The sequence below is a fragment of the Bradysia coprophila genome, unplaced genomic scaffold (assembly GCF_014529535.1).
Source record: "Bradysia coprophila strain Holo2 unplaced genomic scaffold, BU_Bcop_v1 contig_36, whole genome shotgun sequence".
NCBI lineage: Eukaryota > Metazoa > Arthropoda > Insecta > Diptera > Sciaridae > Bradysia > Bradysia coprophila.
Genome location: NW_023503618.1, coordinates 38,277 through 182,455, shown reverse-complemented (window position 1 = coordinate 182,455; position 144,179 = coordinate 38,277). Strand labels below are relative to the sequence as shown.

Below are 144,179 nucleotides of genomic sequence, written 5' to 3'. Positions count from 1 at the left end.
ATTTCGTGCGGCTTGTGACTCGTGACCTACTGTTCCTTCTCAATGATCGTATTTCTGTCCTCGTAGATACTGAAATCGTTCGGCTCGTTTACAAAGACCAGATCCAAAACATTCGACGACCTGTTGCTCACGTTCGAAATTTGTGATAGTGCCATGCTCATCATTTTGTCCAGAAAATCCAATGCACTCATTTGATACGATTCTAATGGTGACACCTCACACGATAATAAAATCGCAAAATTACCGATTTGTATCTGCGCAGGATCTTCAATCTACGGCCAAAACGATTGGTTTTGCGAGTAACTTCGATTTGTATGGTTGACAGCGACAATACAACCTCTGTATCGACATTTGAAATTCATCTTGCAATGATCAAAGCTACCGCTTGGAAATGCAATTTCATGTCGTCAAGCGTGTGTGGTGTACGCCCAGCTCTTCGTAGATGGAGTCTTGTGAGCTGAAGTGGTTATGGTCAGAGAGCTTATTGAATTCTGCGTTTAATAAGCCAAACTTGTCGAAAAAGAAAAACCCATCTTCAGTGTCAAATTCCCATTTTTGCTTCAACCTTCTTTCATTGATTTCACACTGAAGATGGGATTTTGAACCGCTACAAGTTTCGCTTATTGAATGCAGAATACGATCAGCTGTCTCCCCTATCAATTTCAGATTGCAACGCTCGATCTATGAGTAGCAGCAACAATTTAAAGGAAAATTGTGAAGCTTCAAATTTTAACTTATTTCATTGATTTGACACAGAAGATAGGTTTTTGCACTTCTACAAGTTTCGCTCATTAAATTCTAAATTCAATTAGCTTTGTAACCATACCAACTTCAGATCTCAGTTCAACTCTCGAAGCCATTGCGAATGTGAAGATGTCTGATTTTTCTTGGGACCAGGCTTCTCTTCCTTTAAGCTTTGGAGGTATAGGTGTTAGGAAAGTTGAGGATACTGCGATGCCAGCTTATCTGTCGTCTGTTTATTCTACTTTAGAACTGTCGAGTGAGATATTGTGAAAGTTTAGTTTTCAGGTGATCGAAACTAGTGTTTTGGAATTAATTGAGGAAATACCTCGAGATTTTGTTCCAGAAGGTGACGAGAAGAAGAAGAAGCAAAAGAATTGGGATCTGCCGATGATTAAGAGTAAATTCGATGAGATGTTTGACTCCAGCGAACCTGTTGCTCGTGCAAGACTACTTGCATCATCAACCGAAGAATCTTCAAAGTGGTTGCAAGTAGTTCCATCGAGCCAATTGGGTTTGCTATTGGATAACAACTCTGCTAGAATTGCTGTTGGTCTTCGTTTAGGTTCTGGTTTATGCGAGGAACATAAGTGTGTTTGTGGTTCAAAAGGATGGCTTACACGACTTATCATGCAAAATGAAAATTAAAAAATTGCTGCGCATGATGAAGTCAACAAAGTTTTTTCTCATGCATTTTCTTCAGCAGGATTTCCAACCATGTTACAACCGCCAGGTATGTCTAGAGATGATGGTAAAAGACCTGATGGAATGACCCTGATTCCATGGAGTCATGGGAAATCTCTTGTTTGGGATGTAACCATAAGAGATACATTGGCGCCTTCATACATTAATGAATCTAGCAAGAAACAGCGGTCGATTGCGGACAACGCAGAAAGATTTAAACACAATCATTATAAGCGTTTAAGAGAAAATTATTTGTTTACTCCTCTAGCTTTCGAGACTTTAGGCTGTATGGGACCTGAAACAAAGAAATTCATTGAGAAATTAGGAAAAATTATAAAGGCCACTTCAGGGGAACCGCGATCAATGGATTATTTATTGCAGAAAATTTCAATTGCGATACAAAGAGGCAACGCTGCGTGTATTTTGGGGACTTTGGGACCGGATAGAGTAGATGATTTTTATGTTTTGTAACCTTTGATTTTTGAAAAGATCGTTTTTTTACGGGCTGCATCATTGTGAGCAGCCTTTTTTCCCATATTTAAATAAAGAGAACAAAAAGAAACTTCAGATCACAAGACTTCATTTTCGAAGAGCGACAGCAGTTTAACGGAAAATTGTGAAGTACTTTCATTATTAGCAAAAATTGAGAAGGTCAAACTTATTTCATTGATTTGACACAGAAGATAGGTTTTTGCACTTCTACAAGTTTCGCGTATTAAATTCTAAATTCAATTAGCTTTCTGACTATATCAACTTTAGATGTAGGAGGACTTATATCACATATCATACACATCGCCTTATAATGGTTGAGCAAGCAATTAAAACAACAAATTTGTTTTGCATTTATTTTTGTTTATTTTTTTTTTAATTCACAAATAATTTCAAAATTACATTAACAAACTTTTCGTTTAAACAAATTTTCAAATTTATTCAGTAATAATATTTAATGTCTTTTGTGACGACTTTAAATCATGAAATTAATTTAGAAAAATAATAATAATAAATTTCAAACTCCCTAAAGTTGTCCTGGGTAAAAGATAAAGCCATTCAATCTCATCCATTTAATTTGAATTTAATCCCGTAAAAATTTACCTTTAAATTGATTTTTTTAAAGTCTGCATTTATTTACATTTTTGTACAGCTTTTTGCGCTTCAATTCTTTATTTTCTTTCATAGCATGATATTATATAATTAACTTAACAAACGAAATATATAAAAAAAATCATATTGCATTTTGGGTTAATTGTAGTAAAAAAAATATTTCCCCTTTTTAATCGAACCGAGATCCTTCGATCCAAGGGGATTTTAGCTTGCTATCAATCATAAGTCACATTGTTGCCCTAGCTAACCCAAAAATGTTTCTTCTAACGCTTATATTGGTTAGCGCTGGGATAGCTTTTTAACAAGGGTAAGCCTAGTGATGCCACTGGCAGTCTTAACTAAGAGCAGTGTGTGTATGTAATTCGTTTAGGGGGCAATGTCGAAAAATTTACTAAATTTCAGGATTCATCAAGACGATATACTGATAAACTGGTCAACCACCCAACGCCTCGCACAATCTCACTCTCGATGTGTTGTCAACCGCTGGATCTTCATTTATATACTAAGACATACACTAGACCTACTCTCCCAACGATAAACAACAGCAGTAACTAGTGTAACGACAGGGGTCGGGACTGGCAATCAAAAACTTTTGGGCCGTTGAATGACGGAAATTCGTAAAAGGCTCTTCGCTCATACAACAAATCAAAAAGTCCTTCGGGCATCGCCCAAATGCTCATAGCACCATTTCGGGCGTCAATGTATCATTGCATGACCTTATGAGGAATTAATGTGCCCGCCTCTTAGAAGTCAAACAGTCGAAATTTGCTCACTAATGGAAATTCGGGAAATTATGGGAAGCAAGAGGACCAGACCTTAATCATCAAAGATCTAATTTGTCAACGCCGAAAGTGGGTAAATTTAGACTTAGAAAAAAGTAATGGTGCTTAGACTTCTTTGCAATTCTCAATGGTTGGCGGACATGGAAATTATCAAGGCTGTATACTTTGGGGAGGTCACGCAGATCGCCATTTTATTAGATACGCGGGAACACACCTTTTCCATACAAACAAATTCACCAAAATTGAATTTTTATGGCGTGGTGAATTTTTTGTATGAAACGTGGTGTGTAACCCGCGTATCTGCATCTGCGTGACCTCCCCAAAGTATACAGCCTTGGAAATTATGCGATATTCTGACAACGAAGTTACTGGAAAGTTGAACAAATTAGCGGGAAGTCAGTTTTATGGTAGAAGGAAGAAATTATTTATTTGTTTACTTATACGAGAAAATAGGAAATTCGAACAAGTGTAATTCGTTCAATTCTCCATCAGTTAATCAACTGGACATTGTAATTTTAAGAATTTATTTTAGTCAGGCCCAGAGAGTATTTACGTAATCAACAACAACAAAAAAAGTTTTTTCCGGCAGTTTTGTTTAGTTTAGTTAACAGCAGTCTGGGCCCTCCGTCCCTGTGAAATATTTGTAACTAAAAATTGTTTAAATTTTGTATCGACGACGTCTGTGCAGTGCATATTTTCAAACAGTTGTATGGTTACTTAAGTACGTACGCGGCGTACGCGGTAACATTTTTAACGTATATAGCAAAGACAAAATAATTTCTACTCTCAAACAGTGATACCAATAACGAACAAATAGACACTAAATATTGAAAATCTAAATTCATTAACGCGATGTGTGCTAAAACGTTTTTAATTTTTGTATTGAGAAAATTCTATTTGAAAACGTGAACAGCGTACCGAAAAGTCGGTTGTAGATTGTTACGAATCGATAAATGCTTTGACAGTGATGCATCCATTTCCTAACCGTCATTTTTAACTTGACTTAAGTTTCTGTAAACAGTCATCCGTCATCCGGAGTGTACCGTTTAGCCTCCGTGCACATGACCCTTAACATTTTAAGCAATAGGTTCATATCATGTTTGACATGTCAACTGTCAAGTACACTGGAGGCAGAATGACTTAAATAATATATTTTAACCAAGGTAAATATATGGGCGGAGCACAATGGTTCGATGCTAATGACACTTTTTTTTTAAATGATTGACTATGATTTACTTGAGTTTCACAAAAATGCTGTGCCTATCACAAAACAGATGGCACAGGTTTCAATGCAATTTTGTGTTTTTAAAGAAATGGAGAAATTGCGCTTATATCGAACTTTCGTGCCACTGCACTTCTGATTCGGTTATACGCCATTAAAATGCCTTTGAGTCATTTTTGCTCGGCGCTTAAATTCATGAATGGAAAATTGATTTTTGTTTTTGTTTTTCAGCTGAATATAGGTCATTCACCTCTAATTCATCTCATATTTACCTCAAAGACGAAAAAAAAAAACAATTTCCATGCATGAAAGTAGCCGCCGAGCAGTCCGCCCATATACCTTGATTTTAGCGCCCTCACATATCTACACAAAATTTATTACACAGATGTCATGTCATAAGCATACATCAGCTAAGGGTTGCTGCTTTAGTTGGCTACGGCTAAATATGATTTACCTTAAATTTTCCAAGAAATGGTTTTTGGGAAAATAATTTGCTTTCCCAAAAATAGTCCCTGCGGTAATAGAAGGCTCTAATTTGTATGAATTTTTTTGTTAATGCCTTGTTTGGGTGCCCCTAGCAATTATTATAGGTCATGGCGAGCATCATTTGTTACATTTGTCACACCAGAAGGAAAATTTTCCACTTAAAGGCGACGTAAAGTCGCGGCGAGGTCAAAGCTCCCGAAGTAGTAAATAAAAACGCCTGCGAAACTACTCCCGAATATGGACATGAATCTGAAAATTTCACGTTCCACGCTCCATCTTCACTTTGGGGTATGTTGGCCAGAGTGGTTCATATCAACTAGTGGACTCACGATACTTATTCATTGGACTGTTGTGCATCATTTGACACCATTTGGGAATGTATCAAAAATAAATTTGGAGCCGATTTCTGGAGTCCCAACAAGCGGCTTATCACCGATTTTTCCTATGCCGATCTTAGCTTCTCGTCATGACTTTTCATAGCTGCTCGAACAAGCCGCACAACTCGGTTTTTGGATCACCCTCATATGGTAACTACGGTAACAACAAAGAACAACTCGGTTTACTTAAATATTGTACTCGATCTGTCTCAACTAAATTGGACAGATTGATATTCAAAAACATTTTTCGGGAAAAAAATTGAGGAAAAGCGGGAAAATTCAGAAAAACAATTCTGAAAAAATTGGAAAACAAGAACCCTGAAAATTTTCTACGTTTCTGGCATTGTTTTTTAATTCGTAACCTGTGGACACTATACAACAAATTACAGTTTCTTGTAGACGAACTAACAAAAACACTTCCTATTTCGGCACGATGTTCTTAATGTGATTCTCACGTTAACCAATTTTTTTTCTTGCGTGTCACCACAATCTCGTCACTAGAGCGGTTTAGTAAAATGTCGGTATATTTTGAACCAAAAATAAAAGTTATAAGTTGAATGCACACAACCAAAGAGCAATCATCTCAAATTACAATAAAGATCAACTAATAACAAACGACGAATGAAACAAAAATAAAAAAAAACGTTTTGCTAAATGTACGATATGTTGCATTTTTCTGTTGTAACAATAACCTGTCTGATTATAATTTTCATCACCTTGCTCTCTCTCTCATTCTCTTTATCCCGTTTCTAATAAAATGCATTCCATTCGCCTGTCACTTCCACCACACACGATCCATCCGTCCATTCCACTTTTTACTCAATGATTTTATGTATAAAAAACAAAAATTCTTTAAAAATAAATAAAATGTAACTCGAGGCTAGCTATTCGGATTGTGATTGTAATGTTCCGTATTCACAATCACCTGCACAATATAGCCGGATTGAATGTGCGCATCTTCGACTAAAATCTTATCACCAAGCAGTTTGCCACCGTAGAACCATCGTTGGCAGCACGCATCGACATTTTCTTGAGACTGAAATTTGAAAATTTGGATTTTTGTGAGTTCACGTTAGTCGGTTTATCGGTGGATGGATATTCGGGAGAACTGTTTCTTGAATTTTCGTGCATTTTCTTTAATTATCCATTCTAAGACGATTGAGTGGTCACTAAGAAAATTTTATGACTCCTACAGTAGGAAGTAATACAGAAGTAAACGCCGAAAGTGGGCTTCTGAAGTTGAATTTTGGGTGAGCCAGTGGATGAACAAATGAATTAAAAAATAAATTTCGATGCACTCTGATATGCGAACATCGTAAATCACTCAAATTCGACGCTGATAGCTGTGAAAGTGGTTCACAAAAATCAATGGCGACTCACATGGCCAAAAATCACTGTTGAGCCGTATGGCCGAACATCACCGGTGGAATTTCTGTTCGAAGAACAAGGCTTTAGAACTTTATGGTGTTTTTTTGTTGGTGATATTATTTTATCTACAGTGAACGACATCTCAAATGTCTCACTGTCATTTTTTTCAGAGAATGTCATTGTGAATTTGCAATGACACAATAAAATTCTCAGAAAAATTTGACAGTGAGACATTTGAGATGTCGTTCACTGTAAGAGAAATATTTGCGAAATGCGACATCGGTTATACCCTTCACTGAGATGTCACCACTCCGAGGTGATTTCTTTTTAGACCCGTACGAAGTACTGGGATCTTATAGGTTTACGCATACGTTTGTAACACGTCGAATTGGACTCCCTGAGTAAGGGGAAACCTATTGTGGTTGTCTAGAGATGCCAAATCCGCGAAAAAAAAATGTCCGTCTGTCCGTCTGTATGTCTGCACGATAACTTGAGTAAAACGCATCCGATTTTGAAAATTCTTTTTTTTCCCGTTTGGTAATGTCAAAAGACAGGCTAAGTTCGAAGATGAGTGATTTTGGATCGACCTTTCCCGAGCTGTGGCCCAATAAGTGCTTTACGGTTTTTCGAAGATATCTCCGGACATTTAAACGTTAAACTTGTAAGTGATACGTCAAATAAAAGGTATTTACAATACCGATCGACAAAAAAAAAGTTTATGGAAATCGGATGACCGACTCGTGAGTTAGACCCCTTGGTGTGGAACAGGCACAGGGCGGCAAGCAGTTTTTGCTTGTAGGTCGGCCACATTTGAACATATTTCGTCTGTTTTAGCTTTATTAGATAGGTATTGACCGTACCAATCAGGGAAAAAAATTTTTATGAAATTATGTTCTCCGGAGCGTGAGCTAGGTCTCTTGGAGTGAGCTCTTATCTGGCTACTCGGAAGTACAGTGAACGTGGTGTATTTTGACAATATCTCGAGTAAATTTTGACCGAATTTCATGAATTTTTTTTTGTTTGAAAGGTATTAACGAATGTAAAGCGTCGGTACTATTTTCGGTTTCCTAACAAAATGGCTGCCGGCGGCCATATTGGATTTTATTAAAAGTGATATAAAGTGGGGAAAATGATGCTTAGAGAGTTTCTGTTAACATGGAAATAATGTGTTAAGTGTGAGGGGTTTCAGGGATTCCATATATGGACATCTATATATACCTATATACAGCTATATTGAGCTATATACAGGCATATAGAGCTATATAATAGCATATTCCTCTGTGAAATGTTTATTTATAGTGAAATATAGTTAAATATAGCGGTATATAGCTGTTTAAATAGGAATTTATGAAATTTGACTTCGTACGGGGCTGTCTATATTGCCTCCGGCAATTTAATTGTATATGATAACAAGGCGAAGAGTGAATAATGTAACTGATTTTAAAGGGAGAATAGTTTTTCAGCAGAGTAGGAAATGAAGTAAAAGAAATGAAGAGTTTCACATTAATGGCTCTTGATACGAATAGGTGTTTCGTACGGGTCGGCGTTAGCTATGTTTTTCAATGTAGATTTCGCAGAGTAAAACTTAAAGATTTGAGGTCAAGGTTAGGTCAACTTTTAGGGAACAAGAAATTGCAACTGTTATCCTAGTTTCCGACATTTCGAGGGAGAAGCCACCTGAAAGAGGTGCAATGAGTCGCATGCTGTAAACTGTTGCACATTCATTCGGCGATAGAAGTATATGGACCAATTGGATTGTACAAAAAATGCTGTAAGTCGAACCTGTCCCATCCAAAACGCTTAATACTGACCTGCAGCTTCTTTTTACACTGTCCAATCGTATCTTTCGAATAGACCGATAGCTTTGTATCGGAAAACGACGACGATAATCGCAATTTCAATACCACCTCGCTGCCACCATCAACTGGCTCCGAATATTCAGCCGGTGAATCTCTACCATTGTCTTCTTTAACAATATTTATTGGATACGAAAGGCAGTAAATTGGTACTTTGTATTGGGAGCCCAGTTCATCATAACATTCGGTTAGGTATCTGCAAGACGGAATATGTGTGTTCACCAAATTCGGGTCATTCGCAACAGAAAAACGTTTTCAATTTACCCATTCGGAACCGATACACTAGCTCCATCCAGAATGGCTTGGGCTAATTGAAAATCTAATGATTCGGCGGCTATGGTGGCCGCCCGTAATGCGTCCCAAATCTCTTTTCGGCCGTCGAATGCCGGTGCGGTGTCCCAGAATTCGTCTCGCTTACTCCGTAATTGGCCTTCTGTTAGAGGAACGTCGGATTTCCATCGGATTGTCTCATGGCACAAGGAATGATTCTTTCTTGGCGCACCGACACTTGGACCTGTCAATGAAAATCATTTTACGATTACTAATACTAATATTGCACGATCCAAAAAACAAACAAACAAATAACGACCACTAAGGTGAATGTAGGTAGCCAACATTCTGCATTACACAAAAAATGGTTCCCGATCGTTGCTAATGGACGCTCTAAATCTTTAATTCCGTGGTAGGCTAAGTGAAAGTGGCCGATTTACTTCGTGTTAATGCTAGGTGCTAGGTCCAGCGCTATGGCATCTCAAATAACTTTTATCGTGTGACTTTTCTTCGATTGTATTGCCGGTTTTTTTCGAGTTGTAGATGACGCTTTATTGTTTCGAAATTGTATGGAACATGCATTTACTGTCAAAAGTTCTTACACACTAAATAACATTGGATGCAGTAACGTATCAGGCAACAATTTAATTAGACTCGACAAAAACTAAATTCGTTCATACATTTTGACAGTAATAATATAATGCCATCCTTTGAGAGCTGATGTTATGAAAATTCGTAAATTACAAGAAGTGTAAACAAACGGACAATTCGTACTTCTGATTTCTCTCGACGGGCTATTAAGACTCATAATTCGAAGAGAACGATATTGTTATCATGACCGATTTTCAAAAGAAGAAGACAACCCTGCCAACCTGAAGTAGCGACCAATATGTTCAACTTATAGTAAACATAGTAAACATATAGATGGTTTATGATCACGGGTGTACCACTTTACCATAACAATTGTCGTAAAATACCATCGATGTTAGGCAATTGCCGAAGACAATTAAAAGTTACTATAACAGAAAATCGTTGTTGCCGAAAACTATAACATTAACGAACTATATGAAAAAGGCAGCAGATTTTGGTTTCGATTTTGTCAAGTTGAATTTCAGTGTAGAACCTGGCTGTAAATTACCATTTGATCGATTACCAGCTGGTCCACGGAATAATTACTCGTTTAGGGCATCTATTTCTTTAATTAAATTAATAAAAATTTGATATTATTTAAAAAAAAAACCTTGGAACGAGCCGAACAATTCGTATGATCTGGAATTTCCAATTGTATCACAGAAATCGGTTAAATTTGCATTTAAAATGTTTGACGATTTATTTGACTGGATCTGCGTTGGGTAATCAAAATTCCAGATCATAAGAATTGTTCGGCTCGTTCCAAGTTTTTTTTTTACAATAAGAATCAGATTTTAATTAAATTAATTGGAGAACTAGACGCAAATGCGACTTTAATTCGCCACCCACCGGTTCAAAAAATATTTGTACATGTTGTGGTATTGTCGGTAATGAGCTGACATTCAGAAAATTAAAAAACGATTCGATGTTTTTGAACGACATTCAACAGGGCTGGTACAAAAATCAAAAATGTTCTAAGCAGCGACAATAAAAATTGTTCTAAGTTACACCCCTGTGGAGAGTATATCGAGGGTATGATCTGAATAAGATAGACTGAACATTAAATAAAAGTTCTCAATAAATGAGAAGGATTCTCCTCATTCTCAGGTTCTCGTATGTCAAAAGTGAGCGTACAAATTTTATCCAAAATGCAAACGTTTCAAATTTTAAATACCGCAAAGAATCAGGAAAAAAAATTCTAATCAAATTGCACGAATTTCCATTTGACCAAGAATTTTTGAGTGTAAATTAAAACAATAACATCACCAGTGGGGCACAGCGATTTAATCTATATGGAATCTATTTACATCAAATACACTGTGTTTTTAGTTTGCAAAAAAAAAAATACCTGAAGCTGGCCGTGAAATATTTGTGGATGATCCATTGACCGTTTCAGTGTCTGTTGTACGATTTATCCCAATACACCCACCCATCTTATCTATGAGTTTGTTTTCAAACACTAACCAATTTTCACTTTAGATTTAGTTGAAAATGTAGAACAATTCAAAAGAACAGCATAAGAAATGAACCAACAGAAATACACACTTTAAAACACCGCCTCCGACCCGATATTAATCACTCAAGAATAAAAATGTTATACGACAAGAATGCTCCATTCAACATTAGTATTATTTGGTTTTTGCTATAACAAAAAAAAACCATTCCCAACTCTCCGGATTAATTCACGTTTTTTTTAGTTGGTGCTGAAAGTCATTTCGATCAACTGGTTACGTTTTTGATCACCATCGGCTTACATTCGAAATTGACACGATCAAAATATTCAGAAATTATTTTCTAAAAATTTTTATTATAAAAAATATGTAAAATTATAACCCACAACACTTGTCAAACATTCCGTCGTTCAACCCGGTTCTATCGTTCTTTCGTTAAGTCCCAGTACAAATAAGACGTCTGAAAAATTTCCCGTCGCAATGTTATTATCGCTCTCATCACAACAGTCTTGTCTGCTCGAAAATGCAATTTTTTCGGTGTTCATTTTCACATGTAGTGGGGGCATTAACACCCATTTTCAGCCATTTCAACCTGTATCATTTTAGCATGAATGACCCGATGCGAAGGAGAATCACGGACGAAACGGACGAAAGGGAATGTAGTTAAAGGTTACTAAGAGTAATTTTACCGAACCAAATTACGTAAAATCAGAGAAATTATAACAGATGGCGCTGCGCCGGCCCAGCCGGATAGAATGTGAGTATGACGACGCATTTCATACAACAGGTGAAATGTCAAATTTACGTTTATTTGGACATGGGTGGCTCTCAAATACCAAGAAGCAAAATAATTAATTTTCGACTCGACGGATTGAAGTCAAACAAAGTGTAATTCCTTTTTTCCCCGTGTGAAACCGAACACTAGATAACTGTTTTCCTGGTTGGATGATTATTATAAAAGATATCAATGTTTGAAAATCGTTGCAAAATTTTTCAAATCTCATACGATTATATTTCGGTCAATTAGTGAAATTAGTGAATCAGTGAAAAACTTTCGTTACAGTCAGTTTGACATGGAGAAAAAAAGAATTTCACTTCGTTTGGCTTGAATCCGTCGAGTCGAAATTGAATTATTTTTTATTATTTCATACATGATGACATAACCACATTTTTTGACAGCCGGTGCCATGGGTTTCAATTTTTTTCAAAAATGTCGTCATACGCGTTCTATCCGGCGAGGCGACAGCACCACTCTCTGTTATCATTTCTCTGCGTAAAATATGTGGTCCCAACATGAAATACGAAATGTTTGGTAGTGTGTGTTTGTCATCTTCATTAAATGAACAAGTTGAACATTTTACGTAAAATCGTAAAATTCTTTAGATTCATAGGGTTTTCCAAGAATAAGGAATATGGCACACCTGTCACTAATACTCTTATAGCTACTGAAAAGCAAGAGTATGAAAGAACAGTGTAGCACACTAACGAAGGCGGGAGAAACACAAACTTTGACAATTTAGACATGTTTTGTTAAACACACTCATTATAGATTGTGTGAAAAGAAAACTTGAAAAAAATATTATTTTTATCAAGTTGACATTTCGTACAGACATGATTGGTCATAATTTTTCCAGTGAAATGTTAAGTTGGTACACATGCGGCGTGATAGAAGGAACATGTAAATGACAGCTGGTATATATGGTAGAGAATGCAAGAAAATAAACCGCGATCCTTTTTTAATAAAATTGAAAAAAAAAAATAGATATGGACAATGGCTCGCGGTTTATTTCATACGAATTCTCATCTCTCGCCGCACGTGTATCTGAATTTTTCATATTTTCGGTGGCTTTGACAAATATCTTAAGTCAACCGCTAACTGCATTGTTTAAAAAAACCCAAGAAGCACATTTCTGCACAAAATCTGATGAGCAACGAAGCAACCAACAAAGATGCTCGAACCTGTCCATTTCTTATTATGGTAACTATGGTTTCTACTAAACAAAAAGTGCTCCGTGAGAGAGCCAGCTAAACAGAGCAAAAATTGAAAAAAAATCATTTTTGTCTCTCACACGGAGTAATTTTTTGATAAGTGGAAATCAAGCCTTAGAATGATGTGTATCCAATTTTTACACTGGGATTTCTATTTTCGGGCAAATACTGACATTTGCTCAGCTTACACATCTGAGCGCAAGGCCGTGACACTTCATACGCTACAATCAGGAGTTTGACACACCTTTGACTAATGGTGTTTTTCAAAGCTCTTGAAAAATTATTACTTTCGCCTCGAATGGATTTTTCCGGAAAAGTTGACATATTTAAATTAAAGTTTTTCTGCTAAAACCTACTTTTTACATTTCCGCCGACATTTTCTTATTACCGGGCATCTCGTTTGCACACCAAACTACTACATTGTTGTTTGTTTACATGATTAGTCATAAACTTTTCATGATTTCGGTGGCTTTGACCAAAGTATATGAATACTGAAGGTAATGCAGACTCTCAACGGATCAGAGAAACTTTCAAACTTTCAGCTGAATTCATTCAAAGTATATAAACACTGAAGGTAATGCAAATCCGCAGTTACACACAAAGTATATAAACATACTGAAGGTAATGCAAATGCTCAGCGGATCACAAATTTTACGGAACCCAAGTTTCGGGTGAATATAAGACTTGTTATGTTGCTTGCGTGACGTTTGGCGTTTTAATGTTGGTAGAAATGTGTTGTTCTGCATACAATTTTTTGTGTTGAGTATAAAGATGCAACCTAACAAAGTGAATTTAACTAGTGACCAACATTGTAAAAATTATATTCACCCGAAAGTAGGGTTCCGTGAGTTTTTGTGGATTTGCATTACCTTCAGTATGTTTATATACTTTGGTTACACACGGATCCAAACTTTCAGGTGGATTTTAGCTCTGTCATGTTACACACGTATTGAATTCGTTTGCGTCAAGTTGCATCTAGGGGTGAATCTGGAACAATTTAGCGGCGTTATGTTGCACACATATAAAATTTGTTTGCGTCAAGTTGTATTTAGTGGTGAATTGGAAGTTTTTAGGGCCGTCATGTTGCACTCGCGTAAAATGTGTAGAATGTGTAGAATATGCGCCTGTCGACGCTTTCGACTGTGTGTTTCTACATCCTTTAAACTTACTAAGCTTACCATTTTCTGCAGAATTGTGCTACTTTGATGATAAAACTATGTATGGGACCATTTGCCTTAGGTTACATTGATTTTATTATTGCATTCATCATCACTTTTATTACAAATGTTGGTTTTACAGTTTTGCATATTTGTCAATGTCGCACGATGGTGCGTAAACCTAAGAGACTCTTAGCATATATGAATGAGCCGTTACGAATCGCATCGTGTTATGCTGAAAACAAACGAGGCATTCAAAACTTGTTTTGGTCCTTGTTTTCATGACGAAATTGTCGCAACTGTCAAATTAAGTTAGAAATTTCTCTATCGAAAATTGCGATTGCTGCATTTGTCAATGAAAACTAGGACCAAAACACGTTTTTAATGTCTCGTTTGTTTTCAGCATTAGGCTAAAAACAAACGAGGCACTGAAAACATGTTTTGTAAATATCCTCAATACAAACAACACACTCTGCGGACAAATAGCGGCAGAGTCGAAATTTTGCTTGATTTTTGCAAGTGGTTCCAGGTGGTTCCCGTGGTCCAATCGAAAAGTGATGTATGGAAGGTGCCCCTTATTTTTGATAAATGAACAAGTCGTCCACACATCATTTTGTCCAAAAACTTCAAATTTAGCTGATATAATTTTGGGGCATTTTGACTCTGCCGCTATTATCCGTAGTGTGTGTGTGTTGTTCGTATTGAGGCTATTTAATGTTTTGATCCTTGTTTTCATCAAAGTATATAATCACTGAGTGGTACCTTCAGTGTTTAAATACTTTGGTTTTCATGACGAAATTGTCGTAACTGTCAAATGAAGTTAGCTCTATCTAAAATAGCGATTGCTGTATCTGTCAATGAATACTAGGACAAAACACGTTTTCAATGATTCGCTTGTTTTCAGTCTTACAAAAAAAGTCAACTTGTGCGACGAGGTTAATATATAATTATTCTTTACAACTTTAAAAAAATGTGAAAAAATGAGTTGAAATAATTTTATTTAGGTACAAGTGCTGAAAAGTATGTGAAATAATTGGTGTTGCCATACATTTTGACACCGGCAAGAATCCAACTTATCGACATTGTCGTGTCGCAGTGTTGTTAATTGTTAAAAAAAAGTTAACACAATAACTCTCCGGTGTATGTCTGTATGATCAATGCGGGTCTGGTTATTAAAAAGGTTATGTGAGAAAAATGATTGATCTGTAGCTGAAATTGACATTCACGAATATTTTGTTGTTTTTCTGTCCATGAACGATATTCAGAGACCTTCATCCATAATTTTTACCCATAGAGAAAGATTTTCATCGAAAGTTTTTCAAAATATTTAACATGCTGTACGCACCATGGATTATCTGTTCGCAACGGTAAATTTCAATTAGAAGTGATATCAAATACACCAGTGACGATGATATCAGCGCCATCTGCTTAGCACTTTTCTGAATCAAATTCGCCTCACCTTAGTATAAGTATCTAAGTTCAATGGGTAGATCCAGATGAGAAGTTTTTGCGATTTTTTCAGCACTTCGCCCATGATAACAACACACTTTCTGCATGATGCGTTCTGCTCAATCCAATCAGACTCGAATAAGCCATAAGACAATCTGTCACTAGCATCAGTAATTTCATTTCCCAAGTACATGACCATAAAGATATCAAACGTTACGTAGAGCAATATAAGAACATACATTTGTGTCTGAATAAGGTTCTCCTGCGAGACCTAAATCGAATCAATGCGACAACATTAATGTTATGTCCATGAGTGCCAAGTGCCCACTTGCATATCAGTCAATCCTCTGTGAGCACTGTGAGATCGCATAGATCTTTTAAGTTCGACAAAAGACTTGATGGTCTGGATAGTGTTCGTTTTTACAATGGGGGATTGAAGTTTTGACCCATTCGACGCAGAACGTTATTCTAAGCAAAAAATTGTTCTACAGCCTCTAAAATGCACAGATTTTTTTAGAAAATTAATTTTGTTTACAAAGTACGACCCTAAATCGACCCAATTTTGTCAGCTTCCTAAAATGTGCCGGATGCCGTTTCTAGTCTCGATGAAAACAAGTATGTGTAAGGTGCAGCAAGAACTACATGGGTATCGACAATTCTGATCAAAAGTATTTCTGAAAACAGTGTAAAATCAAAAACATAGCATTTTAGAGACATACCGTTGAACAATTTTTTGTTTAAAATAATGTTTTACGTCGATTAAAAATAGCTTATAAAAACTTCAATCTCCCGTTTTACATGGAACAGTTGTAATTCATCTCTCAAGGTCAGCCAGCCTTTTTTCGAACTTAAAAGGTCTAAAGGTTGAAATTTTTGAAGAGCAGTAGAGCTAGGAGCTGGGCTTCGACGGAACTGACGACGACTGACTGATGAAAACGTGGGCAGAGAAATGATAACAGCCGGTACGGCCGAAGCAACGTTATCTGTTATCATTTCTCTGACGACATAGGCTTTTTGTCTGTAATTGTTACGGCCAAATCACTTACGAACGCTAAATTGTACACTGAAATGCAAATGCCGATGCCACTGGTGGTAATTTGGCCAAAAAATAATTTCGAGAAACAAAATCGAAATCGCTCTGCCGTTCTGTTTGGTTAATAGAAATTCTGAGTTTAATGGCGGCAATGAATTTGCAAATGGGAGATGTCGCATACTCGGCCAAGTTTTGATGAGCCTTTACCAGAACTATTAGACTTTCAGCGAACGGCTGAAGTTGTGACATGACTTCAATGCTTGAACTTAACTGGTCGCCATTTCTATTGACTTTTTGAATTGCTGTTCCCAAGTTTCTCAATTTATTTCGTAACAAATGGTACTCTATCGCATAATTCAACAATATGTACCACAGTGGCGTCGTAATTAAATTTGCTGTGGAGTACAACAGTGTCGACAACGAAACAAACAAATAGGTCGACCAATAAACAATATCCGAATCGATCCACGAGAAACTGATAAATAAGGGCAACGCCTTATCATCGGAAAATGGTGGCAATTTTATAACAATGACCGCCAGAGAAGTAACGGATACTGCCAGAAAATATGCGCGACAGAACATCATAAATTTTTGTATCTTCTTGTTTGTTCGCTCGTATTCTCCGCGACTTTCAATTGCATGGACAACGGTGTGGTCGAATAGGAAAGCGAGAATTTCTTTCTTTTTGAAAATGATGTACAAACATTTTACGTACAGAATCGTTCCTAGAACTAGAGCCTGCACCAAAAACATTGGTTCATTCTGATCGTCACAAACAAAAGCATGAAATACAAGAAAGGCAAGAAAAATTGGGAACAAAGCACCGAAAATCGTGTAGAAAACCTTTTTCCCCATCCGGCTGGCATTCGATTCATCGTCACTTTGCCACAGTCCAATTCGATAAAATAACTTAATAAACTGCTGAAACAGTTGGTCCACTTGAACGATATACATTTCCACAAAATTTTACTGTGTTGATCAAGATTCTCTGCAGAATACGTACTGCCCATACGAGTCAATCCATTCAACTAATATAGCAACATCCGCTATTGAATTTGAAAATTAGTATTATACCGTCCACCAATACGCGAATGGGGAGGGGTTATCGCTAAGCTACACGCGAAAGAGCCCTAATTCAATTTATTCATGTTATTTCACTCAACGTATTGGCCTTGCATTCGAAAAAAATATCGTCACCAAGAAGTATACAAATTGCACATAGAAGGGGTGACAAAAACTCTAACTAGCGGGGAAACGGAGACTGAGACCTAATTCAAATTTTGCTTTTGTTATAATGTCAACGGAGAGGCGGAGAGGCATTTTTAGTGTGAGGCAACCCTTACTGTTGTTATCAGCCCAAACTCTCTACTACTGACGACATGTTAATAAATCCAATTAACCAAATTCTTCCTTTCCGAAAATTCGGAATTCCTTCGGAAAAAGAACAATAGATGTCGCTTTTGTTCTTTTTCCGAAGGAATTCCGAATTTTCGGAAAGGAAGAATTTGGTTAATTGGAATAAATGTTAACTGCAACGTATAATTGAAGTACAGCACATTTTCCTAAAATTATTGAATATTGACGAAATTCAACGAAACACTTTGTTGGTAAATTTAGGTAAGAACTGCTGACTTATTTGTGCAAACAACGCACTTCCAGCATGAGTCACGTCGTTCGGGCTACAACTCGCGAAATTGCCTAAAATCAATCGTCCAAAACAGATACACAAATAACTTTTGATCAATCGTATAGTCATGGACAAATTCATGCACAGTCAATCTTAAAGAAATGAATTTTTCCCGCACAATATCGTTCGGGAAAACCTGACACGTCATAATAAAAAAAATCATAGCAAAGTTATGTCGTATTTCAGATGTCCGGTGCACAAAAATTATTTTTTCTTCCTGAAGTACCAAAACCGTCACATTCACTCACCAAATTTAGTACCGAAAGAGCAACCTTCTCCGACACTTTTTTCTCTCAATTTTCATTCCCGCTTATGTCATTTTCGATCCTATCTTTATTTTTTCCCAGATGTGTCATGTACTATAACAAATGAAAATGCTACACATGTGATATTAAATGCGATCTCGCATCAGATTTTGTGATATCGCATGCGATCTATCATTATATTTTGTTATATCGAATGCCATCTCGCATGTGATATTGTGATATCGCATGAGATTTTGTGATATCGCATACGATCTCGCATGTGGTATAGAGATCGCAGCTGAATATGGCGTGCAAATCTGTTGTTATGTTTTGTTCGGAATGTGACTTTGGTACTCCAGGAAGAAAAATAGTATACATACCACGGATCGAAAAGGTGTGTTTTAGACCACGGTGGTCTAAAACACACCTTTTCGATCCTTGGTATGTAACATACTATTTTCATTTGGTGTACGGTGCAACGAAAGCACTGCAAGAAATGAAATCATATTATTTATTGATGAAGTGCTTAAAGAAGTAAATTACATAGAACACATTAAAAAAATCCTTGATTGATTTTGTTTTTTTTTTTTAAATTTATACTTGCCAACCCAACGTCGTTTTTTTTGTTACATTTTTGTATGAATTTTTGATAGCAAATTAAATAAAAGCAGAAAACATAACTCGGAAAGTCTTATATTGATTTTAGAATAAATTTAAATCATGATACAAATACCCATCTCTTATTCAAACAATTATTGTATGAAATACGTAACCGGACAATTAGAGAGGGAAATGGATAGTTTGGAGGTATCGGGGTATCACAGCCGGAGCGGTAGCGGAGGCGTGACGCAGTAAACCTCCCCTAAAAAAAGACCCCAAAGCAAAATCCGGGAGGAACTAGTCATCACCTATATATAGGCGAACTTTTCAAATTTTCCATGTCGATCAGAATCAAATCACAATTACTTACATATCAATCTACTCGTCCATACGAGTTCAACGAGCTATCACACGCTACATTTGAAGTTAAATAGCCGGAGAAAACTCAATTTCAATTTCACGAGTTTGTATGAAAGTTGATGGTTCGGCCATTCGGCCATGCAAAAGTTAATCAAAATTATTCACGCCGGTATGTAAACGTATGTGGTTTTTCTGTTCTCGACTCTTAGGTGCGCAGTCATGATGATAGATACACCAAAAAAAAGCTTAGTTCATAATCTTTCCTTTTTTGTTAGTCACTATGCAGTCTAAATTTGACGAAATGAGAATTTAATGTAATAAAATTGCATATTTTTTCCCATATAAGAACAAAAAAAAAAACAAATCATGTCATCATGTCATCATTCACATGTCAGCCATTTGTTATTTTCATGTTGGTGTTTCTGAAACATTGGTGTTATTCAAACGTGATGTACATCAAGCGCGAAATTTTAAAATTGAAAATTTTGGTTCGGTTTTGGTTTTTTTTTTAAATTTGTGTGTTTAGACATTTGGTGTGTTGGTTTCAGTGGGGAAAGGTTTGGTATGTGTGTTTAGTGTTAGGATGTCCAACAAAATGGAGGATTTTCGCTTTTTTTTATATAATTCAGTTTGTATGACATTCAGACACTTCGGGCAAAGTGTCACTTATAGAGATTGGTTGTTGGTTGATGGATTAATATTTTTGGGGGTTTCTAGAAAAATGGTGGCCATCTTGGATTTTTGTATTTTCCGTTAATATGACATGTAGAGACTTCGGGTATAGTGTCAGTCATGGAGAACTGTTGACGGATTAACATTTTAAGGGATTATAGATAAATGGCGGCCATCTTAGATTTCCGCATAATAAATATATTTCCGTTAAAATGACATGAAGACACTTCAGGTAAAATGTCAGTTATAGAGATTGGTTGATGGATTAATATTTTCGGGGTTTCTAGAAAAATTGCGGCCATATTGGATTTTTGTATTTTCAATATATTTCCGTTAATATGACATGTAGAGATTTCGGGTAAAGTCTCGCTTATAGAGATCGGTTGGTGGATTAACATTTTCGGTGTTTCTAGTAAATATGACGTATAAAGAGTTAGGGTAAAGTGTCACTTATTTTGAGGGATTCTAGAAAAATGGCCGCCATCTTGGATTTTCGCATTTTCAATATGTTTTCGTTAAAACGATATCAAGTGTTTTGGAAGTTCACCTCCGGAACTGTGTCACCTATTCCTGTAAAGGTTTTTGACGGCTTACGCAACTCACATATTTTGTCAAATTTGCCTCCTTTTTTCTAGTTTAAATCGAGTGCTATGAAATAGGATGAATATGGTGCCATTACTTGTATTACAGATATGGTTTCGAGATGAAACAAAACCACACGGAGTCAACCGAAAAGACGGGAAGCAACAAATATACCATGGAAACGTGGCAAATATTTGTTATGGGACGCTACACTAGCCTCTTCAAATCTCTAAATGTCAGTTAATATAACAGGTGAGAGCCGATCGAGAGAATTCTTACCACAAAAAATAAGTGTTGCGGTCCAACATCGCTATGCAACGTCTGTTGTGAGAACATTCCCTGATGGAAAAGCGTTGAATGAAATATTTAATTTGTAAAATATTAGCGAAATTGTCCTACATAATAGATTTACGAAGTTGTCTTGTCTAACAAAGGTAATGAGGAATCTCGCGCCGGCGTAATTTACAATGACTCACAAAGTGACATGTTCCTTATACAAAATGTGTCCCACCGGCGCGAGGTTCCTAGCAGCCATCAATCGAGGGCATTTTTGTACGCTATTCCCTTGACTGTAAGTCATGGGTTTTACAAAAGAAAATACACCGTACATAACACGTTCACTATGATTAAAAATGTATGGAAATGTGATCGCAATTTGTTAACACGATAACTGGTTCAACCGATTTAAGAAAAAAAAATGTTTGGTGGAGAATGGAATTAATTCCTGAGGTTAGGTTTTAAGATAGATTATGTTGGTCTAACGAACAAGCTGATGTTGCTAACAGAATTTTTGTATATATTTCAATAGTATTTTTCTTGTTATGTGACTTTGCCTTGTAAGCAAAATCGAATAAATAGAACAACAAGAATAGACCGGCTGAAGCCTGATGAGGTCTTTTTTCATTTTTTTTTCAATTTTTGTTTACTACTAGCTTGGTACTCATTCAAGTACCACTTTGGTATTCAACTACCAAATTTTGGAATTATAAATAGGCAAGCGAGCCGATTAATTTCATCAGTCGGTGTGCAGCTCTCAAACAGTAAACATAGAAAGTTATGTTGTAGTGATTTGAGTAAACATATCTACAACATCCGTATTAGTCAACTACCATGTTGGTAGTCAACTACCACTTTGGTAGTCAACTACTACTTTGGTAGTCAACTACCACTTTGGTAGTCAACTACCACTTTGGTAGTCAACTACCACTTTGGTAGTCAACTACTACTTTGGTAGTCAACTACCACTTTGGTAGTCAGTCAACTACCACTTTGGTAGTCAGTCAACTACCACTTTGGTAGTCAGTCAACTACCACTTTGGTAGTCAATTACCACTTTGGTAGTCAACTACCACTTTGGTAGTCAACTACCACTTTGGTAGTCAACTACCACTTTGGTAGTCCACTACCACTTTGGTAGTCCACTACCACTTTGGTAGTCAACTACCACTTTGGTAGTCAACTACCAAATACTCGATTTATAAATAGACCAGCAGGCCGAATAATTTCGTCAGTCGGTGTGCGTCTCTCGAGTAAGAAACATCTTTGCTGCTATATAGTTTGGGGGTCTAACTACCAACAACTACCAAATTGCAATGTCTGCTATGAGCGATCGGTGACCAGATAACAAATAATAATTGATTTGCCTGGTGTTGGTTTGCTCATAGTAGCATTGCAATTTACCACCGTGGTAGTCAACTACCAAATATTTGAGTTATAAATAGGCAAGCAGGCAGAGTAATTTCGTCAGTCGGTGTGCGTCTCTCGAGTAAGAAACATCTTTGCTGCTAAATATTTTGGGGGTCCAACTACCAACAACTACCAAACTTTCAAATTGCAATGTCTGCTATGAGCGATCGGTTACCAGATAACAAATAACAATTGATTTGCCTGGTGTTGGTTTGCTCATAGTAGCATTGCAATTCTAACTTTTATCAATCACATTTGATTTGTGACACAGACGGACGGACGGACGGACAGATGAAGTGCCCACAAGACCTAAAAATTAACGAGTGTGAAGTTTGGGGCCAGAGCGAAGCGAGGGTCGCAAATCACACGAGTTTAAGTTTCATTGAAAACATGTGTCATTTTGAAAAATAGATACATTGAACACATTCATTACAGTTTGTTTGAAATGTCAACTTGAATAAGAAAAAAAATCATCAGGAGAGGAATTACGGCGTTAGTTCTCTTTTCTCTATTCAATCAAAACTCTACTGATAGAGAACGATATTTCACATCGTTTTTTATGACTCTTATCGCCAAGCCGATTTAAAAAATAATTTCTGTTCCGGAGTCCTAAGATCATGTGCTATACGATGGCATTTTATTAGACTGAAATCCGTCGAGTAAAAAATTAATTATTTTTCTGTTGACAATGGTTTTGTTGCAGCGACATCTTTTAGTGAAGTAGTGAATCGTTCTCTATCAGTAGAGTTTTGATTGAATAAAGAAAAGAGAACTGACGCCGTAATCCCTCTCCTGGTTGACATTTCCAACAATCTGTAATGAGTCTGTTCAATAAAAAGCATCTGCGTGTCACCGCCTTAGTGATCAACTCAGAAAAGTCTTAACCTGTTCTTTCAGAACCTTGCGAAAATGGGTGGTATCGGTTCAACCATCTGGTAGTAGTTCTCAAAAGAAGCCTTTTCTACTCTTAGTTAAAACGATCTGGAGTCTTGTAACAAAACCGAATAAACAGAACCAAAATTACTCTCAATATTCCGAAGGTACAAAACTTTATTTTACCTGGAAAACACACTAATTCCATTCAATATTCCGAATATCCCTGGAATTAGTGTGTTTTCCAGGTAAAATAAAGTTTTGTACCTTCGGAATATCGGAAAGTGCGAAGTTTGCGGCCAGAGCGAAGCGAAACATACATCATTTTTTACAGCATTTTATATACAAAGTTTCGAAGATTTTCAGTGAAACTAAACAGAATTAAATCAGCAATGAGAGATTTATTAGATCGTTCTAGTAGTTCTTCTTCTGAATGCGTTTTTGTGGCCATCATTACATTTCATTGAAATAAATCAATAAATCATTGCCAATAAAGATAATATTGAGAAGCTCAGACAAACAGTCAAGGGATCTGACCCACCCAACAGGTGGGACCTAGTTTCTAATCGACGTAAATCATTGTTCTATGCAAAAAATTGTTCTATGTCTCTAAAATGCACCAATTTTTTTATAAAACCATAAAATATCGAAATGATCGATCCAATTTTTGATAAACTGTCTTATTCTGCTGATTGAAAATGTGGCCAAGCATATTGTTTTAGCTGCCAGGTAGGTCAGAGAATTTTTTCATAACGCACCGCGTCTGCGAACGGCCTCAGTCACATACTTGGGGGCTGTCGAATGGTATGTGAACAACACCGATTTAAAAAAAACGCTGCATTTTGAAGACATACGGTAGAACAAGTTTTTTCTTAACGTGTTGGGTCGATAAAAAGTAACTTACAAGAAGTTGACCCGAATAATTGCACGTGCAACAAAAGACCCAGAATCCTATTTCCTCGTCTGATAGAATAAAAATAAATAACAAAACAGCAGAAGTGTTAATTAATATGTTTATTTTTTCCCATCTTTGGACCCTATACAATGTTTAATATAATATTAGCTAGTCATAATTAATAAGTACGTTCTTTGTCAGGTATTACAATCATATTTATTAATTTTGGAATGCTTTACCTGTTACTTCTTTTTTCGGTTTGTATGGTAATATAATATAAAGTTGTTTTTTTTATGAATTCAAACTGCATCAAAGTTGTTCAATTAATTTTGTTGAATGAGGGGGCGGCTTGAGGGAGAAGTGAGGGAAACAATTACGTTCCACTAATGATATATATTTTTTTTATTATTTTGTGTTTTTCAATTGCTAAGGTTTCATTACTCCTTCTTCTTCTTCAATCCAATTTTTATTTTCATTCGTTTTTTATTTAAATTTAAATTTAATTTCCTAGTAAAATAGTAATTTAATTAATTTTTTTTTATCTTTTTTTACTCTTTAAATTGAAAATGATGTTAAGGCCATTCTGTTCTGAATTGTTTCGTTTCGTTTTATTTATATATTTTTTACTTTAAATACAATTTAAAATTCAATGAACATATCTGTTAATTAGTGTGTGGGCTTGATAATTCTGTGATTCTAATAACAGGAAATTTTCGAATTCTTTCCCGCATCGGATATGTTACGATGCGAAATTTAGTGACGGCAAAAAAACCATTGGAACGTGATCTTGACCTTGTCTATCTGAGTTCGTTCTGTTTCTGCGTGGTTATTGAACGTTTACATAGTGGCGAATCTGGTGAATCCTCTTGGTTCATCATGCTTACCCAACATGGAATCATATTGCAATGACAGAATTGGAGCTTTAAGAATTATTTTTATGGTCACAATCTACATGTTTCCATTCGATTGCCTATGCTACCCCACAAAATGCGCAGTTTTTCGATCTCTTCGCGGTGTCAACTATTGGCACATGCCCGATCTCACTCGATGACGAATTCATGTGTGGTTTCATCAATTTGATTTTTCATGCAATTTTTAAGGAAAGATAAAACAATAGATGGTGGTTCCACTTCTTGACAGACTTCACCGTGGCAAAGTGATGGATGTCAACGAAAGATTAGATTGAGTTTTTCAATGTACACCAGGCAGTAGTATATTGAAAATTTTCTGTTGTCTCTATTGACCAACGAACTAAAAGGGATTTGACTCAACCAACGATAATTCACAGTTATGTTATTCTAATTTTTTCCAAAATTTGAAATTACCTAGTACACTATATTGAATCGAACTTCTACCTTTTACGAAAATTACTTTACAAAAAAGCAAAAAAGTGTTCGAGTAATATGGAACCTACATTAAGTAAAAATAGATTTTTCCGCTTACAGCTCCATAAAAAAAATTTATTCAAAAGAATGAACTCTGAAAACGACAATTTTAGAAACGCGATACTTTGTTACTTTACATAGTACACTGTCGTCACTTTCTCCACATTTTGACTTATTCGCTACTTAAAGCTCAAAGTTCTTGTTGTAGCGGCAGCGCTAGTTTTATATTTAAATTTGTTCGACTCTGGTATTGTTTTATGAACTGCCGTCGATATGATTCGGTTCGAAACTTATTAATGACCATTGAAAAAGATCTTCATTGTGTCAGTGAAATGTCCTTTCGACATGTGACCCCTGACTAACCCAAATTAATTTATGGTTTTCGTTAATGAGAAAATGATCACTTACGTATTATCAAACACACATGCAATATTGAATAAATCACAAAATTCATTTTAAATATGGTGCGATATTTTACAATTCAGAACAGTTTTATTAGAGAGGTGCACTTACAAACAACAAATGTTTTTTTTTGTCTTTTTATTTTGTTAAATTATTCATTATGTTAACAGTAAATTTGATTTAAAAAAATGTAGGAAAAAGCAAAAATAAAGGCAAATTAAGTAGGGGAAAAAATTAATATCTTTTTTTGATTAGAAAAATTAATTAATTAATTTAATGGATTATTCTTTGTTATATAAAAACTGTAAAGATTCTTCAAAAAACATTTTTTTTAAATTTTCTCAGACATAAATTCAGTATTTTCAATTAACAAAATATGATTATTTGTTTAGAATATTACTTTACTTACACATACTTCTTTTACAATTTCGAACCAAATCGAAATTGAATATACAGAAACTTTTACATTTAAAAATAAAATTAAAATTGTGCACCGTTTGTGTTCTATTCTTCAAAAAATGTGGAGGAAAAAAATAATTTATCAAAGTAGCTGATTCGTTCGATTTTTATGTCTTTCCACTCGCTTCGCTCAAAGTTGAACATTCAAAATAAATGGCGAGAAGTGACAACCTAAATGTGTGATATTCGGAGCGTTAAATTACATTCATAGATATGATTGACATCATCTGTCAGCTGGTGGCACTCAAAGTACAAATTTTTCGCGCACGTCAGACGTCATTTTTAAAAAAATAATTAGTGAATTGTGTTAAAACGTAAGAAATTACAAGGAAAGTGTGGACATCCTCGGAAAGAAGCATAGCCCCACAGCACGAACATTAAATATGAAAATGCGTGTACATGCATTGTGTCTTATCCACACCAAGAAATGACGATTCTGTCTTTACGAAAGAAAGGCAATGCCTATTTTGATTGCACCAGCCTCCGAATATTTGTTTTGTTCATGGTAGGAGCAGAGCTGTGTATGCCACAGAATCGAATGTCACTCTTTAGTCTTTATGGCCGTACAAAAATACATTTTCGTTGTCATTGTCGCTCGTTGGTTAAGTCGAACTATATACACGTTCAGCCAGTCTTGCAGTGATTTTCGAAGAGAAATAATAAATATTATGCATGTATGACAAAGCGGTCGAGGCTTGCCGAGACGGCTTGTCATACGTGCATATTCTTTTTTATCTGTCTAGAACGATAATCTCGAGCTTATCCCTCTAGGGAGTTTTTGTTTATCTCGATATATCTGTTCTCGACAGATAAAATATGATATGCACCTATTGCCAGACTGTTATTTTGACGTGTAAGCATTATGACCCACGCCTTCGGCTAGGGCAATAATGTCCTACACGTCAAAATACCAATCTTGGCAACAGGTGCATAATATATATTATCGCATAAGCGAAAACGAGACAACAAGATATGCGAATGACACTTTGACAATTTACAGAAGTATAATGTTTGTTTATATATCCTAGGTGAATAATTTTTTCGGGGAATCACACCGTGTATGCGATAAAAGAAATTATTCCACCGTTCATATGAACATAATTCGTTTTGTGGTCTAAGAATGGTTCGTTCTTACTAATAGACATTATTGCGGGTCACCAACATTAAATAGCCTCAATACGAACAACACACACACACACTACGGATAATAGCGGCAGAGTCAAAATGACCCAAAATTATATCGGCTAAATTTGAAGTTTTTGGACAAAATGATGTATGGACGACTGTACATTATAAAAAATAAGGGGCACCTTCCATACATCACTTTTCGATTGGACCACGGGAACCACCCGGAACCACCTGGAACCACTTGCAAAAATCAAGCAAAATTTCAACTTTGCCGCTATTATCCGTAGAGTGTGTGTTGTTCGTATTGAGGCTATTTAACCAACAGGTTCTGTCTGGTATAACGGCTTAACATAACTTCCAATCTACTCCTCGAATTATACAAATACTCCTGCACAAATTTATCGCGTTTAATTTACGTCGGCTATGTAAGATGGAGTCTGGACATCGGTAAAGCTACACAGATAAGTTCTAGGTCCGTGTGGGATTACTTTCGACGGGTTAGGAACGGTTATGGGGTCAAAGAACGCATTCCCAAGAGGATTTTTTTTCTGTGACAATGGTTCGAAATAACCTCAGACGTAATGAAGATCGCAATAGCCCAGTGTGAAGGTTCTCCGGCTGGTGTATGCTATAGGACTCGGATTCAAATCTCGCCACAGCATTTAAATATTTCTCATTTTCGATACGTAAAAAATGTCTCTATACACGTAGAAGATGTCAACACATCTAAAAAAAATGCAATTCTATCCGTTCGAATTGTAATGATACTTCGATCTGTTACCACAAAGCAATTACCCAAAGTATCGGACTTGAGTGTAATTTATTAGACTGTCTTCTGAATCAGGAGCATTGTAGGCATTTTTAAACGCTAAACGAGCAGAAGCGGAGTCTATTCGACATAAGAATACGCACTAGTAAATAAGAAAATAAGAAATCTTATGATTTTGGTGTGATAAATGTAAAAATAAAATAGAAACAAAACAAAAAAGTTTTGATGAAAGATGAAATAATTTAAGGCTTTGGTAAAAATTATAAAGTTAAAAAAAGTGTTTTTTGTTTGAATTATTTTGACTAGGATAACACATTTAAACATGTTTACACAGCATCTTCTTAATTTTTTATTATTATTTTTACTTTGTAAATTGTTTTCTCTTTTATTTTCAAAGTACCATATTTTGTGTGATTGAACAAAACAAGTGTCTCTTTCTTTCATAATTCTTTTTTGGTTGTTTGTTATATTCATTTTTAATTATTTTCTTCTTTAATATTAAATTTATTTATTTATTTTTATTACTGATATACTATCATATTCAAAGACATTTTTTTTGTAATCGTTGATCTATTTCCAGTTGTTTATCGTGTGATTTTTATTTTAAATTTTATTTTTTTGTTCAGATTTTTTTTGTCATACATTCATTTTCAATTTACCGTTCAATTAGTGACAGTGTCATTATTTTTAACTTCCTATTTTTTCGTCGGGGTAACGTTAAATCTTCAAAATAATATACGTAGCGTCGAAACTGATGTTTTCCACTTTTTATTTCTCAGTTTTCTCCTTTTCATATAAATAATTAAATCTTTTCATTTTTTGTCTTTTTTTAAATATTTTCTCTTTTCTTAAATATATTATTAGGATTGTACTACGTGAAACGTGTTTAAAGGGTTTGTAAATTGTATATAATATTCTTCATGCTTACAACTCATTCAAATCTATTGCAGGAAGAGACTCAGTTTGAGGATGATTAGGGATTCTCCTAACAACTTACTTTATAAAATAATTACCTTGGGTTGCACGACAAAGAAAGGGGCATTGTAGTCTCGCACACCACACAAATTCATGACTTTTCGTTACATGTCGTAAAAGGGCGCTTACGGCGCATACTATGATTGGCGTGTGCGAGATTTCCCAGACTTCCCATCTACTCTCTACAATTATCAGCGTTCCGGGTCACAATATTTTCCACACCGTTCCAATGGTTCGTCGGTTCATCTCACATCCGAATTCATAATTTTACTTCTGAGTGCAAGATCTGCTTGGCGAAATGCAGACCACTTTACAGTCAGGTCCATATTAGTATAGATCTTATTTATGGCCTATTTTCGATAATTTGAATTCTCTGAATTTTATCAAAAATTCCTGAAATTTGCTGTGACTTTAAGAGGCTGAAATTGCTGAAAAGCATACATTAGGGCGATTTTTAAATACTGGATTTTAGTTTACTTTCGATGATATCTTTCCGTCAGAATCCTTTTTGAAAAATCTACGACCGCAATTCCGACCACGAATGTGGTAGCTTTCAACAGAAAATACATTTGGTTGTAGCAGTTTGACCGGCTCTGAGAAACGTGAGCAGTTTGTGAAAATTTCGTTAAACTGCTCATTTTTCTCAGAGCTTGGTCAAACGACTACAACCAAAACTAATTTTTATTTAAAGCTAACACATTCGTGGACGGAATTACGGTCGTACATTTTTGAAAAAGGATTTTTATGGAAAGTAAAATGGAATATAAGGCACACAAATGTAGGCTACAATTTTAGCTTAATACCGGTGCCTCTTAAGTAGTTTTTTGATAAAATTTAGAAAATTTTAATTATTCAAAATAGCCCGTGCACTCAGGGTTATTTCACTCAGGGCATATATTCGTTAAATTGATTCTTAAAATTCTTGAATATGCGAGAAATTTAGATAAATTTGCAAGATTCTTACAAATGCTCAAAATTCCTGAAATTCTTGAAAATTCTCTAAACAAAAATCCTGAAAGAAGGCTGTCCTTTCACCACCAAAGAAAACTAAAAAAATATTCAAAAGGTCAGATTTTCTTTCTTTTTTAAGAAAAAGGACAACTGCGACACACACTGAGTAACTTCCCTGCAAATCGAGTGTATGACCCTAAATTTTTCATGCAAATATTACAAAACACACCGTTTCGATGTTTGAATATTTTTATGTTCCATCTTCGTTTATAATTTAATTGAATATGTTTGTCTAAAAACCACACACTAAATAATTTTTTTTTATTTTATTTTTTTTTATATTTCTTCATTTTTGTAATTCTTTTTAATGTAAGTAAGCTTTAAAACTTGATTAGAGATTCTATTTGTTTGTTTGTTTCTTTTTTATCATGAATAAATTGTTCATTATCATAATCATCATTTTTAGTTGTTAAATTTAATTTTCATTTTATTTTTCATAATATTGCTTGGTTTTATTAATGCCTCTATATTTTAGTTTGGTTTTGTATTTAATTTATTTTTCTGGTAAACTGATTCTTAGAACGAAGCTTTAAAGTTTTAAACAATTCAAACAAAAAAAAGGTTTTCTTTTCTCTTTTTGATAATAATTTCATCTGGATTTCAGCTTGAACATTTTTGGTTCATGTTATACTAAATGAAACATTTAACACAATTTAATTCAAAACTTAACGTACAGTACGCTTCTTCCATTAGATTTCCTTGTTCAATCGTTTACAATATTAAATCTTATTGCCTAAAAAAGATTTTTCTTTTGTGTTGAAAAATGTTATTACATTTTTTTGTATAATTTTTTTTTGTAGTTTTTTATTTCCTTCTTCCTTTTTTCTAAGATTATTTAATGTTTTCTTTTTACTTTCTTATTTGTTGTTGTATATATTTTACTGAATTTTTTTCTCCCATTCTCCATTTTATCATTCAATTTTTTTTTCTTTTTTTTTCATTTAATCTATTAATATAATTATTTTATAAATATAATTGATCGGGCACGAATTGATATGTTTCAATTGTATTAAACACGCACTCTGTTTGTGATTAAGAATAAGACGTTATCATTGTAATTGTTTTTTTTTTAATTTTAATTTATAAATATTTTTTATATGTAACATCAAGCATTTTATTCCGTTTTTTTAAATTTATATTCATTACATATAATATATCTACTTAGACAGAATTTAAATGTAAAAATACAATTCTTTCGGAATTAGCAAAGGAAACTGTGCAATGGATAATTTTCATAAGGAATGTAATAATGTAAATCAAAAAAATAAATAATTTCTTTCATTTGAACGAACTTCGTGTTACCTTTTTCTGCGAGAAATAAGATTTATGACCGCGCCATTTCCCAATGTTTGTTTTGACATTTTGACATCTGTCAAATCGCATTGAAAATTCAATTTGGTGTGTACATCACTAATATTGTGTGGCACTCGCATATTCATTCAATTCAAATTCTTTCTTCAAATTGATATGACGACCTCAAATTTCAAGAACAAATTGGATTTCGAATCATCAACAACCGAACGAAGCATTCAGCTTCCATGAACCGAAATGAATGTGAAAACATTTGGCTTGTTATCCGGTAGCCCTCAACATTATTTCAACCACTTTTACAGTAATCCTGACTCAGCAATCCTGATGACACGGTACAAAGATTTCCGGTGACGAAACGAAAGTTTCCAATTAAAATAAAAGGTGTGAACGGAGCGAGCTAATTGGCCCTAGCGATTTATTTCAATCAATTCTTTGTTTGTTTGTTTAAGGACCTCACTAACAGCCTTTTACGGCCAGTAGCAAGTGCAGTTTGGGCCATGGGCCTAACGTGGCTTCACCGAAGTACGCAAATACTCGTGGAGGAAAGTTAGGCGCATGTCTGATATCTCGCCTAAATGTAGGCTAGACACCAATTATCCACGCACCGCACACTGATTCATCGTATTTGGGTTACACCAAACAATGTTGCACCTGTCCAAATTGTCAAGCTTTAGTGGAGTTTGGGACGTTACCAATGCGATTCATCTGCATCAAAAGTTCCATGTGGAATTGTCTGACACGAAAATTGAACTCGGATCATTTTGTTTTAAAGATAGTGTACGTAACCGCTGATCGCCATAATTTGCGCACGCTTCGAGAAATGTTTCGAAAAAAAATAATGAAAATCATAAGGAGACAGGTTACAGACGGGACTGTGTATGTTCTGGAAATAACTTACCTTCCACTTTTGATAAGTAAATTAAAAAAGAAAGTAAACTTAAAGAAAGAGAAAAAATTTACTTATAAATAGAGATGTAATCATCAAAGTAACGAAATAAATGTATCACAATTTCAAAAATTACACTTCCATGCTAAAAAAAGAAACGATTAATTTAGCTGTACAGTTTTTTACCAAATGAATTACTGATCACATCACTAACATATTGACGGTTAATTTATCTTTTTATCCATTGTTTTCATTAATTATTTTTTCTAGTTTTTGTTCAATATATTGATGATAATATTCTCATGTTAAATAGTTTGCATGAGAGATTTTGTTGAATTTCCTTAAATTTAAAGTTAACTCAAATACACATTTATCATCTCTCTGTTTCTTTTTTGTCATTTAAAATTCTTTTCTACCTCACTGTTTGTTATGTATAAATATTTAGCTTTAGTTTTTTCATTTCTTTTTTAATCTTTTTTTACGTTATTAAAACCAAAAAAGCTGATATGTTTTGTTAAGTTCCCACAAGTAATTTTTTTTTTCCTTTTTCAATTAAATTATTTTTATTTTCTCATTTTTTCTTGGGTCAGTGTGCCATATACAGAACATGTCTTCGAACCAATATATGGACGCACTGATTGGACGGAATGATTAATTTCTAAATTTAATTTTATTTACTAAGTGTTTCATGTGTCTGTGTCATACATTTTTCATTTAATTTAATGACAATGTCAATGACATGACGATTTATATGGTATGACAACCGAGCGCGCTAGTTGCTCCTTTATGCTTGCTTTATTTAAAAAAAAACACACAAAATCCGTTTCCGAGTGTCATTATGCTGGCGTTTGTAAGAGGAAATTGATGGTACTCGCACACAAATGGTTGGACAAACAAAAACAAAAATTGCGGAATCGGTCATTGTTGTGATCGGGGAGATGATTGGATGCATCTTTCAATGCAAGGCATTTTCCAAAAATACCACAACTCATCCAGTCATGGAGACAGTGACAAAAAAATAGGCAATTTTTTAAAAGTTTACTCAACTCGTTAATCTTTGCGTATACGCATTTGTTAAGTCATAAACGAAATGAAGCTCATATTGTTTTTACCACCAACCATGCTGATACATGCGATTGTGTGGTGAGGCTCCCAAAAAAGTATGTTTAAAGTACGCCAAAGTACGAGTATTTTTGTAGGAACAAATGAAGTACTAGATCTTCCTTTGATAACACCAGTACATGATGTGTTTGGTTCTAACCGATAATACTCAAATTTCGTAAAAATTTTTGCAAAATCAATGAGAGAACGATCAGGTTTGGACTGGACGGTGAATTCGGGCGATTTCCGAAGGGCCCAAGTCGCTTTTTGAGGAAGTGCGGTCCTGGGAACAATCTTCCACTAATGGAAATACTGAAAAATATTTTCAACAAACGTTTGACTCCGTAGATCTTATATAATTGTCGTCGCTGAGAAGTTTTTTGTATGCTTGAAAACGTACGGATTTTCATTTGAATGTAACCTATCGTCGTAAGCAGAAAATTCACTTTCTTTAAACGCAAAGCGAGCGAACCCGAGTCTTTAAGTTGTTTTTCACCAATAAAATAAAATAGCTGTCGATGATCAAAAGACTCAACTGGATAGTTTTTGTTGTGTTTTTTGTTTTGCTTCACTCGCTCTAAATTTCATTAAATATCATATAGCTTTCGTGGTAGTTAATTAATCATTTTCTGATTATACGTTAATACATCTAAATCAACATCCACTTTACATAATATTTTTGGTTTATCCATATTTTGTTTCATTTATTTTATTTTTTATTTATAACAGCAATGCTTATCAACTAAAATATTTTTTTTAGTTTTTTTTGAATTTATTTTTTTACACATTTATTTGATTAGGTAAATGTAAATAATAGTTTTAAAATTATCAATAATCTTTAGTCAATAAAAATATCAAATTAAAAGCTCTCACAGACTCATCTTCATCTGAATTGATAAGGAATAGCAACAATAACAAAATATTTCTTTTTATACGGGTAAGAACGTTCATTAAGTTTAGTTAGTATTTCTTTTTGGTATACTTAGCTGAAACATACTGATTTATACACTGGCTTAAAGAAAATGTATTCCGTCATTGTTTCCGAATCGGGATTGGCTGTGGTTTTGTAATCCACTCCAATTACATGAAAATATTGGTAAATGGAATTATTTTTAACGCTCAACGAAAACTAATAACTTTCGTTTATTACCATCCTTTGTGAAATTTGTCAAATTAGAATTTCGCTAGATTTCGTAAAATTTCTTATACTTTGCAAAATTTCGCGAGATTTTTCAAAAAATCCTTAAATTTCTCAAATTTTACACAATCTTTCAAATAACAGTCCCATTTTCTAAAGTACAAATAGAAATAAAACCGACCGCCAAATCCGATAACGCAACAGAATTCACTTTCCTGCGAGCGTAAATCATATTTGGATTTGTTTAAATTAAAAATGGTAGAAATTGGTTATACCAGAGTTTATTTTTAGCTGTAAAATTATGTGTAGGAACTAAGTTTTCTTAATCATTTAACACATCGCAATGGTTTAGTGGTAGTTTTACCGTCTTAATCTGCAATCAGTTGGTAGATTTTCGGAAAAGAAAATTAGATAAGAAAAGGTCAAAAATTTGAAAGAATACTGAATTCTAACAATAGATCCATGAAATTAAAAATCTATAGCCCTACGTTCATAAAGTTATTTTTAATTACATTTCAAATTCGCCAGCATTGGGTCAACGGTTTCTTTATGTTGACTCTTTCTTGTCGACGAAGGGCGTCAGTTTTTTTTAGATGCACAGAAGAGGCCACACAAAAACAGTAATTCGTTTATGACTACAAAGAGAAGGTGAACGTGAAAATTGTCTGAACGTAAGTAAAATCACAATTTACAAAAAAAAAAATGAGTCTGAATTGTAATTGATAGATTTCTGCTGTCATTTTAATGAATGGATTATTGCTTAAAATTACAAACGATCAACGTACATCTGAGGGCCATTTTTATACCATTTTTATTCCCCATTTTATCAAACATTAACTTTTTGAAAAAATATTTCTGATTTACCGCAATAATCTAACTATGTCCTTCATGCTAAAAAATAACTTTTTTTTCTTGTTCTTTTGTTTTGCTTTACTTTTTATAACATTTATGAAACCCGACAATTTTATTTTAGTTTTTATTTTCGTTTTTACTACGATTTGTATTTCTATTTATTTAATTCTCGTTTAATGTAACTACACAATTGATGTAGTTTGAAAAAAGAAAGTTAGATAGAGAGTGTGAGAGAGAGAGAGACAGAGAGCTTTTGTTTTAAAAAACTTTTAGGGCACATTTGGTTAAGCTATATATTCCTTTTAAATAGAATTCTTTTAATTAAATTAATTTTTGTAAACTTTATTTAAATCAAGCGAGCTACGTTTGTTATCAACATATTAGTTGTCCAAAAGTAATATTCATTTGTCTTAGCCAATATATTCACCGGCCTAAAGCTAAAACAGTAAGTTAGGCAACCATGTATTGATATCAATCGTAGATTAAAAAATAAATAAATTTGAAGTTAGCCCGAAAACTCAGCTGAAAGTTTAGCATAGACGCCATTAAGCGATAATTTCGAACGATAAATTGTTGAGATGTTGTCGTATTGAATTGAATGCAAAAAGGTGGGTTCGAGGAGCAGGTGTTTGTAAATTTCGTTGACAATGGATTTTCAAAGATTTTCTTATCAAACGATATCGAAAGATATTCAGAGGATTTTTTACTGCTTCTGGATGAATTTTCAACGATTTTCTACTTTTTATTTAAACCTTTTAAAGGCTTTCCTATAATTTCACGGATTTTCTTTGAATTTGAAGATTTTCTTCCGAAAAATTTTGAAGGATTTTCTAAGTATTTTATTTTGACTGATAAAGGATTGTATATGAATATTAGCCCGTCGGGTGGATATCTCACATTAGCAATACCCGGCGAATATTTTTTTTAAACACTTCCCCATATTTTCTTGAAATTAACCAGATTTTCCAAAAAAGATTGGGAAAACTCAGCAAAATGTATGAAAATTACTTCACAAAAATAGCCCAAAAATAGTAAGTAGAACAAAGGCAACCGGAAATGATTAACATACAAACCAGGTCAATCGTCGCAAATCAGCTAAAAAACAAGGAGTAGCTAGAAGTCGCGGAAATCACCGAATATTCGTCGATTTGTCAGGAACATCTTTTTGATTAATCCACGAAATTCGGGATTATCAATCGACTGGTGCCAAGTAAGCAGAAAAAAATGAAAATTGAAAATTTTGGAATTTGCCAGAATTCAAGTTCTTTAAAATAAGACCTGCTGCGACGTGTCCATTTTCTGCATTCACCTTCAATTCATATAGATTGTGGAAATTGTTATCGTCACTACCGCAAAAATCAGCGATGGCACTGCCTTCGAGTCGGTCTTTTGAGATACGAAATTTAAAAATCAAAATCATTTGTTTGGAAATTAAATTTTCGATCACATTGTCCATGAAAATATTGTTTGGTGAAATGACAGAAGTGACCGACTTGCCGACAGCGTCAATCATTGAGAGTCCCTTGAAATAGTGCTCAAATCCACGATCTATTGAATTTTATGGCCGTCGATATCAAGTGTCAGTGCTAGTGAACACGGTCACTAAATTAAATTCGGTGCTGAAAAACTTCGGGCTTCGCTTCATATTATAAATAAATTGGAGAATATGTTTAGGAAATAAATAATAAAAACAAAAATGAGATTTCATTTATAATAATAAATAAGAACCTTTGGAATGAGAGAGCTCATTAGATTCGCTTTAAAAGCCAAATTATTTCCGAATAACTATAGATCGAAATATACACACAAAAAAACAACAACTTGAAATTACTTGAAATTACTTGAAACAAAAAAAATCTTTGTTTCGGATAATTTAGTTTGATTAAAGAAAAATAATAAAAATTAATTAAAAACAAAAACAAATTACTTAAACAAGGACACCATTATGATAGAGTTTCATAAGAAAATTGCTAAATATTTACACATTGGATATTTAGTTGTCCTATCGTTACACTTAACTGAAAGAATTGTACACAGTAGTTATTTGGTGTAAGAGGTTGTTGTCTTTTCCATGTTTTCTTTTACTTCTTTATTTATACGACAAATTGATAAAACTAAAAAATATTTATATTCGAGAACCGAAGGAAAAAAATTGACATTTTTTATCAAAACATTTTCGCTTGTTACAACTCGACAGCTGTTGATATGGATAAACAATGCCATTCATTGTTTCCATAAAAAAAATTATCCTTGTTTGTTAAATTGATTGTTTTATAGCAAATTGTTTTGCATTAAATAGATAATTTTGCTCCATGCAAAATTTACTCTCCCATTTTCATTTATCGATAAAGTTTTGGTTTTACAGATGATTTTCAATGCCGTTCTGCAGTACGATGCATCCTATTTCCATATTTCTGTTACTATTTCTCTTCATTTCTTTTAAAATATCCCTTCATTTCATCCAATTTATGTAACATCCGTACATTATTCAGACGTACGTGATGTGAAATGTTTTGAAACGAAACGAAAAAATTAAAATTTTTATGCCCGTAAATGTGGAACAGTAATGGTGTACATTCCGCTATAATTGGGTCAAGTAGTTGCCATCAAATATTGATTCAAATCAAGTTCATTCTTCTTCAGGTGTTCCGACCTTGGCTCCATACCCGCTCCCCTAAAACGAAACAATTCCGGAACGGAATGTTTAAATAAATATTTATTGTTTAAACGTAACATACACATCATCATACAGTCTCAGTATAATAAAAGCATTTCTTTGATTGGAATAAGCGAAAATCTAATTAAATTTAAATGATGTTTGGTGGTTGTGCAATGTGCTTTTGTAAAATAGTAAGCAAATTATTAATTTTTCAATTTACAGACAGATTGAATTTTGGCGGGAAAATTAAATGGAAAAATGACATTTGAAGTTCGTGTATTTATCTCGTCAATCATGTTCATCATTTTTATGTGAGTGCGACACCAGTACTGGAATTGTGGTTCCAATTTGGTCAGAGTGGATATAATCGTTCGTAATCAATACGTAACTTAGACTAAATAGGTAGGTATAGACTGACAGTAACAATACGTAGCCGTAAAACTGAAGCTAAAGTATACCGATATTACGCAAGTATAACATACGCAAAATAAATCGAACTAACGTTGGCGCCGATTTTCGAGTAAAATAAATTTATAAAACCGATTGATAAATGCTTTTTTATGCACTAGATGTGTAGATTGTCACTCGATTGTGTGAAAATACATATCGTGTGCATAAAAAAGCATTTATAATCGAGTTGTATACAACGTTTTTCGCAATAAAGACAATGGAAAGTCCTACTTTTTGTCACTTGTTGCGAAAATAACTACTATGGTACTCACACATTTCGTAGATTATTTTTGCTTTATCGCTCGAACAGAATTTTTGTATGAAGGGCAAGTCTATTTCAGTTAAGTCTAAGATACGTAACACGTGGAACCGGCATCGGGGAATCTTGCACACGCGAACATAGTATGTACCCTTTTACTACATGTAGCATGACTGTGCCAACTTGTATGGTGCGCAAGATTACCGCACGGCCGTGGAACCTTTTGAATTATTTCTTGTTTTTTGATGAGCGGAAAGTAAATTTCTTATTTTGTGTCTCGTTTGCTCAGTTGAATTGGTTTGAATCAGAATGGACGTCGTATGTGTGCCTAACAATTCGAAGTGACAAATGGGTGAACCAATGAACCGAAAAGTAAATTTCGACACTTCCGGGAATTCAGTGACGAAGAAAGAGCAGCATTAGCGTCAACCAAACCTATGAGAATTTTTTGAAATATGTTGCAGGCCCTTTGATCAGATTTTATCAGGCGATGGTTCAAAACGTATGAACTCTGCCGAAAATTTTGTTGATGATGAACATCTTAGAATAGTTCATTGTCAAATGGCAAATTTTCCATACAAATTTTCCCCGAAAGCGCATAGATTTTGAAAAAAAAAGATAAAACAAAAATCAACACTCTCCAGCCCATTTTAAAAACACACACACACGTACTTCTCTCCAAATGACATGGTGATTGCCAGTTGCGGCAGCAGCAGCGACTGCATCGGCAGCCATTTTCGATTTGGCATATTCAATGCGTATGGAACCACGATCAGATGATATCAGATATCTACCTTGTAGATTAACCATTGCTGAACCAGCACATGCTGCATTTTTGAATTCAACAAATGCTACTGGAATGCTACCTGGGTGCGGACCTTTCGTGTGCATTCGGAGGCGACAAAAGCCAGGCAAACTGTGCATAATTTGTATTATTTTCAACGTAAAAAAAATGGAATAAATAATAAAAGTGTCGATGAAATGAAATCTGACGGATTCCTAATGTCATTTTACTTAACCAGCGATAAAAAGATGAACAGTAAAATTTTGAAGGCGAGGTTAACAAACACACAAATACTTGACTTATGTGCCACATTGAGTAACTGGCCGTTTAGAGAGCAACGTATGGGCGTTGAATAGTGTCAAAATTGACAGAATTCTTTTGTTCTAATGTCATTTTTGCCACAATACGTCACCCATATGTCGTTCTCTAAATGGCCAGTAAGAGAGGCTATGTTTCAAACAATAGTTCGTTTTAGAGAAAAAAATACCTAGGTGGCGTTGTGTCGGGACACCAGATAGAAGGAACATAGTGAGCCGTATTTTCCTTCTATTTGCCATACGGACGTAAAGTCATCTGTATTTCGTTTTGACGTTGTTTTGCTGGTCAGTGACTTTTCATTTTTATCCCGAATTATGTAACAGATTTTACATGCTGAAGGCGTCGAAAGAAGTACTTGAAACATGTGCTGCCGTTCTCGACGCACGTGGCATGTGAATTGTATTAGATTAAATACGGTGTTTAAGTAGAGCTAAATGGAACAATAGGTTGTCATTTCGCCATCTCTCTCACTTAAACACTCTGTAGATCGTCAATGTCGTTTGAGCTGTCAAATAAGAGGTCATTTTCACAGAGCTAGTGCCCGGTCGAAGTATTTCCAGTAGTCTTGGTTACAATTTATGAATGGATTTTTAAGGTTCTTTTCTAGTTGACCTTCTAGTTGTTAAAGATGAGAATTGCCTTGACTTTTTGTAAGTTCATTTTAGTCTCTAGCAGCTAATATTATCTAGGATCATCTAAGATCACATGAGGCTGTAGGATTTGTGGAAAGTAAAGGTCGCAATAAATATTTGTTTCAGGTGAAGAGGACACACATTCTGATAACATCAAATGATTACCTAAAATCAATAGCATAGCAAGTCTATTGGAATGAAACATAGCGTGTGTTGTGGTACGTACACTGTGTATATATATGCAGGTCTGAGAACGTAACATTAATATAACATCGTGTTTACGTGTTGTAGGGGCTCAGAATAAAATATTCAATTCGAAACAACCATCTGTGTAGTTATTTGTTCTGTTTAACGATTGTGAACCGAATAAAATTGACTAAGCCACCTTCCCCCATTCCAGTTTATTAATAATTCACTGGTATGTGGCAACTATCGGAAAAAAATATTTTCCAATAAAATCGTCATTTCTACTTTACTGTTTGCCACAAAATCGCCTGGTCTCCAATGTGTACGGAATTACATTATGCATCACTACACATTGGTTTTTGTGGTATGTAGAGATTTTGTTCATAGACGGAATCTACCAATTTTGGTCATACAGTCCGGCCCCTTATGTCATTTTCGTTCACTTTACGCTTTAAAAAAATTCATGATTGATCATGAAAAACTGTGGAGTGGAAGCAATTTTTTTCTGGCAGTATGAAAGAAATTGAAAGTCGAAGATCTTCTGAACGAGGTAATATTTTTGAATTTTTTTTTTTTTATAGAAAGCCTGATCAAGTACCAACATTTCGTTGAAGAATTTTTTTTTAAGTAAAACAAAACAGCGTTGAGATATCTTATTGACGATGTGGGTCAAAGTTTAGGAATTTTTTGGGCGGGTTTAGCACTCAACCAGACTTTCAAGGAGAAAAAGATTTTTTGTGAAAAATATTGATTTTTTTTTTCATTTGAACCGCTTTTCTGGGCCGAAAAGTGATTGCCCATTTACAAATAAAAAATTAATTCACGGTTTCACATGAGAGGAAGAATTTTTTTTTTTTTTTTAAATTTGAAGCATGCGAACCGACTTTTTCTGACACTACGGGCCGAACCAATACGGATACATTTGTGATAGAAAACAATTCGAAATACCTCTTGTATGCAGACAACAAAAACAAAACAAAACATAATTTGTGAGCATACGAATTAAGAACTCAAAATAATAGACTAACGATACATGTGAGTGTCGGTCGTAATATTATATGTATGCAGTGAAATATAGGTCTATTGAAAATAGGATGAGATTTTTTTTTACTTTTTTTTATATTTTGGTGCTGAATTATATTAGAATATTGCTAGAGCTGTCTAAATAAATATGTGAGTTATTCGGATTGGTTGCAAGACTCGTTATACATAGAGACAAGAAAGAAAACAAAAATTTTTAAACTTAAAAATCTGGTTCGTTACCTTGCAAACAGTTCTTTGAGTTCATGTTCTGACACAAATTGTCCTAGATTAGCTACGAACAGTGTCGAGCATGGTGCGTTTGCTGCAAGTGGCGGATTGGGGGGCTGTGAACCACCTGTGGATCCACCTGGACTAGCCAAGGCCGGGCTTGGTAAAAAATGACCTGCCGGTAAGCCTGCTGAAATATGCATCGATGCTGGATGCATTGCATTAGGATGTGTCATTTGCATTTGGGCCTAGAAATGAACAAAAAAAAATTAGTGGAAAATCAAATCAAATTTTGAGTCGTTCAAGTAGCTCGAACACATCAATGTAAGGAGTGAAAGAGGTCAACAACAGCCTTTTTAAGGGGACTTTGGAATTGGAATAAACCGAGACGAAAGGATAAACTGAACTCATCATTAGATTATATTTTCACTGCGTTTCGTTTGTTTCTTTCATTCTTTTTTGTTCCATTTGCAGATGATGAGTTCAGTTTATTGAAAGCGTGTCTTATTCGTATTATTTTTGTGTAAACAGTTAACCCCGAAGTTTACCCTATTCTATTGAATTTTTCAAAAAATTTCCACACAAATTTTAATTTTGGAAAAATGTGGGAAAATTTCAGAAAATGTTTTCCCAAAAATAGCCCCTGTTTTACAATTCATTTAGGAAGCGGTGCATTATTGTCGTCACTCCGAAGGTGAATCTGTCTGGAAAAACCTGTCGCATCTTTGTATGAAAAGATGATGTAACTTTTCTAGTAGATTCATAATCAAACTATCGATAATTGGGACCATCACGACTCAAGGTTTTTAAGATTTTATTATTAATTATATGATTTATCAATTCGTGATTTTTCAGATCCGTTTACTCTCCGCTGGTAAATCAGCCCGTTAAGACATAAAATTGAACGTGCATTTTTCATGCGACATGCAGTATTTGAATCTCACAAGTATATCGTAATCATATTCTAGGCGTTCATCGCTATTTTCCGTTTTATCCGTGTAGGTTCCCATGAATTTGTCCCTTTATAAAATGTGAACATTCAACAAAAATAACCTCCATTTTTTCATGCCGCAGACTCTAGTCACGATCAGCGAATGTACATGTGAAAACATACATTTTTGAAAGCAATTTCCTTTTTTGCGTTTCAGGTATATAATATAGTCATGTCACAGTGTAACTTTAAATGGATCTATGAAAATGTATAAATGTAAAACAAATTTTCATCATAACATTTTTTGTTGGTTCGAAATCCGTGACATGAAGCACTACATGTTTATGGAGCCTGGTACCGAAGGGAACATAATTTTTATTTTGCCTGTTTTCACGATTAAAAGGTAAAACGAACGTTTCATTACATACCCAATTTCTATATTCCTACTTTGCTATACTTGCAACCTGTTTCATGCTTTTCGGCGGAGCCATACAGGAATTGTGGTCAAAAATTTGAAAAACCTTTAAAAAGGATCCGTCAGTGAAAATTGTAAAAATTATTTGCATCGAAGCGATTCAGAAATTTATAAAAACATCAACTTCTGAACTTGTATTAGTATCGGTCTATTTCTATCTAAATTATCAATATGACCCTGAAAGGCATCTTTCATTTTCATACAAAATTGCACTCAAAAATTTAAAGAAAAAAAAATCTTCTGTGAATACGGTATGAGCTTTCAAGCTTTCATATTCAGCACATCCAATCTGTTTTATAAGCTTCTAGCAGAGTAAAGTAAACCAGGCAAGAGCAGTCGATTTGACGAGCGACCTTTAATTTTGGTGCAAAATGCTTACTAATACAAATGCATTAAAGGAATTCGTAAACGATTGTAACGGGATTTAGGTATCTCTTTTAAATGTATTTTCGTCGTCGGCTCCTGCCTGGTTTACTTTACTTATTTTTGGTGATAAAGTGGTTTGCGAATCTTGGACTGGCAGCTTTATTCTTCAACATTGTTCCGAGAAGGTGATAAGAGAGGGAAACGTGTACACTAGCTGAACAATCTTCAGAAAATTAAATCAGTTCCCAGACTATGCTGACGATTTAGACTTAATTGGACGGAATGTTGACATCATTAAAGATATTTTAACGAGCATTGAAGAGAATGGTGCTAAGTTCGGTCTCAAGGTCAGTGAAAATAGACCAAGTCGACAGCCTTATTTATCTTGGGTCGCAGGTCAACAATGATCGAAGAGGAAACACGTAGAAGGGTAACGCTTGGTCCCATTCTTAAGAAACTCTTTTGGTCAAAAACACTAAACTGTTACCTGAAGGGTCGCTGGCACGACCAGTTGTAACGTACGGATCGGAAGCTTGGTGCATGCCACAACGAGATAAGCAGACAATTTTGGTGTTTGGTGTATGCATACTTCGGTCAACTTTTGGGGGAGTGAATGTGCACTGTATTAGCCGCCCGATAAAAGAAACGATGAAGTTGGCTCGGTCACGTATAAAGAATGGATGAGGAACGTGTGCACCTGAAACTGCTAAATACAAATCCAGATGGGAGCCGCAGATCAGGAATACCAAAATCGAGATGGAAAGATGCAGTTTAGCCGGATCTGAAAGCACTAAGAGCAATTGGAGAACGTTTGCGTGAAATAGGTTAGATTGGAGAAGAATGCTGGAGGTGGCCAAAACCAATAATAGATTGTAGTGCCCGGCTAAGTAAGCAAGTAACGTCACAAGAACTAAAAAGTTGAAAAGTCGATGTCAATAACCACGCGATTTTATTCTATGTATTCCAATAACGTGGCAGTGGGTCTGTGTTAAAATATTTTGAACAGGACTTGGTTCTTGTTGGACGTAAAAATGGAATTGTTTTGAAGAACTCCACGTAAAGAAGATTCAAGGTGAAAACCACTCGGGTAATTGATTAAACACCCTGCTCGGAATTGCCGGAGAATTGACACCCTGCTCGGAATTGACAGGAATGTAAAGGAATTGACAGAAATTAATGGGAATTGAAAGGAATTAAAAGGAATTGAAAGGAAGTAGAGCGAATCCGGCAATTAGATGAATTGATCCGGTAATTGAGGTAATTAAACGGAATTGAAAGGAATTAGAAATTGATTTGCCAGTGGCAAATTGCCACCCTTTTGGCCAGTGGTTTCCCCCTCGAGAAGATCTCACTAAACTATCATATACCGGGAACAACAGTCAGCAAAATATATTTTACATTAGCGAAACAGACATATTTTCCACGCACAAAATTAATTAATTCTAATTAACGAACCTTTAATTCACACTTCCCATAGATTACTGAGTATTATGGCGTTTTTTTTATTATAAACATACATCTCGACTTAATATTAATTAAAATTACACACAAAACAGATTAAGAGAACATAATTTCAGTCATAATCAGAATCATAATAATCATACAAACTCTCTGTCTCTCGACGTGAGTTTTAAACTGCTAGTCATATTCATTTGCCAGCATTATGTTCTTCTTGCCAGATTCGCCGTACATTAACATACCTCGATCCTATAATATCCATCCGCAATGATATTTGCGAAACGCTAAGTCGCCTTTGTTAGGCTACGCTACATTTCACCCAGGATCCGAATTATTATTATTATATTTGCAAAAGATGTCTGTATGTTATGTTTAATGTTTATATGCATGCCAGGCAATGGATGTATGCCATGCCAGGCTCATACTGTCGGGGGTGTTCACAACGTTACACGATTGTGCTTGTCCGTATTACATGTTAAGGTGTAATTTAGCATTATAATACTGTTTGTGTTTTGGCATATAATCCGTCTCCCGAGATTTGTTTATGGTTGAATGTGCTATTACATATTTATGTGCATGATGGCACAAACGAGAAGTTAGAATTTGAATATGGTCGCTTGCGGCGTACAGTATACACTCTTCCATGTTAAATAATAAAATATTATCAACTGAATGCATCAACTCATAACATCCATCTATACAACATTATATACCATCCATATCCATTAATATTATTATTTAAATATTGTTTGTATGTTGATGTTGATGACATACAACGGATATACATATTATTGGTAGTGGCAGAGTATCCCAGTCATTATGATCTTCTGCAGAATTTACCTGGGATGCAGTTATTAAAAACCATTTAATTCGGGATAACAATAATAATGGCACACTACTTCTTGAATAATTAATTTACATTTTGGTGTGTATGTGTTCTACATGGTGTTCGGGGTATTGAGAGGGTAAACAAAATTTTCGGAGGATTGCAATTTGTCTTGGATGTAAATAATTGAGTGGATTTTGAAACTTTAATGAGAAAACTTTCGATATATACTGTATGACGTGTAGAATAATTTTTGAAATTAAATGTTGTCAGCGTGTTGTAATTTGACCTTTTGGTATTATTAGGGTCATTATGGCCGCACTGAAATATTAAATAGAGTCAACTTAAAAAAATCGTTTTTGTCTTTATGGAAGTATGTCGATGAGAGGTTACTGAAATGAAAACGGACATTAATGTAAAGGTTTGACGCTAGATGACACCACGCAAAAATCCGTTTAATATTTACTTATTGCTGTTCACGTACATGAGTAACTACTGAATACCGTTTAGAACCCTTTCTTTATATCCCGATGTAACCCCAACAATAAGTCTACCTATTCCATTCGTACGATGCAAATAAACTTTGACAAGCCAACGGGTCAAGCTCACTTTAAAAGATTGACGAAAGATTTAGTAAGAAGAAAACGAAGAAAAATTATCTATGTCAATGCACGACATCGACTTTTCAAAATTGGTTCATACCGTACAATGCAATCAGAGCCTATTTTTGTAAAATATATTGAAAATTGTCAAAGTTCTTGAAATTCTTCAAAAATCTCAAAATTATCAGAAACAAGGCATCAGAACAGTCGGAGCGTTTGCTGCGACTTAGCCCCGTACGACCCGTAATCCTATTTCGTTCGTAACCATAATACGTCCGTAGCCGTAATACGCCCGGAACCCTAATACGTCTACAACCCTCTAATGCGTCTGTTACCAAAATGCAAGTCAAGTTGGGCATGGTCAAATTTACTGAAAGTGTTCATTTTTAAAATTGCGCATAGCGCAATTACGAAAGCCCGTACGAAGTACCTCTCAAATAAAACCAACAATTTACGATATTATTTTCTATTGGGTATTCAATTATCTCTCAAATGAAACCAAAACTAGCAAAATCGGATGAGATTTACTCGATTTATGTGCAAAAAACACTTAGGGCCCAATAGCGGCCTTAGTCCAAGGGCCCAAATTTGAAACTTTTTTCGCCACGTTCTTTTCGGTATTCAATTACCTTCCATAAAAAACTAAATCTAGTAAAATCGGATAAGATTTACTCGATTTATGTGCAAAAAACACTTAGGGCAGAGTAGCGGCCTTAGTCCAAGGGCCCAAATTTGAAACTTTTTTCGCCACGTTCTTTTCGGTATTCAATTAGATTCCATAAAAAACTAAATCTAGCAAAATCGGATGAGATTTACTCGATTTATGTGCAAAAAACACTTAGGGCCGAGTAGCGGCCTTAGTCCAAAGGCCCAAATTTGAAACTTTTTTTGCCATCATTCAATTCGGCATTCAATTATCTCTCAAATGAAACAAAATCTAGCAAAATCGGATGAGATTTACTCGATTTATGTGCAAAAAACACTTAGGGCCGAGTAGCGGCCTTAGTCCAAGGGCCCAAATTTGAAACTTTTTTCGCCACGTTCTTTTCGGTATTCAATTACCTTCCATAAAAAACTAAATCTAGCAAAATCGGATAAGATTTACTCGATTTATGTGCAAAAAACACTTAGGGCCGAGTAGCGGCCTTAGTCCAAGGGCCCAAATTTGAAACTTTTTTCGCCACGTTCTTTTCGGTATTCAATTACCTTCCATAAAAAACTAAATCTGGCAAAATCGGATGAGATTTACTCGATTTATGTGGAAAAAACACTTAGGGCCGAGTAGCGGCCTTAGTCCAAGGGCCCAAATTTGAAACTTTTTTCGCCACGTTCTTTTCGGTATTCAATTACCTTCCATAAAAAACTAAATCTGGCAAAATCGGATAAGATTTACTCGATTTATGTGCAAAAAACACTTAGGGCCGAGTAGCGGCCTTAGTCCAAGGGCCCAAATTTGAAACTTTTTTCGACACGTTCTTTTCGGTATTCAATTACCTTCCATAAAAAACTAAATCTGGCAAAATCGGATGAGATTTACTCGATTTATGTGGAAAAAACTCTTAGGGCCGAGTAACGACCTTTGAGCCCTACCAACAAGCTCGCGTTGCATCCTACACAAAAACAATGTTCAGCAACTTTGTTCTACTCGTCAATACCTTTCATTTGATATATCACAAGCATCTATTGCGTGCGTATTTCGGTAGATATCGTCGAAAGACTGAAAAACACCTATAGGGCCCTAGCTCTGGAAGGGCCGACCCTACCATGCCCATTTTCGAACTTGACCTTACTTTTGTCGATACCAATCGGGGAAAAAAAGAATTTTGAAAAAAGGTTGTGATTTGCTCAAGCTAGAGGGGTCACGGACGGACGGACGGACGGACGGACGGACATTTTTTTTATTGCGGATTCGTAGTCTATGAACATAACCAAATGCTTTGCCCTTACTGTCTGCTTCCAATTCGACGTGTTACAAACGGCATATTAATCTTATAAGCCCCCAGTACTTCGTACGGGGCTAAAAATCCTGAAAATATAGTCCAGATCGATATGTCGAAAAAAATGGCTCCGTGCGATTTACGTTATTAAGAAATTTTCTTTGTCTCATCTTGTTTGCCATAAAAAGTTGTGAAACAAAATTTTTTCCGGAAAATGGAAAATCGTTTTTCCGGCAGGAAAAGCCATTCATATGAAAACCTTTAAAGTCAAATATCTCGGAAAATACAATATTTTTTTGAAAAATTTCTTCTGTTCTGGTAAGCATGCCTCATTGCCGATATTTCGTGGAAGAACTTTTTTTTTGAGGAGTCGGAATGGAGCTGGTATAATGGTTCTCCCAAAAAGTGTCCTGGAAAATTCATCATCTTTGAGGCCATTTTCGCTGGCCATTTCCAATTTACTTTTAAAGTGGTGTCTTTCGAAAGCTACATTCAAGTACTTCTGATTTCAGCCGGCCGGCCATGATCCATGTTCAGAAGCCTGAGATATGGCCTGGAAAAGTCATGCATGTTCTTTTAGGGATTTTGTAAGTTATTTCTAGATCAATAAAAGATACGTAGCTATAATTGCAAGTGTTTCTTGCACATACATTTCGTCACTACTTCTCCTTTTCTTGATCTCGGTTCAAGGATTATGGGAAGTTCCATATTATTGGGATGTTATTGACGATTTTCGCTATAAAAGCGAAAAAATGTATGTGCAAGAAACACTTGCAATAGTATCCCAAATTATAGCTACGTATCTTTTATTGATCTTGAAAAAACATGAAAAATCCTTTATGAAATCAGAATTACTTGAATGTAGCTTTCGAATGACACCACTTTTATGAAAAATAAATTCGAAATGGCCAGGGAAAACGGCTTCAAAGTTGATGAATTTTCCGGGACACTTTTTAGGTGAACCCTAATAACGACTCCATTCCAACTCCTCTAAAAAAAGTTCTTCCATGAAATATCGGTATAGCCATACTTTCCAGAACAGAAGAAATTTTTCAAAAAAACATTGTATTTTCGGAGATATTCAACTTTGAAGGTTTTCATATGAATGGCTTTTCCGGCCGGAAAAAAGATTTTCCATTTTCCGGAAAAAAAATTGTTCCACAACTTTTCGTGGCAAAACACATGGAACAAAGAAAAATCTTACATATCGACCTGCACTAATAACACTGCATGGAAAACATGGAGTAAACACTCCGAACTGTCATGAGTTCAGCAAAGACATAACCTTTCAATTATCTTAGAAAAATTAATTTAACTTTGTCACAGTTACCAATTAGTTCCGTTATCTTAAAATGATGTATTGTATATTATATCAAATAACAACAGTTTTGAAAGGATTCTATTAGACCGTGTTCTTCAGCAGGATAAGTTTTTCTTAAAAAAAAAAATATTTCCAAAAATTCACTCACTTGATGCATCGACTGTTCCAAAACTTTATCATGATTTAGTCAGAGGTAAGATCTGACGGGCACTTGTGGATGCAGTGCCGGATGAACTAACGTTGCATGTTGTAAAGCAGCAGCTCCTGGCAAATCAGCCGATGCTGCTGAATATGCTAACGGATGATGCCACAATTCAGGTCCACCAGGAAAAAAAGGAGCTCCTAGATCTGTCAAACAAACGATTTTTTTTCGGTTACAAATTTTACGAACGAAAAACAACTTTGCTTTATATAAAAAAAAAATATTTTGTTCAGTCGCTTAGTACGTCACCGTAAATTAGTTGCTATAAACGAGCGTCTCATTTAACGGCCCTGTATGCTCCATAACCTTTATATGAGCTCAAAAACCTTAAAGCTTTTATTAAATAATAAATTACAAAGAAGTTAGGGCTTTCATATAAATAGAGTTCCTATATGTGTACGTACGTTACATGTTCATTTTTTGCCATTAAGGCACCAGGCATCGACTTTATCACGGATGGATTGTGTAACACACCAGTAGCTTATTAAAAAAGTTTTTTTTTTCGGCGATAAAATATTTCATATTATATCACATGTAGGGAATATTGATTTATTTATCGAGAGAATTTGTGCAGGAAATGGTTTCACTTGATATGAAAATTGAATAAAGTTTAACCATATGTAGAGAGCAAGAGCATAGTTCCGCAATAGTTTTGAAACATTTAGTTCTTTTTTGTGTTGCTAGTCTCGTCATTGTCTGATGAAGTTTTTTAATTAAATTAAGTTAGCGCAGACCTGTATGATGAAAAATTATCGTTCGTCTATTCGAAACGAAGCTTAACGAATGGTATTGAATTTTTCTTATGATTCACTAATGTGACGTATCCTTTTTCTGTATTTAGTTATTCAATCTAATGGATGTGGGATTGAGACTTTAAAGACCACTTTCGCTTAATATATAGTAGGCTAGGGTGGGTCGTATTTTCATTTTGTTTTTATTTTAAAGGGCCTGGCTCCAGGCTGTACTTAGGAATCCAAAACAGCCAAAAAAAATTAAAAATATAATTTTTTCCTTTCCTCCAGGCTGATTTTTGATATTTCGGTGTAGTAGCATGAGGTTGTACACATTGTTGACTGTGATATCACGGGCATTTGGGAAGGCATTACTGCTAACTGTAGTTAATAGCTGAGGAGCCCAGCTATAAAATACCTACAGAACGTTGATGATCTTCGTCTTCACTGAAATAAAATGAAAATACGACCCTCCCAAATATGTAGCGCCCAACAATATAACCAAACTGGACGAAATGATGAGAAAGTTAGATTCAAGGGCTACAAATTAGATGTGATGTTATCATCTCGACAACCACACACTGGAATGTTACATCTTCGCTTTTATCTCATTTTAAAGGCAACATTTGACTTGTTTCAAACATAAGAGTACGTGCGAAACGAAATGAATAATTGATAGTAATAGCCCGAGAACCCACATGCAGATCAGTCCCTCATACGGAAAAAATTTGTCCTTCGACTCTATTACCTATTACCGAACGAGGGTATGCATAGCGTATGTCGGCTGGCAAACCTCGTGCAAAATCGAAATTGGTTTCAAAATGACATATGGAACTTAAAAATATTTCGTGTTAGACAAGTCTCGAGACAAGTTAGGTTTCAAACCGCGACCTTATGAGCGATTGATATGCATGTGGGCTCGCGGTCTGTAACGACAAGTTTACATAACATTGGTGACATGCTGATCAGTTTTTTTTTACTCAATAACATTTTACCGAAAATTTTCCATATTTTCCAAAAAAAAAAGTTTTTGAAAAATTAGGAAAAATTTGGGAAAACTTAGTAAAAACGTTTTCCTAAAAATAGTTCCAGCCTTTTTTTCAAGAATTTCTAGAATTTTGAAGAAAGCCAACTCGCGAAAATAGACCCTGAACTACAACATTTCTGCATAATATTTAACATTAACATCAATTCAGCTAAACCTTTTATTATATAAATATAAGTTCATTTATGTACAGTAAAAAAAGAAAGATTTTTTGGTGCGGTAAAGGTGATTCTCTGTGCATTTAGTGTGTTCCTCTAAAATCCAAGATAAATTCAAGGAAGACTTTTTTTCTCATCAATAGGAGACCGAAATTCACAATTGATTTCCACGAGTGGAAAATTAATAAAAACCGAAAAAAATTACAAAAAAATAAAAACAAAATTCTTTGGTGTTGTGTACTTACGTCCAGTAAGTGGGTGCATCAATGCGGGATGTGCAGCTGTTGTCGCTGTATTAGGCTGTGGTTTTGGTTTGCTCACTTTGGTATTACTCTTGGCGAATTCCAAGCGTATAGTTTGGGGCATATCAGGATCGAAGCGAACACCCTGCTGCAATTAGCGTATAAAAATGCAAATAGGGTGAGTGTAGAAAATCTTTGTTGTGGGCACTAAACTTTCATATGATTTTGTTGTTGTCGTTTTTATATGGTGAATATATGCACAGTAAAAAAAAAGCTTTTAAATTAAGACGATGCGTGTTTCGTGAAATTAGGTGAGTGGTTGTGATATATTGTTTAGATGTGTGGTTTTTTGGTAATAATTTTTTTGAGTAAATTTATCCGTTCAAACTTGATGAAGAAGCCGTAAAATTTACAAATACTTGTGCGTAACATAAATAATTTTCTCCTTGTCTTAAGTATGTTACCACATCGTGGAGGCTATTGCCGTGCGCCCTAGGTTCCTTTAGATAGTACTAATCCCATGTTGTTTGCTGTGAAAAGATGTGGAACAAAGTTTTCTTTTTATGAAAAATGGAACTTTGTTTTCCAGTCTATATAACTGCAGGGAATTCAGACGATATTTTCGGGTTACCTACTGAATTCCGTAACAGCTTGTCAGTTCATAAGAAACAACCGGAAAGGAAGCAGAAAAACCGTCTGAATTCCCTGTAGTTCTATAGTTCTAGCATAAGGAAGACGGTGGACGAGTTAAAATTACAAATGTTAACCGAAAAAACGGCCAGAAATGTAAGAAATGTGTAGTTTCTAGAACAAAGACGTAATATGAACGTCAGGATTAGACATTATTATGGATGAGTTACTCCCTAAACAGTCATTGTTTCATCGAGGAATGGGCCCAATAAAATTGTTATTGCACACTGAAGAGGTTTCGTAAAATAGTTTCCAAAATGGAACTTTCCATAATCCTTGACCAGAAATGAAGGAGAGCCTCTCCTGTAGAGAAGAAGTAGTGATGAAATTTCTGTGCAAGAAACACTAGAAATATTATCCCAGAGCTACCGTATCTTTTATTGATCAAGGAAAAACCTATAAAACCGTATTAGGATATACATAAGCATCCCAGGCCATACATCCGGCTGCTGAACAGTGAACATGGATCACGGCCAGTGGGCTTAAATGAAAAGTACTTGATGGTAGCTTTCGAATGACACCTATTAATGAAAAATGAAACGGAAATGGCAAGGAAAAATGACATTCTAATTTTTTTTTTGTTTTTTTTTTTTTGAGGAATTGTTGAGTCTACGCGATGTCATATCACCCAAGTGCCGTTCGTGCTTTCTGTGATTTTTTTTTTCGTACACATGCTATATTGAGGGGAGTATCTATAAAACATGCCGGGATTTGTTACTTAAATCTACGATACTTCAAATTTTGAACAGTTTTTACTGTTGGAATGAACGTGAAAGTTGATGAAAGAGCGCGTATTTTTTTTCTGATCAGCTGAAGGTTTGCAATATCTCCAGTGTTCATTTTGGCATATTTTATTGTTCAGAAACCACTGCATCCACCACCAAACATTTTTTTTAATTGGTACGTCCAATCAAACAACTATCGTTATTCAATCCAAACACATGATATTATAGCAGGAATCACAAATAAAATAAATTTTAATTTGTCGGTTTTATTGGCCTTAATTTGTCAATCGTTAATTGGTTTTACGATATCATTTAATCGTTTGATATTTTTACGGTGCATATATTCCGATACAAATTGCGTTTGTGATTTTGAAAGGATAATATTTATCTCCATACGGATACGGTGAAACAAAATATTGTAATGATACCATTGAAGATGTTGAGATACACAAATTCATGGAATTCGAAAATGTAAGCATGAAATTCACTTACTTGTAAATCTTGCTTGGCTGCTTCGGCACCAGCTCTGGTATGAAATGTGACAAAACCCACCGGCTGAAAGTTGCAGAAGACAATTGTAAACATTCGAATCATATAAAACTGATCTTCATACATACCGATGCCGTTTTTCCATTTTTGCTAGTCACTTTTAACAGAGATCCTTCGTATCCCTGAAACATTTGCATTTAGTTTAGTTGAAACAATGTAGCAAGTAATGGCATATAGGAGAATTGTAATAGATTTCTCTACATGCTTTTGATTTCCCTAGGGTCGAAAGCGGCTTATTACATTACTTGGGAAAACAAGAGAGTTGGATTTGCAAGTAAATTCCATTACAAAACGCGTAATAAAAAGTTGAGAAGTCACATTTTCGTGTGATTGTTACACCTAGGCCTCGCCTCGGATCAACAAACTTCACACCTGGACGTTTCAACTTTCTATCGCTTATATTGTAAGTAACTATTTCAGAAATAGGTATGAAAAGTTGAGTTCACGTGTAAATTTTGCTGATTCGAGACGAAGCCGTTGTCTATTCTAACCTATTCCTTTCCACATTTAATTGAAAAGAATGTTGACACGTGACTTTACATTTTTATCCCGGGCTATCTACATAAATTTACACACGAACTATAAAACAAGAAATCCATTATATCTCGGTAACGAGATGTTTAAAGAAAATTGGATTTTTCTTCCAAAAAATGGCAGTTTTATAATAACGAACAGTTCATTGTGTGCGTTCTTGCTATTGAAGCCGCTACGGGATAGATTATCGTCATAAAACTTAGCGCTTACGACGAGTGTGGAAATTGGTTTTGACCTGACCTGAATCTTCAGGTTTTCACTTCAATCCGAATCAAAATCAAATGTTCGCCGACCTGAAATGATATTTATGTACAGTAGTGCGATCAAAGTAGTGCGTAAATGGATTTTCATATATACTTTTGCGCACTAGTACGCAAAAGTGACGTTTGGAAAAATGAAGATCCCACTCCTGTACATAAAATCTTGTTACTACCTTGTGCCTAAACTGGAATTTTGCGAATACGATGTGTTGTCAATCTCGGCATCGCCTCGGGTTGACAATTTTCACATCTAGTGCGCAAAATTTCCATTTAGTAACATGTTAGCAAAATAGCTATTTCAGGTTGTCCTAACCCAAACCATGAAATATATCGTGTCCTGCACGTTTAGAAGAGTTACTGTAGCTACGCGCAAAGGATGCCTAATTCAAACTTCTAAAGTTATTTTGTGCTTCTGTCAAGTTTGACAGTATAACCAAAGAAAAATCTGGAATTGCGTCTTTTCCGCGTAGCTAGAATTAGATTTCTATCTCTGACAAAGGGCAATGAATTTGCTCGAACTCTCTGGTACGAATTGCAAGTGTTCTACAAACAGCCCATATATCTCGCTAAATTCAAAGAAATTTACAAAATTTTCAAAAAATGCACAAAATTACCTCATAGGCTCTAAATAACAAATACAGTTCCCGTGGCTTCGCATCCATCGGTAGGCCGCTGACAAATAATGTGCGAACCTGAAAATATAAAATGAAAAATTCTCTTGTAACACTACGGCGACAAAATTTGGCTAAATTAATTTGAAACTTGAGTAATCAGCAATTAACTCATGCTCCGCCAGCATATACACAACCATAATCATATCCCAAAACCACCGAACATTTTCCTTTTGTTCCATAACATAATGTTGAAGTATAAACTGCTAGCTGTATACACATGCTTATGGGGCCCAAATGTTTTGTAAGAGACCGTTAAATATAGAGGACGGTATAATTGTGTTTGATAGATTAGGGTACGATTAATTTATCTCCGTACACATAGAAATGGAGTGCCAGGAAAAAGTCCACCCAATTAGGTTAAATCAATATTAAATCAATATTATATTATCATCGCGTTAAATAGATATGTGAAATTCAAGATACTTCACGGTCATAAAACGTTTCATTCTGTTCGTAGATCCGTGTGTATAAGCCTGGTAACAAACCAATCAAAGTTCCCACTCCACCGAGACCATTTTATTTATCATTTAACCCTTAGCATTAGCAAACACAGGAAATATATATATAAAAAAAATAAAACCGAAAATCCAATAGAATAGAGGTTAACATTCACGCACATCTAATACACATTTCAAATCAGATCCGTGATTCACCACTTCGCTCTATATACCTTTTTCAGATGATAAATTTCAATGTGTGATGTAGGTTCAATTAATGAAGCTAATGTCACTGACAACTCTATAGTGGCTCTGATAAATGATACTTCCATTTTTGGCATAGATTTTATTATATGGCAATAATGTATACCCGACAAAACCAAAACGCATTACGCATTTACACACACAGGCAGAGTGAGAGAGTAAAATTCCATATAGGACATATCAAATTGATGTTATACCAAACAAAAGCCTAAAACTATGTAAATGTTTCGGAAGTGTAAATGTGTTTATTTGTTTATGCCTTGATGGATAATGTTTGCTTGACGTATTACATATGCGGCAAAAGGACAAAAATAACCCATTGAACATCAGAAAGTTCTTGTCACTAATGCCGTGTTTACGTGATGATACAGACAGATACAATAAGAAAAGGACTGAAAACTGTTGGGATGAGGGATGGATGGATTCTCATTCAATACCGCCACGTATACGTATATAGATTGTAAACTCTGCATGCATATGAATTTCCATATATATTCTTAACATATACGGTCACAGCCTACACACATCGGTTGCGTATCCATTCATCCCTTAATCGTTGGGCCCTCTTTTCTAAATCGAAGTCAATTTATTGGTTAATACTTCCAAAGATTTAAGTTTAATTGATGAGTAATTGGATAACCGTAAACAGTTGATAAGTTCAAACGGTTTTCTTCAATCGGTCTATTATTAGGATAGGAAGTGTAAATGGGATTGTTAGGTGGTTGCGATTGTACAATTTTTGTACTCCACTGAGGAAAGATTCATTTTGTTCTTCCTTTGCTTTGTTCTTTGTCTATTGGCAAAACTCCAATGCTGTGCGTAAATAACAGCTCGAATTTTCCGCAGGATCATTCGACTCATGTTAATCTCGGTGGTATAAGTCGAAGGTGGTATGGGTTGTAGTCGTCATCAGTGATTTGTACAAACATTGGCGGTAACATTGACTGAACTTAGATCTCTAAACATGGTCACTTTTGGGTTGAAGCTGACAAATTTTTCAAGAGTTTTCCAACATTTTTCCAAGTTTTTTGGGGAAAATGGTTTCTGTTAAACGTCCCTGGTTAATGAGGCGAGATATATTGCATATATTGCATGCCGTGGACTTAATGTGTTCCTTTCCTAACTATGTAAATATTGAAATTCAGGATGAAATTTCCAGGACAATTCGTGTTGCTAAAGAGAACCGCCTCGTACGCCCGTTGTGACTCAGCCCATCTTCTAACTCGCAAATTGTGCGGTAATTTATTATATTGTACGAAAATTCGATTTAGATTAGCAACAGTCGTTTGTGGAGACCGTAAATTTGTTCTTGTCAATATTATTATGTTTTAAGATATTTTCACGTTATTTCCTGTCTGACGGAAAACTGGGAGGTAAATTATTTCCGTTTTCGTTGCCATTAAATATTTATTTGATAGATTTCGTGCTGCTACAAAATGTTTGTGTAAATATCATACAGCCAGACACATGCTTATAGTATGATTAAAAATTATGTGCGTACGACATGACATAAATGAAACCGAGAATAAATAAACTCAACTACACCATCAGACGTGTCATCTTGAACTTTTGTAAAGAATCCCAAAGCTAAACTGGTACACATAAAACTGCATATTACAAGCATAGCTATTTTCCAAACAAGTCCCGAAATGGCTGTTTTAAGGAACTGAGAAAATCAAATGCTTTAGTTATTTTCCTAACGCATGCTAAAATGCTTTTTTAGCGAATGAAAGGTTTCCAGCTCGAACCGGAGGCGATGCCTAATGTCAAAGAACAATCGCATCTATTGCGTCATTGTGTGTGGGTACAGTTATTTGCCGTGGAGAATTAAATGTTTGGTGTTTTTTATCGGGTTGAATCGGGTCAAAAATCTTCTTCTTACTTCAATGCTATATTTCGGTCCAAGGTTGGGAACCATCATGAGACTTTTCTAGGAAATTCCTATTTTCTCAAAATATCACAGTTAATCGTTGAAATGTAATGAATTGATAGGCTTACTATCAAGTGTGGTGTGTAACCCTCGTATCTGTATCTGCGAAAGCTTACAGCCTTGCACCAGACAGGTATCGGTAACACATACGTAGGCAGAGCACTCTCTTAAGGACATGCTACGAATAAAGCTTTTTGCTCCGCCACAAATGTCAATATTTGCGCGTTAGAGTGCAAAATAGTTATTTAAATATCTACCAAGGTATGAAGGTATTTTTTCGCACTAGATGTCGATTGTCGACCCGAGACGAAGCCGATACAACGTTTTTCGCAATTTCGGGCCATAATCACCTTTCCAATGCAAAACATGTCCTACGTTTTGTTCCAAAATTCTTTTATATACAAAAATTCATTTGAACGATCAAGAAGGCTGCATCATATACAAATTGCAATGTGATGTAAAGAGACGCGTTGAATGAAGTCGAGTAGTCAATGATTAGTATATGAGCTTCAACAATACGTTCGGTATTCAAAAACCTTTTGGTGTCGAGGGTTCGATTTCTGGTCAATGCAAGATTTTTATTTATAAAAATTTAGCCTTCGTTGCAGGTAATAGGTTCTTTAACGTGCGAAGAAAAGGTCATATGTCACTGTGTCCGGGAATACAGTGAAATATATACCTTCAAAACGACATTAAATCGATGCATGGAAAGGTGATGATTATGGACCGGAATTGCGAAAACATTTCTTTCGTTTGGGACAATTTTCACACTTTACGATATCATGGTTGAGTTACGATAAGTAATGATTTTCCATTTAAAGTTTTTTTTCGAAGTCTCCATTGTGCGAATCTTCGGTGACATTATACGGAAGTTTTTAAATCAAAAACCAATCTTCGATAAACGATAAACAGATTTTATTTTGTCTGTTCCACATTATTTATGCAACAAAATGATATAGGAATTGCTTGAAACCGATTTTAGTCGACACGTTATATAATACGTATGTACGTACGTATATATGAAAGGAAAACTTTAAAAATTGTTTTCTCCATGTCAAAAATATACATCTCGTTTTCATAAAATTTTATTATGAATTTTTTGGATGAATCTGTTTTTTAGTCAAAATTTCTAGACTCCTACGAAACATTGGTCGTTTAAATTTGTTTGTCGAACATCAGGCTAATCAGACATTAACATTTTTGTTCACGAAATTCAGACACAGATATCAGATTATATATACTATTATCTTCTATGGCAAAGAGGCAGGGCCTACTTTTGCACCGATAAAAATCCGGAATTAAAACTAGGTCCCACTAGGTTGAGAATTACTCTAGTTGTTGTGTTAACGAAGAGCAGAAAAGGCTTCTTTCGAGAACTTCTCCCAAATGGTTGAACCGATACCACCCATTTTCGAACTTGACCTGAGGATTTCAATACTTCATCGATTAAAAAAAAGTTTTCACAATAATCCAATAAGAAAACCTTAGCGGTTCACGGTTAAAAATCAATTTTAAGAATGTGTAGGCCCAAAATTGACATTTAAGCTCTCATTCTTTGTTCAGAAATTTTCGTATCTAATTTAATATCATAAATTCGTTATTCTTTACGAATCCCTTCAGTTTAATCTTCAAAATTCCTTCACTTCTTTCATTTCTCACATCACTCGTTGACGATTGAATTCAATTAATCCTTTATGGAACAACGAATGACGTACTTCTGCGCTTTTCTTGCAAGTAATCCAGAAGTTTTTTCTCGTTCTTGTTGGATACTTAGTGAGTAAGTTCCGCTTTTGTACGTAAGAGGAAAAAGGGAAACTATTGTAACGCCGCATATGCAAAGTTACCATAGTTCCACTTGTATGTATGCGGTGTGAAGATAGTTCCAACTTTTCCTTTTACGAAGGGTGTTACTATTGTAACGCTGGTATAAGATCTAAAGAGGATTAACATGTAATACCTCTGGGACCTCGTGATTTGGTTAATTGAAAGTAATTCACGAGGAATAAAGTTTCCTAAGCCTTAAAGATCTAGATCCATATTTCTGTCTGTCTGAGAATTATTTTGAATGAGGGAGGGGGACTGAAGTGTCAATAATTTCGATAGACAACATAATTCTAAGCAAAAAATTATTCTACACTATCGTAAAATTATAAACATTTACATTTTTAATTAATTGTTTTCTGATTTTCAAAGATCAGTCAAACATGAAAAAGACAATACGTCTCTATATGCCTCTCTTTTCTTCTCATGTCATTTTTTTCTTTATTCTCCCACGAAAAAGGTTTGCTTTTAGGTTGAATTTGGGTCGTAGTCGTAATTGAAATATAAATTAAAAGTATAAAACTTGAAAATTCGGCAATAGTGTAGAACAATTTTTTTGTTAACAATAACATTCTTGATTTAAATACAGAAAATGTCAAAATTTCAATGTCCCATTGTCTGGATTTTCCTTGAAATTGCTCGGTATCGGAGAAATCACGAAAACCGCGAGACTATTTTATCGAAATTACCGAATTTTTTCACGAAATTGAAGAAAATCAAGAAATTGTCCTAAGCTGTACATGTTCAAAATTGAACGGAAACACAGATTTTAGTTAGATGTTAAAGTATAGTTTCCACTTAAAAAGAGCACTCCGTTTAGCCTCCGTTTAGCCTCCGTTTACATGACAGTTGTAAAATAGAACAAAAGAACTGTCACGCAAACGGAGTGGAAATTGAATTTATTTCAATTTTGTACTCCGTTTACGTGACAGTTCCTTTGTTCTATTTTACAACTGTCATGTAAACGGAGGCTAAACGGAGTGCTCTTTTTAAGTGGAAACTATACTTAAGAATTTTCTGCAATTTATTTCGAACAGTTCTTCATGTTCACATCTTCAAAATTTGAATTGCATTGAAACGCATCGAAACTTTCAAACTTAATTTACTTTTTCGGTATTTTTGCTGTCTGTATTCATTGCTATGTAAACTTTTAATAAAAATATATTATCTTCACATCTACTAGAAATATATGTATAAATGTGCGGGGCTCACCACCTGCCTCCCGGAATCAACTTGTCCTTCTTTATCGTTTAGGTCTCCGTTTTTCGGTACACCGTATTTTTACATCATGGAAACGAAATTGCAGAGACATTTTTAATAAAAGTTTGTTGATTTGTTTAACTGGAAAATACATGACATGAAAACTTATTACACAAAAATTTGTGACGTCTGTAAACATAAATAATTTTCGAAAATTCGTTGCTATGAGAACAACAGTTCGATTGTGATTAACGAATTTCCCCACCCATCGAATATCAATGTTATGTTTTAACAATATTGATTGCATGTAAAATTGAGGACACACGTTCAGCATTACATTCATTAGAGAAAATAATTCGAGGATAATGACGGTGTGACCGCAAGCAATGCATTATATTGTTATCTAAAAATGGAAATATTTCCCGTTGACAGGTAATACGTAGCCGCATATTATATAAGTGTACCATAATGGATTGTGGCATGGCGTTTATACGATTAGAGAGACTGTAATAAAAAGCTTTTCAAATCACAAATTACCGCATCACTTTTGTTCTTGCAGCATTAATCTAGCCGGACCACTTTCAAGCGTTCATTATCACAATTCTCTACAGTGTCATCCAATTCCTTTGATCGAACGATCGAAATTCATTTTGATTAAGCTGAGCGAAAGGGCAGCTTTTACCTTGACATCTCACATTAGCATAGTTAGTAATTAAAGTCCTATGTTCGCCTAATAGCAAACCCAAAAAGAAAATTTTCCGCGTCTAATTTTCAGTGACAAATTTTTATTGTTTTCACTCGCTTTTAATGGGTTTTCATTTTGAAAAATTATGTCAACTTGCCCATCTACTATAATAACGGTCATCAAAATAATGTACACGATAGAACGAACAAAAAAAAAAAATGCTGAAATTACATAACCCTGAGTTTTGTTTCGTGTAAAACAAATATAATAAAATACATTATTAATATAATGAACAATATATTGATATGTTCGCCGTTTCATACATCTATATATGTATATATGCACAGGGTGTACTCTATGTACATAGCAATACAATGTACATACACACACGCATACCATAGACGGCGATTTTTGAGTTTGTGCGAGGAGTGAAATGACTCTGGAAAACCTTGATACGTGATTTTCCTGAATCAATCCGTAATTCACTTAAACAATCCGTGATGCTGTGAATCAGTCCGTGAGTCTCTAAATCAGTCCATGGTTCTGTGAATCAGTCATTGATGTTCTGAATGAGTCCGTCATTCTCAATGCTCGAATGTGTGATTTTTCTACTTCTGATAGAAACGTGAAAATGAAACGCAGGCGAAGCTTTTTTAAATCAAACATCATGTTCAAGATCATCATTCATGTATGATCTATGATCTAAATATCCTCAATGCCTTATGGTTTGAGGGCGAGACAAATTATTCCAATTTTGTAAAGAGAAAGTTCCATAATAACTTTAGAAAACAAAGTTTCATTAACAAATGCGGTCATAGTGCCAATTTGAGAAAATATACCAGCCTATTGAGCTTATACCAGAGAGAGAATTCTCACTGTAATCAAGTGAAATAATTTCTCGAAAACCGGAGACTCCCTACAAGTCACCCGTCTCTGACAAATATACGATAATCCAACATACACAACAACAATCTATATATATTTATATACTCAATCTGAAATAATATACAGTAAAAAAAATGTAATAACGATTGTGGCATATACGACAGCTAATATAACAAGCTAAACAACCACCAGTTTTACCGCTATGAATATGATATGATTCATTTGGTTCTACATAACGTCATAATGAATATTTTATTAAAAAAAAGAAAGAAATTTCCCTGCGTGGGCTATTATACATTTTATACTTAAATATGTTGCCCTATATTCCATGTCAACATTTCAATGTAAAAGGTAAACCTTACACACAAATGTACACCGGGGTATACAAACAGTTGTACATCTACGTATAAATGAACTTAACGTTTTTCTAGTTTCTGATTGGATACATTATAGAAATTGGTGTATATTTAACGTATTGCATATTATGCCTTATGCAATTCTGTGACGGAAGTCAAGTGTTTCTTGCCTGTTTGAATATAAAGACGCGAAAGGCCGATTCGCAGTTACTCCGTGTTGGTAGCGGTTTTCAAAAGAACAATGAAAACGGCTCTATGTTTTCATTGTTATAACGTAAACGGTGAGTAAAAATTACATTTTTGTTATGATTCGCTTAACACGCTCATACATAAAGCTAAGACTAGTTCCCGTTTAAATAGTCGCCGCTGCTTATTGAGACGTGGCAAATGTTTTTTTTTATCGTTGACATTTGCATTCGCTACAGTCTTTCGCGCTATTTGCATCAGTGGCCAGTTGCGCCTATTGTCAGAAAAATTGCTTTCGAGAGGAATTTTGAAGATTTTCGAGAATTTTGCGAAAATAGGCTCTTCACATTTTTTTGGTGCCGTAAAACGTATGTTGTGGCGTTTTCGAACAGAAAAGATTGATACCGTCACATAATTGCATGCAGCACGAATCATATGCTGATATTTTCTCGCACACGATATCTTGATATTGGGTGGACAATCGATATCCAGTGCGATAATATACCAGCATAACATTCTTGACGCATAAATAACTATTATAATGATGTCAATAACGTTTGCTTGCATATTTCCCATCAACGTATTTATTTCATTTTGATAAGTGAGTAACAATACACAGCGAACGTTCTTATTCCATGGAAACAGTAGATACTTTATATCAATGTGAATTTGTATAAAACATGTATGCTGTCGACATGTCGAAATGGATTTTCTTTTTAAAATTAATTAAATGGCAGCATTCAGAAAACACATGCACAAAGTCCCACATTCATCATAATTTTAAACTACTTTTCGAAATTACGCACTTAATAATTCACATCTACAAAGTTTGTACCAGTATGGTAAGTAATACTTACTGAGAAAAGTAATGAATGGGCTGAGCGTTTTCAACTATAGTTTTCTTCCATTTTTGAATAGTTCAATTGAAGGACATCGAAAAGTCATATACAACTTTTATCCATATGAAACACATAGATCGATTTAGACGCGCATTTATTCAGAATTTTCTGGAAAATAAAATTTGGAAAAATCGGAAGTGTTAGGAAATTGAGAAAATTTGGGAAAATGTTTTCCCAAGAAAGTCCTTATAATCAAAGCCCACTCTTAACTTTACATCGATTCAAAAATTTTATGTCCTTCGGAAATCGTTGTGATAGTCAACGATCTATCAATGACTTAAACTTTGAATATGCGAATGAAAAATCAATTGCTATCGGTAGGTATAAAGGCATACATTTGCTTGTTGCATAATAGTGTTAATTTCATGAATAATTATCGAACCACAATGGGAATAAAAGCTAGTTCATATTTGCCCACACAAAGTACACAGACACACACATCTATACACACAAGGATGGCAGTCTAGCACGATTCGTTGTAGTCAACTATAAAGGGTAAAATTGCAGTTTGTTTTCAAATATTCATAATGTAACACATAACAAAAACCTCAAAAACAACATTCTACCATTAGTCTGATGCTGGAAACTGTTTGACTTTGTTTAATTCGAAATGGATCTGATTTGGGTATATTTATATGCATTAGGAAAATTCATTTATATTGGGGAATATATACATACTGCGTATATAGAACAGGCAGTCGAGTTGTATTATGCAAAATTAGTTTTATCTTCGTAATGTTCGTAATGGACTTACTGTGTCATGGATTCTCTCTCGGTGTGTCTGATTTACATATATGATAGGAAAGGAAATGGTTGGCTATTTTGAACACTGCACCAATTCATATGAACTTCAAATTATATCTTTTGAGTTACATTGGAACTTCTAAAATAATTTTCGCATTGGCAAGTAAACCGATATGCGTTTACGAATGAATGAGCAAGAATGTGAATGTATACTTGATGGCACGCGAGATGGGGGTAGCGTTTGCATTAGACGGAGAGAGTTAGGCAACACAAGGTGTGCGATAACTGCTGTTTCATTATACTAGTAAGGAACTATCTAACAAACAATTTACCATGCAATCATCGAAATGGTGTTGTTACCTGTTACCCGTTGACCTGTCATTTATTGTCCTTCTGTTTCCCTTTTGTCATTTACTGTCCTTCTGTCATTTACTGTCCTTCTGTCATTTATTGTCCTTCTGTAATTTATTGCCCTTCATTGACCTGTCATTTATTGTCATCTGTTTCCCTTTTGTCATTTACTGTCTTTCTGTCATTTATTGTCCTTCTGTCATTTACTGCCCTTCTTTCCGGTTTTCCTCTTTCGTCATTTATTGCTCTTTCGTCATTTATCGCTCTTATGTCATTCATTGCTCTTTTGTCATTCATTCTGTCCTTTTTCCACTCATGTCATTCTTCCTCCCATATCATCTATTTCCATTCTGTCATTTATTTCTCTATTCTCATTGATTTAATTTATCGGCTTCGCCTCGTTAGGACTAGTACTACAGTACTCAAAAATTCCACTTTTTATCGCTCATGATAAAATGTACGGTTGTATGACATGGACCTAAAACCACTTGAGTCTTGATCCTCCATTTTAGGTCCTTGTCATTTAATATCTATTGCCAAAACTAAGGGTCGCTTGAATTTCTCACGACATTTGATCGAAAAATTACCTTTGGTAACACCAAAATCAATTGGATTTCATTAGCGGTAAGAGTCAATTTAGCATAGTTCTCTATTCTATAATTCTATATAACTACAACATTCATTCACCAAACACATTAACCATTTCATGTCAATAAGATCAGCACCATCGTAACCATCATGCCACCACACAAAGAAAAGGTGGGTGGGTGTAACATTGTATTTTCCAATTGACATACCTCCACTTAATTGCTTCAATTAAATTTATGGAAATAAGTCGGGTGATAAACTGTTTCTGTAATGACTAACGTATTTTGTAATTTAAACTCTGATTTTGAGTAATGCATTCTAGCGTTCTCCCCATTAACAATTAATTCCGTTATAAAGTACTTTTCAAAATTGTAGTCTACAACATATGAGTGCTGAGTGTGTGAGCTTTTCCGTGATTCGAAAATGTTTTTCGGTAATGCACACAGAGACAGCCCATGCCACAGTATAAGGCTACACACTTTTCTTTTCCATTTTCTCGATTTACCCTAATAAAGCGGCAGAAATATAATGTTACCATTAGACACGGGCTATATATATATATATATATATATATATATGTTACATAAATCACACGTATGAGTATAATGGTTATACCATTTTACGTTTTCGTATTTAAAATCTCATATGTTCCATACATCATACAGCTCTCTTCATTTTTGAGACGAGTCGCTTTTCCTTTTAGAAAATTAATTAAAATTGTAATTTTGCACTAATATAATATGAGTTCCCTTGATGTTCGGTCTTAGGTACACGTTTCATATACGTTTGCTTACAGGAAACGTTACCACGTAAGATATTAAAAAAGAGGGGCAGCTTAACAGAGATTTTAGAACTGGAACACCATCACTATAACAAACATAAAACTAGTACAAGAGGTGCAAAGATGTTGGAGAGAGATTTCTTGAAGAACAAACGTTTGTTGTTGATATGCTACGCCTCAGGTTGTCTTTTGGTGATATTTTGTGTTACACTTCATGTTGTTCGTTATGAAAAAATTAGATTCGAGGACTGGGAGAGATAGGGTAAAATTCAAGAAAATGTGCTGAAATGTTTTCCAGAAATAGTCCCTAGTTGGGAGACACCTTCTTGAGAAGCAGAAACACAGATTCAAGGCTTTGGATTAAGGTGGGACAGAGTGATCAACAACCGTTTGTCGAAGATTTTACTGCCAAAGATCCATTAGTGGCAATATGGACTTGTCCCTGGCAAGTCAACAGCCGATGCCATGAGAATACCAGTCAGTGGAATAGTTAAGAAACGTAGCATCCTCATATGATCTATATTGATCTGTGAAAAACTTTTGACTGGATACCCCGGGCCCTGATCTGGATCTAGCTGGTACTTAGGAAGCATTTTTATGTTCTACTTGGAGTACACCAGGTCCAGCATACTCAACCCACTATTCTTCAACACAGTCATTAATTTTTTTATCGCATACGGTGTGTGTGTGTGTGTATTGTGCGCTGTATACACGACGTACATGAGTGAACAAATTTACCCTAGAGTTTTCCAAGCAAAATTATATCACTAGAAAAGGAGATGTTTGCCTACTGCGATAAAATATCTCACTGATATAAGGCTGTATATAAAAAACTCGTACTAATACTTGCGCAAGCGCTCGTATACGTACGCGTATCTTATATACATCCTTATAGCAGTACCATTATCACATACGCGGAGATATTTCATACATTAATTATCTCTGTATATAAACTCTAAATCGTACCTTAATAGTAGGCAAACTGACGGCTAGGTAGCTAAATTTTTATTATACCCTCTAGGGAGTTTCATTTTACTCTGCGTTTCCCTTACTTATTAAAAAAAAATCAGCGACATCAGCGAGAATCGAACCCCGATTCTCTGCGTGGAAAGCAACGATCAATCCACTGATCCCACTGTGCCTAGCAAGCGAGAGAGTAGCACGGCTCCAGGAAGTATTTGACAAGTGGAAGAATATCCTCGAAATGGGTTAGAGTTAGTGAATCAACGACTGAGTACATTATCCTACCATCCCTGAGCCCCATCATCGCCAGACATAATGCTAACGGAAATGTCATTCCGAAATGCACCAGCTTCAAGTATCTTGGTTCGATAATAAATTTTGACGAAGATGTAAATTATATATGGTCTGGCTGAAATAACGACCAAATTCAGGAGATTTATCCGACAAGCGTATGATTTGCAACCAAAACTCAATGGCAAAATCTACACAACGGTGTTATGACCTGCTCTCGTTTTTGGTTCAAAATGCTGGCCTATGTATGAAAAATGTGGAAGAGATCTGACAACAGCAGAGGTGAAGATGTACCACAAGTTCCTTTGGCGTCATCAAATTGGATCATACCAAGAGTAAAATACGAAGAGAAGTCTTCTCTGAGAAGAACCAAATTGCAAAAGCTAAGACCGAATGCTTAAAAACCGTCCTGCTTCGACAAGGTTCAAATGGCCGTATCTAATTTCTAGACAGTTTGTACTCTTTGAGACATATAGGCAAAGACGAATTGGCCGCAGCCCATTTTTTGCATTCGACATTATATTTGTGTGAAACTATTTTTCATTCATAGAACACCGAATGCACGAATCTTATGACTCTTTCTCAAACGCAAACACTTCCATTTTTTTATTTTTACTTTTTCCAGAACTCATTTCTTTTTTTTTATTTCCATTGTGTGTGTTTAAGTAAAAGGTTGCGTGACAAAAGACGCCATATTCTATTCAGTTTATATTATAATTCCATTTCTTATTATTATATACAATATTTCATTGTGTTTATATAAAATGTTTTATGAGTTTTCACATTAACCTGGTGTGCCCCGCATGGCTTAGTACAAAATAAAGTTTTTTTTCACATCTGTATATCATTTTGGCTTTAAATAATGCAAAAGAAAATATCATTTCGGTTCTGAATCTTTTTTGGTGTTACGTTGAATTAGGAGTACATATTATAGTTACATTTGTAGTAAAACCGGATGAACAATGTGGTTGAATGCAAAAAGATGACGTGTCCGATTAGCGAATTATAAGAAAAATGCATAGATTTATCGTCGTCTCGTATTGATCATTGTCAAATAGCGATTTCTTCTCAAAGTATGGTCATGTCAAATTCATCTAGCTAGCCTCAAATTTTTTTAAATAAAATATCAAAGATTGAGGTTACCTGGATGAAATTGACAATTACACAGATACAAATATGGGATTACAATTTTTAGGTCCGAGGGGCTTACTTTCAAAAAGTAATTCTTTCGGGGTTAGATTTTTAATCTTCGCCAGAAATTGAAAAAATGTAATTCTTTCAGTGATTGAAAGTAGGACTAAACAGTAATATTGAGGATTGATGATACTGCTGCTTACAATTTTCCGTCTATAATTTAATCGTCTTGAAATCACACTTTTGTGTTAATTTAGTTCGAACACGATTTACGAACAAGATATGGTTATGTGAGAAAAATTAATTGAAACGGACATTTATTTGGTGTTAAAATGTTTCAATGTTTCAACCGATGGTTATTCTGCCTTACAATACCAGGCTCAGAATAGAAATTTTAAGTCGGTTTGTAAAGATACTACCAGTTAATATGGATATGGTTAAAGATAGTATAGAGAAATTCTAGATTGAAAATGGCAGTAAGGCCAATTTTAGCAGCGAATTATTTCACATTACTATGGGAAAACAGACATTTTTGAATTTAAATGGTTATATATTTATAAAGAATGGTAAGGAAACTACAGAAGATTATAAAAATGAAAATCATGAAAAAATATCGAGGTTTAAAGTGACGATCTTGTCATCTGGCAATTTGCATTTTAATCCCAATTTTAATCACACGAGGAATTAGTTTCTTTGAAACAACGGTTCACAATAAGCAACGTTGGGATTAAGAACAAATTGCAGCAGTGGTAAGATCGTAGACTGAAGTGCATGAGGTCCCGGGTTCAAATCTCGTCAGGTAAATAAAAAAAAATTTGTTTAATAAAAACATTTCTCATTCCAGATTCACAAAAAAGCTTCTTCTCATATCAGACGTTTAGCTAAAAACTGTAGTATCACACAATATCCAAAAAAAAACTTTTTTTTAATTTTTTTTTCTGAAGTGAAAGTAGGAAGGTTTAACTTTTTTTTTATTGCACTACAAATAACATTTTGATCAGATTAAAATGAGATTTTCGTTTCAACGCATAGTAAACAAGCGTCAAACGTTAGGGCCTCAAAGATTAAAATTTAATACCTCTAGGGATTAATTATTTGGGGATAAGTTCAAGTAATCCCTGAGGGGATTAAATTTAAATTCTAAAAAAGATTCGGTCGCATACTGTTAATCCCAAAAAGATTTAGATCTAGGTCCATATTTTTATCTGTGAACTGGCACAGAATCGATCAAAAAACTAAAATTTTTAAAACGAATTACAACACTCAACGGCTCTCAACGCTTCTATACCCCCAAACTCCCTCCACCGTTGGATAATTCCATTTTCGTCGATGGTCAAGACTATAATGCGCTAGGTATTTCAATTAGGAATCACAGCTATAAAAGCTATGACTTCAGTAATTGATTGAAATAAGCTAATTGAGTGTAGTCTGGTATAATAACATTTACATTTTGCATTCGATAATTTCAGTTATATTCCACAGATTCAGTAGGAAAAATAATTTGATAATAAAATGAACCAGTCACATCAAAATTAGGTTAAACTATAAATTTCGTCTGAATAATATGTCAGACCGACAACCAAAATTTTCGTAAAATAATTTAAATAAAAAAGTGAGAGAGATAGAGTTATCAATTACAATTATTTTTGAATTAAAGTTGTGATGGACCGAAAATAATTAGCTGAAATGCACAATATATCGATCATAATGGTTTGATGGGAAATATAAATTTTGATTTAATCACATAAAATGTGAATGAATAAATAAGTGTTGGCCATTGGGCTAGATACGTTTCGGCGAACAATTTGATAAACTGGTTTCGGATTACAAAATGGCCGATGTTGTTGGCACACGTGTACGAATACACTTTAGGCCCAAAAATGATCACGAACAAAAATAAATTCCTGTAAATCATACTGGTGTTATTTGATTGATGCCATCATTCTCGGAAACCCAGTATTCGAGATTTTTTTTTTTAAATCGTTGCCAATTGCCAATTGTTACCTTTTTTACAAAGAAGACAGAGTTGATTTACAGGAATTTATTTTTCTTCGTGTTCATTTTTGAGCCTAAAGTGTACTCGTACACGTGTGCCAACAACATCGGTCATTTTGTAATCCGAAACAAGTTTATCAATTTGTTCGCCGAAACGTATCTAGCCCAATGGCCAACACTTATTTATTCCAAATTGTCGCATTCTCATTATGCGTCCCGTTTTACCACATACAGCATACATAAGAAGGCATCACCGTCTTTGGCAACATACAAGCTGCTTATATGCTCGGGGAAGCCAGTACTCGAAAATAGATAAGGAAGTTGTTGTTAGAATAAAAATTGAAACTTCGTTTTTTCAAGAACTTTAGCCCACTTTTATAATGGCTGCAGAATTTTACTTTTCTCGATTTGTAAATAAGAATTGCTATAACGCAGGAATTTACTGAAAATTCACCGAGATTTAATGAAAATTACTGAATCTACCGAAAATTTAATTCCGGAATGGTCCGTGCCATGGGGCACGAATACAAACATTAGACGAACCAATAACCCTTACGCTTATTTCCTATGACCTTGGCACCGTATTCTCCGACACGATGACATGTGTCCAATTTTTTGTTTTTTCCGATTAAATTCCCCGTTTTAGTTTAAATGTATCGTTTTAATATCCGCGTTTGGGACATGAGATGGTTATCAAATTATTTAAAGATGTAATCGAATTGTCCTGCCGATGACGATATAGTATGGTGAGAGATTCACCGATAAACATCATTAAAACATTTTGGTTACAAGTGATGTTAAAATAATTAAATTTTGATGACAATGTTGTTGGGGTCCGTTCATAAAGGACGTACACATTTTTCAACCCCTTTCATCTCTATCCGTACTTTTGCGATTCTTTTAACATGACCAAAGCACAGAATAGTACACTATTGTCTTGCTGGTACATTTTTTGTTAAGATGTGTGGGAAGGTTGTATTTCGATCCGTCGAAGAGTACGGCACTTTGTTGTCTTGGGACCAGAAACTGTCAAAAACCGGTTTTGAGCGGAATAGTGATGACGCATTTTATGGCCACCTCAATATGAAGAAAAGAAAAAACAAAATTTTTGGACGTGTTTTCTAACAACTTTGGACAGTTTCGGCAACCGAAACTTTTGAGTAGTCAATAATTAAACAGGTTTTTCCTGATGACATATAAAAATGAGAAATGTAAATAAATATTGATTTTTTATTAATTATGGCGTAATGAGTCTGCTCAGCGCTTCGTCAAAAATTCAATTTTTTTTTCAAATTTCCCAAGTAGGGCAGCAGCAGCGCCATCTGTTATCATTTCTCTGATTTAAAGGCTAACGAAACATAGAATCAGAAAAATAAATATTTTTTTTTGTTTTGCTTTCATTTGAAGTAATATTTTCTGTGTAAAGAGTTACAATTTTTCTTCTACCAAAAACTTCCAGGTGTTGACGTCCTTATGGATGACCCCTTGAAGGTTTGGGTTTAATAATTTTGAAAAAAATATGTTTGGACAAATATTTCCGAAACAATTGATATTGAAATGTTTGTTATAATGTAAAAGCAAATATATTTCAACATTTAATTTATTTATATCAATAAATATATGTATAAATAGACTCTCTAGACTACTATTGCCACATAAATTATGCAGAAAAACAAACAAATAAATTTCCAGATACACACACACTTTGTGTTTCGTATTACAATCCAATTCGTGTAAGCTTTACCTGGAAATTATGTCGGAGCTATAAATGTTATTTAGAAAATTATATTATCGATTTAACAAATTCATGCTAAAGTTTATGTATTCGACTGAGTTTAGATTTGAATGCAATTTATGGCTGTGACGGTATCTCTTATGTCAAAATGAGAACCGAATTTTCTCTGTCAAATGTCAGACAGTGCAATTTTAAAACAAACAATTTTAGTACAAGAAATATGAAACCAAAAATCTTAAAATTGTCTTACTTGAACACAAACTGTTCACACTCTGAAGGATTAAAGTGTAATGGAAATGTTAACGGCATCAAAAGTTAACATTTTATGTGTCTGTCTCAAGCCTGCTGCCAATGGTAAAATATTCTTAAGATATGAAGACTAATCTTAGTTTTTTTTCGTGTATGCCGCGAATCATAACAAAAATATTCTCCAGAATATTGTAAATGAAAATGTGTTGCATTTTCCTAATGATTCTCTAGAAATGCCCATGCATAAAACTATATGTGGATAAAAATTCGGAAACTACCTGTTGATACGTGGCAAATGTTCAACAATAGTTAGTCACCCAGGTCACCCAGCAACAGAACTACCTGGTGTAACACAAATAACAAAACAAAACTGTTCTAAACTCTAAAACATGTAAACTCTGTAAACTCTTCAGACTGTGTGTGGCATTATTTGATTTCGACCAAAACTAAAACCGACACTATTCTTGCATCCTGCATTGCTAACTCCTCGTACAAAAATAAGATTCTTTTCCAACACACATCCTCCATCGGAACATAATTTTATTTTGTTGTCTTGCGGCTTTACATTACCGTGTAAACAAAAACCAGGTTATCGCATTTTCTGGCCGCAAGACAGAAAAGTTTCGACGTGTGGGATATATTCCTCATCTTCGGCTCGAAATACAATCTTCCACACGCTTCTACAAAAAATGTCCCAGCGAGACAGTAATGTATTCTGTGCTTTGGTCATGCATTGTCAAGCATTGTAACTGTTGGATTAAGTGAATTATTGTAGACGATAATCTAGTTCACAGGTTATAATTCAATTCATGTTCGATAGTAGTATTCAGCTTCACTTCGTTTGTGAGTCTCAAACAATAAAGACATCTTTTATATAATCGGGAATTTTCATTGGAATTATTGGGAAACCAAAAGTAACTGCTCCCATTTTCCAATCTTAATTAGAAACGTACTTGTATGCGATCATCTTCTTTCGTTGACGAGAAATTGAAGCATAAATATTTACCTGAAAAGAGAAAAATTATAATTAGTTTACAACGTTAACATTGAATGCAATTGTGTTTTTGTTACGCGAAATGTTTAATTAATACAATAAATTCAACACTAAAGGTGAGGGTATGAATCATGATACGCCGTATGATTGCTGTCTGTAGATTTAAACATAGACTTGTCTGATTTCAGGAAATTGATAGAACGCTAACGGTATTATATCCGAAAAGTCCGATATATCCGATAAATCGAAAAATTGTCAAGGTGAGGAACGTCCATTGTCAGGAGATCGAAGGGAATAGTGGTACAATAGTGGTACATGTAATTTCTTATTAAAAAAAATCTACTGCAAGGATTCTGTGTTAGTTATGAATTGATGTGGTTTTCCATGAAAATTATAAATATTTTCACTAGCAGTAGATAAAATATTGTTGCTAATAGGTTAGTAAATGACGGTTTTGCGCTCACGATGTCTTGCTGAACTCGCTTCGCTCGTTTCGTCAAACTCACATCTAATGCGCAAAATAACCCTACTTAAGGGGCCATTCACAAATTACGCACGCTCTCAAGGGGGTAGGGGGGGTTTAACAAAAGCGTACGCTTCATACATTTTTGAAATTTTCTCCATACATTTTCGCTTGCAATGGGGGAGGGGGGTCTGACATTTCGAATTTGGTGCGTGCGTAATTTGTGAATGGCCCCTTAATAACTAGCTATTTAAGACTTGCCCCCCAAGTCCATCGTTCAAATGGTCGAAAACGTTGGACGTGAAACGAAAATGTAAGAGAAAAATTGTTGGGAAAATCGAAGGAAATATTCAAAACCGATTTTCAAATCTTTTTTTTATTCTATGAAGTTATTGCAATCCTCAGATCGAGTTCGAAAATGGATGGTATCGATTCAACCACCTGGGAGTAGTTCCCAAAAGAAGCATTTTCTACTCTTTGTTAACACGATAACTAGAGTAAATCTTAACCGATAAAAAAATTTGTTTGGCGGAGAATGGAATTCCCTTAAGTTAGGTTCCACGATAGATTGTTGGTCTAATGATCTAGCTTCCGATGACGTTGCTAAGCGAATTTTTGTATCGATTTCAACAGTAATTTTCTTGTTATGTGATTTTGCCTGGTTAACAAAAGCGATTAGACAGATCAAAAATTAACGAATGTGAAATTTGCTTCGCTCTGGCCGCATTTCACACGGGTTTAAGTTTTATTGAAGACATGCGTCACTTTTTACCCGGAACATTTTATAGACAATAACAATCTAATGTGAGCATGATAAAACCAGAAAAAGAAGTTAAAAGTGTTAACGTTACAGAACTTTTCCAAGTTTTTCAATGAAACTAGACAGAATTGCCATTCATGAATTATTAATAAGAGATTAATACCATTATAGTAGTTTAGTTCTTTAACTATTAATTATATTTTTGGGGCCATCGAAATAAATCAGTAAATCATTACTTATACAAAAACTATTGAGAAGTTTTTCATTTCTTTTTTCATGAAAAGAAAATCGAACAAATGATCACCGTAGTATACAATTCTAACCCAATTAACCAAATTCTTCCTTTCCGAAAATTCGGAATTCCTTCGGAAAAGAACAAAAGCGACATCTATTGTTCTTTTTCCGAAGGAATTCCGAATTTTCGGAAAGGAAGAATTTGGTTAATTGGGTAAGGAGCTACATTCAGACAGCCAAGGGATCTGACCCACCCAACAGGTGGGACCTACTTATTTACAATGAAACAATAATCTCTATACCGAAACAAAAGTTTAATTGGTACATCAAACATAATAATCTGCAATGGAAACACAAACAAATTTCAACTCAAATTTCGTAAATGTTTACAAATTGTAAATTTCAATGTACATACGTGTATGGTATTCCTTCATTCATCGGACATAGTTTATTGTTCGAACATGTTTCAACGTTTATTTATGACATATATTTTGAATGAAATCATGTTGCTTGCTTTTTGGTCCAGGTTTTTGAAATTTGAACAATATGATTTTCTGGTACATAGGTTTGTGCAGAAAAATTTGGTGTACACACATCTCGGCGAGTACCACAAATTTCGATGAGTTTGAAAAATATGTTCTCGTCAAAATAGTTCTCATATACATTGGCAGCGTTTAAATTGCTATTCGTACTGTCTTACAAAGAGTTCAATTTGAGCAATGTCTTAAAATGTTCTCCGTTGAAATGTGAAATTTTCGGCTTATTAAAATGTATCTTCCTGACCATATGCAACTAAGATTAGGATCAGACAAATATTGCAATGATAAAGAAGCTTTGAAAAATTATTGTTTTTTCGTTCAAAGCACGTAGTATAGTGTCTAATATTGCCTAATTTTGCGGAGCGCGAAAGAAACCGGTCCACAAAAAAATCCCGAAAAACAACTTTTCAGACGGAATGGTTCGGAACAACTTCAGATTCCGAAAAATTAAAAACTAAAAATTTTCGAGTAGCGAAGCCTTAAAATATTTTCGTCCCGTCTTGTGTTATTTCTACTCACTCTATCATAATAAAATGAAAAAAGTGTGGAACAAAGCAGAAACGTTACTTATGCCCAAAGTTCGCGATAGTCGATTTTCAGCGCAAACTGGAAACGTCCATAATTCAAAAATATAGTCGAATTTGGGTTGTGATGGTTCACAGGTATTTCGATCGGGAATTCTAATAAAGAAAGATTTTGAAAATATTTCTTAATTTGGCAGAGTAGTTATTACTCTAACCACATGATCTTGAAACAGTGTTATCCTGTCGTGACTTAAACTCTATTTTTTCTATTACTATGCTTGGTTCTTTGGTGATAAATGAATTAGATATTGTAAGAACAAACAACGTAAACATCGAAATAATTTCCAGCAAAAGCATTATCTGCCAGTAAAAGCCCCATCGAAATGTCAGAAATTAAACAACTTTCACAACTCCTGGTCCGGTCGGCTAAAAACATGTTTCTCTGAAGCTATACATTTTCGAAATAATTAGGATCTATATGACTCTGTCTGCACATACATTGCTAGCATACAGAATTTCCATTCTCGACGACTCAAACAACATTCCCGTTCCAAATGACATTTAACCTCTCCATACCGAGCAAAAAAAAAACTTTATTCTCACATCACAGGTATTATTTGTACAAAACTGGGGATGGATAAGTGTGGGAGGGGTTCGGGTTATGCAATTGTATACATAGATCAACCTCGTGCAGTTTTGCCTGAATAGCATATGTATGCTGACTGCATACATATACTTGTGCAGAGTGCATAATATACGGATAGAAAGCTATAGGAAAATCTCGCAAGTATCGAGTCATATATTCCATGTGGCGTATAAGTATATATCAACATCCATATTCTCGCTTATTATATTAAACATCAGATACGTATAAAATTTGAAATGTAGATCTGTTTCATTCTGTCCAATGGCAAATTGAATTTTATATATCGTTCGGCACAAAACGTACGTATACGTATGATTTAACGTAGGAAAGTGTGCTTTTTATATGAAAAAAAAGCTTTGCTCTCTGGTCTCTATTTTATCATCCGATTAACCGATCGATAATACCTAACGTTAAGCGATATAAAACGAAAACTCCGGTAAACATTTATATTGAATGCTGGCGTATATCGGTTCATGTGTATATAAGCAGGGACTATTTTACGGAAATAGTCCGAAATTTTCTTAAGTTTTCCACATTTTCCATAATTTTGTCAAACAAAAAAGTTATAAAATGAGGAAAAATGTAGGAAAAATAAGGAAAATTTTTTAGGAAATTTGTGAAAAATTAAGAACGTTTGGGAAAATCTTGTCCTAGCCGATTATTTTCTCAGGTTTTGCCATATTTTCCATAATTTAGTCAAACATAAATTTAGGAAAATTGTAAAAATTAGGAAAAATGTGGAAAAACATTTTCCGAAAAATAGTCCCTGATGATATGGATATGTGGATAGATATGGAAAACTGTCAGACAACTTGGATATATCACAAAGTGGAATAAGTATACACACACTGTAAATGATATTTAAAACGTTTATAATATTGTACGTACAGGTGTGAATAAAGATTTTCGTTTAAAATTCGTTTAAGATTCTGGAAGACATATGGCTGAGAATACATATATATATACAAAAATATGCATGCAACCACACATTATATTGACTGTGTGTATGTAATAAGGATAATATCTTCAAGAAACAGTGAATGTAGGGATGGTTAGGTGACTAGTCATGATTATTCAAATAAATGGAATATAAACAGTTTTCGAGGTGTGCGTGGTCTTGTATGAAAATATTTGGCTGTTGGAGTGCATGGCAAAGTTAGAAAATATTTTATGAATATTTTAAATCATGTGGTTTCGGAGCGACACATTAAAATGGTGTATATATCATATCGTGTGACGACGCCTTCAAGCGTATTAATAATAATTCTATTTTGCAAAATGAACATTATACAACTTAGGGGTTGTGTTCGTCAACTTTATGATAATGCCATATTCATCAACATTGACGTAATTATATCAATCAATTGATTAGATGTAATATTTCAAATATTTCAAATTCCGTTGGCGTGATATATTCTGCACACACACACAGATGGTAAGTGTTTATAATGCTTCATGGAGAAAAATTCCTTTTGTTAAATTGGTAATTATGAAGAAAATCCCGGAAAATCCTATTGAATGTTAACGTCTTATCTAACATGGTATGAGTATGGGTTGGGTAAGAATTTAAACAAAATTGTAACGGATTATAGGAGATTAAAGTAGACTTGATACGAACACGTTGTGAAGGTTTTAACCTTTTGAGAAATATAAGTTCGTTTTCTATACAACAACGTTGAGATGTTATTTGATAAAAATCGGAACTTGAATTTTTTATGATTTTTTAATAGTCCGGCTGCTATTCGCTCGTTAGTTTTAATGAATTTTCGTGTACTGCATCCAACCTAAATTTTTTAACTTCTTTTGCATGCTACATGCGTCGAAAACCGTACTTTTCATGTTTCAAGCACTACTTTCGACGCCCTCAGCATGTAAAATCCATTACATAACTCGGGTAAAATACTATTCTTGGGCTCCCTGAACCGGTAGAAACCGATTTTTTGCTCAGTACTTCAAAGTCGTAGTATATTTTTCGCACAAATTTAGGCTACAATTTAATGTTGTGTGTAGATCAATAGAGTGTTCCAGTTAAGACGAATCAACACAATGCTAAATTGTAGCCTAAATTTGTGCGATAAAATGATATATTGTGTATTCTCGTAGTAGGTTAAAACATTTAATGTTCTTACTGAAAGCAAACATATTCTAAAACAAAACGATGGTCCCACTTTTTCCAGAAAGGACACGGATGCGAAGTTATAATCAAAAATAAATCAATTTTTCAACTGTTAGTTAGAGAAATGTTAAGTTGGTACGCATGCGGCTAGAAGGAACATGTGAATGACATACGAATTCTCTCCCAATAGGTGCCAGTTGTCATTAACATGTTTCACATGTTCCTTCTATTCGAAAAATGGTTTTTCCTTGAATTTGGACACCAACGCACATAAACCTTGCTGGGGTGACGGCTGCAGAACAAAATGAACGTACGGCTGTGGTAGTACAAATCGTCATTACGTTTGTAATATTCTGGATTTCGACAGCGGTCACTCCAACGTGGTTTATGTTGACTTCGAAGCTCTATAATACAATGATTGGCTTAAACCTAACTGCCCCCGAGGGCAATGCCAAAATGACAGAAGGTACACATAAAAAATCCATACTTCGAACTTCTTAATTTCGATTTATTTTCGTTGATAAATTTTCCACTAAAATTGAATCTTCGCTATCCGTATTATATTATTCAAAATCAAAAAATCTCTATAGGCCATGTTTAACCTAACAAAAAATTGTCTATTCCAAAGCTCGAAAGCTAAAAAGTACAAAAGCTCACTTCTTTACTCGGGTATAAATTGCAGATTTTGCATGGAAAACTTACCGATAGTAATCCAATTTTCTTTGCTGAAACATTTGGTGTCACTCCAGTTAGTTTTGAAATTGAGTTAGTTTTGAGTTTAGTTAAAAAATTTCCACTGAATTATTGGCAAAGTCGATAAATTTTTCATAGTTACTGTTGGAATTGTAATTCGTACTAGTCACAAGGACATTTGATTTAGGCTTGTTCTGTTGTCTTTATGTAAGTTGAACTTGTCATCGAATAAATCACTCTTGTCTATCACTTTGAACTGTAAAGAAGTTTTTATTTACACTGCGAAATATATATGAACAACAGGTTATGGCAGCCCAGTTGGCATTAAATAAAAGTCGAAAAGTGAATATAAGAATCAAGTGAATCGTCTAAATTAATTTTCGTGAAAGGATGTTTTGAGATTGCTGGGAAATATTCAGATTGAATTGTGACAACATCGCTGGTCGTCAAAATGTTAGGTGAAGCATGGTCGGCAATAAATTTGTTTGTGCATGAGAGTATCTTGTCGTACATCATTGACACCGCAATAATCTTCAAAAAGCATTCGAAGACAGATACCGATCGAATGTAAGCCGCTAGTAATGGCAATAGAAAATTCAACTGCGAAATTGACGTTGGATTCTGTGAAGACATTGCTTCTACAAGACCCGAAACTAGCTACGAAGAAAAGTCGCGGTGGTGCATTGATGGTAAGATCGTCGAAAAATGGAGCGTTTAGGTTTCGTTGTCATACATGCGGTGAAAGGGGTCACATGGCGAAATACTGTACGAAGAAACACGAAGAACGCGAAACAGAAGAATGGAATTGTTCTACAAGAGAACAGAGAACGCCTAATTATTCTACAAGAAGAGAAGTAGACTCTAAAGTATCGAAAGGATTTTGAATTATTGAAGACAGTGAAGTAGTTGTTTTACGTAATTTGCCTTGAAATTTTTAACTGAAACGAATTGATCAGTTTAAGGGACTTTCCCATTATTGTTATAATATGACCGTACGCATTAAGGAGGTGTGTTGGAATTGTAATTCGTACTAGTCATATGGACGTTTGATTTAGGCTTGTTCTGTTGTCTTTATGTAAGATGAACTTGTCATCGAATAAATCACTCTTGTCTATCACTTTGAACTGTAAAGAAGTTTTTATTTACACTGCGAAATATATATGAACAACACATACAAAATCTGCAATCTATAACCAAGTAAGTACACACCATCTACAGTAAATTAATGAACCCGCCCCGTCACCTATTGTCGCCGACTGGTCAAATATGGGGAGTAGAAAGTTGGTTTGTTTGGATCTGTTTTTGCGTATAAATTTTCAAATCAAACCCATTTTCCACATCGTGAGATAATAGTCAGCTATTAAGAAAATTTCCGACCATCAAGACGCTCACATAACAACGCTGTTTACGTCCTTTTCATGACAATTTATTTACGACGGTGTGTTATATAATGTGTATAACAAAATGGTCTTATGTTTAAAGTTTTTCTTTATCATGCACTCATATTATATGTATGATGTCGACGGCATTCGAAAAAAGTCTAAATTTAATAACATTAAATGATTTTTCTTTTCTTTTTTGTTCTTAGAACAAAAAATAATATCTGAAAAAAAAACGAAATGAAGAAAAAACAACATGAATTTTGCTTTTGCTATACATAGCCGTGATTTGGTTGGTCGGCGATGCGGAACGAAGTAATAATAAAAATGAAAAGAACATTATGGAACACACACACATACTCTTATTGTTTTTTTTTCTCGATAAATAAATATTTTTGCCCAAGTATTGGTTTCAAAAAGGTAACAGACAACAGAAATTGAAGTTTAATAATGCAGACGTTGATTCCACAGTTACAAGTGTGCCTCATGGTAAGCAAGAGATATAAGAGTTAATCATTTTCGTAAAAATTCGCGGTTCCGTCGCATTACTCACTATAACAAAACATTCAAAATATAATGTAGGAAAATACCGCTATGATCGTTACGCACACGAATCCATGTTATGTGCATGGACATCTAGTGTGATGCAAGGTTCTAAAAGAAAAACGGGTTGAGTTACACACGAAGGCTACTGGCACCAAAATTGAATAGGTATATGCAGAAATAAGTTATGTCTCTCAGTAGCGAATTATTAGAGAAATGAAATTTGACTTGAAGCGGAGGTAAATGAATGAAATTAGCTTTACTATTAAGCAGTTAGTTACAGTATGTGCTAGTTCTTATGATACAGGTGAATGATACCTTTATTTCTAGCCATTGGCCCGAGTTATTTGATGTCTTATGTGATCGGGCTAACACTACAATCCCCTAAAATTTGAACGAAGTCGACCCCTTATTACCCAAAATTATTCTCTCTATTAGCTCTAACATGAAAACAACAATTCCGAGAGAGGCGAGATGTACCTTGTTGAGCTCGTAATGAAGCAAGGATTCGATGGGTACCATACTCTTCAAAAATCCGGATACGTTGAATTTATCCTCCATACAAATTTTTCGAATTCGCAATTTTACTCTTAAGTATCAAGCGTAGCTGTATGACTGCTCCTAACGTAAATTGTATACGAATTGAATTGAACAATTCAGCTAGCTACTTACAGAACGACCGGTCGGTGTAGAATCGATCGGAGTTTTTTTTGTTTCGTTTGAATCATTAACCACTAACCAGTCACCATACCCACTAAAACATTCTCGATAAGTATAAATAAAAATGCCATAATAATTAGGCTGTCCAACTATGCACACGTACGACACTTTCAGATTCCGTAAAATTATACCGAAAGTTATAACTTCGTATACCGTATGCTTCGAAAACTTTCTCTGGATATATAAGTTTGTCTCTCATCCACACCGTGCACAGCACACAGACCCTTCTCATATCAAATATATTTAATATTAATCTAGGTGTATAATGCGAGGGAGTGAGATTGAGCCCATATATGTAGTATCATTATGCTTTAAAATAGCACCACACACCTTCTAAAATACATTTACTTATAGTTTGTAGTGGAAGTGTTGATTCCACTTCTTGTTCCTGCATACGTATTATATATTACAATACCCATAGCTTATATACCTAATTATGTTTTTCTCTCTATCGCAGTTGACAAGTTTCATAAGTTTTGTAAATTAGTAAATAATGGATAAAAGCTGTTCTACTTTGGCGTAGTGTCCTCTACCAGTTATTATATGCGCATTTTGCAGACGAAAGTATCATTTTTAATTTTAAATGAGACTTAATAACAAGAGGGGGAGGAAAAAAACACCGAATTTAATGAAAGTGCTTTTTTCCATCGATTGTAATCCGCTGGCTGGAATAGTTATTTATGCAATATTCGTATGAAAGTATATTATAGCACTAGACGTCGATTGCCAGCTCGAGGATCGAGGCGATGCCGAGGTTGACAGGAGATCATGTGCGTTAGTGTACTTGAGCATACGATATAAGATACAACGCTATATGCAATTCTGTGGCCACTGTCCCAATCCTGAAAGGCTGTGACTGTAGTGCATGTAAAATGGTAATGAAAATAAAAATCGCTACCATAGTCAACGTGTCAACAGGCGATGGCGAAAACATTCACAATGTGAGGTGGTCTAGTCATAGATTTATTCGAGTGCATGTCAAGCGAATCATGAGAAAAATGTAATTGGATTTACTTTAGAAAAGATTTGCTACATTTTTCTCATGATTCGTTTAATATGAAGCTGTATGATTAGCATCCTTATATTGAGAGTATTTTTGCCACTGCCTGTTGAGACGAGGCAAATTCTATCGATTTTTGTTGTCGGAATAACTTCGGTTTAAATGACACCAATTTAGAGTACAAAAAAGTCTTCGCACTAGTGTGAAAAGGGTTTTTTGCACTCTAAACCCGCGTGTGATAATCTTTTTCATTATGATATCCCAAAGCGAAACAGATCAATTCCGTCACAGAATTACATAACGTATATTATGTGTTCGTACTCGTCAGAGTTATCATTTTCGTGTCTGCTTTTTTTTAACATGTAGCGAAATTACTAAGTGGATGAACATTTTACATTTTATAATAAATTGTATCAAATTATTGCACATACAATAATGTAGTTTGTTGCATGCAATATGTTTTTCTAGAACAAAATTCCAATATGAAAAATGTTTACGTGGTTGTAGGACGAAAATTCAGTCGGTGTTATACAACCATCATTTGAAACATCGTATAATATTTCTGAATGCCACTTAAAATTTGTAAACCAACACCTGAGTTTGAGTAGCTTTTAGTGGGAGTTGCGGAGAAATAGTTGGTAGAAACTTTTAAGAACATGAAAAATTTGGCAGGAGAAAAGGTTAGTGAAATTTATAAAAACAGAGTATCTAATTTACTGAAGAACAACCAGCTCTGAGATAAATCAGCAATTTGGCTAAATTTGCATAAACTGTTGACTTTTGTCAGAGATCGTCAAACTGCCTCAAAAAAATATATTTTTCATAGAAAGCTAACAGATCTGCGGTGGTCATCGTCGACTTGAACGGGTTGGCTCAGTGGTACAAACGTACTAGCCTTACACCAAGAAAACTCGGGTTCAATCCCGGAGAGGACAAATTCTGTATAGGATTTTCTTCAAAGTTTAGCATGAAAGTACCGTTCCTAGGCGTACCCAAGCTTCAAAATTTGGATAGTTTTGGTGCCCTCAACGTACTGTACACAGAAAAATGACATGTAATACGTCAGCCATACACGTATACGATGAACTATGTGTACAAGTATCTGAGTTTTAAAGAGGAGATACAATTAGCACCAGTTGAAAAATCCTTTAAGACTTGCTATCTTGTAGGCGTGGTTCGGAATTCACGTAAAGCATGTTGTCCACACTCACCAACTCGCCCTTGCGATAGATATCAGCAAATCCAATCCACAAAAAACCGTACAAATGATGCTTTGTATTTTTAGTACTGTTTCAGTACTGCTCAAAGATACCACAACCTCCAACTGCTCAACATTTCGTTTATGATTCCCAAGATATATACATGGAAAAAGGTATGACTATAATCTCCTAAAAGTTTATATTTATGCTAATTCACCATTCTTCTTCTTCTTCTTTTTCAGCCTGTTTCTATCCACTGCTGGATGTAGGGCCTCTCCAACTTCTTTCCATTTTGTACGATCCATTGCCATTTGCTGCCAGTTTGTACCTGCAATATTCTTAATTCCGTTTGTCCATCTCTCTGGTGGTCTACCTATAGCTCGTCTTTTATATGGTCGCCAATTCATGATCTTTTTGGTCCAACGTTCGTCTGTCCTTCTTGCAATATGTCCCGCCCAGCTCCATTTCAGAGATGCTATTCTTTCCATGACATCAACGACCCTGGTTTGTTGTCGAATCCATTGATTCGTCATTCTGTCTCTGAGTGTTATTCCAAGCATATACTCCGTTCAATGGCTCTTTGTGTCACTCTCAATTTATCTTCGGATGCTTTCGTTAAAGTTAACGTTTCCGCTCCATAAGTGAGCACTGGAAGGACACAAGTGTCGAACACTTTGCGTTTCAGACAATTATTCATTTTGCTTTTGAAAATTAGTCTGAGCTTTCCGAACGCTGCCCATGCAAGACCAATCCTACGTCTTATTTCTGCAGTTTGGTTGTCCAGACCTAACTTCAGTTTATTCACCATTGTGCGTGATGAAATGTGGCATTTTTGTACAGCCTTGGAATATGAAAAGCATCAAAGGTGGTTTTTGCACCTAACTTGTCTCTTCGGATCGAAAATGTGTTAAAATGTCTTTCAATTGAACCGACAACACAAAATTCGTTGTTTAGGTGATGGCGTCTGAGCTGGCCTAGGTGGTTTTTTCTTCTTCAAACAATCTCCAGTTAACATTTGAGTCAGTGTATTACACTGTCCGATTTTCTTCCGTCCTCTAATTTTGTCTATGCGGTACCGCGCGTTTGCTAGAGAGCTCTGGCTTAGTGCATTTTCCATACAATTTTGTATAATGAAAAATTATTCATCTACTCAGATCTACCTTTCATAATCCGCTTTGTTTCTATACCTCCATTTCATCATCCACATCAAACGATACAATAAAAGTTGTGATGTAAAGACGCTGGGTAAACGATGGCTAAAATAATTTGTCTAAGTGCAAACAGTTTCGACTACAGCATGGACTCAAATGCAATGTAGGTGATGTCGAGACGTTATTCACTGGAAAAATAATGATTTTTTTAATTGTGAGGAGAAACAAAAAACCCACCGTAACGTGCCTCATTCAGAAAGAGATTTGTGAAGCAACTAAATAATAAAGTCAAAGGGTGCGACCTCTCTCAATACATACGTATACATATATACATATCGCACAACATTATATAAACTACGTACACCCTAAACTTTGCACAAGTATAACATGTACGATCGAGTTGTTGGAATATGGCACTCATCGCATTCATTCATGTTGTAGTGAGAGTTATGTCAACAAAATGATGCAGTCAATTGTTTCGAAGCAATTAACTAGGCAAACAACGAACGTAAATGTAATATTGTAGCGTCACTCATGTTAAAATTGTTTTACATGAGGATGCAGGTGAATGTATTCAGTTCATATATGCAATGCCTCATATACCGTTATAAGGACGAACCAATAATCGTACATATATTTATGGATATATGTGGCCATATTTGCTATACACCACTTGATGTTCATCATTGTCCATCATTCAAATAATAGCTTCATCCATCTATACGTCAACAAATGTGGAGCTTCAATGGTGTCACATGAAATACAAACGTTTCGCTATACGTTTTTGATATGGATTAGTGGTTGTATCTCTATTATAGATTCGACGTTAAAGTGAGAATAGATAGATATTTATAGATGCTTAACAGTACGGTGTAGATTGGTTAGCACGTTTCGGTCGTGAGGAGTACCATTGAACGACAATGTAGAAAAGTACGTGATTGCGTGATTGTCATTTGATTTTAGAATTTATGGTCCCACAAAATAGTGTGGAGAAACTACTGTAGTTCTAGGTAATTGCCTCATAAGTAAAGCTCATATTCGTATTTCCAAACATTAAATACATTATAAGCCGAATAAAGCAATACCACGATGTTAGAGAACTGATGCAGAGCATCTGTTGGCAAGGTATCGCAGATTTTATAAAAAATAAACGGAAAATTCAAAACCAATTCAATTTACAGTCTGGTATGTCTGATATTATACCTTGCGGAAATCTGTATCATATGCCTGTAGCAAGGGTTTTGATACCGTTTCATGGGTAGCAGGGCAAAACTATATGAAATGAGAATTACTTCTTGTGCAAATCTGTGGCGAAATTGTACGGTTTCTTGCCTGTTTTGGATAGCATAACGACGAGGAAGATTATTACACGCAGGTTTAGAGTGCAAAGAAGGCTCAATTCAATTCAATTTATTTGTTTCAAGTCAACTTAATACAAGCGGACGTCATACATAAAATAAGACAAAAGAACCAGAAATGGCAAATAAGCAAACAGAATGAATGAACAAGTAAAACAAAAACAGTTTGAAGTTAAAGAAACGTTAAAGGCATCGTCACAAACAGATTAGGGATTTAAAATTCAGTTAAAGCTGGACGAACGTTATAGTCACCGCGTGAGGTAGCGACACCAATGCCTCCCGAAGTCGCGATATTTCAGCACTAGATAAACAAAATCAATTTTATTCAATATTCCATATTTCACTACATACAGGCGTAGCTCTTGAGATACTAGGTAACGATTATGCGAACTTTTAACAAGTGTTCCTGTAACCCTTTCTATGAAAAATTTATATATTTCCTTTATCAGATCACGAGCCGGTAGTCTTATGTAGGATTGAACGTCGTTCACTTTAAAGTAACTTCAACAAGCCAATTGTAGAATAGGTTATCATTCAATTTCCACTTCATTTACACGTTTTCTGTGTCCTTCCATACACCTAATTGAATTTTTCCCGAATAAATGTCGTAAATGTTGTCCGTAATATAATCTTCATCTGAATCATCGCTATGGCGCTGAAAATTCCAAATAGCTGGAAATCTCAACATGAAAACAATTCGAAATATTTTTACGTTTTGGAATCATTCCAATGCTTGATACCCAAGGTATTTTGCTAATTACTGTTCGCTTTATATTTCAGCTATGCAGGATACACTTTCCATTTATTATAATTATTTTCGTTAGAAAATGATGAAGCATAGAAGCAGAAAAATTTCTGACATAATACCCCTAGCTTTCCAAATTTTCTTTTTTTTTTTTTTGTATCCATGTGCAGAGTACACACTGTGTGTACTGCACAGTTATAGATATATACCATTGATATTCAAGTTAATTTGTGTACATTGAACATTTTCTCGTACTTTCTGTTTCAGTATGAAAGAGTGAGAAAAATTATCATTGACCCGGAGTAGGGTTGGAAATGTCGTTAAAAAATCGCTTTTGCGCCTACGCTTATGACTTCTTCTTCTTCTTCTTCTTCTTTTTCAGCCTGTTTCTATCCACTGCTGGATGTAGGCCTCTCCAACTTCTTTCCATTTCGTACGATCCATTGCCATTTGCTGCCAGTTTGTACCTGCAATATTCTTAATTCCGTTTGTCCATCTCTCTGGTGGTCTACCTATAGCTCGTCTTTTATATGGTCGCCAGTTCATGATCTTTTTGGTCCAACGTTCGTCTGTCCTTCTTGCAATATGTCCCGCCCAGCTCCATTTCAGAGATGCTATTCTTTCCATGACATCAACGACCCTGGTTTGTTGTCGAATCCATTGATTCGTCATTCTGTCTCTGAGTGTTATTCCGAGCATACTCCGTTCCATGGCTCTTTGTGTCACTCTCATGACTAGTACCAAAAAATTCAACTTTTCATCCGTCGTAAGAAAATATACTATTTTGGCACTGACTGGTGCGAAAATGTAGTTATTTGGGCCGAAAAGTTTCCTGATACCCACCCGAGCTGAGTACAAATTTCAACCCAAAGCAGTCCTTTCATTCTCTGGCCTCGTCATAGACACAGAATGTTCTTTTCTCCCTATAATGTTAGCCGTTGAATATTGTTCCGAATGTTTACGTGTACGTAGGAGCGATCTCCCTTAACTAAATTTCACTCAAATTTGTTTCTCGGCTGACTTCATTCGCATACATTTTACTTACATGCTAGGATCTTACACCCAAAGAGTACTAATTTTATCAAAAATATTCTAGATCAATGAAGTCCAATAGTTCTGAACACATAAGAGAAAATCTATGAAAAATATGTGGTCCCATAGTTTTGAGCGGTTGATCCTCTGGATAAGAAGCCCTGAGCTTTATATCCCACAAAATCAACGTTGGCCATCATTCATAATAGGTTTATCAGGTTGAACAGATGCATCAGAAGCAGTATCACTAACATAGCCTCACAAGAATCAAAAAATATTGGTGTTGCGGAAAAGAGTGGAAAATTGATGTGAACATGGAAAATTCAGGCACCATATATCCAGAATTTAAATATTCATTGGTGGTGAAATCTTTATGCTTCTATCATTAAATACACGATACCAAAAAAAAAGACCTCATACCCCACTCATCATTATAAAAATAAGGACTCTAGCTCATCATAACACAATGTGACTATCTCTCACTATCATTATGATAGTATCATATATAAATATAGTGTCTCCTGTATACTTTTCAATGCGATTATTAATGTGGATTTTGTGTCTGTGGGGTGTAGAAGTTAAGTTTGGATTACATTGTCGTATGAACTGGTGGATAAAATGTATAATACGAAAGTACAAAGCACTGGTGCACATTATTTGAACAAATATGTATGTATAACGAAATGTAATGTACCTCTCATGTACCTTCAGTTTTTTTTTCTATTTTTTCTGTGTAAGGAATAAAATATATCACATAAAAATTGTATATTATTCTTCAAAAAGTTTGAAAAGCCCGACTCTCAATGGTTTTCGTACTGGTAATGGTTGAAAAAAACTGCTGCAGGGCAATGTAAAGGTTTTTTTTCTTCTGCTCTATTCCTAGTGCAGTACTTTGTTGTCTGATGTATTTTGAAATTGGGTTTGAGTGTACTCTTTGAATTTTTCTCTTTAACGAAAAATAAACATTGAATGCAACTGGGGGATGTAGAACTATATGGAGCGGTTATAATTTTGTGTGTGTTTTTTTTAATGCAATTTTATGTAGGGAAATTTAATGCGATATAAATATTTGAAGAACCCATTACGGGCGGGATAGTAGCGTCAGAAGCCGTGCAGTTTATATACTAACTATTTTTACGAATAAATTTTTAATATTTGAATAGATTGAAATATGTAACCACTGCCATTCAAGAACCACTGCCAGTTTGTCTTCAACAATTTTGTTTTTTGTTTTCATTTCACTTCAAAATAAATATCCATTATGCATTTCAAAAATATTGCGTAACATTTCATCAAGTGAAGATGTGTGAAAATGCGTAAAATCGTGTTCTCTAATATTATACCAAACTCATGTAAGTTTTACATTTTTTCTCCTAGCTGACCAATCGGCGGTCCCATACTACACCAGATCTTCGACTAAGGTTTAGTCTAGTCTAATAGTTATTTATGTAACACAGACGTCGTGTGTGATAATATACCAGCAATAATATACACTGGCGTAGTCAAAATCGTTTCGTTTTTGATTGATATCTCTTACAATAAGAAACGTGTTTGTCTGAAATTATAGGTAGGCATTTACGAGACGCACGAGTTGGACTTTTGAAAATTTAGAAAATTTTCGTGTGAGCGGTGTAGAAGGCATTCTAAGAAGAAAAAATTACAAATTTCTCGAAGTGTTTACAATAAACTGCAGTACACGACCTGGACGATATTGATGTCGTTGGACAGGTATTGTAATTCTACTATTCGTGACACCACAAACCTAGCGCGACCCTACTGCCTGCCAAAAGACAGCTAGGGAAATTTTGTTTACAGGACCTCTAAAATTTGAAAAAAATAGCTCATATGGGGCTGAGACTACGCATCTTATCAGTAGCGTTTAAGCAAAAAAAGTCGATTTAGTGAAATTATCATGAAATGACACAATTTATCTAGACTGTTCCATATACGCTACTTTACTAATAAAAGTAGCTTTTGGTCCTTAGGCTGATACTAAGGTTTTTCCTTAGAGTAATTATACCTAGAGAGGAAATTTGTATGACGAAATGTGGTCCCAACATCAGTTTGAATAAGATACGATACACATTTCGTATAATTTTACATGTATGACACTTTTCGCTTTTGAATCAAAAGTTTTCATAGTTATATTTGCCCTCTTAATTTATTAAGATGACAGACACTTATACCAATCGTAGATGCTATTGGCACGTCATTTCGCCTGCGAATAGTCTTTGTGAAAGGGGAAGATGCTATTGGTAGGCGCCTGCCAATAGTATCTTTAATAATAATTTGGCTATTGGCAGGCGCCTGCGAATAGTCACTACGTATACCAATAAACATTTCGTATTTCATGTTGGGAACAATGGCATTATAGTGGGATAGACAGGAATTACGTAGACGAAATAGTGAAGCAAAAATAAACTCTGTGTAATATACATTTGAGACACACACACTTACACATTCCAATTAATTTTGACAACGTAGGTAAAACTGTTGCAGACTTTTCGAAATCAATCCCACTATTATGTCATTGGTTGTGGACCATTTTACGTAATTTTGTTCGAAATTTCCTCTCTAGGTATAATTACTCTTACGGGTTTTCATACATTTTTTAACGCAAAGTTAAACTTTTTGCATTTACGCTACTTCTGTCATTTTCCAGTGATCAAAGGAAACAAAATATACAAAGTCTATCTACATAGATATACGGGATATACCAGTTCGATTTCAATCAAATGGGAAATTTTTATTCTTTGTTCTAATAAAAATGTCTAATAAAATTTAAGCTCAATTGAATTATTCAAACTCATCGAAGCTTCTTGATGTGTTCGCGTATATGACGTATATGACAAAGGAGACAGAGTTTCCCTGCTTCCAAATCATATATAGAATAAAAGAACAAAAGAAAATAAATCTCTAAAGTGAATTTTGAATCAAATAATATTATTTGGTGTACGCATCGATATAATATACTGTAGATAATGAGACACGAACAACGAAATTTCGGAAATATAGCACACATACAGGTGCAAAAAATACGAATCACAACACAAAACGAAGAGAAAAAGGAAATTGAGAAATGCAGAGTTTCAATTATTTTCAAATATTTGTATGACATTATTTCGCGCGCTTTCTCAAAACGTAAGTTACGTTACACATACATCCATGTGATCTTTCCGCATAAAGTTACTTTGACATTACTTATCTACCCTATATTAAATCGATGGGTGTACGTAATATATATAGTGAAGTTGATGTTGAATTTTTAATAAAGTTGAAGTACAAACTGTGATAAAATATCAATTTGTATGAAGCGCAAAAAAAAATTCTTTCGATTTTAATAAACAATTTTCATACAACTGCCGAGTGGTGGATTCAATTAATTAATTTATTGTTAAGCCGTGCAAAATGAATTTTGTCTAGTCGTCTATATTGACTTTCCGTCGAGTTGTTAACCTTGTACAGTTTCTGTATTTTGAGAGTTTTCAACAGCGACAGGAAATATTAACACAATAAAATCGGTAAGAAAGAAGAAGCCTCATTCATATTGTGAATTCAGTGGATCGGAATTTACACAGACAGTCTCCTTAAACTGAGCTCAAAATAAGTTTTTACTTTTACAATGGTTGCTATTCCATTCGCTCCAATCCACTTTAATTTCACCGCATAAATGAACCTCTGCCCGAAGCAACGCTTTGTACATCTGTAACATTTTGGTGGTAATTTGCTCTCACGCTATCCGACATCATTATACTAAAAATTCAACCACAGCCAATCCGTCGTCGTATTTGTTTTGCATGCTTTGAAAGTGGTGCGAACCGTGTGAAACAATTAAACTATTCAATCATGAAGTACTGAAACGCTTATGTCTCAAAAGTACATGGAACGCCTGTGAAATACACACGGCTGTTTTTCCATTGACCCACTCATACAAACGAAAGTGCACAAGTGAAACCGTATAAGCAGTTTTGATCGTATGAGAGACTAGCTAGATAAAAAAAAACAGATGAAGAAAATTCATGTCTAAATTTCCCCTACATTCCCTATATCTCTCTCAATTCAAGCTAAGAATGGCAGACACCTTAATGTTATTGTCACCTAGTGGTGATAAACATGCACGTTTATAATACACTAATAATTGTTCCGTAAATATTTCAAAGTCCTTAAAAAAGATTTGAAATTAACACTTTTTGACCCTCATCGACACACACGAGCACGGCTTAATCGACTTGTTGAAAAGTGCGAGACTAGAACTAACGCAGCAACATATTAAAGAAAATTTCATTCACGCGTCATAAAATTGATAATATTTTGACTACTGCTAAAGTCGTACAATTTGAAGTACGCAAATCAAGGTTTCACCATGTTGCATGGTTTTCATTCGCGTCATTTCGCTTTTATTCAAAATTTAAATCCTGTGGTACATTTACGACGTTTGATAATGGAAAACCTGCCGAATTGTCACTTGTCGAGTGATCTAGTACATTTTGATAGTTAATAAGTTCCTAAATCAGCTTTGCACAAATTTACTCATACTCACAATTTTATATGAATAGCCACAATAACGAAATGATCACTGAATTTGTAACTCACCTGAAACGAAAAAAGAAATCAGAAATTAATTTTGTGTTCTTCAATCGGGTTGTATTGCTGGCATTGGAATTTTGTGTGTTTTTTGCGAAAATTTAACTAAAAGTTGCGATAATTTAAGTTCACCTAAAAATAACTTTGAGATTTATATTCCAGGTTGCTTATCTAATGAGATGCATTTAATGTACTAATCAGCAATTTATCGAGAGCTCCTTTCACAATTCAACTCTCTTTCTTTGCTGCAAGGTTTTTTTTCGAAACAAATTTCACACAGATTTCAGAACATTACCGGTAGTATACGGTGAAGAATAGGTCCTTCAATTCATTATTGTGAGAAATTTCCATTGCTTTTCAACGTTTTGTCAACGAAACTCTCGACTGCCATACGAACTGTAATAATGGGACAGTAAATAAACACGATGCTCGTATTCCTTTAAGAAATTACTTTGTGCAATTCTGTGACGGAATTGAACAGTTTCTTGCATCTTGTTGAGAGGGATTCTTTTGAAAAACAGCCTACCGAAATCGGACGCATTTTCCAGTGGACTTTTTTATATGTGCCTAGAAAGGACTTCGACCCTAGAACCCAAAACCACTTTCAAAAAAATTCTTCGAAGTTTTTGTGACTGGTGAAAGGTGATCAAAAACCGAAAACTTGCACTTTTCTTACCAATATTTCTCCAGTTACACGAGCCGTACATGGTGGTGTGGGGTATCATTTGAAAGGTAATTTTATGTGCTTTTGGGCCAAATAGGGTCTTATGGGGGTTTGAAAGCATCTACGATGAAATATGAGAAGTTGAAATGTTTAAGTGCCCATATTTCATCGCATATGCATCCAAACCCCATAAGACCCTATTTGGCCCAAACGCACATAAAATTACCTTTCAAATGATACCCCACATCACCATGTACGGCTCGTGTAACTGGAAAAATATTGGTAAGAAAAGTGCAAATTTCTGTTGAAAACTTCAACTACAATCGCTAAACCGAACTGGTGTGCATACGTTATTTTGCACCAGCTGAACTTAGCCTTTCTTTTGACATTACCAAACGAAAAAAAAAATATTAAAAATCAGGTGTGTTTTACTCAAGTTATAGAACGGACAGACAGGCAGTCGATTTTCTGATGATTTCCTTATTTTCAAGAAATTCTTTGTCAATTTCAAAGGATTTTCTTTGATTTCTCAGGATTTCTTGATGATTTTCTTGGCAAAGTATTTTCCTTCCTTTGAGTGAAAAAGGATTTTCTACGTTTATCCCGAAACATTCTTAATATGAGTAGACTAGTTGCAGCATGTGAATGTTAAACGAATAATAAGTAAAATGTAACAAATTTTTACCATTAGAAAATTCAATTTACATTTTAATCGTGATTCGCTCAACATGAACGTGGAACATATGTTTGACTAGTCATCTTATATAGAAAATGCCTATTGAGTCGCACAACAGTCTCACAGGAATGGAACAGTGATCTGCGTCATATAATGTATGTTTGGGCATAGAAACAGTTCATTCCGCCACAGAATTGTATAAATGACTATTAAACGAAGCAATGTTTTTGTCCACCTCGGATTTATAAATGTTAAAAGTTCAATTGGATGAAGAAGAGAAAAGGCATTGTTATTGTCGGCCATCATCAATATTATTTATTAAAAAAATAAACGAGATAGATATTTTAATTAATTATATGGACATTATGAGATGTATGTATACAATTTCGTACGTATCGCCATAAACTAACAGAAAAAAAACTGTTTCACTAATTATTTACCAGCTAATGTTCCAATGATAAAATAAAAGATAAATTAATGCGGTTAACATTTCGAATCGTCCTACACTAATAAAGACCCATAATAGCTGAACTCATAAATACAAGGTTCATTTCTTTTAATTTTATAATTAATGTGATGGTTGTATTTCACATATGGAGTCATTCAGTCATTCTACGCAAACACTGCTCTTCGTTTTATATCGCTGTATTATTGGAATAATATATGTGTTCAGTTCACAGCCCGTACGAATACATGGCATGGAAGATGTTTTTAGTTTTTCTTTTGTTTAATTCATATCATATTTACGTATTAGTTCAGCGTGTACATATATACGAACTAAAAGTACGTATTTATTTAACATAGAATTTGTTGGTTTTATTAATGTCAACTAGGTGCCTTTTGAGTGGGTCAGGTCCTTGACTGACAATTTTTGCAATGTAATTTTGACCAGCTTATTTTTCATTCTTAAACTTCCTAAGCATCTCAAATCACTATCACCGATACAATCATTTAGTGTTTGATATGCTATAAACTAACTTCAATCTGTGATGAGCTGTCAAAGAGTAAACATCTCTGTGAAATCAAGGACATTCAGTCGGTGATTGGCTGTCAAAGAGTAAATATCTCTGCCAAAACAAGGACATACTTCAGTCGATGATTGGCTGTCAAAGAGTAAACATCTCTGTAAAACCAAAGTATTTAAACACTGAAGGTAGCGCAGATCCGCAAAAACATGCGAATCCCTACTTTGAGGCGAATTTATTGTATATCAATACACATGCGTACAACATGCTGTAAATATATGTATTGGCGTCATACGAAATTCACCTTAAAATCGGGATCCGTATTTCTTGCTATTCCCTGAGGGACTGCGCTACCTTCAGTGTTTATATACTTTGTAAAAAACAATGGTATACTTCAGTCGATGATTGGCTGTCAAAGAGTAAACATCTCTGCCAAAACAAGGACATACTTCAGTCGGTGATTGGCTGTCAAAGAGTAAACATCTCTGCCAAAACAAGGACAACTATTTTTGTTAATAATTTTTAATAATTAATTTTTGCTCATAATAATAATAGGAGGGTTGTGTCTGAAGCGAATATTAACACAAGAGAATTGTTGAATTTTTCAAATTTTTCACTTTTTTCAAATTTTTCAAATTTTTTCAAATTTTTAAAATTTTTCAATCTACTAATTCTTCCAAAAGAACTGATATCAGTCAAAAACACTCAAAAGAGTAAAGGTGACGCAAGTCCCTGTGCATACTTCCAAAACAACTGATATCGCTGGAGGTGACGCATTCTGCGCTTGTACGTAAAAACTGTAACAGCAAAAATTTGACCAAAGAAATTCTGGAAACAAAATTTTACCAAAAAAATTTTGCGTCACAAGTGGCAGATGTTGAGGAAAGTACTTTTAAGAAATTTTTTAAAATAGGCAAGAATACGTCCTAATCATCTGCCACTTTGTGACAAGTTATCGTGATGACAAAGAAAAATTGGTTACAAACAATTACATTTTTCATCACATTTCATACATTGTTAGGTTACAAACATTTTATGGTATTTTCTGGTGTAAGACCCTTGACTTTCAGTCAAGGGAATTATTTTGATTAAAAATTAAAATTTGGTGTATGATGGAACGTTGTTTTCTCAGCAATGGTCTGAGACATAGACTTTGACTACCGAAGTGTTGGGACCAAGACATTAAGCGCCCTAAGGTTTACTTCATTAGCTGTTTCGAAGTGACAATGACAACAAAGAAGAGAGATATGAACTAGAAATGCAAAAAGAATCGTATGAAGATATCAATTACACTAGGCGTCGACGACCAGCATACGATTCGTGTTGCTTACGTAACGCTTTTTGCAATTCTGTGGCGGAGTGAACTGTTTCGAAGCAAAAACATGAAACCGCACACTATACGACACAAATCATGTTACGTAGCCACTGTTGCAATTCTGCCAGACTGTAGTGCGCAAATGTTAATGACAAAAAATCTCGTAAATATTCGCCGCGTTCAATAGGGTCATTGTATCCGTTGCCATATTACTAAAGGGAATTTTAAAACAAATGAAGTAAAAGATTTTGTATTAAGCAAAGACGATACTTTCAGCAAAGGAAGCAATAGATTTAATGATTGTTCTGAGATACGTATGGCGTTTGTAAGAGTTAAGACTGTAACTACACCGTAAAATAGTAGATTACATTGAATGCTTTGAAGGTAATTCATTACATGAGATAACAATTTTGTGATAAAATCAAACTCACAAGCGTGTTTTTGAGCAACAGTTTCCGGTAACCGACTCTTTTCAACAAGTCTTGTCCGAGTCACAGGCGAGGTATACAGCTACACCTGTGGAAAAACAGTTACCGAAGCAAGTTGCTTAAAAACAAACCGAATTAATGAATTACGTATGACAGCATCCAATGTATTCTAGTTCATTTCCTACCTCAAACGAAATTTGACTATCACATTGTGAAATTTATGTAAAATGAACCGAAAATAAGGATATTTTTGTAATGGGTCATTTTCTCTCACTTTAAAATTGGACACACGACTCTTACAAACCATAGTCGTATCACTCCTTGAAAGGGATTGTTCAAATAAGCTCTATAGAATTAAAAACTTTGCGAAGATTCGTAATTAGTCAAGAAACAGCAAAAAATTTTATATTTTTAATCGATGCAGCTCATAATTCTAACCGAAAAATTGTTCTACGACATGTTTCAGAAAGATAAGTAGAATCGAATAAAAATAGAAAAGAAATTATTTCCTGAGAAATTTTCAAAGAATCGACGTAGTCTTGAACTCCGTAGTTCGATTTTCAAAAGTCGGGGACTCGAAATTTTCATTTGTCTAAAGAATTCAAAACTCTACACAAGGGTGATATTTGTACTCGGAGTACTTGTGATCGTTTCGTGATATAAAAACTGAAAACAAATTCGTGAAAAATAGACAAAAAGGACAAAGGACACATTGTTAACAATACGCGTCCTCCCTAACGATGATATAATGCTGATATGCTTTGTTTGATTTAGATTATGCAACATTTCAGGTAATCCAGACCGGATTCATTTATAATTATTAGAAAGAACTCAAACGTTACACGAATTCAGTTTATTTTAAAGGGGTTGTTTCAAATTGGATTAGAAGATGATCTTTGTTTGCACAAGCAATGTGAGTTTGTGCGATGCAACGTGAAATTCTGTTCGAAATAAAGTCGTGTTATGGATAGTAATCGAAGCATAGTACAGAAAGTAAATGTTTCGCATAATTATTTTATAGATATAAAATAAATAGACTTTTGCTGATATACGGGCATTGTGAATAAACAACATTTAATTGTAATTGAATAATCATATCGAAACACAAGTATTTTTAAAAAACACAACGCCATTTTCGTACAATGGAAGTGAACTAGATGCAGTCGATTTCATTGCAATGACAGTTTTTTTTTTAATCAAAACTGTTTTCAATTTTGAATCTTAATTAATTGAAGCGTCGAATACACAAAAAAAGTTCTGATATTAAAAAAAAACCTTTGGAAATTGTTAAAAGGGAGCGTTCGTATTAGTGAGTACTACATCGCCAGTGTTCAGCGAGTGAGTGTCTGGGAACGATATAGAGTGTCACACGAGAGCACTTTTTAATCAGTTGAATAAAGCTGGTCTCTGGGTCACAAGTCGAATAAAAGATGTTCCATACTGAAACCTGGACTTACTCTCAATTTTTTTTTAATTCATGAATATTTGAGAGCTAACACCGAGATCAATTCAATTTTAGTTATTCATCAAGAAGGTATATTATCGCACTAGATGTAGATTATCAACACCCACCCTACCAAACAAAAGCAAATTTTATCAAAGTAATCTTTTTTATTTGAGGCTATTATCAACAGTGTAAATTTCCGTTTTTCTGGGATAGCTTCCCGATCCTTCGTCCTGCATAGCCCATTTTCAAACTTAGCCTCGGGAATTTCATTCCACGCATTAAAAAAAAGTTTTGGTTGACGAAAAATTGCTATCCACATTGAACGTTTTTTATAGCATTTCATACATTTTCAATCACTTTCAATGTGTTACCCACATTTTTCGGTATTTTCTGGTGTAAAACTTTCAATTTCATTTCAATTTCATCTACTATTAAAATCCCAGTCTATCCCAGTCAATTAAGTGATTCTTAGTTTAAAAATATTTTGGCGGAAAATTTGAGTTCGGTGAGGCGTTTTCTCAAATATGTTCAGAACTACCCACTGAAAGAAATTTTAAAATTTCTGGAATTCCTAAGAGTTTGAGAATTGTTACTAAGTAAATTATGTGTCCTTAATATTGGGGGCATCGGGGAATCTGGCACACGCGATCATGGTATGCGTCCTTTTACTACATGTAACGAAAAGTCATGACGGTGCCAGATTCGCCCCTTAGAGGTGAATCTGGCACACCATCAATTCGTATGGTGTGCCAGATTACCCCACGCCATATTGGGTGCTTGGAGCAATTACATTAATCTCAAAACTGCCTTCAATATTATCTATATTCTTTGACCCTAACAGACTAAATTTTTTGGCACAATTATTTTGCAACTTCAACAAAGCTGTCATCAAGTACGTCCAAGTGTGATGAATAAATAGATGGTAAATATTATGCAATGAACACCGCACGCATCATCATCATCAACCGTATTTAGTGTATGAAATCGTACAAAGATGTAAAAAACAGCTCCAGCATACTGGTGAGAAATTGAATTGCTGTGGCTAGCCTCACATTTTAGCAACGTAAACAACGTAAATTCAAATTTTAATTAAAACGAATTTGATATAAAATCGATAACTCTGAAAAGCAATTACTGAAGCAATATAATTCCACTTCCAAATACACACACACAAAATATATTGTCCATGTTACCGATGAAATTTATATCAAACGGAAGCGGAAAAGGTGTGTCACCATCATCCACATATTATGTATATTCTACGTATATAAATGGACACATTTTCCCGTAGATGGAAATATTCTGCATACAATACGATATCTGAACGGCTGATTCTTAATCCATTGTTTCGCTATTAATTGGGTTAGGCGACATATAAATGTTTGAAAATGATTTTATTTATCGAAAGTGATGCACAATTTTTGAATATTTTATTTTTGTTTTGAGTTGTTTGTTTCGATTTTATTCCCGTAATTCCAAGGGTCTTACGTCAGAGGATATGTGTTGAAGTTCACTATGATCGATTTTGTGGAATGTATGAAATGTTAGGAAAAAAATACGGAAATGTCAGTCTTAATGCAACGATAAATTGAGTAATTTCGAAGGAAATTTTGGTTTTAATCAACAAGGAGGTCAGGTTCGTAGATGGACAATATCGTACTAATGATCGCGAAGTTATTCTCAAAAGAATTTTTGCCCATTTTCTAGATGGGTGGTGCTGAACCAATATTAAAAAAGAATGCTTTCAGTCGTTTTTGCAGCGCGTTTAGGCTTATGTATTATCTGGTCTTAATTTAAAGAACGGAGAATGAATAAGTTCATCAGTCAATGGACCTGACCCACCCATAAGGTGGGACCTAGTATTTAAATTATTTTTTGATTTTTGGGTTTCATTCGTAACGCCAGATTGAGAAAATGACAGGAAGTTTGATGAATTTTTCGATTTGGAACGATGACACCGTATGAGAATGGCATTGATCAATTTACCGGCATTTAAGTTAAATTATTTTTATTTCATTCGGCTGAAAAAAAAAACAATTTTAAATGGCTTTTTGGATGAGAGCGAGATACCTTTAACAATTTTTTTTTTCATATACCTAGTGTTAGCATATTATAATGCTTGTCGTTCTATAACAAAATAAAAAATAAAATTCTAATAACATCAGCCATAATGCCTAACCGGAAGTACGCCTCGTGAACATGACATTAGCTTGCGTGCTGGATGGTCTTTTGAACAATAAACCAAATGTAAACGTTGTTGGTTTGTGATTATAAAATGCACATACAGTCATACAGTGAGCACAGCGAATATAATTTCATATTTTTTCTATAAAAAAATTGTTTTGTTTATCGCTATGTAATGATAGGCCGTAAATTTTAAGACTCACGTGAAGTATATTAGTCCTATGCATATGTTTACTATCGCGTTTATGTTTTCAACATCGTCAGCCAATTGCATTTCTCTTTTAATTCGCTAATGTGAGACGTTGAGTTTCTGCATTTAACTGTTCATACATCAGATTGTCATCTAGGTAACAATGTCCATAAGTGAGGTTTTTCTGAACCGTTTTTGATCAATGACATTATGTCATTGCAACTGCCAGTTTGGTAGTTAACTAGCAAAAATTCAAGCTTTTATAGACAAGCAGACAGAATAACTTCGTCAGTCCGTTCTCGAACAGTAAACATCTCTGACGAAAATTACGTTTGGTAGTCAGTTGGTACCAAATTTTGGAATTGCAATGTTAACTCTGAGCTATGGGCTATCAGTTAACAAATAATTAATTTGTTGTTGATTTCGCTCATAGTGGCTTCCACATTAAGGGTTTTTTTTTCTCAAAAAGACCTAAGAAGAAAGCGGCGGCGGTACTGTTCTCAGTTCCTTCACAAAATGGTCGCCGGCCGTCTTATTGGATTGAAAGAAGAATTAAATATCTTGGTTAAAATGGTAATTAGGGAGTTGCTATCAAGATTGAAACGATTGGTTATGTGCCGGGTGAGTTTAAGGCATCGCCCTTATGGACATCTAGCTATGTTGAGCTATGTTTAATAGAAGGAGAAGTTTAAATGAAGCGATTTTAACATTCAGGGTAGTTTCAAGATGCATGACTTCCAGGTGAACTTACTGTCGCGTACGGGTCTCTTTTTATGCCGATATATATACATATTGTGTCCAAAGTTCATTTTCTTTATACATGATTGTTAATTGACTTATTTCATCTAGGAAGACTTCCAAGCAAACAGTAGCTATAAAAACAATTGTCTGTGGTAAAGTTTCATAGAAAATCAACTGTATATTGTTTGTACAAGTAAATATTTGGTTATACAGCTAGATTTGTTATTTGCGGTGATGCGGTGATACTACAAATGTGTAATTCTAAATTTTTTGTATCCTTCCCACCCACAGTTTTCTATATGGCACAGTCCAGCTGAATTGCCATATATTTTCAGATCAGGGTTGTTGGGTGAGTAAAGTCGATGAAAATATCGTGTCCCGAGATTATATAGAAAAAATGTTTAAATATTTCGAGTCAGCACAATTCATTTGTGTGAACATTTGTGCTAACAGCAATAGACTTCAAAAATTGTATTATTATTTCTGGCCACCCTAGTTAACTGTCACCGAATTTTTTTTTTTTTTGGTTAAATCTCATTCAGATTTAGAGCTATCGACCTTAAATGGGGCTCAAACTCAAAGTAAATAAACATACTGAAGGTAACGCAAATCCGCAAGAACACCCGAAACTTGGGGTACGTATTTCTTGCTATTGAGAGTTTGCGTTACTTTCAGTAAGTTTACATACTTTGTTCAAACTACCGATGCAGTACGATTCACTATTTCACTAAAAGATGTCGCTGCTACAAAGCCAGTATCAACATGCACAGCCGATTGAAAAAGTGATGATACTGTTTTGGAATCCTGAGGTCATTTTATTTGAGTCCGTCGAGTAAGAAATTAATTATTTTCTGTTGACACTGGGTTTGTAGTAGCGACATCTTTCTAAAAATGGCGAACTGTATTCTATCAGATAGAATTGAGAAAAGAGAACTGATACCGTAAACCCTCTCCAGGTGACAAAATGTGTAACGCAACCAACTTTGGACTTGCCCATATGCTTTCAATAATTCTCAGCCAATACAATCGTATTGTATGAGCATTGCAAACTTATAGCCGTATAGCCACTATTGATGGCAAACATAGTATGTTACGTCACTGTTTGTAAATATTTGTTTAGGCAAGTGTGAGGTATGCGGAACAAGCCGAATGCGAGTGGAGTAATCAACAACATTGACCAGAAGTGTAATTTTTGAATTATTTTTCTAGGTAAGTAATTTTGACATCCGAACACCGCGCGTATGTGATAACAGTATTTTATCTGTCTAGAACGATAATCTCGAGCTTATCCCTCTAGGGAGTTTTTGTTTATGTCGATATATCTGTTCTCGACAGATAAAATATGATATGCACCTATTGCCAGACTGTTATTTTGACGTGTAGGTATTATGACCCACGCCTTCGGCTAGGGCAATAATGTCCTACACCTCAAAATACCAATCTTGGCAACAGGTGCATAATATATATTATCGCATACGCGGTGTGATTCCCCGAAAAAATTATTCACCTAGGATATATAAACAAACATTATACTTCTGTAAATTGTCAAAGTTTCATTCGCATATCTTGTTGTCTCGTTTTCGCTTATGCGATAAAAAAGAATATGCACGTATGTCATACGTGAATAACATTTATTACATGACTAGGGATAAACAGATGAAAAGTAGAGTTTTCGTGTGAATTTTGTTGATCCGAGGCGAAGCCGAGGTCAATAAACACATGAAAACGAGACTTTTCACTTTTTATCCCGAGTTATGTAATGGATTTTACATGCTAAGGGCGTCGAAAGAAGTGCTTGAAACATGAAACACGGTTTTCGACGCATGTAGCATGTAATAAATATTATGCACGTATGACAAAGCGGTCGAGGCTTGTCATACGTGCATATTCTTTTTTATCGCATAAGCGAAAACGAGACAACAAGATATGCGAATGACACTTTGACAATTTACAGAAGTATAATGTTTGTTTATATATCCTAGGTGAATAATTTTTTCGGGGAATCACACCGCGTATGCGATAAAACATATTAATCGTCTTAAGAAATAAATTCTCGACTAATTTTCAACTTAAATGACTAGCAATAAACTTTATCGTTTCGTATAATTTCGGTAATTTACTTCATATTTCGCATATGAATTAATCTACTCAAATCAATATTTATTACATTGATTAATGGTTATTTGCCCGCCTGTCTATCAATTAATATTTAACGTAATTGAATGAACAATATATAGACCGTTACAATTCGAAACAGCTTTATTTTACCCCTAAATTACTAACTCTCCGCATACATTGTATAGTATATAGAACAAAATTTTATAGTACAACATCGGTGCGAGGTGTGTTCAATGTGCTATCTATAACTCTAACCAGAGAGAGATTTTCTGCTATGTGCATAGTATACCATATAATAGAGTAACCTGCCCAAAGTCATAAAACTTTATGGTAAACTTTATTCACTGTTATATGTGCGGTTCTAATCATATCGGAAGTATGTATCCAGACGAGAAAAAAAAAAGTATTCTCTCTTTTTAAAGTTTGTCATGTTAAAGCTTATACAAACCGAATATTGCTGGTGTTCTACAACGATGTTTGGCTGCAGCATAATAGGATGATGTCAAAACAATAAATTTCATTTTTAAGATGATATTTAGGTGTCTAATGCATTGACGCAGGTGAACATTTTGTTTCAGGAAATTGCCAGGTTTGTTATTTATGGGGTTTGAATATTATTATTTTGAATATTTTTTAAATGGGTTAGAGCTACCGGACAAGACATTTTTAATTGATGCAAAGCAAGATTCTAAGCCAAAAATTGTTCTACAGTATGACTCTAAAATTCGAAACGTACATCCACTCGTAAATTACGAAATCACGGACTCACATCTTCGATTTTCAAATGTCTGATTGTGGCCGAACATATAGTTAGCAAAATAGCCCCAGACTATTTGTAGGAAAACTTTTGAGGTAAAACTGGAAAATTCAGGAAAAATGGTTAGAAAAAGGGGAAAAAGTTTTTTTTTCCAAAAATAGTTTCTGCATGCTGCATGAGTCATACTTCTTAGGCCCCACATTTTGGGTGGGTCAGGTCCCTTGACTGACCGATTTTCCAATCCATTTTTGCGATTGTTACTAAAATATCGTAAACAACGAAATCACTCAAAAAATTCTTTCCCAGATTATTACTCCGATACTTTCCACTAACAAATCTAGCCTGAGGAATTTCATTCCTCGTCGAATAAAAGCAAGTTTTTGGAAATCCGTTAAAAATTACTCGGGTTATCTGCTATCAAGCATCGATATGATTTTTTTTTGTGAATATCACAGAGATCTCCCATTATAGCCCATATTCGAACCTAGCCTGAGGAATTTTATTCCTCGTCGAGTAAAAAAAAGTTTTTGGAAGTCCGTTTAGAATTACTCGAGTTATCGCGTTATCGAGCGACGAATCAAAAATTCTTTTGGGAATATCACTGTGATATTATCACAGCCGTTTTTGGCCATACATTCATAGTAGTGAGAACATTGTGTGACAAACATTTTAGAGTGTTTATCATCCGTCAGACCCATGACATTCAATCAAGGTAATTGTCATAGTCATTCTCATGAAAAGTTTACAATTTTTATAAATGTAAATAAACCACTGACTAAGCATCATTACAGTAGCTACAACATTGACTACTCGGTTATATAACCCACACGATTAAATTCGAGAAGTGTGATAGTCACAGTATTTCAATTTTTATTTATTGCCACTACCTCAAATTCTTTACCAAATGTAGAATTTTATGTGCAAAAAACTGTTTTGTTATCAGTCGAAAGCGGAAGTTTTTGTTGTTGTTGTTGTTGTTATTATTGCACATTACATTTTATAGTGTGAGTGTATGAGTAAGCATATTTCTGCTGTATTCGTTAAACTAACTACATAATACTAAACTCTCCACTAACATTTTGCAAAAATATTAAATTGATGGAATCTAATACTTTCTGTCTGTAATTATTCGATTGAATTCTGTTGGCGTAAAAAATGAGGAATGATTTGAAACACACAGAAAAATATCCGTTTAATTTGAGGGTTTCAGTTGGATATTCATTGGAATAGGGATAGGTGGCGTTGAACACTCTTCTTTCAAATTAACCCATAGTGTAATGATCCTACAAGCAATTGCTTAGTTTAACTTCGTGCAAATCATTTAAAGAAAATCGTCGGATGTGAAAAAATGATTTCGCAGAACATTATGAATGAATACGATTCTATTTGAGAGAAAGATTTAAACTGCCATTTCCGAGTGATGATTGACAAGGACTCTGGCCCAGCTCAACAAAATTCAAACGAAAAGTTATCCGTTCTGAGATTGAAATCTTTCCACTTTTGTTATTGATATTCGTGACAAAGGAGAATGGGTTTTTCAAAATCTGGTCAGATATCTACTCCGCTCCAAAGTAAGGTATGTGTAAGGGATGTGTTATCCGAGCCTTTACCCTACCTTTCGAAGTATTCATCGTCAAATAGTACTTTGGTAGTTCATTACATTCGGATCAATTTGTGAACTCGCGAACTCACAAGTCTGTCGCCTTCGGCTCGGATATGCAAATAACAGTTTTCAAACCTTGGCGCTTAAACACACACTTGTGAGTTCCGCTCGTATCACAAATTGATCCCTCATGTAATGAACTACCTCCGATTTATAGTGCGTGAATTTCAGTTGTCCTATGCACAAAACGCTGTTTGTACCTCGACAGGAAATGGATTTTTTCAGCACACGTCCTAATTTTCCGTAGGAAAACTTAGGACTGGAAAAATCGTCACATCCTGTCTTGCTACGAAACATAGTAATTCGCACTCAGTTTAGGATGAGATGAAACTGGTTCAAGCGACCTTGCACTTGCACACCCGTCTGTGTGTATATCAGGTTGACATTTCAAACAATCTGTAATGAGTCCGTTCAATAAAAAGCATTTGCGTGTCACCGCCTTAGTGATCAACTTAGAAGTGTCTTAACCTGTTCTTTCAAAACCTTGCGAAAATGGGTGGTTAGGTCTAGGAATAGTTCTTAAAAGAAGCCTTTTCTAATCTTTGTTAAAACGATCTGGAGTCTTGTTATTTGATTTTGCCTTGTAAACAAAACCGAATAAACAGAACCAAAATTAAAGAGTCTGAAGTTTGCGGCCAGAGCGAAGCAAGGGTCGCAATTCACACGAGTTTAAATTTTATACGTAATTTTTTACCGGGGCATTTCATATACAAAGTTTCGAAGATTTTCAGTGAAACTAAACAGAATTAAATCATCAATGAGAGATTTATTAGACCGTTGTAGTAGTTCTTCTTCTAAATGCGTTTTTGTGGCTATCAACATACAAAATTACATTTCATTGAAATTAAATCAATAAATTATTGCCAATAAAAATAATATTGAGAAGCTCAGACAAACAGTCAAGGGATCTGACCCACCCAACAAGTGGGACCTAGTAATTTATTTTTAATCGACGTAAAACATTATTCTAAAGAAAAAATTGATCAACGGTATGTTTCTAAAGATAATTTTATAAGTTCGTTGAAACTTCGAAACGCCCGTAAGAAAATTACAAAATGGCTTTTAGAAATTCTTTTTATCAGAATCGTCGATAACCATTTAGTTCTTGCTGCAGAACATCTTACACATACTTATTTTCATCTAGCCTGGAAACGGCCTCCGGCACATTTTAGGCGGCTGACAAAGTGGATCGATTTAGGGGATTTAGGGATTTGTAAACAAAATTAATTTTATTAAAAAAAATCTGTGCATTTTAGAGGCATATCGTAGAACAATTTTTTGCTTAGAATAACGTTCTGCGTCGAATTTTTCAAAACTTCAATCCCCCATTGCATAAATAACTATTATTTAATTATCCCAGGTAACACGTATAGTTCATACCAGCAAGCCATCTTTTAAACTAAAACATTCACGGAAAAAAACGTTTTTTTTTCATAAAAATTGGAAAACACATTGACAAAAAAAAATCGAATAATAAAAGTCGGAAAATGTGTTTTATGTCGCACGTTAATCATAAATCATTCGCTTCTGATTTTAATACATATTGTTACAATAATGGGAAATCGATAAAAGTATAATACCACCTTTTGTGCTATCATTTCGTTCGTTTTTAAAATCGAATGTATAACTTATGTATAAACCGTATATATATAGCTATAGGTACCAGCTAGCGCCAAAGGTAACATTCATTTTAAAATATGGTTTGTGTGGTTTATATTAAAAATGAATTATCAATTACAGTTATTTTAATGTTGTCGGGTGTAGGATATGGAAAATGAATGAATTGAAAAAAAATGTGTAATTCATTCCCTATTCGTTCAGTCAGTTGATATGGTTTAGAGAACGTAACTTCCACCTTTTTTTTCCTCATATACAATAGACGGGCATCAGGTTGTTTTTCCATAACAAAAGGGATATAAATAATTTTTAATGGAAAATGTGTATATACACATAAACCGGCACACTGGCATTAGGATATACTTATATACATACCAACTAAAGCTTAATGTATTCTTTTGAATGCGAAATAACTGAAGCTTATGGTTCAGTCGGGACCATTGGTATACGTTTTATTATTTAATTTTTTATTATTGAATTGAGCAAATAAAAGGATTGAAGAGCGCTTTTATACGAGAGGACATTTTCATTTGATGAAAACTTGTAAATAATTGAAAGAAAGAAAAAAAAATGTTCAGAGTTGTTTTAGTCTATTCTAATGTTATACAGATTCACAACCGGTGTAAAAGGGAAGGTGTGGCATTCAGTTAAACGTTGATTAAAGTGAATTTTTATGTTTTTAAGGGACTTTCTTTTCCGACCAGATTTCACATTGCCAATGCGAAGCATTCTTCGAAAGAATGAACTATTTTAGCGGATGTGATGTAATCTAACCTTTAGACTGACTTTTCGTACAACTTCCCAGCGTGTGCCTGAAAATCGATACTTTGTGGCGGGGCCTATTATTGGTAGATTTTCGTAAAATTTTCGGTATTGCCATTTCTGGTAAATTTCAGTAAGATCGATAACTCTACCAATAATTGCCTCTGGTGGCGGTATTTCAGTACTAGCTAGCAAGTCATTGTTTTCGCAAAGGTTGTGTATCACAAAAAAACACGGCGGTTATAGATATCTTCCAAGCAACGGTTAGGCCGAACAAAATGAACCGAACACGATGTCATCCATAGAAAACCATAACCACAACTTATTTTTCTTTGTTATTTTGACATTTGCATTGCTAATAGTGTTGAGGTTATGGCTCTATGGATGTTTGACGATTCGTTTCACCTTGGAACATGGCCTATTTTTGGGAAATTGAATTTTCCAAATTTCCTCAAATTTTCCAAAATTTTCCAGAATTTGCCAAATTTTTTTATAGCAAATTCTAGCAAATTTTGGAAAATGTTGGAAAATTATAGCAAATTTTGGCAAATTGGAAAATTAAATTTCCCAAAAATAGGCCCTGCCTTGGAAGAAACCTATCGGTAACTCTAACTGCATTTCAGTACGAAATTTTAACTGAGCTGAAATCATGCTACAATTTTTTATGAAAATTACAACAAGGTTCAGTGGATTTTTGCGATAACGGCCCCGGTGATCGGCGCTCCCTCCATAGTTTTGGAACTATGTTATCGAAGTGTACCTACACAACCCCTAACCAATATAACTCATTTCCTGATGACATTTTGCACTAATGACTTACGTGATGCGTTACCACTTTCAATTTGACTGGTTGAACGAATTTCCAACTCGTAAAAGTGACCAAACAAGTACATTTTCCCTGTCATGACGTCTGAAGTCTCTGGGGATGTACCAGTTTTTAAATCCATAGGGCCAGTTGACTTTAAGTGCCTATTATTTTCCACCTGCCTAAAACTGTCCAAATAAGTGAGACATATTTCACTTACTTGGCTAATGTAGTAAGACACCATTAATGATGCCAAACTCGCCTGAATCACGTATTAGCGATATCTCAGTTCAGGTGCATAGAACTGCCTCCATTTCCATGAATATATAGAAAACAGTCTTTTTTGTAACTAGCTGATTTGTGCTGAATACTACACTTTGACATTTCGTTAAAATTTAGGAATAATTTATTAAACAAGTAACTTGAAATCTACGAAATCTAGGAGTGTGTGGACCAGAGTACGGTAAATCGAAATGTTGTTCATTATCGCATCGCATCAGTAACAGTCAGTCTTGTTGGCATATCATCAACAACTCTGTTTTTTTTTCTCTCGATCCAGCCCTTTTTTGCATAATAAATAACTACCCCACTATAATACATCTCAACCACCAAAATCATTTTATATAACGTACGCTGCAGTTAACATCCGCGAGATGGTTTTCGTTTCGAAAATTTATGTTTCGAATGCCGACCATATACTTGACACTGTGAATATACTTGCAATTATGTACTGGATCGCAACGCGAGCACAAAATGAATATATCGGCTAGCCATTGCATTTCGGTCTTATGATTTATGTGAAATAAAGTAGCCAAACTCGGCACAGAGAATCATACAGAGATAATACGCTGCCACTCACTACTTTTGTGAATAAAGTACTTGTTACAAGGAGAGTGGATGTGTGAACGTTATGAACGGTACATACGTGATAAATAGCGTCCACTTGGGGTAGAACAGTGAGCTGTATCAAAATGTAAAGCACATTTTTTTTCTCGCAAATATTATGTTGTTAGCAAGGGGAGATTTTTCTACTGGATATAATTCGGTGGAATTTACATTTACAATTTTTCAGAAATGCATAAACTGTAGGAGCTTGAAACATTTACGAATCAAATTATTCTGTTCGACAGTAACGATACACATTTATTTTTGTGCATAACTTATTTATGTGGATTGAATTAATCCCTCGGTTAAATATCTTTTTCCAGTCTGTATGATGTAGACGCAAATCTCCCTTTAAAAAAATTTAATGCTCGGCAATGATAATTAAAAATAGGCCGTTTCTCATCGCACGCGCGTGCAAATAGCTAGCATTTTATGGATTAGCATAATATTGTCAAATAGTCGGGTGCGACTTGTCCTTTCGCTCATATTGAATGTGAAAAGCGATTTTATGGTTGATTATCGTAGGTGGGTCGGCCACGAACTCTAATCGCAATGTTGTCAAGCTGGGATCGGCCTGGTCTGGGCCAGGGAGCCGCCGTTAGCTAAAACTTCTTTCGGCTCTATAAAATTGAATTTTGATCCGAATTGAGTGGGAAAAAAATCCTGTGTTCCTTGAACCCTTCTGCATACGAGAAAAGTATAAGTGATTGAAAAAGTATGCAGGTGGCGCTGTAATTCAAGATGGCGCCCATCAATACAAAAAAGTGTGCAAATCTGGAAAATTAATATTTTTTATTTTTAACATAAAATAGAATTCGGAATATTTTCGCCCATGGAACCAATTAAAAAATATTTCATTTTATATTTTCTAATAAATTTTCAAAAATCAAAATTTCATAGAGCGAGAAGAAGTGTTAGGCACCGTCGGCTCCCTAGACCAAACAGGCCGATCCCAGCTTGCCAACATCGCGATTCGAGTTACTGGTCGATCCATATACTATAATCAACCATAAAATCGCTTTTCACATTCAATATGAGCGAAACGGTTTTTTTGGACAACTCGCACCCGCCTAAAACTTTGTTGTTCAGAAGTTGTTTAGAAAAAAGTCCAGGCCTTTGCCTTGACTTAAAAAACAGAAAAGTGGTCAATAGTACCTCGTGTTATATTTAGTAGATATCAATTACAGCTATAATCTTCGTTAGTTACATTATGAAAAAGGGAGCAAAAGCTCCATTTTCTACATTTTGTGAAAGGCAGCATAAAATCATTGTATAACATTTTGCAAAAAGGATTTTGAAAAAAACCTTTTGATCCCTTTCACAAAAGGTACCGCAAGAAGCTTACCGTTTGCGAAAAGTGAGGCATATGAGCTAATGCTGCCTGACAAAGTGTAAAAAATGAACCATGTGTTACATTTAGTAAAATGGCGTCACATTTTCTGAAATGAAGGATAATCATTTATGTGCGAATAGTCGGTACGATACTACTTGCACACGCGGGTGAAATTCGCAAAAAAATTTCAGTAGCTTTAGCTCTTTATGTAGTAGTTGCAGTTTATATATTTTAAATGCACGGTAAATTGCACTTTACATCGCTGCTTGTTACAGGGAAAATACACTTACTTCCCCTTTGGGTCGGGCTGTAACACCCCACTTATCAAATACACAACTTGGAACCTCGCCCTCGGAAGTAATATACTAATATCACATACGCGCGGTGTTCGGATGTCAAAATTACTTAACTAGAAGAATAATTCAAAAATTACACTTCGAGTCTATGTTGTTGTCTCGTTTTCGCTTATGTGATAAAATAGAGTACACACTTGTCACTATCAGTCCCGGCAAGCCTCGACTTCTTCGTGACAAGTGTGTAATATATATTAAGAAAATCAAAGCCTGTCAATGTTGATATGCTCAATGCCACTAACTTATAAATTGTAGATAAGACTGCAATCAACTTACTTAGAAGCAACTTCGCAGAGCGCTACCTTGAATTTTATATATTATACAAACGAATTCGTCAAACAAACACAATGCAATTATACGATGATTATTTTCTCAGACATAATTGGAAACAAAATTGTAATTATAGCTTCTGCACTCAAACGGACTACACTATATAACCATTAACAGAAGAGAGAAAAAATAAAATAAAAACGAAACGAAACATTCAAACGAACATAGAACAAAAATCAATGAATTCTCATCGGAAAAAATACACACACGAAATGTAATGAACAGAATTGGTTTTTAGTTGCGTGATAATTTATGATGTCGTGGTTTGGGCTTAACAAGAATTTTATGCTTTGTCATTGAGCATTAACAGATATTTGTCAAGACAAAGAGAGGCGTTTTATCAAAGAAATTTGTTGAATTTTGAAGGAAATATCGAACGCTAGAGGTTTCTCTCCCAAGAAAAGAGTGATTTCAAAACCGCCCTATCACAGGCATGCTTTACAAACACTTACTTATGTCTGATAGCCGCCTGTATGACGATAAAAAGACTTTAAAAGATGTTATTCCAAGTAAGTCTAGATGGGGGGTGGAGTATTAAGACATCCTCAACCTGTAATTTAGGTCATACCGAGATGATTTTCAGTTGTTGTGGAACAAACTACTTATAAGATTTTGTTTGAATCCGTTGAAAATAATTAGAACTCGGTTATTCCCTTGGCTGTCAGGATTTCTGTTATAAAGAAAGATGACTTGATTTCGTTGAATGAGTTAAAGCATGCAATACAAACAATCCTAAGCGGTAGCTCTTATCACTAAAGTCTCCAAACTTAACACTTGTCAATTAAGTGTTCATGCTAGTAGCAGCGCTACTGAGCATCAGCCCGGCAAGTTGAAGATTGTGGGTTCGGTCCCCACCCGTGAACTAAAATTTTTCTTTTCAAATTTAATTCCATTCCAATATACGGTTTACGATTTCTGAACAAAATTCAACGTATGTGAAATTATGCGCGAGTTGCAAGTTTTATTCATCAGCAAATAGCAGAGAAATAATAAGCGGCGCTTTTCGGCTGGGATATAATGCAATTGTCGACCGTGTGTTTTTACATGCAATTTTGATGTATTTGTTCCATGAAAACCAAAATGTCATTCGATATGCGCATTCCCCAGCCGTCGACGCGGTATCATTTCTCTGCTCTGAACATGAATCAAAATATTCAAAAAAATCATCCACGTATATGCGTCAGCTTACTAAAATTTACAAGCCTTGATCAACTTGTAATTTTTCAGCAATTTCCTTCCATTTTATCTACTTTGCCATCGTTTCGATCTGCTCCACCGATATATCTAACCCATTTCTTAGCTTTTTTAAATAAACCTGTTCCGAACGGCTATCATCATGGTTATTGATACTTTAACAATAAATGACAGGCTCTGACAATTGCGGTCTTATATAGCAAAAAGTATGTTCAAAAAATGACGTAAAAGTTTCGAAATCAATTTCTTAAGACTTAACACCCATATGAGTAACAGATTTGATAGTAAAAGTGCTGCCATTCTTGCCGTCTGTTTTTTTAAAATAAATTTATTCATTCATCATTCCTTAGACTATGCCGCGCCGTGCGGAATACAATGTATAACATATTTAGGGCAAAATTTACAAAAAACGACAACTGTCAACAATCTCAGGACTCCCCTAACGTAATTAGTTTTTCAATCTGTCCAATATCTGCTCAATGTCGGCAGATATTGGGTCTGATTGAAAAACTAATTGCCTTACCGAACTTCTGAGATCATACGCTACAGATTGGCTGTTTGTTTGAAGAAAGTCCGTCGAGGTAAAATTTAATTGTTTTTCTGTTGACAGTTGTGATTTATGCGATTTATACTCGATATACTCGAACACATACTCAAGACGTGGAATACCCTTATTAAATCAGACTTACATTTCCCGAATTCAGAAATATTTTGGCCGAAAAATCAGTGCATTTCATTTATTGTATTGTAAATTCATTCGAATTCAATTTGAAATTCCCAAAATGCCGGTATTGGAGTTGCCACGTCAGCAATTCAAACGGGTGATCGTAAATATTTCACAAAAATACCAAATTAAGTGAAAATATAATTAAATAAAAATTTGCAATGCCAGAAAGTTTGAAGTTGCATCGCATTATAATACATGGTTTGTGCACAACGCCAGATCGGAATATTATTAATATTAAAATGTGCATCCTGAAGTTTGAATTCAATTAGAAGAAAAAACTGTTCTAATAGACCAAATAAACAGACAGGTGATTCCTTTGGCTGTTCAATTAAAATAAGTTATACTTTTCCATTGAATAATAAATAAATTACTATTGTCAGATAAGGGACTGGCACCAGACAGATACACACTCACAAAATGCTTTAGTATATTAGATCTGTGCGCACAGAGGAATAAATAATAAAATTAAAACGAAAAATTGAACGAAGAAATACAATTTCGAGAAATCGAGAATTAGTTGCACCTGACTGCATATTTATACGAAAATTTCTATTTAAAATCAATTTCATGCTTTTTTCAGATGCATAACTTGGAAGATATAGATTGTAAAATCGCTCTCTGTACAACAGCGCAGAAATTAGGTATAAATAAAATAAAAAAAATGAAATAAAAAGAAAAGAAAAATAGTGAAACGAGTGAGGTATAATATAATAATACTCGACGAATAATAAATGTAAAGCAAAAGTATCGCTGCTCTTGATAGTAATGATGTTTTGCATGTCTGTTTCTGTGCAACTTATATACATATCACAGACGTAAATTTGAGTTTGATATTATTCATTAAATTTATTATTTGCTATTGTGGTTGTTTGTTTTCAACCATAAAAACTGGTTATAATTCAACATTAAAACTTTTTTTTCTATTTCACTTTTCGCTGCTCTAGTTGATTTATAATGAAGAGGTGTCATGCGCTAAATATTTTTAGTTTTTGATTAGACGACGAGAGAGCTTCAAACTTCGGTTAATTTATATTTTTCCATTTTTTTTAATTCTCAATATGTGGTCTCGGATTTCAGCTCTTTTCTGTGTTACACTTTTGATTTTTTTTTGTTTGCTTCTTGACGAAGCGACAGTGTAGTACGGCTTGTACTTTCAAATGCAAAAAAAGTAAAATTTGATCGCCAAAACAAAAACAAAAAATGAAAGTTGTAACAAGCAGTGTAATTTCTCAGATCGGATTTGGTTTTTCTGCCGAGTAAATGGAATTCGAAGTTTCAAGCAAGATGTGAGCTTTCCGATTTCCCTTTTTGTGGGTTAAGATTGGATTTACATATTTTCAGTATAAAGTGTGAAACACATCAAAAAACGAGTTTGTAGCTGGTCGGGTATATATTTCTATCGAACGTAAAAGTTACACATAGGAACGCGAAAGAGACCTAATTGTCAAGTTTGACAGAAGAACAAATAGTTATTTACATAATAAGGGATAAAGTAGAGTTTTCGTGTGAATTTTGTTGATTCGCGGCGATGCCGAAGTCATAAAACACACGAAAACGAAACTTTTTAACTTTTATCCAGAGTTATTTCTTTTCCCTAGGTGTGTAATAAGCCACTTTCGACCCTAGGGAAAACAAATTAGAATTAGGTCTCTTTCTCTTTTTGCTAGATATTGTAGTAGGGTAGTGCAGCACTACTAGTGCTTGCGTAGAATATGGCAAATTTTATCACATGTAGTTGCACATATTTCCTTTGTTGTACTGTGAAGTTTGGCAGAAGAGTAAAAGAAAAATTGAATTAGGTCTCCTTCGCGTCACTGTCTGTAGCTGGATTACGAGTCAAAAACACACATGTTTGCCGAGCCAGCCACATCAATAGAGTCACAATTTCCAGAGAAAGGATATTTACATGGCGTTGCTCGTATATATCAATTCTCTGAGTGAAAGAGGTAAGCCGTCAACAAAACATCCAAAATGGCAGCTAGATTGGTGACCGGGAAAAATCCGGATGACACAAAATCCAGAAGCCATTTTGGATGTTTTGTTGATGGCTTACCACTCAGTGTACTCAGAGAATAAAAACATGTAGCCTCAAAATATTGATTTTCTGCCGGAATTCTAAGGATTTTTTTCAACGCATAAGCATCGCCATTCAAAAAGGAAACGTGGAATCAATTTTGGGCACAATTCCACCATCGAAAGATTTGAAGGAGGTGTTTTATCTTTAAACATTGTAAAAATAGCAGATGTGGCAGATTCTGCTAAGCAGAACGAATTCAGAGCATTAGAAAAAAAAAGGATTTTTTCGAGGTCGCGTGATTAAAATTAGCCCCACAGACAACAGAAAAAGTGGTCGGTGTAGATAATCTACCCCATTAGCATTAAATGTTATTTAAATGAAGTGTTGGAGCTCACATAAATTGACAAATCAAAACCATAACCTCGACTGGTCCAAAAAATTCTGTTAAAAATTGACAAACTCACCTCTTCCTCATTGCTAGCTGTATTCACCGAATCCATGCTCTGTGACAAGACCAATGCATTATTTGCCATTGGCGTCATTTGACCCATTGAATTGTCCATTATATTCGCTGTGGCGACAGGACCGTTTGTCGTATTTGTTGATATCGTCGATGTGGATATAACAGCTGGAGCAGCACTGGTATTATTCAATAATAAATTTTGCGTATGATGGTGATTGTTCAATGACAAATTGTGATTATTAATAGCGTTTGCTGTGTCCGAATTGATAAAATGCGGCAATATCGATATAATCTGTGATGATGCCGGAAACTGTGATGTTGCACACAGTCGTTTCGGTGATAAAACTTGAGGGGCACTCGCTGGCGTTATAGGCAGCGCTGGCCTGCGTTTAATTGCAGTCGACGAAATGGTGATGGATTTTTTGGTATCGTTGATGAACCGAACACCATGTGCCGATTCTAGAATGAGATAATTAGAAATTGTTACACTATTGTTGGGTGGATATATCTACGATAAATAAATAAATAAGCAATTCGAATGCTAGCCCTCATAAAAGAAAATGCACGGCAACTGAAAAATTTTAGAAAATCGATTGTTACTTCTGACGAGAAGAGCAAACCTGTGTGACCTGGTGCCCGGTAACAATAATGGATTTACCTACAGTATTTACGATGCTACAATTTTCTGGGAGAGCAGGCAATAAAACAAAAAAATTTCTTTCTTTTTTGAGAATGTATGGAACGCACGCTTTTGTCTAATGTCTCTCCCCCAGAAGCGTGGGTACTTTAATAATGTACCCTTATACAATCACTCTGCGGATCAGCTGATACAGGTGAAGTAAAAAAAGCTTAGCAAACTTATGAATTTACTTCTGTACGCTCATTCCTTCACCGTACATCATGAAAAAAAACACATTAACCAGAGGTAACCGTTACTATGAATCATTTCAACGCTAAATAGTATAAAGAACCTTATTCGAAAAGCAATGAAAATCGCAAATTTCACGCAATTTTGACAAATTCATCGATAATGTAGGCCGACCGAAGCAAGTTTTTATGACTTCATAAATTTATATTTTGTAACGTGTTATGGAGAGAGCCGGTAAAATGAATTGACTGAGAAAAATGGAATCGAACCGAAATTTTATTCGACATTCAACTGGTGATCACTTAACGAATAACACCAATCATCTGAGTTGTGTGATCCGCACAGGTCAACACATAATTGATAAGGTTAACTACATTTTATTGTTCTTTTTAAAATAACAATAATAATGCAATCTAGCCTTCTATACAATTTTCTGCCATGTCGAGAGAGTGACTAGTATGTTTTCACATTCGCATATCAAATTTATTTTTATTTTTTTCGTTCCATGATTGAGATTGCTGATTACATTTTACTCTGTGTAATATTTATAATATATTTCAGCGTAAAATAACGAATCGTATTTTTATTGTAACAAAATATAATTACGGGTTTTGATGGAGAACATGCAAATAATTAATTAGCACCAGGCACTTGCATGAAAATTTGATACTGAAATTTAGTCGACTGGACGAGTAGATATTATTTCGTTAGAACTAAAAACCAATTACCTTGGATGCTGCGAAAGTAATTCATTACATACAGGTAATAACTTTAAGTGCAACTCGAAAAATCACTCGTGTGCTCTTGAGCGGAAATCTTCGGTGACTATCTTTTCAACAAGTGTTGACGATATTCCTAGTTCTCAGAAACGGCTCAGCGGTTGCGCCTGAAACATGTGCCGTTGGATAGTACATGCCTACCCTAACTCAGCTATGAAAAGAACCGAGATGGAAGTTGACATGTTTATTTAAAATTCGTTTAACCCCACCGTGTGTATTCCATCTCTTGAATACTGAGAATTGTGTTCCTAAGCATGAACTATCTTTCGCGCAATTTTGGTTCTTGTCCGAAGCTAAACCCTTGTACCCTCATAAGTGAACTAACTAAGTCACATAAGTGTGAAAGAGACAGATATATCTTAACGGCCAATGTGTGAAAGAATCAGAAAAATCACATTGCTTGGAATCATCCACGAAACGACCGCTCAAGTTGCTTAAAAAAAACAAGACTGACTTTGCGAGTATCACAAAGATGTTTCAGAATTAAGAATTGAGTAGTAGACTGGTTTATTGCCTGCCCCATGCAAAAGTTGATTATAACAAAGGAGTTCACGTAAAATGAACCGAAGAGAATCCATCTTGTAATGGATCATTTTCGCAGGAGACAAACTGCTATGTAATGGTCAACTTTCGCATGAGGGCGGGCAAGAAACAAATACACGCTTGAAGAATGCTGAATGATTGTCATTATTTGTATACACAATATTTTGGAAAGGGTTCCAACTGGAAAACAGAGTGGTTTAATAGTTATTTGTTAACCAAGAGGAGAATTTCCTATTTATCCCCGAGGTGAACACAACGTTTTTCATGTTTGCGTTTTGCAAAAAATCTGCATTTTTGGCCACTTTGAAGAAAATAAAATAAATAGCCCAATATGGCCGAGCCCACAATTATAGGGGGAAAAATGATTATTTTCTCACCTAAAATGGCGTCTCTCAAAATGACAAGAAACGCCATTTTCACAACGCTTCATAGTGGACAAAATAAGCATTTTCGTATTGGCAAAAAATATGTTTCAATGTTAGATATATCGAGCTAGAGACGAGCGAGATGTACGATTTTCTGGCAGGGGTTATTTTTGTGTCGGGTTTGCAAGTTATCATTTCGATGCTGTTCACGTCTGGAAATCGTAACCCTGCTATCCTGACAGATTTCACATGAAAAGGGTTTCTTTCAGGCCATGTTGACAGTAGGGGTGGTCAATTTTGTGGGATCGGAAATGGACCCCTCCAGAAAAAATTCGAGTAGCGCAGAGGTACCAAAAAGCCACTTACAAACTTCTTTCTTTTTCATCTCCAGGTGGCGAAAAATCAAATTTTTTTCCTATTCTATTCTTATTAAAAATTTTGCTGGCCCGAGTTTTTGTGAGCCATCAAGTTTCGCCGAGGACCGATTTTCCACAATTTTCAACATGAAAAAATCTTTTTGACCAAATTATTTGGAAACTTGTCTTGCGATAGCTCATTTGAAAGGTATTTCTATAGCGGATGCAGAAATAGAAACATTCGGCGAAACTTGATGACCCAAGAAAACTCGGCTAGCAAACTTTTTCAATTTTTTTCTTTTTTATATGTTAGAGTAGACCTCATAGAAGGATAAAATGCTGATTTAAGGTTTAAAAAAATGTACAACCTGGTCGTGGTCTTGGTGGCCTTTAGAATAGGAAAAAGTCGGTTACTTGAAAATTTTCAAATTTTGATTTTTGATTTTACTGTAGGGGTTCATTTCAGATCCCACAAAATCGACCACCCCTAGTCGACAGTGACAAAGAGATCACCAACATCTATGAAGTAGGTCATACCTTTTCGCATATACAGATCTAGTGAATCATAAATGAAATGAAATTGTTGTTTTATGTGACGAGAAACCAATTCGATTTTTATGTTTTTATATTTCGAATTTTCCTACATTTCTTCATTACCAACAATTTTTAGACCCGTACGAAGTACTGGGGTCTTATAGGTTTACGCATACGTTTGTAACACGTCGAATTGGACTCCCTGAGTAAGGGGAAACCTATTGTTGTTGTCTAGAGATGCCAAATCAGTGAAAAAAAAAGTCCGTCTGTCCGTCTGTCTGCACGATAACTTGAGTAAAACGCATCCGATTTTGAAAATTCTTTTTTTTCCAGTTTGGTAATGTCAAAAGACAGGCTAAGTTCGGAGATGAGTGATTTTGGATCGACCCCTCTCGAGCTGTGGCCCAATAAGTGCTTTACGGTTTTTCGAAGATATCTCCGGACATTCAAACGTTACACTTGTAACTGATACGTCAAATAAAAGGACACTTTTTTGAATGAAGATATTTTACCGCCGAAGTGAACGCAGCAAACATTCATTCCAGTACTTATAGTAGCGGAGTGTCACAGTTGTGTCGAAATATTTTCTGTGTTTTTGTTGCGACAAAACAAAAAAAAAACTTTTTGTTTTTGCATCGAGTCAAAAGTGTTTAGTGTTCAAATATGCCTTGGCGACCTAAAGAGACTATGCCCGAATACAATGGAAAGCATAAGAGGTGAGTTTCTTTGAATTTTTTCGGTGAATTTTTGTGATAAAATTTTCCATACATTTTCGGGAAACTGTCTTGTCATTTCCCAATGACGGGCCTTAACATGGAAATAATTTGTTATGTGTGTGGGGTGTTTCAGGCATTCCATATATGGACATCTATATATATATATCTATATTCACCTATATTGAGCTACATACAGGCATATAGAGCTATATAATAGCATATTCCTCTGTGAAATGTTTATTTATAGTGAAATATAGGTAAATAAAGCGGTATATAGCTGTTTAAATAGGAATTTATGAAAGTTGACTTCGTACGGGGCTAATATAGACAGCCTCCGGCAATTTATTTGTATATGATAACATGGCAAAGAGTGTATAATGCAAGTGATTTTAAAGCGCGAATATCTTTTCAGTAGAGACTGAAGTAAAAGAAATGAAGAGTTTCACAGTAAAGTCTTTTGATACAAATAGGTGTTTCGTACGGGTCGGCGTTAGCTATGTTTTTTTTGGAAAATTAAGGAAAATATGGACAAATCAAGGAAAATGTTGGAAAATTCAAGAAAATATGGTAACATATTTCCCTAAAAATAGTCTCTGCTGTGGAGTCAAAGTTCTCCTGAAAGCATAGAAAGCCACAAATGAAAGAACATTATTCGACGTGTCATTATTCGCGCGAACCAGTGCTGTGAAAATAAGCGAAAATAGGCATTGATTGGGAACTGTTGCGCTTATATCTGCTAATGTTACTTATTCATTAAGACAGCCGATGGGACTTGGTTTTGCCATATCTAGTGCAATCTATTTAGGCCATTTAAAGCATCAACATGTGCGATAAAAACCATTTAATACTATTTAATAAATAGCAACCATTTTCGTATAGTTGTTCAGTTCACCCACATCTGACTAGTTTTAATAATCTCCTAATCGAAAAAAAACATCTCCTACCATACAAATCGCGCAGATTCTAATTAATCAAACGAAGATTATAAATCGAAACTATGCTGAGAAAAGCAACCGAAACAGAAATAGTAAATGGAGCAATATTACAAGTCGAAATTCTAAGATGCAATAATGTAACATCAGATAAAATGTCTTGGCTGATTTATAATTCAGTTTAGTTTAGACTCAACTGTACTATTTCGCATCTTTTTATTAATTTTTTTTTTCTTCTTCGTCAGTTTCATTATAAATAATGTTTTCCTTTCAGCATATATTCAGCCGAGGAAAACTCAACATGCACATAATGTGTTCACTTGATATTTATATCAATTTTAATTACATTAATTAGAAGTTTCAATTAGAAAACCTCACGCAACCGAACATCAAATTTTATACTTAAATAAATTTATTTATCTATCACGATAAATGGATAAAAATGTATGTTTGTTGTAACATATAACTATATATGCGTATGTGATGATATGTGGTATGTGCGGTATGTATGGAACATGGAACAAACTCCCATGTTAGATTACTCTTCCTCTAATAGTTTGTTATGTTTGAAATATATTGCTTCTGGATGTGTTATTTATGGGAATTGGATAAACTTTTACCTTGGGGTTTTTTCTTCTTTCCCTTTTACTTATTTCTATTTCATTGTAAGATATTGACTTCGCTCTTTTTATATGGCATTTAATTTCTGCTTAATACGCTCGAAAATTATGTGAGGTGAGTGCAGACACTTGAGTGTTATTATTATGGTTTTGTTTCACAAGTCCATTATACAGAACTATTGAACATATGACGCCTGTGTCCTCTGCTATTCTTCAGCGAATTTCAGACTACTGGTGGTCGTTAACAGCAAAATCTGTTTATGTTAAAAGTACTGAAGTAAAAGATTTTCAGCCAAAATGTCAAATGCTATTGACAGGGTTGAGAACATTCATTCAGCGATGTTTTCTGACTACTGGCTGTCGTTAACAGCAAAATCCATTTTGTTAAAAGTAATGAAGTAAAAGATTTTCAGTCAAATAGACTCAAGTCGACTCAAATTCAAGTTTTAGCAGATGCATCGTTTTCATTTTCAAAATAATTTTCTAATTCAAAATGCTTAATGCAGGGGAAAACAGGGTAAAATTAATTTAACTGAGCTCGTTGGATGAGTTGTCAAAATTTGTGTGTAAAAATGGGAAAAAACCAGTTAATTCAAACTTCACAATTTATTTGGTTACTCAATAGGTTTTACGTGTTACGGCATGTTTCATTTTCATTTACATTGCCTAATCACGTAAAGCATTGTACTTACGAGGTTCCAAGTTGTTATTTGACAAGTGGGGAATACAGCCCTCCCCTTCGGGTCGGGCTGTAACACCCCACTTATCAAATACACAACTTGGAACCTCGGAAGTAACATACTATTACTAAATGTCTACTGATGTTACAACGCCAAGAACCTGACCGACTAATTAAGCAAAATTTTCGAATCCATATACGCACGAACCTGATAATGAATACCGTAACTGCAAATTATTAGATCTCACTTTCTTGAATAAAAATTTTCCGCGTACGATTAATAGCCCATATTCGATTCAATTCATCAGCGACACCCTGAAGTACACTTCATTTCCTATATGACAGACAAACTTCATTAGCACTAATCGAGAATGCGATTATACGACAAGAATTAATTGATTAATGTATTCGACAGGCTGACCGCTATACATTCGTAATAAAAATTCAAATTAGTCGCAATAAAACGAATTCAATTTACTGAAAAGATATCCCATTAGTTTAAAATTATATATCGCAACACCGAGTCTTTTATAACCCAGTCCCTTTTTCATTATCCAGCCATCATAATGTATATACGTATATTCTGTTGACCTCTTCAGCTTATCGATGAAAACGTTTTTTTTCCTCTCTTCAGGCATTAACACTGAATGTAATACAAACAGGGGTGTAACTTAGAACAATTTTTATTGTCGCTCTTAGTAAATTTTTGATTTTTGTACCAGCCCTGTTGAATGTCGTTCAAAATGATCGACTCGTTTTTTAATTTTCTGAATGTTTATAGTTTTCGGCAAAAACGATTTTCTGTTAATAGTAACTTTTAATTGTCTAAAATCGATGGTATTTTACGACAATTTTTATGGTAAAGTGGTACACCCATGGTAATACACGTCAGTGTTGTTTTATATATACACTTTTGCAACTTTACCATTGATATCAAAGTCAATGCTTCCTTCAGTATTAGGTTACCCTTTCCGTTTGTATGATTTTTTTGTTGTTGTTGTACCTATTCACGCTGTGTGTGTTCTATATAGATAGAAACAACAAACCATATAAAATATACCGTATGGTTGAAGTAAACACATCCGCCACCCTTATTTTCCGCTCAACCTTTTTCGCTATTGATTATTTTTGTCTTTTACTTTAAACGTGGGCCCCGGAGAGAATACACAAAAATTGAAGGTGTAAAACGACATATGGAAACGCATTGTATATAAATGGTAGAGGCAAAGGTAAAGTGTATACCTTGCTGTGTGTATTACTACACACGGTTATATGAAACATTAACAATTTTTTTTTATGCCTGGTATATAATCAGTTTATGTTCGAATACATATCTATGTAATATTCTTCCAGAGCATGCTGTTTATAAGCGGAATACATGTAGCAAGTCATATGTGCTCACCATATTATTATTATTGTATGTATGACCAAAGGGAACGAAAAGTGAAATGAACTAATAATGATTTCGGGAGCAATGTCTCTCTGTTGTGGCTGTTATACACAGCAGGTGCGTTTATATTTTATTAATACACGAATGATATTCTGTGTTAAAATCCCTGATGTTTGGCTGGTGACGCTTGTATCATTTATACACATGATTAGATGTACTGTTAATAACCTACCGTTACAAAATGTTATACTCAGGAATATGATGAGAGAGAAAATAAGAGAAAAAGAAGAAGAAGTAAAAAAAAACCGAAAATTATTTAAACAGCTGAAATTATAATTGGTACATACGAACGGAACGAACGTTGATTATAAAACTATTTCAATTTTTTGGGAATGGAAAAAAACATGCAGTTATTTTAGATCGGGATAAAATGATCGAGTCGTGTACATTACGCATAGATCAAAGATGTTATACTGTGGCCACGACGTTGAATACCTTTATTTACAGGCTATTGACACGATTGTTCGAAGAAAAGAAAGTTACATGGTAAGTGAATTTTATTGATTTTTTTCCCTCGGCAGCGGGGAGAGTTGTTGGTGCTAGAAACTAAAATTATATGAAAGTGAAAGTTCTCGATATGGGGTATGTGCAAACTAAAGCTCAAATGTAATAGATTGTTTGATTAATTCTAATACATTTGTAGTCAGGGCCAAAATGTCTCGAAAGCGCCTTTAGGTGGCTATATATACAGCTCATTTGTAAAGAGGCCAAAAATTTAAAATTTGCATTCGAAAATCCAAAAAGCAAGAATTGACAGTATGACCAGTAGGAGCTTGTTTTAGTACATTTCGTCATAAAATTACTGATGTCAGCGCTTTACTATTTTTTCAATCAACCTCGCTGCTTTGACATTTCATGGTTATTTACCAGAGTGAAGTTATTTCTACACTGTACAGGCTAACGGCGGCTTCCACATTTCCTATGGCAATATACGTAAAACGTTTCAGATTCGCCTTCTTATTTATAATTTTATCCATTCATTTCTAACTAATATGTCGAATAGTTAAAATGGGGTAGAGCATGTCGCTGCATTCACAGGGCCTATTTCTGTCAAATTTCATAGCAAGCTTTGGAAAATTTTAGCAAATCAATTTTAAAAAGCCCAGGGAACGCAGGTAATGCTCCACGACATTTTACCTATTCGATAAATTCTATAAATAATAATAACCTATTCGATAGATTGGTTCGTTCTGAGACGAATAAAATGTCCTCAAACAGTGGTAAGCCAATCTTTCAGGGTTCCGATCATAAATTTTGCAGTGCAATTTCTTGGAATGTTACACGATGAATGAATGGCCCCTAACGATCTCGTTTTGTATGTAATTTAAAAAATGTCGGTTTATGGCCTGTTAAAGATCAGCTAAATTTAGTTTTGTAACTGTAGATACACATAGCAGCGCGAAAGAGACCTAATTCATTTTTTTTGTTCTACTGTCAAAATTGTCAGAAGAGAACAAAAGAAAGATTTGAATTCGATGTCCGTCGCATCACTATGTTTAGCTGACGTAACTCTAGTTACAGTTAGATGTATTGAAATTTCAGGATGAATTTGCTTAGCCTGTTTTCAGCTGATCCCCACAAACAATCAAAACTATTTATACGGTTTTGCCGCTACCACGCCCGTGCGTGTAGCAGCTTAAACCAATTAGGCAAGTAAACAGTTTCAATTGTTGTGTGGATCAGCTAAAAACAGCTGAAGCTAATTCATACTAAAATTTCAATGTCTCTGACTGTACAGTGTACTAGGCACACACTAATTTTTCTAAACTTGACAGATGAAAAAAAAAGAAAAATTTGGATTAGGTCTCATCGCGTCGCTATGTGCAGCTACAATAAGTCGTAATCTTTGATCTGTCGACTGTATGACGCTAATTTTGCGGAGTAATCCTGTGTAATATACGTATAATGCCACTAATTGCATTCAACTCCCGGTCGCCGTTCTCTCCATACAAATACATTAAAATTTTATATTATCAGAACGTGTCATGCATTTTACGATAAATCTAACTTTAATAAACGTGAGTTAATATTCGTGTGCCTGATATATACAATACACATGTAGGATACGTGCAAATAATAATTCATTTACGAAATTAATTGGAGGAAGAAGTATATACCTTTTGCATTTGTTTCCGATTCCAAACACTAGGTCAATAAAATACATAATCCGGACAATGCATACAACTCATACTTTGAACTTCTATCTTTTATGATAAGTTATCTGAATTTCTAGTAAAAAAAATATAATCCTGTGACCGATCTTAGCGCCAGATCTCTTTATATTTATGACGGATGATGATGAGTCACTCGTTTCAAAATTAATTTTTATTTATAGCCGACTCAAACGCGATCAATTAGATAATTTATTTATTGATTTTTTGTTGTTTATTTGAAATAAATTATATTTTGCACTTTTTAACAATAATCCCTCATTATAATGCCTAGTTGGTTGGATATGTTAAAAACGTAATTATTTAACAAATTGATACTGTTTTGCATAATCACACATTTCTCATACGTCGTGTTTTTTTTTCTTCTTCTTCTGTTGTTGTTGTCGTTGCTGTTGTATGTATATATATATGCCTTGAAGTAATTTGTTATTAAATAATATATGAGTCAACACAGAGATAAAAAGAATTATTTTTAGTCCCGTACAAAATCTAGAGATTAGTGCGCCGTTCGCAATTCACAAAAAGAAACTTTCTGTCTATGTTAAGTAAACTGTATAAATTCTCAAGTATAAATTCAGCTTCGGACGTTCGTGCAAACTACGAAACTGAGAAACATGTAATGATTCGATTCTTATTTTCTGTTTCTTCAACCCACAAACATTATCCACATAAAATGTGTTGGCCTCAAATTACTAGATTTATTAAATTCCGTGCACACACTGGACTGTTTAAGATCACGAAATACACTAGATTATGAGGTGGGGGCTTTGACAGCTGTTTCATACACATATTTAGACTGTTATGACGGAAATTTTTTTCAAAAAGGAAATCGATTTGAACAAAAGATTTTCTCCTTTATTTGACACTTCAGGCAAGGTTAAGTTGAAGGAGAAGAAATGATTTTGTGTATGATTTTTGACAGCTCCTGCAAGTTCTTCGTTTTCTTCAAAACATTTCCCAGTCGTAGTCTATATGTAACATCATAGCCTTTAGTAGAATCTAGTAGATTTCCTGGACGCAAACTTTCTATGTGAATATTTATATAGAAATCTAGTACTTCATACTGCAAAAGTGGATGTACTTGTGAAATTTGTTGGAATGGAGAAACATTTCTATCGTAAATTTAATTGCACTAGGTAAACAAATCATCCTAGGTTTACTGGGTCGTACGGGGCTAATCACAGTAAAGTGCTGCGATCTCCGCTGGCGTTTTTTTTCGCTCAATTTTTAACAACATTTATGTAGATACAGCTAAAGGAATCTGTTGTTACACAGTGTGTATATGGATCGCTCATAGCAATGGTTATAATGAAGAATTAATTAGGTAAAATTGGTTTCCCATACAATTTATGTTTTTTATTTCTATTTTTTAATGTATCGACCACATTTGAAGAAAACATTTATTAAACATCTACTGGTAACTGCTGGTAACTGGTACATCGATTTTTGAATAGAATTTTTTGTGTCTACTAACTATTGAATTAATTTTTAATTCGTCGATGTAACCACAAATATGCGCAACTAGAATACTGCTGTAAATATAATATGTCTGCCGCAACAATCTTATGATTGATTCCATAGGCTCAACAACATTGTTACGAGGGACGGATAAACTAAAAAAACCTTTATCATCCAAAAAACAAATCCATCGAAAATTTTGGAAAACTAGCAAGGACTGTCGCACAACAAGACTAAATGGACTGAATCATATGGGAGTAAATGAACTAAACCATAAGGGCATTGGACTAAATCACATAGGACTAAATGGTATAGTCACCTTCCGTGATAAAAATCCTTAAAAATCCAGCAAAAACGGTGGATCTTAAAAATTTGTCAGAAGATCATTGGAAATTCTCAGAGAAAATCATTTTTCAACGAGATTTACAAATATTGTACTGTAAGTAAGGAAGACCTAGAAATTGTTCTAATAAAACAAAATTTATGAAAAATAAGGCAACCTCGATAAATTAATGAACTTAATCAGTCGATCGTTAATTTGTATAGATCTCGAAATGCCTTGAAGGCACTTACTTCCCTAGCCATCTCCATTACATCAAGCAATCTTCATTTGAAATTTATTAACAAAAAAAAAATTAATTCAATATGCATCATCAATACGTAAAATGCCAACATTTGATTAAGCTGATGAAGCTCAATTGATTACATGAGCTATGAGAACATTACGAACATTAGGAACGTTGGTATGTAATTTATAAAACTATTAATTTATCGAACTCATTGAATAATAATATATCCAACCATATACAATACACACAAGACGTAGATCTATCTATCTATCTACACACACACAAGAGATGGTTTTTTTTTTTAAATAATAAAACATTATGATACAATGAAGCACACCGAAATGCGACGTCACATTGTAAAAAAAAGTAACATGTTCAGCACTTTATAGACCATTTTCATATTGATTCGATATAAATTTTGAATTGAGAATTTAACAATATATGGCGATATCCATACCGTTCCAAATGCCGACTTTGCGTGTTTGACATTTTAAAAAATATAGAAAAGAGTGACAGTTCGTTCAGACAATAGGAAAGAGATTTTCATCGTTTAAATAAAGTGCCTAGCTGAACGGCGCTGAGTCCTTTATTGTCAACCAAATTTATATCGAGATTTTCGTCAGTTTTTCTACCAACTTGTGTAAAGTGTAAACATGTAAACATGTAATACTTAACGTTACGCTCGAGCGAAGCGTAATTTTAATACATATTTTCTTCATATTTACTTCAAATAGAAGAAATGCAGAAAGCTAATAAACCTTCTGTCATTTCTTCGCTTCACTGCAAGGTGAATGCTAGGCTTTCCTTTGCTCTAATTCGTGGAACCTGTCATATACAGAAAAAGGTGGATCTATGGTTAATAATATCGGAATAACGTTCAATTATAAACAACGTTTTGTGTGTGTTTCGTCTTCACATTAAACAATTGGAATAAAATAAATTTTATTTTTCGCTATTTCATATATGAGGCTCATTCAAGCGACATCGAATCCGGAAACATTCATTATCCCGTACGTTTCAATAGTTTTTTGTTCAATTATTTCTTTAATTGTTTATTGAAAATGCATGATTAAACATTGAACAACAACCAAAATTAAAATCGGAACAATATAAAGGCAGAGAGGAAAAAAATTGTTTTTTTTCCACAAAGTTAGAATGCCAAATTGCCAATAGCTATAATTGAAAATGGAACACAGAGTGTAATTAAAATATATTTTGTTTTTTTAAATAATTACATTTTTGATTGTTTGCTTGTTTGCTTGTTTTTTTAAATTACAAAGAGGGTATTTGTGGCACTTTGACGAAACTGGAAGCTATCGCAGAAACTGTAACTTTTCGCTGTAGTTAGTCACTGATGTTCCATAACTGTAGGTTTCTGTAGATTTGAGAGGCAAACGCTCATAAATGTTACACATTTTCCGAAAACATGTACCCAACCCTGGGCATTTTTTTTTTACATTAAACGATTAAAAACCACCTTTGGAAAATACTAAATGGATGTACCCTTCAGGAAAACGATATCTCTACACTGAACCATTCAATAATGACAGCATACTCCCGGAGTGATTCTTACTTGTATGGAAAATTTTTTTTTGTCGATATTTGGAAATTACATACCATACAAAATATTGTGTTGGTATATGGAACAATTTTTTGTATGGACGCGATTTTTTAAAAAAAATTTTAGTGGTCACGAAAAATCACCGAAGTTTGTATGGCCTACTATGGGGGAAAAAATTTTCCATACAAACTTCGACGATTTTTCGTGACCACTAGAAATTTTTTTAAAAAATCGCGTCCATAGAGAAAAATGTTCCATATACCAACACAATATTTTGTATGGTATGTAATTTTCAAATATCGACAAAAAAAAAAATCCATACAAGTAAGAATCACGACTGGAGATGGACGAAATTCTACAACTAATCTCTATTGTAGAAAAGGGTAAGTCGAGTAATATACTCAGAAATTGACTGTTCTGTATTGAAATAATGGAGGTCATTCGGAAACAACCAATGGTAAAATCAATCGAATTCAATTTTTCATTTATTCTCCAAAATGTCAATGCTTGCGGCAAGATTATATTGAAATATTTTGCAAATTGTCGGTTAAGTCAGCCGCATAATTAATAATTTGTGGATCAGATTTATTGCAGCAGTTATGCAATATATTATGTCCCACACCATTTTGTCTGGTTAAAGTTCTGTTCTATAATGAAATTGAAATAATTTAATGAGACAAATTGACTGCGAAATATTTTTTGTGCCTTACGATCATAATTCGACGTTTTTCGTCACTGCACCTTACGATCGAAAAATTAAATTTTTCAGTACTTCTCAGAGAGTAACTTTCACTCGAGTGAGTGAGTGAGGCGTCAATGGGTATGGCGAGAAGTAAGCTACAAAACTCCGGGTTAGAGCTTCCTGCTACTAACTTTCCCAACCGCCCAGAGCCCTTCAAAAATGTTGGTTTTTCCGAGGTTTTTCACTTGTTGTGGCGGCTGGGTGGGTCGAACTTTGTTGGTCAATAATATTCAGCTCATCGACCTTCATAAACGCACACAATTTGACATTATTCATATCTCGCATGTTGGAGTAATTGATAAAAAACGATTTTCGCGACCACTTCGGACAAAAATTTTCTAAGGGCCATGTCAGCCCAACAAAAAAATTTCGGGAAAAAAGTTGTTCCACGATATTTTCAGAATTGAACGACGATTAATTTGAGCCATAGCTCGTTTGGATCGCTGTCGGCTTGAATACCGACTGTTCGAAGTTTTGGCGAATTGACTCTTAAGGCACAGCAGAATTTTTCATCACTCGTAACGGAATAGTATATTTAGTTACGAGTGATTAAAAGTTGAATTTTTCGGTACTAGTCGTAAGCTTGTCCTAACGTGGCGGAGCCGAGTAGGACAAGCTTACGACGTGTACCAAAAAATTCAACTTTTCATCACGAGTCACAAACGATGATTTTTGTGCTCGAAAACTGAAATGAGACGAAGCCATAATACCATTAACATAGAAATCACTCTACAGCCATTTCAACAATAAAGCATGCACACTTGATCGCGACCGGAAAAATATATATGAAAATCCATTTTCGGCCGGAGAGAGCGTCCGAGAAAGTACTTTCTTGGCCGCAAATACCTCTCTCTGAGAAGTACAGAAAAATTGAACTTTTCGATCGTAGAATACGTGTCGAAATCCGTCGAATTTCAGTCTTCAAACACAAAAAATACTATTTTACTCACAAAAAACCGCCGGATTAAATTATGCTAACAAGTAAAATTTCATGACTCTTATAACATAAAAAAAAACTCGGAATGATGTAAAAAAAAAACATTCGGTGCAACCGAGAGAAGAAAAGCACTGAATAACTGCAATTTCACATAAAGAGAGAGAATATTTTTATTCCTCGTTCAAACTCATTTTTTCATTTTTTTTTTTATGATGGAATTATGACATTGAATAATATCATTGTAATGAAGCACAATTCAAAATCTAACAGGTAGTAGAACAGGCTATCAATCTTAAAGGCAATTGGTTAGCTAGAGGATGAAAATTTGGGTTGGAGTGCAATCGCAAATAATCCACTTCCTTGTTAATTTCATTTCATTACGATAGGTGAGGACAGCTCCATAAATATGCATGCAGTGTCAGTGGTATATCTTCAAACCAGAACAGCTGAAAAAGCATATCGTCCATCCGAAAAAAAAGTAATTTTACCAGTTCGAAATGTAACGAAAGTAATTCCCGAAGAAATTATCCCCATTTTAATCTCGTAAAAGAATCGGTAATGTTAATATCTAACAGATTTAATACTAGGTAAACATTTCATATTGGGTACGGATGGGGCTAAAAATATTTACTACAAATACTCCTATTCTTAATGAATATTTATATCGGGGGTATAGTTTGCAACTTTGATAATAATTTTATGAAATGGTAACAATAAAATTATGATTTATGTAATTTATGTAAATGCACAACATTGTAGCCATTTTCTTTTTTGACATAAACTCGACATTATTGTAATCATGACAGAATCATGAGCCCGAAAAAAAATCGGAAAAAACTTTAAATTTCCCAGAATTTATTCGCTCGAAATTTTAAACTAAATTTAATTCTAAAGGAGAGATGAGAGCTGGAAAAATATCCCCATCGACAAATTTATATGACATCAATGGAAATTCGCAGCAGCAGCAGCAGAGAGGGGAATGAATATTTTTCATATTTTAAAGATTTTTCATCAGTAAAACGTGCGCTGAAACATTTTCGTAATTAATCATTTGACACACTGCGCTGTTATCATATCGCCATGCGAACAATATTTTATATACCAGCGAAAAAAAACGAACATCTAGAAATGAGGATTTAAGTATAGCAGAAATAAAAATCGTGATGTAAGAGGATACGGTGTGTTTACATTTCTATATTACGAGCGTACGGATATGAAAAAAAAAGTTGATAAATGAAATTGGACAGTTTTTTACTTCGTTCAAACATTAACCTTATTTTCATGAGTAATGGGAAGTGTTTAATTCGTTACACGTATAGCCAACACACAAAATAAAGTATATGACAAGGGGTGCCGCACTTCTCGCATTTAGAACATTTAATCCCATACGATTTAGTACATACAATAAGTTCTTATCAGGTCCTGATTTTGAGAATTTTGATTCCAAAAAACTCCACCAAGTTCCGAAAAAAATCCTGATTTTTTTTTCTGGAGCTTTGAGAATTAAGTATGGTCTCTACACTGAACAAAAAGTACTCCGTGGGAGAGCCGTAAGGCGCGAGCTGTAAACAAAGCAAAAATTGAAAAAAATTCTTAGACACTTTCTTTTGGACGGTCTTAGATATATCAAAATCAGAGTCTGAATATGTGCAAAAACGGTGAACTTCATTTGTCAAAACATTCGCTTCAAAAAAGCTTTTCTCGCTCTCACTCTATATTTAATTGGAACTCTCCATACAATTCCTTTATAGTATCATTCCAGCCGAAATGCATTGTTAACATTACTTCTAGACTTCGTATCTAAGGGAGAAATGATGGAAAATGTGTACGAGGATGCTTGTTCTACCGATCCCTTGAGCGAGAAATTTCTGGAACAATTGTCATTACACTCGGAACAGAAATAGTAGACTACGTCCTTGTTTGGTCCTTTTTATTTTGTCAAGTGTGAGGTTTGAAGGGATACTACAATCGAACCAGGGAAGTTATAAAACAATTACGTAGGTAAATCAGATGAGTTTTAACCTCCATATCAACGATATACATCAACGTATTTTACTCATTACTCAACAACACAGGCGAGAGAATAGTCATTGTCTTCTCTCCGCTGGAGCTTAGAAAGCCTTTTTGTTGTGAGACACGTTGTGGTTACCTCGGAAAAAGTTGAAAATTGCAAATTCTCGGATGACTTGCGGCCATAGCGTAGCGACGACACCAAACAACACCCTCGAAATGCAATTTCAAACTTTTTCCATCTGTGAATAAATACCAATCTTAAAGCCTCCGAAATTTACTTCGATTTCAGTTCAGGGATTTTGTTCATCTTGGTACGTAGCATTACTAATCAAGGATATACGGACAATTGAAAATCGGTTGAGAATTATCCTTGTAAAGGTGACCGAACTCGGGTAAAAATTTTGAATTTACAATGGTACGAAAACATAGTAGATTCCACCTACACTAGTCCAGATTCACCTACACAAAAAAGTGGTTAAAAATGACACTGCTCGAGAGGTTTAATATCAAAAAGGTTTTCAAAAAAAAACATCAAAAAAGACTATGTACCTACGATGTCTGACTAATTACATCACGAATTAGATGAATAATAGAGTGGTTTGTATAGAAGACCACTAGATTAGCATTGATGAAGAAAGAATTTTAATATTCCCTCGGTTAGTTGGATTTATATTCTTTCGTAACTTTTAAAGTCGTACGCTGGCTGTTAATATTGCTGCTGCTGGTAAAGAAATATAATTTTTTGTTGCTGTTACACACAACAGTACACTTGAAGTAGAACAAAAAATAAAAACGTTAACAAAAATTCAACTAACTATTATATATCTATCCAAAGTAACAGTGGTTCGACTGAAGTTAACTTAACGAAAAAAAAATGTGTATCATGTGTACGTAACTTTTGTATGGTGGTACAAGGTCCCACCTTTTAAATGGGTCAGGTGCCTTGATTGATTGATTTTTTCAATAGATTTGTGAACGTTGAAACTCTTTGAAATTTTCTATTTTATAGGTCTTTTTATCCAGCTGAAAGTATGTAACTCGAGTGAATTATGTCACTCGCTTCGCTCGTAATTTTCGCACTCGTTAGAATGCTTTCATACAAACAATTACGAAGAAACAGGCAAAAATTTTTTTCTAAATAAATCGTAGTTTAGTACTAGAGTATTTTCCATAAATAAACTTAACATCGGGAATTTCACTGCTCGTAGAATAAAGAAAAACAATTAGAATTCCGTTGGGAATTACTCGAGTTTTTGTGTTACCAAGGAATGAACAAAAATTGCCTAACATTTGCGAGTGGTTTGCAGACTTAAGAATCTGACTATCAGTCCAGTGAATAAGGCTCCACTACTTGGGTAGGTCAAGCCTCTTCAACAGATTAGATTTTTTAAATTTTCATATATCATAATAGTAAAGGGACCGCAAACCGTGAGTTTTATTTGTTACATTCGCTCTCTATTCGTCCCGCATACATAAGTGTAGCGACTCATAAAAAAAAGTAGTTTATCTCTAATTGTAAAAAAACTTGACGTGTTAATTACGGCCATCGATTGGCTCTGGCCCCAAAATTCACACATTCAAAAAATAACTTCCATGTCGTCACATTCGTTCCGTTCCTCCCATATACATAGAAAAAGCGACCATGGCCTATTTTCCAAAAATTAAATTCCAGACAATTTCTTAAAACCGAAAATTCCTGTTTTTTTTAAATGACATTTTTAGCTCAAAAACATAAGAAATCAACTAAAATGGCTACAACGACAGCGAAAGTACTTCGTTCTTTTGTTATTTTAAAGAAACAGACGAAACTTGACTGGAAAATAAGGGAATTTCGAGAATTTAATTCCCCTAAAATAGGTTCTGTGCGCGACCCTCTTTGCGTTTACTTCCACTCCATTTTATGTATACGGTTCTTAATGTTTAGGGATTAAACACGGGGAAAATAAAGGTACGACCCGTTCAACAGTTTTTTTTTCTCTAAAAAACACTGAAACGATCATAAAAGAAAATTTCAGAAATTTTAGCTTCGCTCTGGCAAACTTTGCACTCGTTAGTGCTTACTGAAGTTATCGAGAAAAGAGAAAAAACTTCTTTCGAAAAATACTTAGATCGTTCGCCTTCATCGAGTTTTTGGATATTGTTGATTCGGTGGATAAAAATATGAGCTTTGTCGTGGATTTCCGTCACACGATAGAGAAAATATTGTTCCTAGTTTATGCTAATAAGCTTTTTAGCGAATACGTTTCCAGAATTTCCTTCCAGCTCGTGCTGGTAATCTCTATATTATTTCTATATTACGCAATGAGGTAGTAAGGAAAAAATTATTCATAAAATGAACTCCCATCTCACTACACCATTATTATCCATCTACGAACTCAACCTCTGGAATTGTATTCTTTGTCGATTAGTCGAGTTGTCGTGGTAACAAGCATTACGCACGTTTTCTGAATTTAACGAGTTCACCAATATCGAAAATTTCCAGAAAATCATCATATTGTGAACTTATCGCTACGGACATTTCGAATGATTTTCTATCGTAAGACCCTGATTTTCAGTCATATACAGTAAAAAAAACACTACACATTCTTCGTCATAAACAAAAGCAATTGTTGTTCCCCGTATACAAAAAGAACGCTTGTTCATTTAACCAGAGTCTAATGGCATATAAGTATTAATTTATGAGAGCGAGGGAATACATTTGATAAATAATAAAATTAAAAAAAAAATTATTCACACACCTTTTCTCTATCTATATTAATGCGGAAATCCAAAATATAATGAAAAAAGGTAACACAGTTTTTAATACTTTGAACTATAACACTATAACACGATGATGTACAACAAAAACAAAAAAAAAACAGTTTACGTACAATATAAATATGTTTCGTTATAAAACTCTGTTTTGTTTATTAAATCCACACACTAGATTCAAATTGTAACTACTTTTAATGCAAATTTATTTTTCTTATTTTTCTTCTTCTTTTTTGTGTTAAATGTTCCCAAAAGCTTTGCCGAAATACCAGAAAAAAAACTTTTTTTTTCTCTCAATTAGTATAATTCTATAAATTCGTTTAACGTATAATTCATTAAACTTATACATTCACGACGATCACATCAATTAAATATTGTTTTCATTTAGCAATTCAAATTTATTTAATTTTATTTTTTTTTTATTTTTTTATTCTACAAACTCTTTATTGTTTTAAAAACTTTTTTGCAATTATATTACACTGTATCCAATATAATATTTGTATTTAAAAAATTTTATTTTCTCTAATTCAGACAGTTGAGTGAGGCGCGCGATGTTCTCGACTGCTGACAGTAGACTAAAAATTTCTTAGCTTAATTTTCAAAGTCAATTCTGCCCACCTGTACTAGAGTGCGACAGCTAGCATATGACCATAAAGAAATGCGATATACAACGTTGTTGTTTTTTTTTACCCGATTCCGCTCCGTTCATAAACATAAACACGCAACTTTTTGTATGGAATCAAATATACTCTCTATCGGTAAACGAAACTATAAGGAAACACACCAGTGTGTATAGACAATTTTATATAAAAATATGAAATAAAATTTTGTTGTTCAAATCGAATCGTACAACCACATGCTCAATGTCGACACTGGTTACCCGAAATGAAACAGATATACGATGTTGCTTGCGAGAAACAGACGGATATGTTCGGATAATATATTTTCAGCGGGTAGATGCTTTTCGTATACAATTTACGGTGAGAGAGAGTGTTATACCGCTCTCTGGAAATATTATGGTTTTTGTATGAAAATCGCTCGTGGAAAATGCAATAGAAAATTCGGAATTTGTATAAACGAGAACCACCAGATCTGTCGTAATCCAATACATTCGGATATTAGACTCCTATCTACAGATACAATGTGTATGCCTTTGCAGTTTACATGCATTTAAGCCCCGCATTATATTCGGTTCATTCACAATTTGTATGCAAAGTACGTTCTTGCGGTTAGCATATTTTTGATGTACTCAACTAACACAAATGTTTTTTTTTGTTTGATATATGCTTGTCGTGGATTGGTATATACGTCAATGGGTATGGGTAACAACAAAGTATATCAATCCGTGTTTATTGTATGTAAATAAAATAAAATGAAGAGTAGGTCTTACTGGCAATACGAGTCATAGTCGAACCAAAAATATGACAATTTTATTAATATCTGAATCGAATCGAAGAAGTCAAATATGGTTTTGTTCAAGGTAAAACTTTAGAATAAAAATGGACCTTGACCAGATAGCGTTTCAATTTCGGGAATAAAGTCAACAGAAAGGCAACTTTCAATTATTATTTTTTGAAATATCTAGAATTGAAATCGCCTGGAACTCACCAGAGCTTTTAATTTGTTATGTAAAAGAGTAGATGTGTCAGGTTGAACTGTTGTCGCATATATCGAAATAGTTGACTCATTTATGTTCAGCTTATACCGACCCGATTTGTTTGAGGTGTTATAATTTTAGGGTTCCAAATTCTAATTGTAAGACGGCCTTGAGGTATGAATATCCACGTCATTCACTTGTATTCACCAAGCGCATTGAAAAGCACGTAAATCCAAAAATCTGAAGCTCATTTTTCGCTTCAATACATTTTTGTGTTCAATAATATTTACAGACGGTTGAATAAACCGATATTCCATTCTGTATAAAGTTCTCGAAATATTCAAAAAAAGAATTAACGTAACAAAAAAAAAGACGCATAGCACGAACACAATGAGAGAAGTGTATTTACCTCAAAATGAGAAATGTATATTGTGCTCTGTGACCTCGGTAACTTCTAAGCTGGCACAAAAGCGCGTTCATTATTTTTACAAATTTAGTGACCCATTCACATTGAATAAAAAGTATTTTTTTTTTGATATTTAGACTGCGAACGCGAACAGGTCAATTTCAGGTCTACGAAAATAAATTAAATCGTGTTTATTCAAAGGGTGCAACAGCAAGGCTGTAAACTTTGAGAAGGTTACATATGGTTTCCACTCAACAAAAAGCACTCCGTGTGAGAGCCGCGAGAGAGCGAACTGTCAAGTAAACAAAGCTCTAACACGGAGTACTTTTTTGATAAGTGGAAATCAAGCCTTAGATCCGCGAGAATAGCACACCTTTTCTGGCGATTTTACAAACAAAAAAATTCACCACACCGTCACGGCGACGAGAATCGTCATAGGAGGTGAATTCTTGTATGAATTTCGCCATTGTAGTGTGCCCATGCATGTCTGCATTTGAATGACCTCCCCAAAATTTACAGCCTTGCACAACAGTGTATGCAAATGGCGCTGGCATGGTGGTTAGCCGGCTCTAACGTCTAATGTTTAGTTTGAACAGAACTTAAAATTTCTTTTACAACTCATCATCATAATGTGCAACATTTGCAAACTTTAGATGCATCTGTTTCATAAATCGTTGTATGAATCTCACGATGTGTCATAATTGGGCCTCGTGTCATAATTACACATCTAGAGCCTAATAAAGTACTTTGCATTCGTTGCCATAAATAAACATTATCGCATTAGAGCGAAAAAGTTTTTTTTTTGCACTCTGAAGGAGTATAGACGCCACAGTTTTTTTTAGTACGTCATTCTTTGCGCTCCACTTTCTGGTGAAATAACTTCACTCTGGTAAATCTCCATGGAATGTCCTAGCAGTGAAGTTGGTTCAATACCAAATGGACCGCTGACATTAGTAACTTTATGACGAAATGGACTAAAATTATAAACAAGAATAGACCGGCTGAAGCCTGATGAGGTCTTTTTTCATATTTTTTTTAAATTTCTGTTTACTACCAGCTTGGTACTCATTCAAGTACCACTTTGGTATTCAAATACCAAATTTTTCGAATTATAAATAGGCAAGCGAGCCGCCTTTCTTATCAGTCGGTGTGCAGCTCTCAAACAGTAAACATCTCTACAACATCCGTATTAGTTTGGTAGTCAACTACCACTTTGCTAGTCAACTACCACTTTGGTAGTCAACTACCACTTTGATAGTCGACTACCAAATACTCGATTTATAAATAGACCAGCAGGCCGAATAATTTCATCAGTCGGTGTGCATCTGTCGAGTAAGAAACATCTTTGCTGCTTAATATTTTGGGGGTCCAACTACCAACAACTACCAAACTTTCAAATTGCAATGTCTGCTATGAGCGATCGGTTACCAGATAACAAATTTTCCTATGTAAAAAAGACCTAAAAAAATCTATTACACTTGACCTCTAGTTTCCAAACAGCAGTTCCCGAAACCTGTGTAAATAACAGTATCAAAAAGGGGCAAGAAACAGCTCCATTCCTTCACAGAATTACATGAAGTACCTTTAATGACATTATTTGCAGCACTGCAAATTTATTTGCTAAGACAGACCTCCACAACAACTCCTATTCTGAACCGCGAATTTTTACGCAGTAAGACAGACAAGCAGACACATGAACTTTAATACGAATTTTACTTAATATTCCAGTTATTGCACTATAAACAACTCATCACACGGTGTTGATTAAATGATATGTGCATGCGGATGATGTTGTTGCCTATGTTTATTTCTGCGGTATAACGTTCAGAAAAGTATTACTCAAACCTCAAGCATATAAACTTACTGTTTCCCGAACATACAATGTATTAATGTAAATGTACAACATATGGCCGGCAATTTAATCGAGCAGGTGGATAAATTGAAAATTTAACACACAGACGCAACATGATAATGACTGAACCCATAGCAGTTGTACTACACAGTCAAAATATGCATAAAAATGTATGCTCTTATGTTATGCTGGATGGTGATGGTGATATAATTCCGTGAACTAGATTTTGATTCGATTTTGATCTGTACAGCGGATACGTATTTATGTGTTTGTAATACACTACCCTAACCGGAACCATTATAGATTTCAAATTTTAGTCATTCCTTAAAGTACGAAAATGTCCTACCTGCACATCTATTTCAGAACAGACATAAAACAATACACATGCAAGCCAACAGGATACATTTCCTTGTTCGGTCTGGGTGTGTAAAATTTTCAGTTCTTATACGAACAGGTGTCTGAATTTCGCTTCATCGATGTCTTTGTTTTATTGTTGGCTCACCTTTCGATAATATTTACCAAACCAACAACGAAGATGTAGGAATTCAGAAATTTCAAATATTTAACGAACAGCAAAATTGAGATGAAATGGTTGGTATAAGTTATATATCGAAACTAGATGAGAAGAATGTTGTAGCTAACAAGCTAACGATAATATTTATATTTGATGGAAGTGTGTGTACTTATCGATGAGGCAATTAGATAAATAAATAGATACGGCACATGGATGCCACTGCAAGGGATGATAATTTAACAGATGAAAAATGATGGAACGTTAAAGGTTAATTACTAATTAATAATTAGTCAGCGAATCTAAATAGGGTTAGTGTAAGTGCTGTCATTTAGCTCTCGCTAAGTGCTGAAGTACACTTTGGATTTACTGAAAAAGAAAAATTGATAATTTTAAGAGCGGACAATTTCGATTCAGTTTATATCATGTCCGGAGCGATAGCGGAGGACTTGACGCAGTCTACCTTCCAAAAAAAAGAACGAAGAAATTTTTTTGAGACGCGGCAACTATGTATAGCCGAACATTTCAGTTTCTGCCCTTTAGACTATATCCCCACAAAACCTATTCTATCATATTCTCGCTCCAAAAACGAGTAAAACGAGCTATCACTCGACTATGTAGGTTTAAAATTGCCGGAGATACATCGTTTTGAAATTGGTCACTTTTCATAGAAAATGCACCAAATTGACTTTTTCCAAACAATCAAAATCTTTCAACTTACTCTGTATGTTTCTATCTATCTATCTATCGACGGTTGATCTCGGAAACTAGTCAGCCAATCTCCTTGAAATTTTGCAGGAACCTCAGGGTGGGCATAAAAATGAAAATGTGATACGCCATTACCCTAGAATTTTGTTTTATTGGCCTCGAAGTGGTTTCTGATTGTGGTTTTCGAGGGAACGCGTTTTCGGCTGTAGCTTAGCTGAATTGAAACCTACAGAGGCGTGCGACCCATCAAATGAAAGGTATTCGTAACACGGTTCGAACAAAAAAATAATTAAAAGTGGTGCAGATCCGGTTGAGCTAGAGTGATTAGAGTAACCAAATTTTGAGCTACTCGAGCGTAGGATGAAAGGACTAATATTTTTTGGCTTATGAGATATAGAGAGTTACTTTCTTCGGCAAAGTCTCAGAGTTTTACGACTAGAACAGAAGGGCATATGTGAAAAATGTCGAAAGTTGGAAATGGGTGGGTCAATTGGGGTTTTGGAGATATTTCTTGAATGGTGGCAGATAGAGAATTACTTTCTTCGTCAAATTGTCGAATTTCGTCCAATTTTCGTTAAATTTTCGAATTTCGTCCAATTTCACTGCTATGACATTTCGTGTATATCTACCGGAATAAAGTTATCTGACCAAAAAATAGATCGCAAAGAATGAATTACTGAAAAAAAATGTTGTGCCATATCAAGGTTGGTGTTGAGGAATTTCGCGCCGTGTCATTGACAATAACCCACAAAGTGACATTTTCCTTATACAAAATGTGTCATTTTGTCAATTATTGTGAATGACGCAGCGCGAAAGTCCTAGCAGCCCCAAAACCTCTTTTTTTTCAGAGGACATTAAATGTAAAATTACTGAACGAGACCACCAATACAACAGAAATTAAATGTATTCTGTCTTCATTCCAGATCACCTTTTACATTTATCCAAAATTTGCTTCCCGTCAGATCTATTCGTTTCAGTTAACGTTTTACCACACTAACGAATTCTGAAGAGTATAGAACTCATAGTCTAAAAATAAACTCTCAAATGTGAAAGTTCAAAATTGAGGTGGGTTTACCAGTAGTCGTCGTCGCGTCGACGATTGCATGAAGTACAATTTTTTTTGTCATTTACAAAAGCCTATGAAAAATTACTAGAATTTACTGGAAAAAATATATTTGAAAGTTGTTTGGATGTGGATACCGTCACCTGGGTGATAACATAAAATTATTGAAAAAAATAGGACGAAAATAATGCGCAGAAACTGGAAAAGGAAATTGAAAAGCATAGAAGTCGAATTATAAAAATGTAAAGTACTATATTAGTCCAGGTGCTTACGTCGGCTTCGTGGGACAAAAATGTACTTCTTTTTTTTACA

The 144,179-nt window shown here is 34.7% G+C and overlaps 2 protein-coding genes and 2 long non-coding RNA genes across 4 annotated transcripts; 2 read left to right on the top strand and 2 right to left on the bottom strand.

Moving 5' to 3' along the window:
* The first annotated feature begins 1,387 nt into the window (after positions 1 to 1,387).
* On the top strand, positions 1,388 to 1,913 carry LOC119081883. Its single transcript, XR_005088544.1, has 2 exons — positions 1,388 to 1,474; positions 1,694 to 1,913. It is a non-coding gene; the product is annotated as an uncharacterized LOC119081883 (long non-coding RNA).
* Positions 1,914 to 5,663: 3,750 nt separating this feature from the next.
* Positions 5,664 to 11,391, bottom strand: LOC119081885 (ubiquitin domain-containing protein 1). Its single transcript, XM_037191115.1, has 5 exons — positions 10,866 to 11,391; positions 8,882 to 9,131; positions 8,573 to 8,813; positions 6,110 to 6,429; positions 5,664 to 6,069 (listed from the first exon to the last, which is right to left on the bottom strand). The coding sequence occupies exons 1-4, from the start codon at positions 10,948 to 10,950 to the stop codon at positions 6,274 to 6,276; spliced, it is 732 nt and encodes a 243-aa protein (XP_037047010.1). The 5' UTR covers positions 10,951 to 11,391; the 3' UTR covers positions 5,664 to 6,069; positions 6,110 to 6,273.
* Positions 11,352 to 26,051, top strand: LOC119081887. Its single transcript, XR_005088545.1, has 3 exons — positions 11,352 to 11,361; positions 12,518 to 12,522; positions 25,910 to 26,051. It is a non-coding gene; the product is annotated as an uncharacterized LOC119081887 (long non-coding RNA).
* Positions 26,052 to 37,857: 11,806 nt separating this feature from the next.
* LOC119081886 (protein couch potato) lies at positions 37,858 to 138,489 on the bottom strand. The gene is made up of 10 exons (XM_037191116.1): positions 137,718 to 138,489; positions 117,688 to 118,145; positions 55,819 to 55,896; positions 54,479 to 54,532; positions 54,354 to 54,416; positions 52,450 to 52,594; positions 50,274 to 50,416; positions 42,165 to 42,400; positions 39,654 to 39,897; positions 37,858 to 38,287 (listed from the first exon to the last, which is right to left on the bottom strand). The coding sequence occupies exons 2-10, from the start codon at positions 117,784 to 117,786 to the stop codon at positions 38,243 to 38,245; spliced, it is 1,107 nt and encodes a 368-aa protein (XP_037047011.1). The 5' UTR covers positions 117,787 to 118,145; positions 137,718 to 138,489; the 3' UTR covers positions 37,858 to 38,242.
* Positions 138,490 to 144,179: the final 5,690 nt, after the last annotated feature.

Bases quoted from the DNA above. Each gene is read 5' to 3' on its own strand.
- LOC119081885 (XM_037191115.1), bottom strand. From the start codon at position 10,950: ATGGGTGGGTGTATTGGGATAAATCGTACAACAGACACTGAAACGGTC. The intron at 8,814-8,881 runs GTAAATTGAAAA...TCCGTCTTGCAG, and splicing joins AGTGTATCGGTTCCGAATGG to ATACCTAACCGAATGTTATG. The intron at 6,430-8,572 runs GTCAGTATTAAG...TTCAAATTTCAG, and splicing joins AGTGTAAAAAGAAGCTGCAG to TCTCAAGAAAATGTCGATGC.
- LOC119081886 (XM_037191116.1), bottom strand. From the start codon at position 117,786: ATGGACAATTCAATGGGTCAAATGACGCCAATGGCAAATAATGCATTG. The intron at 54,417-54,478 runs GTATGTATGAAG...TGCAACTTTCAG, and splicing joins AAAATGGAAAAACGGCATCG to CCGGTGGGTTTTGTCACATT. The intron at 52,595-54,353 runs GTAAGTGAATTT...CGCTAATTGCAG, and splicing joins CAGCCAAGCAAGATTTACAA to CAGGGTGTTCGCTTCGATCC.